Below are 107,318 nucleotides of genomic sequence, written 5' to 3'. Positions count from 1 at the left end.
GACTGACAGCTGAGAGTGCCCAAGCAGTGTTGTGGGTCAGAGAAGACACACTTCACAAGAACCAGTACTTGGAGGTAATTGACAAAGAAATGCAGACATTAGCACCCCATTTCCTTGACCCCTAAGACATTTCCAGGAACTTTCTCAGGTGAGGAGGTGTACTCTTTATCTAGTTAGTTCTACTGCTAGTTCAATCAATTTCTTTTTTGGGGGGGAGGGGTATTTTTCTACCTGGGAGTTTCAGGGAGTCTTTGAGGGTTTTAATCTGCAGCTAACATGCTGACCAAGAGATATTTCAGCTTCTAGGTTTTTCAGTCAACATGCAACACACTGTGTAAGAGTCCCACAAATGAGGATTCCTGTTTTATGGTGTGGAGTTTTAAAAAGCTTCCAGCACATCTCTGAACCACCATTTAGCATGCACAGACCATGTTTCTAGTTATTTAGACTTAAAAAATGGAAAATACAAAACATTCACATTTAAACAGTATACAAATGTTTACAAGACCTTATTAAGAATGCTTGGTGTGCTTTTAGTTTGTATGCCTTCAAGTAATTCATCCATAAACAAATGTACAGAGCACTGGGGTTTAAATTGAATAGAATCTCAGATCTGGCATGTTTCCCTGTGCAACCCCATTAGTGGTATTCAGACCATCTGCCTGTGCACAGGGCTGGGCCCTCGAGTGCCCTTTGCAGAAAACAGGAGAGTGACAGAGTCATGGATAAGAACAGAATGAACATAAAAAAAACACCTGGCATTTATAGACCATCTAATATTTCCAAAGAACTTTCACATATCTTGGCCTCACAGCAACCCTGTGAGATATAGAGGGCAAAGTTTATGATCCCCATGTGGCAGAAAGAAGAAAGAAGTACATGTAGGTTCAGTGACTGGCCAAATGCCATATGATGAGTGAGAAGCAAAATCTGGACTAAAAAGCCAGAATGCTTTCCACCACAGCTCAGCCCTTTAATCGGGAGTGGAGATGTGCATTTGGAATGAGGACAGGAGAAAGCTAGGTAGAGCATCACAGTTTAGGAAGGGCATCCTTTGTCACCAAATCTTTGCTTTCTTTGTTTATTTGAGCTGAAGGGTCTGGGAATTGCTCCTTTAGCTGGCACATGATGAGGAAGGAAGGAGAATTTCAATGTAGGCCCCTTGTAACAGTCAGAGAGAAGTCTCTAGTGGAGTGTTCCTGGGATCTGTCCCAAGTCCTATTGCTATTAAATCACAACTTAGAGGATGGTGCATATAGTTTACTTATCAGATTTGTAGAAAGCCCAAAGCTGGGATAGAAAACTTACGCTGTTTGAGCAAACCATTTTTTTAAAAAATCTTGACAGGTTACAGTGATTGGCTGAAGCTAATACATTTAATAGAATAAAGGTAGCAGCTACACTTGAGAAAATAGGAAATGCACAAATACAGGATGGGAGAGATATGGCTAGACAACAGTTTATGTGGAAAAGGCTTTGGGGATTTAGTGGAATCCACTCAGCTCTGGAACACCCATTCTGGGGCTGAACTGTCTTATCTGATGAGTGGGTAAGTATAAACTCACCTACCCCATTCTAGATAGCCAACCCCTAACAAGAACATCCTTCACATTTTGTCCAGTTGCCCATTGGCCGTTTTTCCATCTTCCCTGCTGCCACCTCCCATTTCCCTTATACCACTCGAACTTTCCACCTCTTGTTTTGGGCACTGTAATCTAATTACTGCTACTATTGCTTCTCTAAAGACATGTCAATCAATTGCCCTATGTATCAGCTCACTATCCCCATGACTGCCCAGACCCCAATTTCCTTCCCTGGCTGTTGTTGAGTCTTTTCAGTTGTATCTGACACTTCATGAACCCATTTGGGTTTTCTTGGCAAAGATACTAGAGTGGATTGTTGTTTCCTCATTTTTACAGATGAGAAAACTGAAGCAAACAGGGTTAAGTGACCTACCCAGGCTGACATAACTAGTAAGTGTCTAAGGCTGGATTTGAACTCAAGTGTTCCTGACTCCAGGCCCAGCATTCTATCCACTGCCTCACCTAGCTGGCTACCCTTTCCCTATATGTGTTGTCTCCTCCTGAGAACTAAAGCTCTTTTAGGGTAGGGACTATCTTGTTTTTGTATTTTGCCATAGAGAGCACCAGGAGCCCAGCATGGCACCACCACCCCTACATGCAGCTAATTCCCTAACTCAACCAACAGCTCACATGAAACTCCTATTGAATTAATCTGGTCAAGCAAAACCAAGGGAATTTTTACACCTGCCTTTAAAAAAATGCATGACTCACTTGGAACAGTTCCTTAGGAAAACACACCTGGAGACCATATATATTACCTAGTGGAGAAAATTTGGCATCCCCTGACCAACAGCTTCTGAATAGGAGTCTGCATTACAAATTTTTTGTTTTTAGTCCAAACTTAGGGTTTTATTGGTGTAGGGGAACTCCTGTTGTGGAAACTTCCTCCACTGAGGCAGATTCACAACTCACCTATAATTTTTAGAGTTAGAGAGTTGCACGGGGCCATGAGAGGTTAAATGACTTGTTCACAGTCACATAGCTAGTATATGTAAGAGGTAGGATTTAAAGCCAGATCTTTTTGACTTCAAGGCCAGAATTCCTATTATGCCATACTGTGGGGCAACTCGGTAGTGAAGTAGATGAAGTGCCAGGCCTGAAGTCAGGAAGACTGATCTTCCTGAGTTCAAATCTGGCCTCAGACACTTACTAGTTATTTAATCCTAGTCAAGTCACTTAACCCTGTTTGCCTCAGTTCCTCATCTGTAAAATGAGCTGGAAAAGGAAATGGTAAATCACTCTAGTCTCTTTGCCAAGAAAACCCCAAATGGGGTCATAAAGAATTGGATGCAACTGAAATGACTGAGTAACAGCAACAATGCCATTCTGCCTCTCATGGAAGATGTAAAATGAGTCAATAAACTTGAAGAGCAAAATATTCCTGCGTATTGGTGTTTGGAGTAGAAATTCCTTCATGTTTATTGCTCCTGGGGTCAAATAGTAGAAGAAAACACAAAAGATTGATGATTCCCAGTCTATTCCCCAAATTGTGAATTCATTTTTCCTTGTAAGAGAAATGGAGATGTCCTCTACATATTTCACCAATTTTGCTATGTCAAGAATAACAGTGGACATGAATCAGGAAGACTTGAGTTCTAATCCTGCCTCAGACATTAGGTGTAACACCCTGGGCAAATCACTTAACCTCTCTTGGACATTCTCCTCATCTATAAAATAGGGATAACAATAGCACCTTGCTCATGAGTTGTTGTGAGGATCGAAAGAAGACGAAATATGTAAAGTACTTTGAAAAGAAAACTATAAAATATTAGCTATTCTAATAATCATTATTGTTATTGTTCAATATCTTTATAAACCCTGTGCCCAAGGAGTTCCACTCCTCCTTCACCAGGAAAGGACAGTGGGACAGAGCCCCCCAGATAAGACATCATTGAAATGAACACTCTTTGGGGCCTCACAGATGAGAACATTCATACTTTATGTTCCAGTGCTCTGTTCTTGTTCATGTGCATTTAAGACAAACTTTCATCAATCCTATGCCCCTGAACCCTAATTTCTTGAACTTCTTCCTCATTTAACTTTGATTACCAATGATATACAAATGGGTTTGCTAGATATGAAAATTATCTGCAATTAAAAAGCTACAAGGATGGGGATACATGGATGGCAGAAAAGTATTGTTCTTTAACAAGAAAAATATATATATAAAGTACTTTCTCAAAACATAAAGTGGTATATAATTTCACTTATTAAACAATAATATAGTTCCCTGCCCCACAGTCCCTCTCCCTATATCTCCTTTCTCCCATCTCCTTACCTTACTCACATTCCTTTCACTCCCTCCCCCTACAAAGCCAGAGAAACAATAAAACCCATTGGCATATATACATGTTGAAGTAACAAGTTAAAAAAAAAATAAACATCAAATTGGTTCTTTTAACTTTTAACTTTCTCCACACTCAAATAAAAGGGAATTGGGAGATCTCAGGCCTAACATTTGTTACCTATCTGGTGAGTGGTTGAAAGAGACAGCAATCTAATTGGACCATAATAGAAGTCCAGTGTATTGGGGAGGCTCTTAAACATCAGGCTAAGGAGATTCTCTTTTATACTAAAGTTGATAAGGACAACTGATGGCCAAGGAGGTTGGGAGTGACATCATCAGACCTACGGAATAAGAAAATTATTGTGGTTACTGAGACTGGAGGCAGGGAATTAAGAGTTAAGAGGTTATTATAATAGTCCAGGTGAAAGGCAATGAAGGCTTGAACTAGGGTGGTAGTAGTATGTGTGGAGAGAAGGAGGCATGAGAAATATTATGAAGGTAGGAGTCAGAGGACTTAACAACAGATTGGCTATGTATAGTTTGGGGGAGGGGGTTGATGGGAGCATCAAAGATCACTCTGAAAGCACGAGCCTGGGCAGCTAGGAGGAGAATGATGCCATCAAATGAAATAGGGAAATTGGGAGGAGGGGCAGGCTCATGTGAGGAAAGGGATGAGTTCAATTTAGGACACACTGACCCTAAAGCATTGGCAGGAAAAAAGGGCAATGTGATATGCTGGAAAGAAGGCTGGATTTAGAATCAAAGAACATAGTTACGAGTCTCTACTCTTTTATTTAATATCTGTGTAACCTTAGACAAGCTCATTAACTTTTTAAAAAATTTAATTTAGTTTTACTTTCAGTTCCAAGTTCTCTCCCTTCATACTCTCCCTCCTCAACCCACTGAGAATGCAAGAAAGATAAAACTCGTTACAAATATGTCTAGACAGTAAAACAAATTTCCGCATTAGCCTTGTTTCCCACGCCTGCTCTCCCTACCCCCTTAAAAAAAGCAAGAAAAAGGAATAGAAGAAAATATACTTCAATCTGTACTCTCATCTTTTGGGAGGTACATAGCATGTTTCACTATGAGTACTTTGGAATCGTAGTTGGTTATTATGTTGATCTTTCAAATTCAAAAATAAGTCTTTCAAAGTTGATTATCTTTGCAATATTGCTGTTACTGTATAAAGTTTCTCCTGGTTCTGCTCACTTCATTTTGCATTAATTCATATAACTCCTCCCAGGTTTTTCTTAAACTGTTCCCTTCATTTCAGAGCTCTATTCACTGCGCCACCTAGCTGCCTCAGAAAACTTTTTTTTTTTGGCGAGGCAATTGAGGATAAGTGACTTGCCCAGGATCACACAGCTAGTAAGTGTCAAGTGTCTCAGGCCAGATTTAAACTCAGGTCCTCTTGGCTCCAAAGCCGGAGTGCTATTCACCACTCCACCTAACTGCCCCCCTTCATTTCCTACAGAACTATTGTATTCTATCATATTTATATACCATAATTTGTTCAGCCATTCCCCAACTGATAAGTATCCCCTTAGTTCCCAGTTCTTTGCCACCACAAAAAATGCTGCTATAAATATTTTTGTACATATGATTCTTTTTATTCTTTCTTTAATGTCTTTGGGGTATAGACCCAGTTAGCAGTATCACTGGGTCATAGAGTGTGTATAGTTTAATAGTTTTGAGAGCATGGTTCCAATTACTTTCCAGAATGGTTGAACTAGATCACAATTCTACCAACAACACATTAACGTACCTGTTTTCACACATCATCTCCAGCAATTTGTCATTTTCCTTTTTTTGTCATTTTAGCCTATCTGATGGGTATGAGGTGATACTTTAGAGTTGCTTTAATTTGCTTCTCTCTAATTACTAGCAATTTAAAACATTTTTCATATGGCTATCAATAGCTTTGATTTCTTCCTCTGAAAATTGACTATTCATTTCCTTTGACCATTTATCAATTGGGAAATAGCTCTTATTTTTATAAATTTGACTCAGTTCCCTACACATTTTAGAAATGAGACCTTTATCAGAGAAACTTGCTATACATTTTTTTCTGTTTCCTGCTTGTTTTCTAATTTTAGTTGCATTGGTTTTATTTGTTCAAAACCTTTTTAATTTTATGTAATAAAAATTAACCATTTTACTTCTTGCAAACCTCTCTGTCTCTTGTTTAGTCATGAGCTTTTCCTCTAGCCATATATGTGACAGATAATTTCTTCTATGCTCTACTGGATTGTTTATATCACCCTTTCTGTCTAAATCATGTACCCATTTTGTGTTTATCTTGGTATAAGGTGTAGAATATTGGTCTATGCCTAGTTTCTTCCAGATTGCTTTCCAGTTTTCCTAACAGTTTTTGTCAATAGCATGTTCCTGCCCCTGAATCTGGAATCTTTGGGTTTATCAAACACTAGGTTGGTGTGCTCATTTGCTTCTGTATTTTGTATGCCTAACCTGTTTCATTGATCAGCCTCTCTATTTCTTGCCCAGTACCTAACTGTTTTGATAATTACAACTTTAGAGTATAGTTGGAGATCTGGTACTCCTAATCTCTCTTCCTTTCCATTTAAAAAAAAATGATTCCCTCAATGGTCTTGTCAATGAACTTTTCTAGGTCTCAGGTGGCTCACCTGTCAAATGAAGGTATTGAACTCAATGACCTCAAAGGTACCTTTCCCTAAATATATGATCCTTTAATCCAGATTGAGAGTGTGGCCATTTGCATTGGGGTTGTAATTGAATTTATGGGAATAGATGAAATTATCAAGGGACACAGTGTCAAAAGGAAGACTTAGTCCAGACCCTTGATGGATACTACCACTTAGCATGTGCAAGGGGATCAAAGGATAAGTAAAGAAGAGCCCCACCTCCCAAAAATTATGAAACAGGGAAGAAGAAAACCAGGAGGCAGCACTGTCATGGATGTCATGAGAGGATTTTGTATTCAGGAAAATGGTGTACTTAACAGTGTCTAATATCACAGAAAGATCAAGAATGCAGAGAAGTGAGAAAAATTCCACATTAAACGTATGAGACAGATGGCAAAACAAATTTTAGACAGTTAAGGCACAGACATTCCTGAGACCAAAATGCTTTAGTCCAGCTGGATGTAAAATCTTGAGCTTTCAAAAATACAAAAAAATGGGAGGACTGATTCACTTTTTGGCTTTCATTAAATAATGACAAATGGTGTGCTGTTCTCCAGGAAAGAATGGATGGAAAAAACAGAAGAATGTAAGGTGATGTGTGAATTGGAGGCTTACAAATTAGGCAGTTTGTTGTAACAGAGTTTTGCACTAAGCCACAAAATGCACTTTTAGAATTAGAGAAAATGATGATCGGCATGTCTAAGTACTCTAAAGGTATCACAAGGTAATTATGCAAATGTTTACTAAGTGAAAGTAGATGGAAGTCCACACAAAAGTACCTGAAAATGGGGCTGGGGAGTGATGTTGGTCACATCTGATAGAAAACACATTTGATTTTATGGCCTATTATTTAAATTTACACCTGAGCATTAAAGAGAGGTAGCTGTGGATAGTAGAATTAGGGATGTGGCCTCAGAACCGAGAAGACCTGGGTTCAAATCCTGCCTCTGATACATACTAGCTGTGTGACCCAGGGTAAGTCCCTTATTTTCTTAGTGCTCTGGGCAACTCTCTTAAGACTGTCAATTGTACAGCAGTTGCCAACCTATATCAATAGAAGGAGTCTCCTCACCTTAGAGTTCCATATACCAAGAAAATCACAGGCCCAGTCTATATCCTTATCTTGGGAACAATAATTAACCTTTGAATCACTAGCCAGGTGGTACAAAGCATCATCAATCTCAGCAAATTACTGGAAAGGCTTGGAACAAGAAGACACATTCTATTCTTTGTAGGTAGTGGTCACACCCTTAGATAATTAAATTTGAGGACGGAAAATTTCATCATACAAAATCTTTCACTGGGACAGAAACATCTAGGGATCCAATCCAGTTACAACTAAATGTATTAAGCGAAAATATGTTCTACATAAAGAAGGAATATATTAATCTGTTTTAATGGTTATCGAATTCTTCACTGCCGAAAGACTCCTCTCCTAATCAAAGCATGGTTTGCTAAGACAGGAGAGGATATGGTAAGAGCTGAACTGTTATTACAGTTAAAAATATCCTTGAACCCCAAGTCCAATTGGCAATTTTAAAGCACTAGAGAAAGGGGCAAGGAAGGGATTTATATAGCGGTTTATATAGCACCCATTCTGTGCCAAACACTGTCCTAAGCACTTTTTAGAGATATTATATCATCTGATCCTCACAAAAATCTGGCAAGTGCTATTATTATCCTCACTCTACAGTTGAGGAAACTAAGGCAAATGGCGTTAAGTGACTTGCCCAGGGTCACACAGCTAGTAAGGCCGAATTTGAACTGAGGTCTTCCTGACTCCAGGTCTGGCGCTCTATCCACTGTGCCACCTAGCTGCCCTAAAATAATAGTTATTCTAAAAGAGCAAAGGTTAGTATAAATAAGGTGATATCATAGGAATCAGAAGAAATTAGAGTTATAAAAATAAGTCTTGGGGCAGCTAGGTGACGCAGTGGATAGAGCACCGGCGCTGAAGTCAGGAGGACCTGAGTTCAAATCCGGCCTCAGACCAAACACTTGACACTTACTAGCTGTGTGACCCTGGGCAAGTCACTTAACCCCAATTGCCCCCAAAAAAAAAATAGGCCTTAAAGATCATCTAATCCGTTAAGGAGGCTGGATAACTTGTCCAAGGATACATAAGTAGTAAAACTAAGGTTCTATGACATCACAGTGATGGTACTTTCCATCGTACCATGCATCTAATCTACTTATTACTTTTAATATCAGAATTTTTTAACCTGTTAAAGGACATCAGGTTCTATGACATCACAGTGATGGTACTTTCCATCGTACCATGCATCTAATCTACTTATTACTTTTAATATCAGAATTTTTTAAAAATAAAAGCAAATTAAGACACTGACTAAATAATCAGAATTATGTAGTTTGACCAGTTAAAATATTCAAATATTTAAGAAAAAAAGACCCAATCATCTCATTTTAGAGATGCAGAAACTGTAGCCCAGAGAAATACAAGACTTACTGAAGGCCATATAGCAAAGTCAGAAGCAAAGCTGGTATTAGGACCCAAGTCTCCTGACTCACAATCCAGTGCTCTTTTCACTACAATACAACTGCCTCTTGTCTGTATAGTAGTTAGAATGGGAGATCTAGGAAGTGCTTTCCACAGTATGTAAGAGATTTCCCTTCTTTGGCATTGGGGTATAAGGGCACAGCTGGGTAGAATAAAGGTGGGCTATATCAGCCCTTCTACCAGACAACAGGAATGGGCTGGTGTCTATTAGATCACAGAGGTCTATACCTGTTGATGAGCAACACATTCTCATATGGTGAGAATAGGTAGTGAAAATAGTATATCTAGAGAGGAGAGAAAATACCTGTCTATCACTGGGGCTATTCTTGGGTATCTATGTTAGTCCAGGCTCAAGGTCCATACTCTGCTTCTGTTATCCAAGTTGGAGGGTAGGGCATGAGGAAGGGTGTTGGACAGGCAGATGGCAACAGCCTGCAAGCCCAGGAATGCAACTGGTTCTACTTTGAGTCAAATTCTTCAAGGCAACTGGCCCGATCTTCATCGACCGAATCAAGGATGCCTTGCCAATCAACTGTGCCAGGAGCTCAGGCAAGGCAAGACCAGAGGTGTTCACGCTTTTCTAAGAAATGATTTGTTGGCTCATTTCCCTCGCTGTCAGAAACTGGATCCACACGCCCACACTTGTTGCCCTTGCCCTGCCTTGCCTTGGCTTCCTGTTACACAGGCCTGTGAATTTTCCTCGCTTACCAGATGTCTTCTGAGCTAGCCATTTTCTCCTCAGTTTCTCTGTTGGAGTAAAGTCAGTAGGCCAAAGCACTAGGAAAAACACTGAATTCGAAGTCTAAGGGAATGAACTCAAATCCTTATTCCTCCACTTTCTACCAGCATGACCTTGAACAGATCAGTTTATTTCTTTATCCTCATTTCTAAAATGAGAGGATTGGAGTTAAGGCTTCTTAACCTTTTTGTGAGTGTGACTCCTTTAACAGTCAAGTGAAGTCTATGGAACCTTTCTCAGAATACTATTTTAAAATGCATAAGATAAAATACATAGGGTTACAAAGCAAACAGGTTCATAGCCCCCAGGTTAAGAACTCTCAGACTGGGTGATCTCTAAGGTCACTTAGAATTCTAAATCCTATGATCCTATCAGGCAGTGATATATTCATAGACACCCCTTAATGGCTAGGCTTGGGTAGATATCCCCGTTACCTCAGTGGGACAGCTCAAGTCTGGCCCTTATTTTGCTTCCAACGAGGTGTTGCTATTAAAATATTTGATAATATAATACCACTTGAGAGTTATTTTTTTATTTCAGTTTTCCACTGTCTTTCCATTTTACATCCTTTCTGCCATTTGGCCCCAGATCCTGGAGATGCTTTAAAAAGCAAATATGAGACCAAATCCTCAAAAATAAACTTATTGGACTAAAAAAAGGGCAAATACAAGACCTTGTATAGTGTAATCATACAGGATGGCCATGGGTTTTGAAACAGTTCGTTAAACTGGCCACAAAAGAACAAAACAATGGGTCTCTGGGGTTACTTTAGTTGGCTTCTGGAAGGATCCCAGAGAATTTAGGCCACTGTAGGGCTGATGGCATGCAGGGTGTTTGTTAGCCAGAGATAAAGCCAGAAGTGGACACATAATCTTGGGTTGCTTAATATGAAAGGCATGTGAAGTTTCTCCTGTTTCCAGGCCTCTGTTCTTGATGCCTCTAACAGAAGCTCAAATATAGAAAAGTCCAGTCTTGTTCAGAGGCAGGTCTGAGAAGAGTTGGACTGAGTGTGGTCGTATGTGTTTGTACGTGGAATAAGTGATGCTCTGCTTAACATTAAACTCTGGCAATGAAATCCAGGGGGAGAACAAACTCTGAAAAGTCAAATGCAGCCCCACCTCAGCTGCTGAAAGGTTCCGAGTTCCCTGACAGAAAGGAAAATGTTGGCTTCCAAGAAGAAGGAGAGACCAACTGACTTCTCTTTAACTAGCTTTGAGGAGGAATCTGTCACACATAAGCACTAAATTGTTCCTTAGGGGCAATATCTGCCAACAAAAAGTAAAACTAGAAGATACAGGGAGAGGGGAAATGTTGGTAACTAAGAATGAGGTGAGGCAGCTAGATGGCACAGTGGATAGAGCACTAGGCTTAGAGTCAGGAAGACCTGAGTTCGAACCTGGCCTCACACACTTACTAGCTGTGTGACCTTGGGCAAGTCACTTAACCCTATTTGCCTCAGTTTTCTCATCTATAAAATGAGCTGGAGAAGGAAATGACAAACCACTCCAGTATCTTTGCCAAGAAAACCCCAAATAGGGTCACAAAGAGTCCAATGAGACTGAACAATGGAAGAGTAAGTTTCACTTTGGTTCACTTCACTTTGGAAGAAATCTGATTTGATGAAGTTAATGGTTTGTGAACCTTCCTCATCAAAGGGAAAGGAGACAAGTTTTGCATCTATTTCTAAACTTAAAAATTTGGTGTGATTTGGGATTATAGACAGTATTGATAAAGTATCTGCCCTGTGGGTGATAACATCCCAATCCTTCTAGAATAAATTACACACTCCTCAGTTTGTCATTTAAAGCCATGGACAATTTGACTCCTATCTACCTTTTCAGCCATACTATTCTCCTTCCTGAATTATGTTTGGGTTTGGGGGGAGGTCTAATTGCTATTTCCTAAGCTCTATCTACCATCTTTGGTTTTTTTTTTTTGTTTGTTTGTTTGTTTGTTTTTGTTTTTTTTGGTGAGGCAATTGAGGTTAAGTGACTTGCCCAGAGTCACACAGCTAGGAAGTATTATCTATCTGAGGCTGGATTTGAACTCAGGTCCTCCTGACTCCAGGGCCAGTGCTCTATCCACTGTGCCACCTAGCAGCCCCACCGTCTTTGTTTATCCCTTTGGCTGTCCCCTATCCCTGGAACGTATGCTCTTTTCATGCCTATTCCTCAGCATCCTTGACTTCCTTTAGCATTCAGTTCACGGACCACTTATTCCAGGAAATCTTCCCTGATTCCTTTCTCAATCTCTACACTGTCTGCCTTCTCAAATTATGTTGTGTAAGGGACATAACTATTGGCATGTAGTCCTAGAATCTTAAGTTGGTGTTTCCCCAGGAACAACCAGTACAGGGATATTTTCAGTTGGCTTCAGTGCCAGCATGACCCAGTTCGGTTGGTCAGAAAGAAAAGAAAGGGATAACTATGTTAGAATTCTAGAGACATGAGGTTGGGAGAGCAAGTATCCAATATATAGGTGACATAGTGGCCAAAGGTCCTGCAGCACCTGAGCTAGGTGGAGAAGCCCTGCAACTGTTTAATGTCAGTAACTGTTCACCTCCCCTTTGCCTGGAGCGGTGAGAAATGGAAATCATCACTGAATTCCCTCTTATTTTGTTGTTTGTTGTTGTTTATTTTTAAATTTCTACCCTTGTAGCTTAGGAAGCTCAAGGAATAGCACAAAGAGGAAGAAATTGGACTTTAACCTTTTATCCCTAAGGGCTGAAAAAGAGAGGTGGTAAGAACTGACTTCCCTATCTCTGTCTGGAGTGTTTATTGCAGGTGTGTTTCCTTTATTTCATAATGCTTGAAGTAAATTATCTTTTTTCTTCACTGCCCAGATGAAGTCTAAGTGAAGTTAGTAAGAGCTGATCTTACAAAAGGGCAAGGCGTTGCCATTGAATGGAGGTGGGGGAAAAAATCCAGGGATACACAGTAACTATGTTACATGGGGCAGCAGGGGGAGTGTTCTTATTATACTTGTACTGTTTTTTTGTGTGTGTGTGCACATGTGAAAGATGGCAATGTTTCCAGTCCAGTGCCCACAACCCATAATCCTGCAGAGCAACCCCTGTGGAGATGTAGCCTGGCAACTGCTCCTGAAGGTAGTGCAGCCATGTCTACTTAAGACCCAGAAAAGTCTCCAAAGTCCTTGGCACTGTCAGAGGACTCAATATCAAAAACAGATATGATTTTATCAGTGGAAATGGCATTAACGAAGAGGTATTAATATCAACTATTTTAAAAAATTATTTATTTTATTCTGAACTTAAGAAATAAGACAAGCATTTCCATAATATAGTAGAATAGAAAAAAAAAGTTGATTGTACGTGAAAATGCAAATCTGGAACGTACAACTTGCTATTCCTTTTAAATATATAATTAAGTTATCATGTAACTTTCTTTTTTTGTTTCCTTCTCCTGTCCCTCTCTCCCCCCAGTCCCAGAGAAGCCTACCATTAGAATTGGACCCTAAGGACCGTGGGATCATTCCATCCTTTTTGTTGCTGAAATCTTTCATGTGTGTCTTCTCTCTTTAGAATGTGAGCTCCTTGGAAGCAGGGGTTGTTTTTTGTTTTTTTCTCTTTGTATCTAGAGCATCCCTATGTACTTTGCACAGAGGAGGTGCTTAATAAATCATTCATTCATTCATGCATTCATTCATTCGTGTTTTATCCTACCCCCAAGGAGAATGTAATTTCCTTGAAAGCAGAGACTATTTAGTTTGTCTTTGTAGTTCTAGTGCCTTGTACATTGATGGTTATTGTTGAATTAAATGAAATGAAATGCCAACTACAACATGTGGACTTTGAGAATCCAGGTGTTTATTAGAATAGAGTAAGTCCATAGGTTGTGATTCTTTGTTACATTAAAGTTATTGATGATTTTAAATAAATTTTAACTTTGGATTTCATTGCCATTCAGAGCCAGGAATGTTGCTTTCTCCATTGTCATAAGAGTTTCTATTTTTCAATTGTCCTATAATCAACAACAACAAAACACCCCTAATTCCAAGGGCTTTGTATTAGTAGTGAATTGTGGGTTAGAGGCTGATGTTAGGTTTCAAGGCAATGATTGAGTATTATATCTATCAAGGGCCCACCGTAGAATAGGGATTAGAAAAAGTGAATTCTGTTCATTTTCACTGCTTGGTATAGGCTGTTAAATTACTTTGACCTTTCTAGAGCTAATGGAGTATCCATAGTTATTTGTTGACTCTCCAAAGAGTAATAATGCATTATCTTTTGTAAATTTGCTTGTGTTTGAGGGAAGAGACTTACCCAGCATAGTTTTCCATATATAGCAATTCCGGGTAAATATCTCAAGGGCTTTTGATAACACTCAGAGCCTTTTAAGAAAGAATTTCCTAGGACACCAGAACCTGATTCTAAGAAGGAGAATGATTTTTAGACTGGGTAAGACAGAGCAAAAATGGCTTATAGAAAAGATATATGGGAAAATACCTGGCTGTCCTCAGTGAGTTCAAGTCACCAAGCTGAGGTAAATTATGGTCTGGTATTAAAACAACTTCCAAATGGAGGTTAGAAGCGTCAATAAGCTCTGAAAAATCCTAGGGAACAAGGGATGAGGAAATATGATCCTGATTTTTGAAAGGGACAGAGAAAAGGGGTTCTTCGAATTGCTGGCCTATGACCTTGAACTTGAGGTCTTGAAAAAATTATAGAAGAAATCATTTGTGAGCCCTTAGAAAGAGGACTGGTAAGGACACTCAGTGCATGCTGGGCCATTGCCAGTCGTCTTGACTTTTGTCTTGCCACTGGACTTCAATAACTCTGGAGGAGAGGTTGAGGCTGAAGACTGATGGTTTTGTATAGCTCTGTCTCACTTAAATCCAATTCACAAGCAAGTCCAAAGACATCACCTGCAGTGTCATTAGTAACCTTGGTCCTCTTATCTATCTGCTCCCTTAAATATTATTAGTCTCTTCTAGGGGATGTAGTTTTCAGATTCAAGCTAAGCTTTTGATCAATGTTTCTTTAATCGTGAATGGAGGACCCAACCTTTCTATCCAAGGTTTGACTCCCTCCCCACCAAATGCCAGTTCTACAATGAACACACACAGCAAAGAAACTTATTTATCCAAGTCAGTAGCAAAACAGAAATCAGAAAAAGTACACATAGGAGAATATATGCCAGATGAAGCAGAGTAAGAGAGCTCTCCTGTTGATAGATTTCCCAAGGGGAAATTCCCCAAAGTGTACAGGGTAGCAACCTGGGGATGGGGACGTGATGGAGACTGCCAGCTCCTCTCATGTCGGTTTCTTCCCAGAGTCATATTCTCCCTTCAGCAACCTGAAGTAGAGTTGGTATCATCCATCTTCTCTCCCTAAGCTAGAAGTCAGAGGAGCCCAAAGCAACTGCAGAGCCCAAAGAGACTCAAAGAAAGTCTAGAGACTGATGAGACCCAAGAGCTTGAAGAAACCAAACCTTTTCTTTTTCTGGTTTTTGCCGACTCTGCCCTATTGCTCATGAAGGCTTAGGGCATTACTCTCCACCAGTGAGGAGAGAGTCCCGTTCCAAGGGGCTTGGGGACTCAGGTTCCATGTTGATAATCAAGAACTTGTGTTAATAATAGAAAAATTCACCTATAATTTGAATTCAAGATTAGCAGGACCAAAATTAGTAATTTTTTAACCCAAGCAACACAAAAAGCACCCTCAAATAAACTTTTTTTAAGGTCAATTCAGTTAGGAGATAAGGAACCTTGGATAACCTATGGATGAAGAGGGTGGGACAACTTGAGGCTGGGGGTGGCAGGAGGGCCTAAAGAGTAGTTTAGTTGGGATTCATGAGCCTTTTGACAGATTCCTATTGTAATTAATTATTCTTGCTAACTAGGTGCTAAACTTAATTGTTTCTACCTGATGAAAGACTTAAAATACTGTGCCCTCTAAATTTTGGCCCCCTGGGATAAAGCCTCAGGTGCCCCTGCCCTAGTTATAACTCTGAACGTTAACATATGCCACAGAGCTAACTTAATATCTAAAATATTTCATTGTCGTTCAACAATTAGAGAGACTGTTTAGAAATTTTATTGAGAACTGAAGAGGAGAAAAAGATTGATAAACAGGAATATACCATACACTGTTAGAAACAAAAGTCTAGACAGCCTCTAGACAGAAGAGCTGCTCTGGCCTTCAGAACTGAATTTTGGGCCAGAAGACAAGAAAGAATCTTTGGTATTTGTAGCTACCTTGGCAAACACAGCCATTCTTTTCATCCTCTCTCATAACAAATCACTGAAACTTCTAGTTCTGGTGTAAAACATTTATTCCATAATAGCCCATGGGTAGATGTCTGGGTAGAACATAAGGAGCTGGCTTCTCCCTATTCCCCTCCAACACAGTGCAGTGAATGAGTGAGTACTCCCAATGTCTGGTACAGCTAATAATGAGGAAAAGCAAAGGACAAAGCCCTTGTGGTATAATGTAGCCTATGACCCAGCATCCTCTCCCTGTTAACTAAATAAAAATTCTGCTTTCTTCACATGTGACTTTTCGTACAAGTAACCTGTCCGGGGTCATAGTATGTCTGCAAAAGCAAACTGTAGGTTCTAACTCAAATTAAGAATAAAGGGGATAGAATCATATAATCATAATACTTAAAACCTTAGAGACCATCTGCTCAAGTGTTTTAAAATGCTGTTGCATGAAATTCTGACTCCGGTGTGATAATAATGTAAACTATGGCCCTGTGGGAAACATCAATCCTAGTGGAATTTTTCCCTTTGGAACATTAAATAATGCTTTGTTTAATGGTAGACCTATGATTTCATTAGATTAGGGGGTACTCAGGAAGGAAACCCCCTTTACCAATGCAGGTTAGCAACTGTTATGCAATTTATAACCTTAAAAATTTGCTTAGGGGCAATAGGAGGTCAGGGCAGCTGGGTGGAACAGTGGATAGAGTACCCACCTTGGAATCAGGAAGATGAATTGAAATCCGGCCTCAGACACTTACCAGCTGTGTGACCCTGGGCAAGTCACTTAACCCTGTTTGCCTCAGTTTCCTCATCTGTAAAATGAGTTGGAGAAGAAAATGGCAAATCACTCCTGTATCTTTGCCAAGAAAACCCCAAAAGGGGTCACAAAGAGACAGACAGGACCAACAAGAACAATGAGAGGTTAAGTGACTTGTTCAAGGTCATGCAGCCTCTACTAGAGGCAGGATTAAATTCAGGTCATCTTAACTTTGAAGCTGGCTCTCTATCTACTTTACCATAATACTTCTCATGGTTTCCAACAACATATTAATAGAAGCTAAAGTGTTCGATGACCAAGTTTCTTTAGCACACATTGATCCGGTACAATCCCTGTATTTTACAGATGAGGAAAGCAAAGCCAGAATAGCGGTTAGCCCTAGGATCCCTCAATAGTCTCATCTGACCTGATCCCTCAACTTTCCATTTAAATTAAGTATCCTGGTGGGAGAACTGGCCCTGAAACTTATCCAGTATCCTGAGATACTGATATATTACCCACCTTGAAAACTGATTCGAATCTTAAAAAATGTATTAGAGGCCAGAGATGCTTGGAAAGGGAATCTTCTTACTCTCTACTAATGTCACTTGACCATAGCAGATAGATAGATCACATACCACCCATCTATAGTCTCTCCTTTCAGAAGGTTAGAAGTGCTGAGATGTTTATTTCCCACAAATTCCCCTGATAAAGGCTATGCTTGGAGAATTTTCTATCCTCTAGTCACCAGATAGGTAGAGTAAAATCTCTACTGCTGGAGAAGAACTTGGGCATCCACATAGCTTGTCTTGGCCACTTGGGAGGTAGAACAAACTTATTATCCTTCTTTTTGTACACAATGCTGGTTTGCTGGGGGAAGAGATAGGGTAAATAAACGTGACCAGTTCCATCCAACCATTTTTCAGTCTTGCATCTGAGTTGATTTGCATGACAACCAGAGGTATTATGGGAATTGAAAAGAATTTCTTCACCTCCCCCCTTTGCACTTTTACTAGGTGGATTCCCTTGGATTTGAAGAGAGCCTGTTTGGGGCCTTAAGGTTATTTGGTTGTTGTTCAGTCCTTTAAGTCCTGTCTGGATTTCGTGATCCCATTTGGGGTTTTCTTGTCAAAGATACTGGAGTGGTTTGCCATTTCCTCCTCTAGCTCATTTTAAAGATAAGGAAATTGAGGCAAACAGGGTCAAGTGACTTGCCCAGGGTCCCGCAGCTAGTGTCTTAGGCCAGATTTGAACTCACAAAGATGAGTCTTCCTGACTCCAGACCTGGTACTCTATCCACTATACCACCCAGCTGCCCTTATGGTTATGATAGGAGTTAAAAGGAATCTTCTTCCAAAATTCAGAAAAGAGTTTGGATTTAAAGAATCTGAGTGGGAGCAGAGGACAAAATGTTCAAAAGACACACTTAAATATTTCTTAAAGTGTCTAACTAACAGGTTAATATGGTTGGCTGGGTTAGACCCCATCACAAAAATTAGAGATAGCCACTGAGGTTAATCTAAAGAACCACCAGATATCTCTCCCTTATGAGGTCATGTTGTAGCTGATGGCCAAACAGAGGAGAGAAAATAGCAGAATCACAGGTAAGATCTCCAGGAGAGAGCAGTAGAATAACCCACCCACTCCAGAATACTGGAGGCTTTGTTGCTTTGGAGGTGTGAATTGACTGGCCACATATGTTCTATGGGCGCATAGGTTCCCAAAGTGGGTGATACCGCGCCAGGGGGTGCTGGAATGACCAAGGAGGGGGGTAGTAGCCTTGGGTGCAATTGGGGGGCATTGAATAAAAATAAAGGGGCAGTGGAAGCATAAAGAAAAAAGAGAAGAAAATTCTGAAAATTCATTTGTGCATGTTTCATCTGTTGTGTAACAGAGTTAAAGTCATAGTTATTATATTATTTTGCAAATAAACACATAAAACGCAAGGTATAATCCATCAGTGGTCAAGTCCACCAACAGGTCTTAACAAGCAAGTGTTGGCAGGCCAGCATGTCTCGCATTGTCAGGAAGTCCAGCATGCATCTGCAGGAATATGTGTGTGTAATGACTTGTTTACAATAAGATACTATACAGTTACATGACAAAATATTGCATCATCAAAATTTCAATGCAGGAAAGAACAAATTTACAATAAATTATTAAATTTAAGATGTGTCATTTTTTAAAAAATATTTTATATTTTTGAAATGACACAAATTTCAAAAAAAACATTAACGGGTTAAAGAAAGTAAATTTCCAGTGAGGCGCTCTCTCCAGTGAGTAATTTTTTTTTAAAGGGGGCAATAGGCCAAATAAGTTTGAGAATCTCTGTTCTATGGTGTTTTAAAAACCTGTGGAAGAATACTTGTGTGTACCCTGCATGCATGAGGGAAATCTTTCTCGTCAGTTATTTTGGTTGCTATGCTATTTGATTAAAAGTCTTTTGTTTTGAATGAACATGTTCTTTGGTTGACCTAGTAAAAAGTGGACATTCATAAGCTATAGTTTCGAGTGAATGCTAACCCACAAAGTGCACCAATCCTGGAATAGTTTTTGGAGGGGTCCACGTGTAGAGGTGACTGTGAGTACTACAGTTTATACATGTGGTAATTGAGAGGTGAAGAGGCTTAAAATGAACATTTCCAGATAGTCATAGTGAGATTTAGGAAGACCTTAGGAATGATTTTTCTTTCCCCAACCCAGCAGGGCACAAAGTCTAATGATGGACAGTGTAATGAGTAGACTTGAAGATATCTAGAATATTCACTTCTACTCACGATCTTGTCTCCCCAGTTACTGTAGCCTCTCCCCATGGCAAGTCACATAGCTGAGAACTAGTGTCCCCCTCCCCTGATCTTATACAGAAGAATTATTTCTCCATACCAAAATCAGCTGTAGTGCAGAAGCTAGAGAGCCCAGCCCAAAAAGTTTTCTGGCATTGGATGTGTGACCTGGACATCCTCCAGATGTATCAGGAAATTATATGAAAAGCTGTTCCTCTGAATGAGCTAGTGGGAGAAAACTCTCATGTAGAACTGTTTGACTGCATAGTGGTCAATGTCCATCACTCCTTGCCCTTTCCACCCATCATGAGTCTGTGTGTACCCTCCTGGGACAAAATTCCAAGCACTGATCTAAAGGAGAGAAATCTCTCTTTGTACTTTTCCGTTCTGCCAGTCTCTGTCTAGAGACAGCTAGGTGGCACAGAAGATACAGAACCCGGTCCAAAGTCAAGAAACTGTTGTTCAGTCGTTTTTAGTCATGCCCAACTCTTTGTGACCCCATTTAGGGTTTTCTTGGCAAAGATACTGGAGTGGTTTGCCATTTCCTTCTCCAGCTCATTTTACAGATGATGAAACTGAGGCAAATAGGTGACTTGCCCAGGTTACAGAGTCTGAGGCAGGATTTGAACTCACGTCTTCCTGACTCTAAGGCCGGAGCTTTATCTACTGTGCCACCTAGCTGCCCAGAGTTAGGAAGATCTAAGTTCAAATCTAACCAGACATTTACAAGCTGTGTGACCCTGAGCAAATACTTTAACATCTGTCTGTGTGCCTCAAATTTCTTAACTCTCTCCTTCTTCTTCCTGGGAAAGTGGAATTCCCTTGTGATCAACCACTTCAAATTGGAGGTTACTGAGCTAATCAAAGTTATTTATTGGGGATTGGTGGCCACTGATGAGAGCTAATTTTTATCTCATCTGGAAGATTTTGCCTAAAATGTGATTTTGTGACTTTCTCCTTGTCAAGTAGTAGAGAGAGCAACTAGAGAAGAAGGAAAAAGTGTCATTACTTTGAATGACTCTGAAAGTAAAAAAGCCACATGATGAAAACCATATCTGAAGATTTATTTGTGGTAAAGCTGTGCTCCATGAATCTAAGAAGTCTAAGAAGGTAACTCGAGTGTGATCATTTGTTGAAATTTAAACAAGATCTTTGGTCTTGGTGAGAAAATCCTCTCTGTCAATGCGTATCGCACTTGCCCTGCAGTTCATAGTCTCAGAGACTTGTGTGGCAGAACCAAAAGGATTAAATGACTGCCCAGGGTCACCCAGCCCACATATGTTAAAAACAGGACTTGAATCCAGGTTTTCTAACTCAAGCTGACTAGCTAACCACTAAGACACTGCAATTAGGGTAGAAATTGCCTGGGGTACTCAATTAGTCAAGAATCCCCAATAACTGTGATCTTGTTGTTCAATCTGGCCACTTCTTCATGACCTCTTTTTGGGGTTTTCTTGGCAAGGATACTGAAGTAGTTTTGCCATTTTCTTCTCCAGCTCATTTTACAAACAAGGAAACTGAGGCAAACAAGGTTAAGTGATTTGTCCAGAGTCACACAGCTAGTAAGTGTCTGAGGCCAGATTTGAACTCAGGAAGATGACTCTTCTTAATTTCAAGTCCAGCACTCTAACCACTGCACCACTTAGCCGTCCCTAACCCCTCCAAATATATGTTGTTGGTTCAGCAGCAAAGATATAACCAGTAGAGTCCACATAGCAATTCTGGAAACCTCCCTAAAATACTGGCCATGCCTTACCTGAGAGTAAGTGACTGTAGCTCCTCACAGGTAGGTGACCATGTTTTTCTGGTTTGCTCCTTGCTGTAGTCAAAAGTTGAAATTATAATGTATTTTATATAACTTAACTTAATATGCTACTCTTATACAAAATATAATGTGTTCTGTCACCAAACCTGGTATGCTGCTCTTCTACACTAAATTATAGTCAACAAGATGACTGTCATAAGCATTCTATTAAACTGCTGAATAAATATTTGTTAGACAGCTTAAGGAATCACACAATCAGGATTGTTTTGATGTAGTAGTTATTAACAAAAAGGTGAAATACATTTGGACTTTTTTCTTAAAGAATTAAGTCTATTCATTGGACTGAAACTTAAATTTGTACCAGATTGGGATCCTGAGAAAGGCTCTTTGGGCACTGGGAATTGATCACTCTGCTCCTGTTGTCTAATCCTTCCATCCTCATAAAATGAATAACGCACCTTTTCAAAGAATCAAAAGCCTATTTTGGATATGATTTGTCAAGCTGCAACAACCAAAACATTTGCCAAGAATGCTCCTCTTCAGTTTGCACACCTCCTGTATGCACACCTTCAGTTTGCACACACATCTTCTTTTCTCTTCTTGGCCCCACATTTTTAAAGGGATGTGTGAACCTAAGAAGCAACGAGGTGTGGGAGATAGAGTTCTGGGGCTTAAAGTCAGGAAGATTTGACTTTCACATCCCTCTTCTGCCACTTTTTATCACTGTGACCTTAACAGTAGTCACTTCAACTTTATGTACCTAAGGCAATTCCTTCTGGTTGATCTACAAAGTCATAGAGTTGCAATCTACCTTGGTGGAAATCTCTCCCACAGCAGAAGTTCCCTACACTGATGAAATAATGTTATTCTCATATACTTGTGGTTAGAAGTTAGCCCTCAGAGTTCACAAGAGAGCTTTTTTTTTTAACATCCATTCGCCGCTAGTTGCTTCTTTACATGGGTGCTACGTTGCCTTAAGGTGATTTCCACTTCTTAAATTCCTACCATGAATTAGGTCATTAGATTTCCCCCTACTAACACATGCACCTTATAAAAATTAGAAGTTTACTTATTTCCCCACAGGCTTGAGCTCTCATTTTATCTTGTCATTGAAACGAAAGAAAAATGAGTTTGGAATGTAAGCTTGTGGTTTTCTTTTTTCCAACGTGAAAAGTTTCTGAGCAGTTACATTCCAGATGAGAAGTAATTAGCCTGACCTGAAGATCTGTCTTTTATTTTTCTTGAGCACTTATTTACATTAGAAGGTATTTGTACAAGGTTATGGTAGCTGTTATGCTACCCTTGGGCATTATGTAATCTGGGTCATTTTTTTTTATCATTATGAAACGATAAAACTCTTCAATCTATAGCTGCTATACTGTGCACTCACTGTAGCAAGGCTCTGGCAGTCACAGGAAATGACAAGATGCCTCTGTGGCAAAGGAATGTCACGCTCAAGGTCAAGGGCAGAGAAAGAGACTACAGTTATGAAGGAGGCTTCTCCTTTGGGTGGTTCACTGCTGAATTCATTCACCCTTCTTTGGTCCAAGCCAGACAGTGGACAGGCCAGTACAAATCCTCCTGCATTTTAGTGTGTAGCAAATCTCAAGTTTTACACCCAGACTGGACTGATATTCTGAGGCCAGAGTTTCTGTTTCTCCATCCAGTGACTGGTCCTGGGGGATGCATAAAATGGTTGTTTACACTCCTTTGCCTGCTGAAAAGAACACTCAAACTGTGCATTGCCTAGACCTCCTGGATTTAGATCAATCTTGTGTTAGGAGAACCTCGGGGGTTGAGGAAAGTGGCAAATTCATAACCACAACCCATAAAAAGTGAAGAGAAGGGGTAGACACAGTAAGATTTGGAAATGGGTTGGCTATGTGGGGTCAGAGAGAATGAAGAGTCCAGGATAATACTGAGGATATAAACCCAGGAGACTAGGAGGGTGGTAGTGCCTTTGACAGAAATAGAAAAGTTTTAAAGAGGCAAATCTTTAGGGGGAAAGCTGAGTTCAGTTCAGGACATGTTGAGTTTAAAATGTCCCCATGATATTCAACTTGAAATGTACAATAGTCAATGGGTGATGCAAGACTGAGATTCCAAAGAGAGACTGGCACTTGATCTGCGAGTTAGCTGCATAGAGATGGTAGTTTAAATCCATAGAAGCAGATAAGGTTACTGAGAGAGCATGTAGGAGGAGAGGAGAGTCTAAGAACCTTGGAGAGGAGAACCTTAAGGAACACCCACAGTTAGAGAGTGTGATATGGATGATGAGCCAGCAAAAGGGACTAGAAGGAGTGGTCAGACAAGTAGAAAGAGGACCGTAAGAGAGCCATGTCATGAAAACCCAAAGAGAAAAGAATATCCAGGAGTGGGTGGTTTCGTTGTTGTTGAATTGTGTCTGAATCTTCATGATCCATTAGGGGTTTTCTTGGCAAAGATACTGGAGTGGCTTGCCATTTCCAGCTCATTTTACAGATGAGGAAACTGAGGCAGAGTTAAGTGACTTGCCCAGGGCCACACAGCTAGTAAGTGTCTGGGGCCAGGTTTGAATTCAGGAAGATGAGTATTCCTGACTTCAGGCTAGGTGCTCTATCTGCTTCACCACCCAGCTGCCACAGAGTGGGTCGAATGAAGCTGGTTGGTCTACTCCAGCAGGATTAAGACTGAGAAAATACCATCTGACTGGACAATTGAGAGACCATTGCCTTGAATATAATGGATATTCAATGAATGCTATTTGACTGGTTGATCAATATATGACTACATCTCAGCTCCTTCCTATCCCCCGCCCCCTACGCCTCTTAGCTGTTCCATTCTCTCAATTCCAGATGGCCAAGCTGACATTTGGATACCAGTCATGTTCTAGCAGGCTACCTTGGCATCAGACAGAAAGCAGGAAAGTGAACCTCAATGACGGATGGGGAAAGATTTTCTCATCTAACATTCCTTCCTTGTGTGGAAAAAAAGTAAAGATTGCCATCTAGATACCTTCATGTTCATGCCTCAATTTGGAATGTCGCATGCAATCGATGTAAATGCGTGCCAGACCTCCCCGAGTAGGCTCTGTGGAAGCAAACTCCCCCAGAAGCAGGAGCAGGAAAAACGGAGGGTGTTGATAAGGCACGAGGGTCAGTTTAACAGTTAATTCGTTCTCCTCTGTCCTAATATACAGGATTGCTAGTAATTTACTAGTTGCCAAAGTTTATACCTAGCTTGATAGCTGTTGAATTAGGAGGTTTAGAACATTTATTTAAAAGAGAAGCCTATAGGGGCAGCTAGGTGGTGCAGTGGATAGAGCGCAGGCCCTGGAGTCAGGAGGACCTGAGTTCAAATCTGACCTCGACACACGATGCTTACTAGCTGTGTGACCTTGGGTAAGTCACTTAACCCTGATTGCCTCATCAAAAAAAAAAAAAGAGAGAGAAATCGAAGCCCCATTCTTGCTCCTTGGGCAATTCAACACCAAACACACAATTATACACCTAGGGAAAGCAGCAAATACATTTTTTGCAATCAGCAAAATGTTCTGCCTCCAGGCTAAAGGCTTCCTTTTATACCATTTTTCTCAGTTAGACTATTCCATCTGCTCATGAGAAAACATATCTAATCCCAAAGTGCATCACTTCCTTCATCTTTGCCAACTCTACCTCCTAGAATGCAAAACTTGTCCTGCGTACTCTTATTTGAGGAGCTCTAATTCAGTGGTGGAAATTCAGTTGGGTAAGGAGGCCTGATCCGCCCGTGTTCCTGGTGCAGAGCCTTCATAGATTTTGTTGTTTGTCGTTGTTTTGTGGCAGAAGACATTCTTATTATCCCTGTAGATAACAGAAACCTTTTGGGAACTGAGTGAGACCATGAGGTATGAGGACCGATGCCGAGGGATGGGGATAGAAACCCATTTCTCCTACTATCGTTCTTCAAACGGTCACTGGACAGACAATATAGGAAGGTTCCCAGCGAGGGGGTGTGCTCCAGAAAAGAAATCTATACATGACACACCTTTAGGTTTTATTTACATCATTAATATTTTCTCTATCACTTTCTTAAGTCTAGAAACAGTCAACAAAACAAGAAATTAAGTCCTGATTTTTAGCATTTGCCCATTTCCAAGGTATAAATGCTAACAGTAAGGCTCTCGGACTTGGCACTTGTAAAGCACCTCTGGTTCCCAACATCTTTCTACATAGGGGTATCTTTACAGTGATCAGTTAGTTCAGCATGGAATAAAACACAGCACCTCCTTCCAACCATCATTCTTGAGTAGTAGGATTTATTTCCTCTAGATAGGCGTATTATATTATAGTATGACTGGAATCTTGGTGGTATAGGGAAGTTCCAGAGTAGGATTTCCATATGCTGTCTACTGCCTAAGAGCTAGTATATCGGCATCTAAAGGAGGTGCTGTGATGACAAGATACAGCCAGGTTCAGAGATGATTGGTCTTCAAGAATGCTCTCTCTGAACTAATTTTTCACTCTAAGGACGTCAGTTCCAGTGGTCACTGAATCCTGGGTGGCAGAGGTTAGACGGTCAACTCTATCTCCCTATTAATATTTTAAGGACAGTTGCTTAGAAAGCCCATGCTGCTGATAGCTTGATTAATGCTATCTAGTGTTTCCAGACAGAAATCAGACACTATAGAAACATACTCCATGTGCTCGCCTCTTTCAATACCATCTTTTTACATCTTCCTGGTCAGCGCTATGGTCTGGAATCCTGGCAAAGCTGAGAGCAATGAGGTGGCAAGGCAGAGTACCAAGCTGTTTGCAGCTGAGCTATGTTCTTCCACCATTATGGGCATGGACTAGGTACCACGTAGTGGGGGATTCATAAAATATACTAACAGCTACTGCAAAGGCTCTTGGCAGATTCATAGAATTTGAGAGTGAGAAGGAACATATGACCTTAAGATAACAGTAGAGGCAGTAACCTAGTCAAATTCTCCCAACATTCAAAAAAATTTAGAATAATGTCTTAAATCAAATTACGTAGGGGCAAAGCCAATCAAAGTTCGGGTTGAGGCCTTTTCTGGCCCAAGACAACTTAGGTGGTCAAAAGGAAAGATCTATGACACCAGGGTTAGGGATAACCCACAGCTCATGCTGTGGCAACACCGGCAGAGGGCCTCAGAGATGGCTGTGATCGCATCAGCAGCAGCTTTAGGAGCTCTCAGCCCAGAAACAGCAAAGGGGTTGGACAAATAGTCAGAGAGATTACAGGGGACCTTGAGCTAACACTGGGTGCAGGACTGGGTGCAATTTGGCAGCTCTATTGCTCATAGTTCTGAGTTGCAGTTCCAGGGTGGAGAGGAGTGCTTGTGGTCAGTCACGAGAAAGCAGAGGCCCTAGTTGCAGTTCCAGGACAGAGAGCAACAGTAGTGCTTATGGCTGCAGAGGACCAGGGGCCTTTCCTGAGTAAAGACCAGAGTGAAGACCAAGACAGCAGTGCATACCACCTTGGAAACACCAAAAACGTGCAGATTCCCAGAACTGGCTGTGAAAACAGCAGCGTGAAAAACCCTGACGCTTGAGATAGTGCCTCCCCATCCTCAGGTGAGCAGAGCCCAACTTCAACATAAAATTCAAAGTCAAGCCTTGAAACTTAAAACACTTTAAAACACAGAATTGGCCAAATGGAAAGAGGTAAAAAAGCTCACTGAAGAAAATAATTACTTAAAAATTAGAGTTGGGCAAGCAGAAGCTAATGACTCAAGATACAATAAAATGAAGTCAAAAGAATGAAAAAATAGAAAAATGTGAAATATCTCATTTTAGAAAAAAAACTGACCTGGAAAATGGATTGAGGAGAGATAATTTAAGAGTTTTTGGACTATGTGAAAGCCATGATTTAAAAAAAAAGATATCATAGCTCAAGAAATTATAAAGGAAATTGCCATAATATGTCAGATCAAGACAGTAAAATAGAAATGGAAAGAATCCACCAATCACTGCTTGAGAGAGATCCTAAAATGAAAATTCCCAGGAATATTAGAGCCAAATTCCAGAGTTCCCAGGTCATGGTGAAAATATTGCAAGCCTCCAGAAAGAAACCATTCAAATACAATGTAGTTACAGGCAGGATCACGCAAGATCTAGCAGTTTTCATGTTAATGGAGTAGTGGGCTTGGAATATGATATTCAGGAAGGCAAAGGAGCTAGGATTACAACTAAGAATAACCTACCCAGCAAAACTGAGTATAATTCTTCAGTGAAAAAAATGGATATTTAATGAAATAGAGGACTTTTAAGCATTCCTGATGAAAAGACCAGAGTCAAACAGAAAATCTGACATTCAGACACAAGACTCAAGAGAAGTATCACAAGGTAAACAAGAAGAGGAACTCATAAGGGACTCAAAAAAGCTAAGTTATTTATATTCCTATATGGAAAGATGATACATGTTACTCCTAAAAACTTTATTATTATTAGGGCAGTTAAAAACAGTCTACACAGATAGAGGACATGGGTGGGGAATGATCTCAAAAAAAAAATGAAGGGGTGAGAAAGAGGGATGTGCCAAGGGGGAAGGGAGAGAAAAAAGGGAAAAAAATTATCTTACATAAAAAAGGCAAGCAAAAAAAAAGCTTCTATAGCAGAGGGGAAATGGCAGCAGGGGTGGTGGTAGCAGGTAATGCTTAAACCTCACTGTCATTGAAATTGGTTCAAAAAGGGAAGAAGATATAAATATAGCTATATAGCTATATGTGTATATGTGTGTATATGAATACACACACAGAGTTGGGTACAGAAATGTATCTTACCCAACAGGGAAGTAGGAGGGGAAGAGGATAAGAGAATCTGGCAGGATGATAAAATGGAGGGCAGATTAAGAAAGGCAGTGGTCACAAGCAAAACAGACTTTTAAGGAGGGACAACTAAAAAGAGAGAGAGGAGGATAAACAGAAGAAAATGAGATAGAGGGAAATACACAGTATTTAACAGTATAACTGTGAAAGTGATCAGGATAAACTCACTCATTAAAATGGAACTAGCGGAATAGATTAGAAACCAGAATCCAAAATATGCTGTTTAGAACAGATAAGCTTGCAACAGAAACACACACACACACACACACACACACACACACACACACAGAGTTAAAATAAGTGACTAAAGCAGATTCTATTATGCTTCAACTGAAGAAAAAAAGGCAGGAGTAGCAATTATCAGACAAAGCAAAAGCAAGAATAGGCCTAATTAAAAGAGATACTCAGGGAAACTACATTTTGCTAAAAGGTACCACAGACTATAAAGTAATATCAAAAAATTTTGCAGCAAGTTTCTCTGATAAAGGCCTCATGTCTCAAATATATAGGTTACTAAGTCAAATTTATAAAAATAAGAGCCATTCCCCAATTAATAAATGGTAAAAAGATATGAATGGCAGTTTTCAGAAGAAGAAATCAAAATATCAAAAGTCATATGAAAAAATCCTCTAAGTCACTACTGATTAAAAAGATGCAAATTAAAACTCTGAGGTACCACACACCTAACAGATTAGCTAACATGACAGAAAAGGAAAATGATGAATGCTGGAGGGGATGTAGAAAAATAGGTATATTAATGTGCTGTTGGTGGAACTGCGGACTGGTTCAACCATTCTGGAGGACTATTTGGAATGCTGTCCAAAGGGCTATAAAACTGTGCATACCCTTTGACCCAGCAATATCACTACTAGGGCCATATCCCAAAAAGATCAAAGAAAAGGAAAAGGATCAGTATGTGTGAAAATACTTATAACAGCTCCTTCTGTGGTGGCAAAGAATTGGAAATTGAAGGGATGCCCATCAATTGAAAATGACTGAACAAGTTGTGGCATATGATTATGATGGAATACTATTGTGCCATAAGAAATGATGAGGAAGATAGTTTCAGAAAAGCCTGAAAAGACCTATATGAACTGATGCAAAGTGACGTGAGCAGAACCCGGAGAGCATTGTACACAGTAACAGCAATATTGTAATGATGATCAACTGTGAAACACTTAGCTACTCTGATCAATACAATAATCCAAGACAATTCCAAAAGGCCCATGATGAAAAATGCTGTCCACCTCCAGAGAGAGAACTGAAGACCTCTGAGTGCAAATTGAAGTATAATTTTTTTCACTTTAATTATTTTTCTTGTGATTTTTTTTGGTGACATGGCTAATATGGAAATATGCTTTGCATGATTTCACATGTATAGATGACATCATATTGCTTGCTTTTTCAATAAAGAGGGAGGGGCTACAGGGAAGGAGAGAATCTAGAGCTCAAAAAAATTTTTTAAAAGAATGTGAAAAAAAAATAATGAACTTTTTTAAAAGAATAAGAAGGGATCTTAAAATCCCCTCATTTTACATGTGAGGAAACTGAGGTCAGAGTAACTTGATAAAAGTCACTTAGTGGCAGAAAATGGCCTAAAACCCAAATGCCTTGATTTCCACTGTAAGCTTCTTCACATTACACTATCATGGTCTCTTTCAAGAAAAGAAGGGATCATATAGTATGCCTCCACCACAGGACCAAATCCAGCTTTTTATTTCAGAGGATTGTCATCTCCATCTTTGAGATCAAATGACCAAAACAATATCATTTTTAACAATGATTTTACTAGTCTAGTAATCAGATTATAACCCAAGAGATGGAAATGAGTTAAACTGGACTCCCCACCCTGAACAAATTTAACATATATTGGCAGATTCATCCCAGGTTGTGTCAAAAACTAACAAAAAGGCCTGATTACATTCTTAACTACTGTCTAAAACACATAGGATCCTAGCCTTTGAAAGTCTGAGTGCAATACTAATTTTCAAGGTGAAAACTAAACCCAGGTAAAAATCTTTCTTCATCCAATTCAAGTGCCAGGAGTTGAGAGAGGAACATCCCCAGCCCTACTATCTTGCTACATAGTCTTTGAACTATTAATAAGGATAGAAGAGGAGGAAGAGGAAGCCTAAGGATCAGAGATCCCTATATCTGATTACTCTGGCATGAGAATGTTACACGTTTTCTCATCTTGGCTCTGTTGTCCATTTCTGAGTGATCTGGTACAAATCCTTCATTTTACAGATAAAGAAGTGAGGCTCAGGAAGGTTGATGCCATAGTATTACAGATCAAGAGTTGGAAGGGACCTCAGAGTCTGAAGTCTATGCTCTTATTTCACACATTAGGAAACTGGGTCCCAAGAAAGGTAAATGACTTGCCTAAGGGCACATAGTCATTAAATACAACAGATGGGATTCAAACCCACGCCCTCCAGGTTCAAGTCTGGTACTCTTTCCATTACTCCACAATACCTCCTACATCCTCTGAAATCCCTCTGTAACCACCTCCTGTTGATCTCAGATATTTGGGCTAGAATTCTATATTAAGATGGATTTTTTGTGAGGCTATGGATAAATGGAATATACCGTTTAGAGCACACCAGATTTTATGAATAGTTGGTTATGCCCTTCATATTCTAGCCTATGATTAAGAAAGTTACTACAGTTCTTTCCTTCAGTATATCCCTGCCTACTTAGATGACATGACTCATATTATAAACCAAAGAAATGTGTATTCCTACAGACAGATAACTTTTCTGAGATTTTATTCTTGGTTTGGAGGGATGAAAAATGGAACCAACATAACTATACAGTTGTATTCAGGACTAGTTTCTTGTTGCAGAAGTTAAGATTTGCAATATTAATTAGGGATAACAAACTTTTACTAATGGCGTATTCTAGGATAGTCATGGCTTAAGGGGGTCTTGTTAGTTTATCATGCACATTGAACATAATTTTTTTCACAATTGCTCTTCCTGATGATTCAAATGCCTGGAATGACAATCAGTTTGGTCAATGTACCAGTGAAAAGTTTGGAAGCCTACAAGGATGAAACCAAGATAAAACTGTTATTCATGCCTGGAGAATGTGCAGCAAATGTAACAGAGTAGGAAGAGTGCTCATTGTGATTCATCCAGGATCAGGTCATTGTGCCATGTCACTAGAGAAGATCCTGCAGGCTCATTATTAATGACGTCCTATAAACCAGACATTCAGGAGAAGTGCAATCCCCAAATTTAATTTGGAAGCATTCATTATTGGGCCCTGACTATGTACAGGAAGTCCAACAAGATGCAGAGTGCATGATTAGCACTAACACACCAAGGACCCAATCTTACAGCCATTAGGAGCAACCTCCTGCCCCTTTGCCACCTTATTGAATAGGAATTGAATCTATAATTAATCACCTTCACAGGAGAACACTGCCAGTGAATCATTTCTCAAGAATGTGTCACATGATTCCATGTTTTAAGCTACAAAATAACCCTTAGAAGGCATATTTTTAAAAATATAATTCTTATTAATATCTTTGCTTTTATATTACTCATACGACCCAATATACTCCCCTCTCCCTTCCAGGGAGCATCCCTTATAATAAAAAAGGGAGGGAGTTCATCAAAATCAACGTATTAAAAAAATCTGACATTATATTTAGTGTTCCACACTCATAGTCTCTCACCTGAACAACAGCAGGGGGAAATATTTTCTTATACATCTTTGGGGGTCAAGCTTGGTCATTATAATTTCATATCATTGCTTTGATTTTTGTTGTTCTTTTTATTTATGCTATTATAGTCATTCTGTAGACTTTTCCAGGTTTTGCTTACTCCACTTTACATCAGTTCATATAAGTCTTCCCATGCTTCTCTGTATTAATCACATTCATTATTTCTTAAGACAAAGTAATATTCCATCACATTCACATACCACAATTTGTTTAGCGAATTGATGGGCATCTACTTTGTTTTCCAGTGCTTAGCACAGTGTCTAGCACATAGTAAGGGCTTAATAATAATATTTACTTATTGATTTTCAATTCTTTGCTATTACAAAAACTAATGCTATAAATATTTTAGTGAATATGGGAAACTTTCACTCTGTCATTGGCCTCCATAGGGTATATAAGTAGCAAGGGAACTTCTGGGACATCTCATGGACATGTTAGTCACTTTTTTTCTCATAATTCCAAAATGCTTTCCAGAATGGTTGGACCAATTCATAGCTCCACAACAGTGTATTAGTGTGTCCATCTCTCTACAATTCCACCGATGTTGACCATTTCCATTTTTTGTCATTTTTTCAATTTTCTGGGTATAAGGTGAAATCTCAGAATTGTTTTCATTTTAATTAGTGACATAGAACATTCTTTTGGAAGGCTGTTAATAATTTGCAATTCTTTTGAGAATTATTCATATCAGGACAGCCAGGTGGCACAGTGGATAGAACACCAGTCCTGGAGTCAGGAGGACCTGAGTTCAAGTGTGACCTCAGACACATAACGTTCACTAGCTTTGTGACTCTGGGCAAGTCACTTAACCCCAGTTGCCTCACATTAGAAAAAAAAAAGATAATTATTCATATCCTTTCCCAAAGTCAACAACTTCACTTCTTATCCTAGTTGTTATCCTAACTCTGTTCTTGCAAAAGCTTTTCAGCTTCATGTCATTGATATCTCCTCTATTGTAGCAATCATCTTGATCCTTTGTTTGGTTAAGAATTCACCCTCTAGCCATAGCTATGAAATTACAGGGGATGATTCTCTTCTAAATTTTTTATGGCATGACTCAGCTCACATGCCCATTTTGAATTTGTGATATATGGTGTTAGATTTAAACCTAATTTCTGCCAGATTGCTTTCCAGTTTTCCCAGAAATTCTTCCAGATTTATTGACTGGTAGGTTGAGTTTGATTACCTCTGATTCTTTTCTAATTTGTTTCACTGAAATATTTTTCTACTTTTTTTGACCAATACTTAATAGTTTTGGTGATTATTGCTTTATAATATGGTTATAGGTCTGGAAGTGCTATTCTCCCCTACATTCTTAGTTTTTTCCCATTGTTTCACATTATATTTTAGATCTTTTTTCCCCTCCAAATTTATTACTATTTTGTCTAGCTCTATAAGTTATTTGACTGTTTGACTATACCAGTTTGGCTGATACAGTACTAAAATCCTTCATTTTTATTGTATTAATATCATTTTTATTAAATTGGCACATTGGCTGATGGCTCAACCGTAACTGCCAAATGCCTGATTATTGTATTGTTCATTATTTCATTCAGAAACATTTTATAATTCTATCTAGACAAATATTGAGTCAGATTTGGTTCTGATTGCCATTTCATACATTTTATAGTTATTTTGAATGGGACTTCCCTTTTCTATTATTCTCTCCCGGATTTTGTAATTGCTTATGAGTCATAAAAATATTGCTTTTATGTGGGTTTATTTTGTAGCCTGATGCCTTACTAAAACTACTGAAAGGAACTCACTTTGCTCCTTTGCTGATTCTCTATGATTTTCTAAGTAAAACTTATGTCCTTAGATAATGGGGAGTTTTTTCTTCTGTGTAGATATATGCTTTTCTTCCTCTTGTCATTGCTATTGTTAGCATTTCTAGAATATCAAATAATAGTAGGACAAACATGAATCCTTGTTTTTTTCCCATAATAATTGGGAAAGATTTTAGAGTTTTCCCACTGCATATAATACTACCTTGGGTTTTAGGTACTTTATATCACATGAAAAATATCTTCATATGTCTATGTTTTGAGGAAGGTTTTATTTTGTTTTGTTTTTATTGAATATTGTACTTTGTCAAAAACTTCTACATTGATTGAAGCATACTTTTTTACTTTATTTTCCTTGCCTTTATTTTTTTTTTGGTCATAAAATGACATAACTAATAAGGAAATGTTTTGCATGATAGCACATGTATAACCTACATCAAATTGCTTGTCTTCTTAATGAGGGAGGAGAGAAGGGAGTGAGAGAATTTGGAACTCAAAATTTTTAAAAAGGATGTTAAAATTTGTTTTTACATGTAATTGGGGGAAAATAAAATATTAATTGGAAAAACTTCTGCATTTATTGATATGATCAGTGGTGGGACCTGAGTTTGAATCCAGACTCAGAAACTTATTAGCCATGTGACTCTGAGCGAGTCATTTAACCTCTGCTTGCCTCAGTTCCTTCATCTGTTAAAAAAAATGAGGATAATAGCACCTCCTTCTTGGGATTGTTGTGAGAATCAAATGAGATAATAGTTGTAAAACACTTAGCACAGTTCCTGGCACACAGTAAATGCTAAATAAATGTTAGCTATTATTATTAGCTATTATTACAAAGTGGAACTTAAGCCACTAATCAAAGATATAAGAGCAAAGAAAGTAATAGGGAAATAAGTATAAAACAAAGGTTCTAATGTGAACCTTTGTGGATATTCAGTCTGACTAGATCATACCTACCTCAGTACAAAGACCGTCCTAGCTGGGCCTTAGACAGCAGATGACTCAGAGTATTTCCCTCAGTGACTGAACTAATAATCTAAGACTACCATGGACCTAGAAGATTCATTCAGTCTTTCATATTTCATACTCCAAACCAATGTATTTCTCCTGTTTCACATGGAGCTATCCATCTTCATGTGGGTAGGATTAAGAGAAAAGTATGAGATAAGTGTGCTTTGTATGGCTGCCAAAAGTGGGGGCCATGATGATATAAAGGCCATGGACCAGAAGGCTACATAAGAGAATATCTGTCAAAGGTGTAGATGCCTCCTCCCTAGTTAGAGACTTTCATCAGAGGCATGGACCATCTTCACCAGAGGACCTGAAGGAGAAGGGATGTGAAGAATGTTAATAACATGGCCAGAATAAGCTACAAAGCTGGAGCATGCCAAGTCACTCCAGCTTAGCTGTATTATTCCACTATGAGCATAATGCACTTTGGTGAATTGAGGAGGAGGAAGATGAATTAGATGAAATAAGGCATCTTCTGTTAATAATAATAGACTGGTCACTATTGGGGAGCCTTGGGACAGATTCAGTTACTTGTGAAGAGCAACTCAGATCCAGGTAAGTCTCCTAGGTTTGAGAAGGGTAAGACTTGTTTTAGACCTCTTGGGGCCATTACTGAAATAGGATTTTCTCTGTCTCTTCCAGTAAACCAGCATTTGGGAATGGTGAGCTGAAAATCCCTGTGCAGGCCCTGTGTTTTGTCCCCATTGGATATGTTGTTGACTGTGGCTACACTTAGCACATTTATGTGAGGACAGGAGAGAGAAGAGGAGTGACAACCTGGTACAGGTGAATGAATGTGCTGTGTTTGAAATTTGAGATAAACTGAGGCACAAAGCTCTGAACAAATTCAATTTATTGATAAAGCACAAATTTATCAATAAATAGATTCTTAGCTTCCCTAGCAAAGCTAAGACCCAGTTATGGGGTTAACAACACTTTTTTGAGTTTTGAGGGAAGCATGGAACAAAGAACCAAGTTGGGTAGGTAAGGAAGACAATGTCATTGATTACAAGGTAGACAGCATCATGATTGATTAAATCGAGGAGAATGGGCTATCACTCATGTGGGGCTAGTAACCATCCCTCTCTGTCATTAAGGAATGCTTGATTGATTTAGGAGGTCCATCTACATATTGCAGACCTTGATAGTGGACCTTAAGATTCTCTTTAATTGTACAAGGATAGGCAAGGACAGACAATATATCTTGTGGAAATATATCAGGTCAGCTCCTAAGCCTTTGCAGATAACAAATGGAAGTCCTGGAATTTCCACAGGAGTTAAAGGAATGGTAGACAATAAGTCTTTTCCCTTTAATTACAGTGACTTATGAACAGGCTCAATTTTAAACTGGCTCAGAAGGAAAAGCTTAACTAAAGGACATAGAAAGGTAACTTAGGTAGAGAAAGAATTGATTACAATATTAAATCAATGTATCATAGGATCAAGTACAAGTTGAATTAATTTGAATTTCTCATGTGATCATAAAGCTTTTCTGGGGTATCCTAGGCTGCATTTATATATGTCAATTGTCTGAGTCTACCCTACTAATTTTATGTATGATTAAGAGTCCCACACATAAAGGCTTCAGTAAAAATTGTGTTACCATAGGGTTCCCTCCTTCCCCAACCTACCATCTGCATCACCTTCTTAACATTTAGTCAACTCCTTACCCTTATTTTCAACAAGATCTTCTTATAAACCTTATATCCACATAACATAAAATTGGTATTCCTTCAACATGAAGAGTCTGGATATAGAATTAAATTACCTTAGATATTGTTTTCCAAGAATTATTCACTACTTTGCTTTTGTCTCTTTTTCAGTTGTGTGGTTCTATCTAAAGTAAAATTTACATGTGCCTTGAAATATTGAAAATGTAAAGCTTACATGTGCAGATGTGCCATTGATGAAATTTTTGGAGTGATCTTGTGAAACTTTCTGATGTTTTCAAGCAGTCCTGTGACACCCATGTTGACCAAGAAACTTATTTTATGTGACACTGAGCATACACAGATAGAAAAAGGTTGGCAAAAATGCAACACTTTGGAGTAACTCATCTCTTATATTATATCCAGAACAAAATGACATTTCAAGTTGTCCATGAGAGCTTGGCCTTTCTTATCAATGCATCATCATCATCATCATCATCATCATCATCATCATCATCATCATCATCATCATCATCATCATCATAATATATACATAAATGTGATATCCAGCTAATTAAAAGTAACTGGTATAGGAAGAAAATTACCTGTTCTAAGGAGGATAGGTAACATATGCATACTATAAGGAGAAATGGACAGAAATGTGGATAAATTGTAGGAGCGCTGACCTTATTAGAAAAGAAAATACATAAAACATACAAGAAAATACAAAAAGAACTTCAGGCTTATCAATAACAATGGCATGTTCTCATTCACTTAAAAGGATGATGATGAGATGTGCCACTACTGCCAATTTCTCGATTTTTAGTGGGAGTAGAGGGGAATGTTGAAGACCAGAAATACACACTCAAAAGTGCTCAGAAGAAACAATGGCTGTTTAATCATTACAGTGATTCTCCCAGAGGCCTCATAGATGTTTTCTGGCAGAAAAGGAGAGTCAGACATCTTCAGAGGATATCAAGACACATAATTGGTGTTGGAAGCATTCTGTTCTGCACAGTCAACGTTTAATAGGCTCTGCCAATTTCACTATTCTCGGTGAACACACTGCTACTTTTGCAGCATCCTTAACTTTAAAGGCATCCAGGTTAATAGCATTCACACTCAATGGAGTTCTGAAACAAAGCAAAGGGAAAAATCAAAATAAGTCTAACATTTTAGAAAAAAAAAAACAGGGGCAGCTTCGTGGTGCAGTGGATAGAGCACCAGCCCTGAAATCAGGAGGACCTGAGTTCAAATTTGGCCTCAAATATTTGACATTAGCTGTGTGACCCTAGGCAAATCACTTATCCCCAATTGCCTCACCAAAAAAAAAAGAAAGAAAACTGGAAATTTCTCAGTGGTATAGCACTTGTTACAAAACAAACTACATGACCTAAAATAGTTAACATTTAGTTCTCTTTTATTATTGAGGAATAACACCAGTGCTCACACTAGATGAGCTCATGAATAAGCAGAGCCCTGCAAAGGTATTATGTACTTAAAAGTAGTTGGCTTATGCCAAGACACTGAGCAAAGAAGCTGTTACAACATCTGTCCTCAGTCCCTGTCCTGCACTACCACCAGCTCCCTTGTGTCTTCCGGAGAAAAAAAAATGACTCGAGTATTTTGAATAATTTTGACCTGTGATTTCATCAAAGGAGGGAGCTCATAGTAAAGAAATTCGTTTGGCCAGTACAATCCGCAGTTTATAGTCCTACACTGTGGCCTGGGGGTACTGAGGATTGAAAAGCCTTGTCCAGAGTCATGAAGCCAGTATGTGTCAGGAGTAGAATTTGAACCTACATCATACTGACTCCAAAGTTGGCCAACTCTTCACTACTAAATAACTATGCATTATGTCACAGGTTTTCACCAAAAAATTGTGATCTACTTCTTCTCAGCACTCTTGAACCACAGTACCCTCCCATACTGTTTTAGACTGACCTCAGAGAAAAGACCATAACTTGGAACCTAATCAGCCCTCCTACTCCGCCAATCCATGGGTCACCTTCCTGACTCAGCCATCAACATGCAGATTGAATCTGAGTCACTAACTCGATTCTTTCCTCCCTACCTCCCCTCTAGAGAAAGTGCCTTTCATTTAATTCACCATTGACCAGGATGAACATTATATAGAAGAGAAACTTACATTTTCCTTTTCCAGAACTCAAATCATCTACTCTATTTTCAGGTATTAATCATATGAGCCCTCTTACTGTTCTTACTAGATGGACAAGGACCTAATGTGGTTGAACTTGTTTTGTAGATAAAAGAAATAAAATCCAAAATGTAATAACTTGCTTAAGAAGTCAGACAGAAAATGAACCCAACAGTCTGAACAAGAACCAAGTTTTTTGACTTCCAGTCAACACTGGGTCCTCTGAACCTTAAACAAAAGCTCAGTGTTTTATTCTGAAAAAGCTAATGATATGCCAAGGTGAATGTAACAAGTAAGATTTCTTTGAAAATGTTTCATCTCTTGAGCTTTTTTCCTTATTTACACCTCCCTTCCCAACTCATTTTTCCTCTTTTTCTCTTGGTACATGCATACCTTAGATTGGGGGTAGATAGTACTTCAATCCTAGGTGATGGGATATATTTTAGGGCGGCACGTGACACTGGCTGCTGAACTGGATGCACCGGGAGATAATCGCTATGCACTGTTTTGGCTTTAGCTAGAAACAGTGTACGAAGACTTGGTTGAGCTGTCATGGCAGCAGTGGATACCTTTGAAGGGAAACAAAAAACAAAAACAAATCCACCAAGCCTGTTGACCTTAATTTTGGAATGTATCTACCATTTTACATTTCTCTATGTTGCTTTTATGATAAACTATCAATATTAAGATGAGAGAAGCCATGGTCTAGGAGGTCACCAGCCGCTTGACTTATTCTCTCTGAGTCTAAGACAGCTCTCTAAGACATTTAGTTCTAGACAGGTTGCAATCTGCCTGTGTGGCAGGAGCTCCTACACTAATAAGTCACTGACATAGCAAGGTTGATATTTTAGTCAATATTACTATATCTTTTGAATTTTTATTATATATATATACATATATACACATATATATGTATGTATCGATATTTCATTGTTACATATTTAACTTGTTTTATGATGATTACATGAAATAATGCTTTTTATCTATACTGTCTTCTATAACTAAAAATTTAAGAATCTAAGGAGATAGAATATACTTAAGAGTTCATTTCATTTGACTCCTTCATTTTACAGATAAAGAGAGAGAAACCCAGTGGTTAATGTGTAGGGCATGGTAAATCTTATTACATTTTACAGATGGGAAGACTGAAGAACCAAGAGATGTGATCTACCCAAGTCAAATTCAAGGCACTCCTCAGGACCCTTTAACGCTGCCCAAAGCATGATCTGCTGGTATTTAGTGAGTACCCAAATGTGCAAACCCCACACCAGACACAACAGCTCTGGATTGTATGCCCAGGTATCCCTTCTCTCCATAGGATACTCTTCTAAGATGCCCTATGGGAAGAGGGCTAGAATTTATAGAATGATAGAGTTACAAGAGTATTCAGAGACCACCCAGTCCAACCTGGAGCCCACAGGTCATAAATCATAAACCTAGAGCTAGAGATAAAAGGGATTTAAGACATGATCTAGTCCAAATCCCTCATTATACACATGAAAAACTTGAGACCTAGAGAGAGATTAAGTGATTTGCCTGAAGTCATATAGACAGGAAGGGGCAGAGCCAGGATTTGAACCCAGATCCTCCCTCACCCAAATCCAGTGCTCTCTTTCTTCTATGGTAGCCCCAACAAGAAGTCACACAACCTCTTCTTGAAAACTTTCAATGGAGGGTTTAGGGGAGGAAGCTCATTCTCTTATTGGAAAGCTCTCAGTGTTACGAAGTCTTCTTTTCTTATATCAAGCCTAAGTCTCTCTCTGTAACTTCCACTCATTGCTCTGAGATCAAGCAGAAAAAAAAAAACAACAACTAAACTTTCTTTCACACATCAGCCCTACAATCATCTGTAGAAAATACCATAGCCCCTCTCAGTCCTCTTCTTCAAGCTAAACATTCCCAGCTCTTTCTGCTGACCTTCCTTGCTATGCTACAGTCTCCAGTCCTTTCATCATCCTACTTACCTTCTAATGGACACATTCCAGCTTAACTAAGTCTTTCCTAAGATATGTGGCCAAACCTGAACACAAATTTCCATATGTGTTCTGACCAGAGCAAAATCTGGCAGAGATAGATCCTTGTTCCGGATACTATGCTTCTCAATGAAGCTTAAGGTTACATTAGCTGTTCTGCTGGCCATATTATACTGTTGATTCATATTGACTTTCTAATTGACTAAAGTCCCTGAATTTTATTTTTCATAAAAACTTCCATCTGTGTCCTCCTCCAACCAATGCTTGCAAAGTTGCTTTCTTTTATTCAAGTGTAGAACTTTTCAGTTAACCTTACTAAATTTCAGCTTTTTTCTATCTGGCCCATTGTTCTAACATTAAGGAACCGACCAAAAGTCAGATCTTTCTCCAGACAACAGGGAAAAAAAGTGGCATCTTACAGGGCGAATTGGCAAGTCGTTTCTTCCTCTTTCAAAATATAATGTTTCTGTTTTGACCTTTGGTTCTGAAAGAGAGATCACTCTTAATGAGGGATGTGCGTGCAAAGCAGCAGGTGTAATCTGTGTTTCAACCTGTACAAGGAAGATAAAACAGTACACATTGACTCCTCACAAAAAACATCAATCAAATCAATATTACATTTTTGGTCTGATCAGTGAACCACATTTGTTAGCAGAGTTAGCAGAAAGGAAAATTGTGTGTACTAAGAGGATAATTGGGTGTGCCAATTTCAACTAGCTTGTTTTTCAGAAACCTCATTGTAAAATCGAAAATCAGAAGGAAAATAGGTAATGATGTGAAATGCTATTTGGACAGCTTTCAAAGAAAAAAAAGATAAAGTCTATTTTGCCTGAACAAAACCAATGTAGCTAGAATAAGATGAAAAATTACAAGTGGAAAATATCTTTACATCAAATGTCTCTGATAATCTAAGTCTGATATCTAAGACATGGTGAGATTGACACAATTTTTTAAGACTAAGAGCCATTCCTCAATGGATAACAAGCCAAAGGATATGAACAAACAATATTTGAAAGAGAAATTAAAAACTATCAGAACCATATAAAAGATTGTTGCAAGTCACTAACTATATGAGAAATACCAATAAAAACAACTCAGAGGTTTCACCTCATATTTTTCTATGTTTCAAAGATGATAAAAGGTGAAAATAGTCAATGTTGGAGGGGTTGTGGGAAGACAGGCAGACACACACACACACACACACAAACAAACTGTTGGAGAAGCTGTAAATTGGTCCAACCATTCTGGAAAATATTGAGAAAAGTCACAAAATTGTTCATACCCTTTGACTCAATGATCCCTATGTCCTCAAGAAGATCAAATATGACCAATCAATCAATGAGCATTTATTAAGCATTTACTATGGGCCAACCACTATGACTCCCTGGGTTTACAAAGATAAAAAAATCAAAGAACACCTTCCCTCAGGGAGCTTACATTCTCTAAGAGGAAGCAACACACACACACACACACACACACACACGCAGATACAAAATATATAAAAGGTAAATATACAATATTTGGGTTGGAGGCACTAATAGCTAAGGGAATCAGGAAAGGCCTTCTGTAGGCAGGAACATTGGTTGAGCTTTGAAGAAACTAGGGATTCTACCTAAAGAGGTTGAATATGAAGAGGGCATGAATTCCAGACAAATGGGGAAAGCCCCTGTTGCCAAGACACAAAGATAGGAGATTGGATGTCATGTGTCAGGAATAGCAAGGAAACTGATGTGGCTGGAATGAATAGCGTGCTAAAGACAGTAATGTGTCTGGCAAGGTAGGCTGGAGTAAGATTATTGGGGGCTTATATGACCAAGGAGTTTGTATTTGATACCAGAAGGAATAGGAAGTTATTGGAGCTTCTTGAGGAAGAAAATAAAATGGTCAGGCCTATGATTTGGGAAGATCACTTTAGCAGCTGTCTGGAATATGGAATGGAAGGAGAACATACATAGGGCAGGACCAATCTGAAGGCTATTGCAATAGATCAGGCAAGAGGCAAGGGGGCCTAAGCCGGGGCAGTGGCTGTGTGAGTAGAGAGAAGGGTATTGATGTGAGAAATATTGTAGCTGTAAAATTGACAAGAATTAGTAAGTGGTTGGATAGATGGGGAAAGGTCTCAAATATTTCAAAATATTCAGAGCAACAATTTTCATAGTAGCCAGAAAATAGAAACAAAATAGTTATCCACTGATTATGGAGAAGCAAAAGAAATTATTTTTATGGAATATACTGTAATGGAATATTAATGAACCACCAAAAATGCTGACTATAATAGGGGTCAATCAGGAGAATGATTACCTAATCAGTTTCATGTGTTCACCAATCAACCTGATGAGATTCCAGGCCACAAAGCACTACACTTAAGTGCTGGGAAAATAAAAAGGGATAGAAAATACAGTTTGTGTTCTCCAGAATTTTGCAATCTAAGGGAGTGATTGATCATTATTTCAATTCAACAATATTTATTGAGCACTTCCTATGTGTAGGGTAATGTGCCAAGTACTAGGAAGCATACTCCAATAGATTTGTGATCTCCTTAATTTGAATGTGCTCTCTATATGTATATCACAACTCATCCATGCCTACTCATCTCGTGCAACTCTTATTGATGTCTTCCCATAAAAAATAGTCTACCCAAAAAAATGATCACCCAACATCTTTGAGTCCTGCCTCTCTTTCTCTTGACATCATGAGGATGCTAGTAGAGTACGAAGGCTGTCCACCTGTCATTCCTCACCTTCACCATCTATCTAACCAACCAACCTATTTTCTTTTCCCATCATGCATTTCCATGATGACCTTTTATCTTTTTGTTCTTCAAAAATTCCCCCGTTGTATTTTTTGTAGCCTGTTTATACCCATCATGAATTTCTCCGTTTACCTATGGGTCGTGTGTGTGTGTGCGTGTGTGTGTGTGTGTGTGTGTATCTTCAGTCCCTCAGAGACTAGTGTATTCTATTTCTTCTAATTATTTAACAATGTTATATTGGTAATAGTATTAAAAAGATGAACCTTTGATTCTGACAGAATCCTGGTGTTATTAAAAGAGCTCTGCAGACTTTTGAAGGCAATCCAGACCATTTTCCTCCCTCCTCCTGTTTAATTCTAGACCCAGAATACTGCACCACCATCTGTCCCAAGAATACGTTCCAATAGCCAAGTTGTATAGGTTGTCCCTACAATTCATGCCAGTCATGGGCATAGGCACGTCATCCACTTGGTCTTTCCTGTGCAGATGGCCAGGCCAAACTCTTCCAGTAAGTTCTGCAATATTTCAGAGCCTGATGCAACCAAAACAATGTCATCCACTAGCAGGAATACGTGGAGTGGCTTCTTTAACTTGAACTCTGTGCTGGATCTCCTCTGTCACAGTGGAGAACACCTTTGATGATCTCCCTGTTTGATGGTTCATCTAATATTTATGATCAAAAGATATTTGAAGAGAGTTATTGCTATCATTATATCTTTCAAAGACTCAAATGGTTTTGATGTGTGAATGGAAAACACCTTGTTGGAAGAAAGCATTTAAGGCAGCATTTCATTCTACTAAATAAAATACTTTTTAATACTCAACAAACAATAGGCACAGTGAGATCTTATCTATACTACATCTTTCAGCTAATTGTGAAAAGGTAAAGGTAGGGTCCATTTTAGAATATGGATTGCAAAAGGCTTGTTATCCACTAATGTCCTCACTTATGATAACTTCAGTGGGTAGATGAATCTTATAAACATTTTATATAGATGGGAAGGTAGGCATATAGGTTGATATTTGTTGATGTTCTATTGCTCACCTTTCTTCAGTATTAATAAGGTCCAATCTTCCCCCTTATGTCTAGTATTTTCTTCTATAAGTCAAAGGCATACATTGAGTATAGATTTGGTGTACTGGTATATCTGATTCATGCATTATGCTACCTGTGCTATAAGTATATTCAGGATGTTGATGTTAAGAATTCAAGGGTGGTAGTTCTATTTTCTTTGATGTTGAAAAGAAATTGTTATAAAAAAATTGCAGATTTTTTCTATTTTTCTTCTGTTCGTTGTCCTCCTTCTATTTTTATCCTTAAATGCTCTTGAGATGACTACTTAGTTGGATCTCTTGCCAAATTTCTTTAAACTGATTTTATTTTCCACTACTTCTCTTTGCTTTAGGAAGCCACATTACTCAAAATTATCCATCATCCTCCTTTGCAAGATTTTATAAACAAGTTTAGATTCAGAACTTGCCTAGGGACACAATATCTCTCTGCTTGGCAAAGTCCTACTCTGATGCCTCCTCAGGGCACAGAGGTGACCTTGGGTCCTCAAACACTATGCCAGTTGAAAGTCAGCCCTGGCAACTTCAACTCTGCTGGAAAGGCTTTGAGTAAGACTCAGGCAACAGACCAAATCTGCTTTCCAAGAACCAGTCTAACTAAATACAGTGAAGTTCATCACCAATAGGCTGGCCACTTGGGGATTAATTCCTTGACCATGGCAACCTGTGAAACAAAGAAAAATATAAAATCTCTCCCAGTCCTATGTGGTTATCTTGTCCTATGTGGTCCCTTTCCATTTCTGAAGTAACTTCAACAAAATGACAGAAAAGGGGGAGAAGGTGCTAGGAATCACACAGCTTTTAGACCATCTATAAATTTTTACTGGCTGTTGATACTCTAAATATGGGAGCCTTATCTAATGCTGCTATAGGAGCAAAATCATATTAATCCTGACATTCTCACTATAAATAACCAGAAGAAAGGCAGGAGTTGCAGCCAAGTGAAAGGATGACTCAAAGGTACAGCTTGGAGGGACAAAGAAAGGAGCTGGCAGAATTGGGTTTATCTTACATTCAAAGGTAACAAGAACCATTCTTTCCTTAGCTATTTGGTCATTTCATGTTGAAATACTCATGATAGATATTTGCAAAAAGATCACTGTGAAAACAATTGCAACATATATATCAACATCAGTTGCAAAGAATCAAGAAGTAGAAAAATTCTATAAAAAATTCTAAGACCCTACAAATTAAATCTATATACACTTTGACACTCAAGTGATTTTAGGAATAGGTGGGAATAGGTGAGAAATAAACCAGAAAGCATGGGTCAGGAAGAAAGGATGAAAGAAATCAAGCAATGCACATAATTACTCTTATCTATCATGATTACTTCCTTTGAGAAAAGAATTGATAGATGCCAGTCATAGGACACACTAAAATAATCTCACAAAAATAAAGTTGGTTATATTTTAAAAGACATTATTGATGTGGGAGTCACCTATAAATCAGTTGTCTTTATATAATCAATTTTATATATAACATATGTTTATATAACATCAACTTGTCAGAGCAAAGATCATAAAATTAGTAATAAGCTAGAAGAAAGAATAGATAAAGTATACAACTGTAACAAGTAAATCTTAAACTGTTTAAACAAGAGTAATTGATAATAAAAATAAGCAACAGGCAATAAAAATGACACTGAAATCAATTACAATAATTTTATAAAGAAGCTTAACCAATGTAAATCAATTGCCATAAGGAGACCAAAAGAATCTTACTCAATAAACACTATGAAACATACAAAGATGAACCCAACATAGTCATTGCCCTCAAGAAGCTTAAACTCTAATAAATAAACTAAAAAATAATTACATTAATAATTACAATACACAGAAGAATTTTCTAAGTGCTATAAGAGAGGTACCAGCAAAATACAACAGAATTTTAGAGATCTCTTCTGACTGAAGGGAAAGGTGAAACAGAGAAGGATTCCTAGAGAAGGTAGCCTTTGAGTTGAGCCTTGAAGAATGGATAGACTGTTAAAAGGCACAGGTGGAGAGAATGAGCAAATGCATAGAGGTGGGAAAAATGTAGCACATATTGGGATAATAACAAAAAGTTCAGTTCCACTTAGATTTTGAATACAACTCACATTTCTACAATGCTTTAAAATTTACAAAGCACTTTCTTCTAAGCAACCCCATAAGATAGAACAAGTATCATTATTCCCATTTTATAGGTGATAAAACAAGATCAGAGAGGCTAAATGACTTTCCCAGAATCACATAGCTAATACCTGTTAAGAGGCAGTATTTGAACCCAAGTCTTCTGATTCCAAATTCCATGTTTTCATACCATGAAAAAGAGGCTGGGACAAGATTCTGAAGAGCCTCAAATGCCAGACTAAAGAGCTCTAGGCTTCATTTGGTACACAATTTAACATTGTTAATGAGTTTTGAGCAGGGGAATGACATAATCAGATGTAGGGTGGATTAAAGGTGGCTGCAAGTGGAGAAAAAGAGACTAGTTAGGAAGATATTAAATTGTCCATGTAAAAGGGGGTGAAAGATTGAATTAAGGCAGTGGATTTGAGAATTTAAAAATGGAGCCTGTTACAAAGGATACTATAAGACTTAAGGACTGAGTGGATTTGGGGGCTGAGAGAGAGAGAGAGAGAGAGGTCAAAAGAGTCCAAGATAACTGAAGTTTGGAGTCTTGATAAGTAAAATAATGACGTCATTAAAAGATGTGAGTGAATTAAACAGGAGGAGCTGAAGGTAAAGTAGTTCATTCTTGGATATGTTGAATTTGAGGTGCCCACAAAACCAATAAAAAATATCTAGTAGGCTGTTTGATGTGTAAATATATAAAATATATAAATATAAAAATATATAATATATAATACAAAATATAAAAATAAATAATAATTTTAATAATAATTTAAGTAATAATAAAAATGTATAAGAGTTCTGGAAAAAGGCTAGGATTGGGAATATATGTGTGGAAATCATCTGTATAGTGGTAATCACCGAAACCACAGCCATCTATACAATCAATGAGAAAAATAGTGTAGGAAGAGAAGAGAACTGAATGAATAAATGAAAAGGCATTTTTAAATGCTTACTAAGTCCAAAGCACTGTGCTAAGTGGTGTGGTTCCAAAGAGAAAAGCAGGACGGTCCCTGCTCTCAAAGGTTCACTTTCAAATAGGCAGACACATCTAAGAGGCATGAGGCATATAGGGAATATATGCATTTAAGCTATAGGAGGGAAAAAAGAAGGAGAGTGTTCCTGAGGCACTTAATAATTGCTTGTTGATCTGAAGTCCTTTGAGCAGTCAGAGAGACTTCAGAAAATCAGGATAAAACAGTATCCAGGAAGCCAAAGAGAAGCATTAGTCAGGAACATCAAATACTGCAAAAAAAAAAAAAATCAAGAAAGATGAGAACTGAAAAAGGACTTCAGATTTCTTGATTTGAAATTCATATTGAGAGCGGCAACATGGTTAGTGAATAAAATCTGGCCTCTGAGTCAGGAAGATCTGAGTTTGAGCCCGGCCTCTAATGCATACTGACTCACACACGGTCACATATTGTGACTCGGCAACTCACTTTTCTTGTCAGTGCCCCAGCTAGCTCTCAAAGACCACAAACTGCAGCAAAGGGGCTTAGCTGCCTTGACAAAGGAAATCCTTCACCAAGAGCTTCCTATATTGAAGAAATCACAGATCTGGTCCTCCCCCCCCCCCCGCGCCCCAATTCATCATTGACCTTTAAGAACATGGTTGTGTAATCAGGGTAGAAACCAGATTGCAAAAGGTCAAGGAGTGAGTGAATGGCAATGAAGTGTCTACACTGACTGCCAATGACTTGTTTTGGAGTTTGGAGATCAAAGGAAGAAAGGGGATGGGACAATAGTAGCTCAATGGAGTGTTGAAGGCAACTTTTTTAGGTTAGGGAAAACCACAAAAGGTTGGTAGTTGGAGAGGAAGAAGCTAGTAGAGAGGAAGAAATCAAAAGCAGACCATTGGTGAAATAAGATGGGAGGGGATTTCATTTAATTCATTTCAACAACCACTTACTAAGTTAGAACTATGTGCCATGCATGGGAGGAAAGATACAAGCTTAGGGGGTTTTCCTTGGAAGGAGACAGGACACTTCTTCCTCTGAGACAGAAAGGAAGGGAGAGAGGACAAGCCAAGCTACTGAAAAAAATGGAGGTAAAGAAGAGAGACATTGAGGGAGATTGTGTCCATGTAATTCTCTAAGAGGAAGGGGGAGGAGAGAGTCTAACTTAACAATGAAGGAAACTATAAAAAAATGGAAAGAAAGGAAAGACTCCACATAGAAAGGCAGGGAAGGGAATAGTGTTGTAAGAGCCAACTACCACCACACTACAAGAGGTCACTTTAAAGGTCAGGTTCCCACAAGGTCAGATACATTTGCTTTGACATAGGCCCTTTTACCTGTTTGGGAGCAACAAAGTCTGGATGTGTAGATTTAGCCACAGAGAGTCGAACTATCCGGACAGAAGCCTCAGGGATGAGTGAAGGATCTTTCACGTGCCATTCAGGGGAGCTATACGGCCTGCAGGCAAACAGAGACTTGAAATGTTACAGTTGATGGGCATGTGAACCATAATTACAATTCAGTTGTACTCATAATCCCTGTCCTAGGAATTCATTTTCAAGTGGGCACTGTTGCCCAGGTTGAATTACCTCTCCAAAACAGTCTAAGGCAATTCCTATGATACCGACCATTGAGTAGCTGGCAGAAATAGAAACTTGTCACATATTAATGACAGAAGGTATAGTAGGCCACTGATGTTCCTTCTTCGCACCTTCCTGTCTCTCATAAACATGACAACAATAATAAACATGAAGAAGGTAGTTTATCTCTCAGGCAAATGACCAAATGCATTGTTGTCATGTATGAATTTCAAATAATTAGCATTTTTATTCAGTAAGAACTGGGTTAAAAGAAATTGTGCCCACCAATTTTTTTTTTTGTTACAAATCTAGTGACTGGAAAGATAGAAAATATAGGGGCATAAGATAGAAGAATCCACAAGTTTCTGTATAAAGTTAAATGAAAATATTGGGGGAAAAGAGTAAGATCAACCTAACTCATTTTTTCCACTTAACAGTATTTTATTTTTTTCCAATTGTATGTGAAGATAGTTTTGAACATTCACTTTTATAAGATTTTGAGTTACAAATTTTTTTCTTCCTCCTTCCCCTCCCCCCTCCTCAATATGGCATACAATCTGATACAGGCCATGCATGTACAATCTGTTAAGACATATTTCCACATTAATCATGTTGTGAAGGAAGAATCAAAACAAAAGGGAAAAACCAGGAGAATCGTTTTTCCCTCTAGTCCATTCCCCCCCAATTTTTTCTATTCTCTCTCTCCTTTCACCCTGTCCTCCCTCAAAAGTGTTTTGCTTCTGACTATCCCCTTCCCCAATATGCCCTCTTTTCTATACCCTCTCCCTTCTCATATCCCATTCCCCTCCTACTTTCCTGTAGGGTAAGACAGATTTCTATATCCAATTGTGTGTATATGTTATTTCCTCTTTGAGCCAATTCTGATGAGAGTAAGGTTCACTTATTCCCCCTTACCTCCCCCTCTTCCACTCCACTATAAGAGCTTTTTCTTGCCTCTTTAATTTACCCCATTCTACCTCTCTCTTTCTCTTTCTCGCAATACATTTCTCTCTTAGCCCTTCATTTTATTTTTTAAATATCATCCCTTTATATTCAACTCACACCTGTCTATATATACTCCTTCTAACTATCCTAATACTCTGGTCTTTTCATCAAGAATGCTTGCAAGTCCTCCATCTCATTGAATATGCATTTTTCCCCCTGAAGGAATATATTCAGTTTTGTTGCGTAGATGATTCTTGGTTGTAATCCTAGCTCCTTTGCCCTCTGGAATATCATATTCCAAGCCCTCCAATTCTTTAATGTAGAAGCTGCTAAATCTTGTGTTATCCTGACTGTGGTTCCACCATAGTTAAATTGTTTCTTTCTGGTAGCTTGCAATATTTTGTCCTTGACCTGGGAATTCTGGAATTTGGCAATAATATTCCTGGCAGTTTTTATTTTGGGATCTCTTTCAGATCATGATCAGTAGATTTCTATTTTACCCTCTGGTTCTAGAATATCAGGGCAGTTTTCCTTGATAATGTCTTGAAAGATGATGTCTAGGCTCTTTTTTTTTTTAAATCATGGCTTTCATGTAGTCCAGTAATTTTTAAATTATCTCTCCTAGATCTGTTTTCCAAGTCAGTTGTTTTTCCAATGAGATAGTTCATACCTTGTCTTCTATTTTTTCATTCTTTTGGTTTTGTTTTATTGTTTATTGATTTCTCATAAAGTCATTAATTTCCATTTGGTCCATTCTAATTTTTAAGGAATTATTTTCTTCAGTGAGTTTTTGGACCTCCTTTTCCATTTAGCCAATTCTTCTATTTAAGGCATTCTTCTCATTGGCTTTTTGGACCTCTTTTGCCATTTGGGTTAGGCTATTTTTTAAGGTGTTATTTTCTTCAGTATTTTTTTGGGTCTCCTTTAGCAAGCTGTTGACTAGTTTTTCATGATTTTCTTGCATCCCTCTCATTTCTCTTCTCAGTTTTTCCTCTATCTCTCTTACTTGATTTTCAAAATCCTTTTTGAGCTCTTCCATGGCCTGAGACCAATTCATATTTTTCTTGGAGGCTTTGGAGGTAGGAGTTTTAACTTTGTTGTCTTCTTCGGAGTGTGTGTTTTGATCTTCCTTGTGACCATAATAACTTTCTATAGTCAGAGGTTTTTTCCATTGTTTGCTCATTTTCCCAGCTTATTACTTGACTTTTAACTGTGTTAAAGTAGAGTTCTGCTTCCAGGATGGAGAGCAGACAACCCCCAGATTTAGGGGTTTTACGCAGTTGTTTTCAGAGATACTTCTAGGGACCTGTAACTTTTCAGTTCTTCCAAGGTAAGATGATCTAAGGAGAGGTGTTTACTACTCTCTTGACCTGTGCTGTAGTCTGTGAGTGACTACAAGCACTCTTTTCCATCCTGGAACTGTGAGGAGGGTCCCCCCTCCACTGTGGCCACAAGCTCTGCTATGCTAGCACTCTTCCTCGTCCTGGCACTGTCACCCAGGACTGTGACCCAGATCCGAGTATGGGCAAAGCAACAGTCCTGCCTCAGTGCTAGCAAAAAGACCCCGGTAATCTCCTTCTGACCAGTTGTTCCACCCCCTTATCAACTGTGGGCTGAGAGCTCCAGAAACAGTTGCTGTTGCTGCCACTGCCTCTGCTGATTCAGTCACTCCCAAGCCCTGCTCCTGGTTTGCTGGGGCTGGGGCTGTGCTGGTGTGGCCTGTGCTAGACTGCACTCCACTCTCACCCAGGCGCAACAGACTTTTCCTGCTGACCTTCTAAGTTGTCTTTGGCCTCCGTGGGCTGAGAGGTCTGGAGACTGCCACTGCTGCCAGTGATTCGGTCACCCTGAGACATGCTCTGAGCTTGCTGGGGCCCCGTCTGCACTAGTACAGCCTGCACTGGAATGAACTCCCCTCTCACCCTGGTGCAACAGACCTTTCCTGTCAACCTCCCAAGTTATCTTGGGCTGGAAATTTGTATCACTCTGTTTTTTTGTGGGTTTTGCTCCAGAATTTGTTTAGAGTAATTTTTTAAAGGTATTTGGAAGGGTTTGGGGGACAGCTCAAGCAAGTCCCTGCCTTTACTCTGCCATCTTGGCTCCACTCCCTCAGCCTAACTCTTATAGGTGAGACTGGAAAATGCATCAGAGTAATCATTAGATGGTAATAAAAGACCTTGTCTACTGTGGTTCAAGTGTGTTGGAATAATCTTTATCTATTAATTTTTATTAATTAATTAATTTATTTTTAGTTTTCAACATTCACTTCCATCAGATTTTGAGTTTTAAATGTTCTCCCCTTCCCTCTCCTCCCCCTTCCCCAAGATGGCATGCAATCTGATATAGGCTTTACTTACCCATTCATATTAAGCATATTTTCACATTACTCATAAAGTAAAGAAGAATTAGAACTAATGGGAGGAACCACAAGAAAGAAGAAACAAAACAAAACAATAAAAGAAAGGGAGAGTATATAGTATGCTTTGATCTGCATTCAGACTCCATAGTTCTTTCTCTGGATATGGGTAGCATTTTCCATCATGAGACTTTTGGTGTTGTCTTAGATCTTTACATTGCTGAAAAGAGCTAAGTCTATCAAAGTCAGTCATTACACAATGTGGCTGTTACTGTGTACAGTGTTCTTCTGGTTCTGCTCATTTCACTCAGCATCAGTTCATATAAGTCTTTCCAGGTTTTTATGAAGTCTACCTTCTCATCATTTCTTATAGCACAATAGTATTCCATTACATTCATATACTACAACTTGTTCAGCCATTCCCCGATTGATGGGCATCTCCTCAATTTCCAATTCTAGGTTACCACAAAAAGAACTGCTATAAATATTTTTGTATATGTGAGTCCTTTTCCCATTTGCATGATCTCTTTGGGATACAGACCTAGAAGTGATATTGCTGGGTCAAAGGGTTATGCACAGTTTTATAGCCCTTTGGGCATAGTTCCAAATTGCTCTCAGAATGGCTGGATCAGTTCACAACTCCACCAACAGTGCATTAGTGTTCCAGTTTTCCCACATCTTCTCCAACATTTATTATTTTCCTGTTTTGTCATGTTAGCCAATCTGATAAGTGTGATGTGGTACACCTCAAGATTGTTTTGTTTTGTGTTTTTCTAATCAATAGTGATTTAGAACACTTTTTCATATGACTATAGACAGCTTTAATTTCTTCATCTGAAAACTGCCTGTTCATATCTTTTGACCATTTATCAATTGGAGAATGACTTGTATTCTTATAAATTCAACTCAGTTCTCTATATATTTTAGAAATGAGGTCTTTATCAGAGACACTGGCTATAAAAATTGTTTCCCAGCTTTCTGCCTCCTTTCTAATCTTGGTTGTATTGGCTTTGTTTGAGTAAAAACTTTTCAATTTAATATAATCAAAATCATCCATTTTGCATTTCATAATGTTCTCTATCTCTTGTTTGGTCAGAAATTCTTCCCTTCTCCATAGATCTGATAGGTAAACTATTCTTTGCTCTCCTAGTTTGCTTATAGTATCAGTCTTTATATCTAAATCATGTACCCATTTTAACTTTATCTTGGTATATGGTATAAGATGTTGGTCTATGCCTTACCATATTTTTTCCAGTTTTCCCAGTAGTTTTCATTAAATAGTGAGCTCTTATCCCAGAAACTAGAGTCTTTGGATTTATCAAATAGCAGATTACAATAGTCACTGACTGTTGTGTCTTGCATACCTAACCTATTCCACTGATCCACCACTCTATTTCTTAGTCAGTACCAAGTAGTTTTGATGACTGCAGCTTTATAATACAATTTAAGATCTGGTACAGTTAGGCTACCTTCCCTTGCATTTCTTTTCATTAATTCCCTTGATATTCTGGACCTTTTGTTCTTCCAGATGAATTTTGCTATTGTTTTTTCTAGCTCTATAAAATAATTTTTGGTAGTTTGATTGATATGGCATTGAATAGGTAAATTAACTTAGGTAGAATTGTCATTTTTATTATATTAGTTCCATCTACCCATGAGCAACTGCTATTTTTCCAATTATTTAGATCAGACTTTATTTGTGTGAAAAGTATTTTGTAATTGTGTTCATATAGTTCCTGAGTTGTTGGGTTTTTTTTTTGGCAGGTATGGAATAATCTTTTCTCTGAATTTAAATGCACCTTTTACATAATTTGATTTATGGTCTTTTTAGAACAGTTGCTCTGGTTCCCCAAACACCCTTTGGATATGACAATACTTCCTTAGTCATAGTTCCTACATTTTAAAATAAATAATCTCCACAGATCAAAAAACTAGCTGGCATAGCTGAAAACATCTGACACATTGTTTCTGAACAAAGCTAGAATGTACATATGTGTGCACAGGTGTGAATGTGCACATGTGTGACAGGTAAGGGGGAAAATAGAAAAATATTCACAGGGCCATAGATTAACTGGCCTGGCACCAGAAGTGGCCATAAAACTCTGAGATCCTTGAAATGCTGCAACCATTCAGTTTCTTGATATGTGTTGAGTTCATTCTCCTAAGAGTAAAATATAAGATTCTTAAGCAATGATCAGGCCTCTGAATGGAAAGATCAACCCAACAACAATAAAAATTATGAAAGTAGTTTGATAAATTTCTACCTATAAATATATACAGTAATATCTCACTTCTCAGACTATCCCTTATCCAGAACCTTCTACTAACTGGAGGATAGCAGACAGCCTAGACATCAACAAGGAAAGGTTTCTAAGCAACAAAAATAGATGTCACGATGTTCCTAAGACACGAATACTTTGCTAGGAAGAGAGAGTCCCTCACCTCAGCTCCTCAATAACAGCCTATTTACTTTGGCCTTAAGACCAATAGGAAGTGCTTAATAAATGTTTATTTACTCACTGACACAATTCTAACAAGTTTCATGATCTGGTTACTCCTTCAATAGCACACAGATAATCAGAAGGGCTGGCTACTCCAAGCAGGCACACTGATAGCAGCAAGTAACAACAGAGGTCAAACATAAAGGGAAGAAGGAGACAGAAAGTAAATAGGACAACTCCAAAGCACAGTAGCCTAGGTTCATTCAGTCCAGGGGAAAATATCCCTATCCACCTCAACAAATCCTCAGGACATCACTACACTATAGCATGGTACATATAATAATTAGAGTTCACAATGATGGCCCTGTGTCTTTACTTTAAAAAAAAAAGTGCAACATATTCAACATCTTTTGTTCAAGAAGACAGAGAAATGTGTAGGGTATACAAAATTATTCTATTTTTAGAATAGGAGCCTAACCTTTAAAGTGATCTCTTGTAGTCTGGTGATAGCTGGATCTTACAACACTATTCCCTTCTCTGCCTTTCTATTTAGATATAAGCAGTAGCTTATATTTTTCTTGACTGTTAAATTAGACTCCTTCTCTCCTCCCCCTTAATCTTATCAGACTCGTCCACCCCTACTTCATAATAGAATTTCATGGACAAAAGCTCCCTCACAATGTCCCTCTTCTTTACCTCCAATTTCTTCTATAGCTTGGCCTGTCCTCCCCACCTTCCTTCCTGTCTCAGAAGAAGAAGTGTCCTATCTCCTTTCCAAGGAAACCCCTTAAGCTTGTATCTTTGCTCCCATGCCCGGCACACAGTTCTCACTTAATAAGTGCTTGTTGAAGTGAATTAAATGAAATCCTCTCCCATCTTGTTCCACCAGTGGTTTACTTTCAATTTCTTCCTCTCCACTAGCTTCTTTCTCTCCAATTACCCAGCCTCTTCTGGTTTTTCCTACCCTAAAATTTGAACAAGATCAGATCTAAAAATAGAATAAGATTAAAATGTTAAAGCAAGATTTGACAGTTTACAGGGATAAGCCTGAATTGTCTAGAAAATTCAGTTATCTTAGATTCCTTCTCCAGTGATGCTGGATAAATATAGTGTTATTTTATCTATAAACATAAACATTTAGCAAACCAATATATAAATATATAATTATCAGATCCATATGTAAATATTTGCCAAAAGAAAAATCACAGAATTTCACACATGGAAAGGACTTTGGAGATCATCTAGTCCAATTTCCCTCCAAATAAAGAAATCTCTTTCACAATATTCCTGACAAGAATAGCTGACTTAAATATCCAGTGTTCTAGAAAGTATTCAATGTTGCAAAACAGTACATTCAAATGTTGGACAACTATTTTTAGGAAGAAAGGAAAGAAGGAAGGAAGTGAAAGGGAAAGAAAGAGGGAAAGGAAAAGGAAGCAAGGGAAAGAAGGAGGGGAAGGAAGGAAGCAAGGAAGAAAAGGAAGGGAAGAGATTGGAGGGAAGGGAAGAAAAGAAGGAAGAGAAGGAAAAAGGAAGAAAATTAACTTTTCTTTCTTTTATGGGGCCAAAATCTGCTTCCGTGAAATTTCCATCCATTTTTCTTCATTCTTCCCTTTAGGATACCTAAATGAAATCTAATCCCTCTTCCATATGACAATGTTTACTTTAAATATTTGCTCACAAAGATCATGTCTTCTTCCCTCTCAAGCCTTCTCTCCTCCACGCCAACCTTCCCTAGTTTCCTCAGTCAATCTTTCTATAATCGAGTTTTTAGACCTCTCACTCTGGTCACCCTCTTCTAGATATTCTCTTATTTATTACTAGCCCTGCCAAGGGTCACTCCCAGGACTGTTTACAACACTTGAGCAATTGTCTGAGCAGTGCAGTGATGACCTCTCCCCTTGGTCTGTATGCAATAATGCTAAGTACTACTCCAGCCTGTGACTACTCTAGTTTTCTGAGCAGCTGTGCCATACTGTTGAGTTTATATTAAGCTTGGGGCCATGACTAATTGAATATCTTTTTTACCCAAATTGCTGTTAAATCGGGTTTTAGAACCAAAGAATTATAAAACAAAACAAAACAAAACAAAACTGTAGCTGTTTATTTAATCTCATTGATTTTAGCTCATAGTTACAACTTACTTGAGACCTTTCTGAATCTTGATTCTGTCATCCCCCATATAGCTCTATATATCCTCCCAGCTCCATATCATCTGAAATTCTGATAATCCAACCTTCCTTCTATTTATCCATTGAAGTTGTTGGGTCAAGTACAGACTCCTGTAGCATGACAATTGAGACCTCCCTTCAGGATGGCATTGACTGGGTATGGTTGTTCAACCATCCTTGAATTTACCTAATTGTACATTGACCCCGGTTACATTTCTTCTACTATGGTTTTTTTTCATTGATCTTTCTACTATGAGGAGTGGCCAGATTCATTTCACAAGACTGTTTTGTAGAAATAAAATTAATAAGGAGAACTATTTACATGATGATCAAAATAATGTAAAGGAAAACGCCAATGGAAGGACTTGAAAAATCCATCTATGTGGGGACCTAAGGTGACTTCATAGGACTGAAAGCGAAGTATTCCTCTACCTTTTGGCAGACAGGTATGGAATAAGGGGTATATTTTTAGACATGGCCATCATGTTGATTTGATTTACCTGATATTCTTATTTGTTAAGGGGGAGGGTTCTATAGGAGGGAGGTTGAGCATAATTAGGAAGTGACAGTGATGTTTTAAAAAGAGTTCAATAACATAAGAATACACAGAATAAACCCACTTAAGTGAAAAAAGAAAAACAACCACAAAAAAAAGCTACTTTGAGGACAGAAAATTGCCAATGTGGGAGTCTTATTTCAGAGAATTTACATCTCTGTTCACTGGCCCTGATCAAATGAAATACTATATGTAGAGCAATGTGTAGATCTTAAAACACTACATAAATGTCCATTTTTGTTGCTGTTATTACATAGCTATTTAGGCTAGGGGACCTAGACATTAGACTGAATCGGGCTTAGAAACAGGAACAAGTTTAGATTCAAAAATAGAATCACAGTGATGCTTCTATTTTTCTCTGTCTCAGCAACAACAACAAAAAAAAGTTGTTGATTCATTTGCATTTTTCCATGGGGGTGGTGATAAATGTCTCAGTCTAGAAAAGTCCTTCCCAGGTTCTAAGGAATTTCGGCTTCACCACAGTTCTAAAGCATAGAACGCAGCAACATAAAGTGTTGGAGTGGATGGATTTGTAACGACTGTGGTAATGCTTTTATTTCCTTTTGTAACCCCTTAAAGATAATGAAAATGGCTCCTGCGTGCATGCACGTGCACACACACACACACACACACACACACAAACTAACATAAAGATATTTAGGCATTTAACAAAATTAGGTTATGGCATTGGGATATTCCCATAGGCTCTCTACCTTTTTTGTAGATATTCTTCCTGTAACTGCTTTGGTTCTGCAAGACTTTCAATCCGGGGAGATGGATAACTAAAAAATGACTTTGTAGGAAGCTTCCAGATTATAGATCCTTGACCCCAACTATTATGGTATTCAGGCCTGCAGGTTTTAGGAGAGCACAAAAGATGAGAAATAAAGTAAGCATTTGATTTTCATTAACGCAAAAATTCAAATTCATGGTCTTTACACTAACTTAGGCTGTTATACTTAGGCATGTGGAACCAGGAGAATGGTTTACCCATCTTTTTTTTTTTTTAATTGTTTTCATTTTGGTAAAGATCTGTGATTTCATGAGGGTAAGGAAGTCTAGCTATGGAGACTCCTCCCACTGATTTATATTGACAATTCTGTAAATAGCTTGTCTTATGGAGTTGCCTTGGGGCACTGAGAGTATGATAGATGTGCCCAGGGTCATAGAGCCAGTGTGTGTCAGAGGTTGGACTTTAACCCAGGTCTTCCTGACTCCAAGCCCACCGTCTATGTGATACAGCATATTGCCTCTTTATCGATCAGTAAGTCCTAACAATTTATTTTTTATGTTGCTATTCCTACACAAGCAGGAATTGTTACAAGAGATTATTATTATTATTATTATTATTATTATTGTAAGAGATTATTACACTTTCATCATCAAACTGTATGCCTTGGCAGTTTCTGTTATAAGATAAAGGGACATCAATCCCTGAATCTCTGCAGCTTCAGTATCCCATCTCAAATCAGCTTCATATAAATAGATTGGAGAGAAATGCTTCATGAAAGCAGCATGTGCGTTGAACTCAAAAGAGTCAAGAGGGGGGTGAAGTTACCTGTGAAACAGGTAAATTAAAACCTCAAACCTCCACACTTACATCTCCATTTTGAATATTCTAAACCATGAAACAGGAAATGCTTCAAATGGGGAAATTTATGTAAAATTATAAGAGCTTTGAAAAAAAAACCTGAAGACTTCAGACCCAAATGGCTTCCTGAACAGGAGGGCAAACCAAACTCGCTCCCACAAACCTACAGTAGCAAATACCTTAAGTTTGTACCAGATGGAATAATGATCAAGGAACCAAATTAGTAACTAAGTGACTTCTTTTACAGACAGAAGCCCCAGGGCAACAGTAAAGGGGCACCAGCAAAGCCATTCCCAGTACAGGATAACCTCTCAGCATAAGCAAAGACAGGCCATGGACAATGTGTCCAGGGTCAACAAGAGCTGAGGCTTTGCCACCCCAGCTAAGAAAGCCCTATGGTGAGCATAATGACACAGAGCTCCCACATCAAAGAACAATCCTGCAAGCATCTGGAAAGAAACAGTCAGGGGCAGCTAGGTGGTGCAGTGGATAGGGCACCAGCCTTGAAGTCAGGAGGACCTGAGTTCAAATGCGGCCTCAGATCAAACACTTGACACTTACTAGCTGTGAGACCCTGGGCAAACCACTTAACTCTAATTGCCTAAAAATAAAAAAAAATTAAAAAAAAGAAAGAAACAGTCAAGTACCAAGGAACTATAACCAGGAACACATAAGACCTGTAGTTTCAACTCTAAATGAGAAGTGATCGTGTAATATAGTATTCCAAAGGCAATAGATATAGTCTTACAACCAAGAATAACTTAGCCTGCAAAGCTGAATATAATAGTTTACATTTTTATAGTACTATGCAATTAGAATTAAACAGGAAAAAAGCATTGAATGAAGAGGGGAAAATGGACAAGATTGCCTTTGGGGAATTATAAAGTCCTTTTAATGACCCCTAGGCCCTTTGTCAGTCTTCAAACAATTCCTTCTGGTGGATAAAACCCTATTCTTAAACCCACTAAGACGTGATGTCGGGGCAGCTAGGTGGCGCAGTGGATAGAGCACCAGCCCTGAAGTCAGGAGAACCTGAGTTCAAATCCAGCCTCAGATCAAACACTTGACACTTACTAGCTGTGTGACCCTGGGCAAATCACTTAACCCCAATTGCCTTAAAAAAAAAAAAAAGGAAGATGTGATGTCACTTTCAAGAGAGGATTATGCATCTCTAAGCTGTATGCATAGACTGCTTAGAAGGGGGGGGTCACAAATAATCTGCATGAAGTGTAAGTCTGTTGGGCACTATATATATATATCCGACATTTTGGCAGCCTCTTCATGTTATCAGGCCCAACTAAACTATAAGCACTATGGAAAGCCAGTCATATATATATGGGTTGGAATGCAGTATTTCTCAGAATAAAGCAAAGTCTAGCACTACTCACATTTGAGGGAATTTAGACTACCACTTTGTGAAACCATTTTTTTTCCATTTAAAGTTCTACAGGCTTACAGATGAAACTTATAAATGACAAATTATGTAAAAGATCTTATCAAGTAAATGCATAATTAAAAAGAAGATGATAATCTGGACATCTATGAAAAGCAAGGAAAAACCAATGGAGAGCTCACATGCTCCATTATAATCCTGGCATTGTCAGAACTTGAGAAAAGCCTCCAACCTAGAATTCAAGGAAAGCTGCCTGTGATTAACTTATGTGAGGCCATGGATGAGCTTTGAAAAGGCTGGGCAGGAATGGCTGAATTGCAATCTGCTTACCTGTATCAATAGGATTGGAGATACACTAGAGTACTGGGTTATAGAAGTACAATTTACAAAGCACAATCCTCATAATTTCACTGTAAGGTAGGTAAGCATGGATTATTATCCCGATTTCATAGATGAGGAAATTAAGATACAGAGAATTTAACTAAATTGCCTACAGTCAAACGGCTAGTGAATAGCAAAAACCTCAAAGCCCTTATTTAGCCTCAAGCCTAACTCTCTCTACTCCAAGGCATCGTCTCTCATGCCAAGCATTGTACTAGACACCACAGAGAATACAAAGAAAGCATAAAATACAATCTCCTTCCTTAAGGAGGATGAAATCTCATTAGGAAAACATGGCACATGTATGGCAAGCTAAATAACATCCCAAAATGGTACATCACCTCAGTGGTTTTCAAACTTTATATAGAAATACGCCTTCTTTTAAAAAAAACAAACTCATACTTTTCTTTTTCTGGTTTTCAGACTATTGTTTTCTTTCCTTTTAATTAATTTTAATATCTTATTTAAATATCACCTATAGCCATTGTGCATATTATTTTCCTGATCCTGTTGACTTCACTCCGCATTAGTTCAGACGTCTTCCCAGGCATCCCTGAATTCTTCCTATTCATTGCTTCTTATGGCACAGTAATATTCCATTGCATTCACAGAATCAGAATCATAGGATTTTGGAGTTGGAAAGGACCTCAATAGCACCTAATCCAACCCATCCATAAAACCATAACTGTGAAAGGTACCTGATCTGTCATCTTCTATTTTTTTGTGATACAACCTTTAAAATTATTTATCCCTTTTGAACTTATTGTGGCACAAAATGTTGATCTACACCTAATTTCTTCCAAATTGTTTTCCAGTTTAACCAGTAGTTCTTTTTAAATATGGAGCTCTTCCCCAAGTAATTTTTATTTTTAGGTTTACCAGATACTAACCCTCCCCTCTGCACTTTTCAAAAAAAAAAGTTCATACAAATACTTTTTTTAAGCTCATTGTTTATTCAATTTAAATTAAGTATTTATTTAAAATTTTGTAACAAATATTAAACATGGAATAAAATAATGTAAAATACAGATACTTATTTTTGTAATTTTATATTTAAAAAATTAAAATAATAACCATATATTATTCATCATTCATGGGCGTCTTTAACATAAAGTGTGTCAAAATGTAGTTTCACTGAAGATACTACTCCTCCTAATTCCATTTCAACCACTAATTTGTTGATATTTTATAACAGCTATTGTGGAAAACCCACTTTCACACATGTAAGATATTACAAATAACAGTAAAATTTGTATTTGATGGGAGTTGGGGGTAAGCCAAAGAATTCTTTATTTACCCATAGCTGAAACATATTCAGGTTTAAAGGCTTGTTTCTATGTACCTTCACAAAACAAATCTATTAATTATTCTAATTTCTGATAGAGTAAGAACAAATGTATCATATATGGCAACAGAAAATGGGTTTATTACCCATTCACATTTAGAAATATTTAGGCTTAAAAATAAAATGAAATTGCTTCTGTAAACTGGTCAAGTAGTTAATAAATAGGCATTTTCTGTATCATGTGTTGGAAGATATATTTAAAATTAGAAAATAGCAATGATATTACTTAGAAAACTTATCCCTAGTTCTAAATTTTTCATCTAACTAGATACTGTATTTCTGGATTAGAGTAAAAAAAAATTAAGGACCTGCATTGATTTTTATTGAGTACTCAATTTTTTTTTCAAAACTATCCAACAAATACATAAATATCAACAGTAAATTTTTGTTATAATAAAGATTTGCTTATCTCCATTACTATCATTAATGAAAATGACAATTTCTTCTTTTAGCTCCCCTGGTCTTTACTGTTTGATCTGTGGCTCTTTGGCAAGAGAAAATCAGCATGTTTCAGAGTAATATATCTGTGCTCTCTGCTCTGACCCCACATAACAGAAAGAGAGAATGCTTGAGTATAGTTTAAATCACTAAAGATATGTGCATTTGCCAATATAACACACGGCCCCTCTCCATAACTATTCAGTTTACAGAAGCTGCCATATTATATTCACTTCTAATTCCATGTCTGTTGTCTTTTGTCTCTCCCACTAAAAATCGTATGATAGAGACTATTCAGTCAATAGTAAAATTTTCAGGGTGAGCATGTACACCTTGGAAATTGGCAAATGCTGCAAATCAGGACTTTGATTTACTGTTTTGTTGATTTCTAAGGCTTAAGAAAACGATGGAGAAAATGATCATAATGTAGATTAAATTTAAAAGTGTGCTCTCCAGAATATATATATATGTATGTACATATACATAGCAAGTTCTTAAACACTTATCAGCACACTTTTGCATCTCCAAAAGCATTTCTCCAAAAGTATATATTTTTCCCTTCAGACCTATGCTCCTGCTATCCCCCCCAAAGGCCTTACTTCTTCCTCCCACACCAGACCAGCTGTCTTTCCTGCCTCCATGCCCCCAGTTCCTTTCTGTCCAGGGTGCCTGGAATTGTTTTCCACTTTACTGACCCTCCCTTTGGGTGCCTTCACGTCCTTGCTTCCCTGCCCCTTTGGCTGTCCCTCTTCTACGACCTCCATTAGGCATCCTGCCGTTGGTTTCTCTGAGTGTGGCCCCTTTTCTTCAAGGCTCCCCGGGGTTCCCCGTACCAGTCCCGTAGAACTTCCGGCCCTTTGTCACCTTGCCGTGGATGGCTATAAGGACGCAGGTTTCGTGGATCAAGAAGACTCAAGGACCAGACAGACGCAGTGCCAAGATCATCTGCAAGAGCCCTCCGATGCTGCTGATGCTTCCTTCGCCGGGCGCTGAAGTTACTCCCACCTCCGCAGCCACGATTGTGCTGTCGAAAATATCCAATAATTTTGGCCGTTGCTTTAAAATCCCACTCGCCAAGGGTCTTATTACCCCCAATGTGGAGGGGATGCACCCCGTAATGTGGAAAACTGCATTACTTGCTGGCAACTTTTTAAGACCGGGAAAGCAAAGACTATGATTCCTATTCTTTTGAGGGTAAAGGTGGCAGTGATAAAAAAGAAGCAGGTCATGGTCTCAGGAACCACAAAGATCCCTCTGCTCAGGAAGAAATTCTCCCAACCTGTTTATTAGATATTTCTTTGGGTTAACAAGTTCTTCTCATAAAAATCACAAGATTAAGTAGAAACTTTGCGTTGGGGGAAGGGATGAAGACAGAGAAATGCACCCAATTGCCAAGACCTTAAGCAGGACTTTAGGTCAAATAGATGGCTTTGCTGCCCTGCAAACTTCAGAAAACAAATTAGATCCAGATAAGAGATGTGAAATAGCTGGATCTTTCATGCTCTAGGCAAGCTCACTTTGCAGGTGATGGGCACTAGACACTAAAGAGAGAGCCCTTCCAGGGACACTGATCAGGAACTGAATGTTTGGAATAACTCCTGGATATGCCTCTTCCTCTTCCAAGTTGGTATGAGCAGAATTGGCACCAAGTGGGAGTTCAGCCCCAGATCTCCAAGTATTTACTGATTGTCTCAGGTACTTAGCCAGAATTCCCTGGCACCTAGACCCAGCTCCTTCCTTACACTGCCACACCCTGCTCCCCTTCTCCTGGTTATTCAAAGATCTCTGCAGAGGTGAAAAGCACATCTCCCTACAAACACTCCCAGCATTATATGCTTAGCCATCTCAACCCTACCCTTTTATAGTCCATCTTCTCTTTTGTCTTCCTAGATCACTGTAGACTCAAGAACCCAATCTCTATTATTAAGCTCCCTTTCATTCTAGAACATTTTGTGTCATATCCTTTCCATCTTCTGGTGCTCACAGAAACCTAACTCTCTCCAGAAGCTATGGAATTCCTGGCCATCCTCTTCAGTTCAGTCTCCTCTTATACCCCTGAGACAGTAGCCAGAGGGAGGGAGTCAACCTGCTCCTTATTCCTTCCTATCATTTCCAGACCAATGATGATGATACTAATAATAATAATAATAATAATAATAATAATAACTGACATTTATATAGTACTTACTATGTGCCAGGCACTGTGCTAGTGCTTTACTTTTATTATCTCAATTGATACTCACAACAACCCTGAGAAGTAGATATTATTATTCCCATTTTACAGATGAGGAAACTGAGGCAAACAAAAATTAAGTAACTTGCCCAGGGTCACACATGGAAATGTTTATGGGAAATAATGGAACAATACAGCTGAACAGAACACAAATGGTGGCCTGCACATATTACGATTACGTAAAAATGTATAAATGAGCATTAGCAAGAAGAGCAATAAAGATTTGAAGTAACAGAGTTGAATGTTCATTAAGTACTTTGATAAGTTGTTTAAGTTCCTAATTTTTGAAAAGACACACAAAATGTTTGGGAGAGCTAACAACCATAGTGTGCAATACTTTAATGAGATAATCAGACTGTTTAACTCCTAAGCCTCAGAGGACAGAGGGCAAGGAATGAAAAATGTATAAGTGAACATGCGATGATAATACCTTCGACTGTGCAGACCTACAACCAACTGGGCAGAACAGACACATGTGCTGAGGCAGTCTGGAGGACTGCTCCGTCTAGACTGGGCTGGGCTGGTGAGAGGAGGTTACACAGAGAAAAGAACATAGGAAAATAGACCTCACCACTAGTCTCCACCACAAATCCTCTACCTGGGCCATGCTGGTCTTTTTGCCTCTGAAAATGCCTTCCTCAGTTCACCTCCGTAGCCTTCTCCTACCTGGAACACCCTTCTCTCTGACTTTCCAAATACTTCAAGGACCAGGCCAAATTCTTCCTTCACAGAATCAAAGAATCTCAGAATCGAAGAGAGCTCAGCCTCCGTGCAATCCAGTCTGTACCTTACTGAGAATCCTTCTATTAACTCGCCATCCCAGAGGAAGGAGGAACTCTTCTTCCTCTTAAATCCTTTAGCACTATCTCTGTTACTCATTTTGGCACTTAACCGTGTACTGCCTTATATTTCTGTTTAACTTGTCCTATGTGCATGAATCTCTCTGAAGAGACTGTTTCTTTAAAGGGAAGCGTTATGTCACAAATCTTGTTGCTTCCTTATAGTGTCTCATACAAGGCTGGCCACATACTCAATAATTAATACCTCTTGAATGAAGAAATAATTTTTTTAAAATGTTGGGGTCGCTATCCTACATCTGGTACAATGGAAAAGTCAGAACCAGAGGATGAACAGATAATCTTTTACTAAAATCATAGTCCAATGTCTTCAGGTAAAAGCAATTCTGAAGATGGTTAAAAAAAAGTCCAAAAGATAAAAGCAAATAAAAGATGGTGGTGAGAGGGTCCTAAAAACTACACTCCTCTTGCCCAAACGGCCTCTAGCTGGGTCCCAAATCAATCAATCAGTGGGGTGGGGGAGAGGACGAGTTTTTTGTAAAAGTCCTAGGCTGGTATGGTAGGAGTGTGTGTGTGTTGGGGGAGGGGAGGGTGGGGTAGAGGGGTAGGGATTGATTTTTACACCTCCCCAATTTCCATCAAAATTCTGACCCATAACAAATGGGAAAGAAAAATTTTTGGCATCCAAAGTAGGTCAATAAAAGATATTATTCTCTCTCTTAAATAGTTCACATTTACATAGCACTTTGAAATTTACAAAGCACTTTACAATTGCCTTGGGAACTGAGGGAAAAAAATTAAGAATAGCCCCAGAACTATAAAAATTTGCAACCTTCACTTGTTTTTCTAAAGTGGAGAAAGCTAATGTGGTCACTGAAAATGATCAACGTGTATTTTAAAATCAATTACCTTAAAGAGAAACAGTCCTCTTTCCACAAGTATACATTGAGATTGTCTCAAAAGAAAAATAAAGCAGATGTTATGGCTTCAATTTCATTCTTTCTCAGAATAGAAGAATTTTCAGAATACAGCTGACCCAAAAACCAGGCAGTCACTTAAGAAGTAAAAAGTATGAGCAGAAACAGAAATCTATTTCAAAAGAAGGCCCTATACAAAGAACATATGTTAAAATAATTACAAAAAACATTCAAAATGAGCTTCTCTCTCTCTCTCTCTCTCTCTCTCTCTCTCTCTCTCTCTCTCTCTCTCTGTGACACACACTCACACACACACACACAAATCTTGCATGGCCCATTCTAAACCTTTCATCAGCACATAATAGCCAGAAAGTTGTTGTGTTCTAATCTCAGTCTCTGGAGTTCAGTATTAAATCATCATCCAACTATAACTTTTGTTGCTGTTCAGTCGTTTCTTAGTCATGTCTGATTCTTTGTGACCCCATGTGGGGTTTTCTTGGCAAAGATACTGACTGGAGTGGTTTGCCATTTCCTTCTCCAGTTCATTTGACAGATGAGGAAACTGAAGCAAACAGGGTCAAGTGACTTGCCCAGGGTCACACAGCTAGTAAGTGTCTGAGGCTAGATTTGAACTCAGAAGATGAGTTTTCTGACTCCAAGCCCAGCATTCTATCCACTATGCTACTCAGCTACCCTTTAATTATAGAGGGATCCCTTTATAACAATTGTTATAGATATCTGTATATAGGTTTAGTACCATACAAACCAAACTACTAAAAGGGTATTTTATAGATCTAGACGAAACAAGAACAAAATTTATCTGGAATAATAAAAGAGCAAGAATGTCAAGGGCTATAATGAAAACAAGTGGGTATGACAAGAATCTAGCACAATCAGATCTCAAGCTATACTATAAAGCCAAAAAAATACTGATTTTGATACTAGTTAAAAAGGAGAAAAGTTGCTCAGTATAGCAGGGCAGTTAAGACCCAAAAGCAATCAAACATAACATTACACTGGTCAATTAACTCAAGAACAATTCTTACTTACAACATCACTAATGTGAAAATATGCTTAATATGAATGTAAATGTATAGCCTATATCAGATTGTGTGCTGTCTTGGGGAGGGTGGTGCGGAGGAAGGGGGAGAAAAATTTTAAACTCAAAAGCATATGAAAGTGCTTGTTGATAAATCAAAATAAATTAATTAAAAAAATAAAATTAACTCAAGAACACCAACTTATGGGGTAATAACTCCCTGACAAAAATACCAGAAATATTAGAAAGAAGTCTGTAGAAATTGACTTTAGACTAACACTTTATGTCATATACCAAAATAAACTCCAAATGGATACATGATCTAGATATAAAGGGTTGTATAATAAAAAAAAAGTTAGAGGCCAAAGAAAAGATACCGTTCACAATTATAGATAGAAGAATTCTTATTTATATAAAAGAGAAAGATGATCATGGAAGCTAAAATGGATAATTTCATTTATATAAAATTGAAGCAGCAAGGCACCCTGAGGGAGACACAGGAAGCAGAATGTGCCAGGCAAGTCAAACCATTACCCACCACCACTAGGACTGCTGTCTCCTCTCAGCCCACAATGGACGTAGCTCAGTACCATAAACCCCAAAGCCTTAGAAATAGCAATGTTTCAGGGCAGCTAAGTGGTGCAGTGGATAGAACTCTGGCCTAGGAGTCAGGAGGTCCTGAGTTTAAATCCAGCCTCAGACACTTAACACTTGCTAGCTGTGTGACCCTGGGCAAGTCACTTAATCCCAATTGCCTCCCCCAAAAATCGTGGGGAAAAAAAGGAATAGAGAAGTTTCCATCCCAGTGTTCACAGAGAGCATCCTGGGAAGCAATGCCTATGAAGATACAACCTGGTATTATAGTCACATTTACTGAAGACCCAGAAAATGAAGTTCTGGTAACCAAAGTTTTGTCTAAGTTTTGCCTTGTCAAATTGTTCAACATCAGAAACTGTTGTGATTTTATCAGTGGAAGTGATGTCTAAAGAAGAGGCATTTTACCATCCGCTTCGCAACAACACCCTAAGGACCACAGGCTTTCCTCTCTGATTTGTGGCTGAAACCTTCCCTGTGTGCTGTCTCTCTCATTAGAATGTGAGCTCCTTGAGGATGGGGACTACCTGACTTTTCTATTTATATTCCCATCTATTTTCTATTTATATTCCCATTTGTGTCCCCCACTTAGCACAATGCTTTGGTCATAGTAAATGTGTAATAAACGTATTTTTTTTATTCCATAAATTGGAAGAAGGGGAGTTGGACGAATGGGCATGATAGAAATCTTAAAAGCATTAATAAAACATTTCAAATACACAGAAAAGAAGTACAGAAGAGGACACAAATAGAACAATTTTCTTACTACCTTCTTAAACTTAATAGATATATTTTTTATAAAAAAAATCCTTGTACATATGAGAATTTTGCAGTTTTATAATACAATCACTTCCTTGTTCTTTGTTATCTCAGGATGTACTTGTTGATAAGTGTTAAATATACACAAAAAAGAGATTTGTACATGTTCCATACCTAGCTATGTCCCCCAAAACATAACAATTGCCCAAGTAAAAACTGAAATAACTAATAGTATGTCCTAGTCCCTTTTTTATTTACTCAGCAAATATTTACAAGCATTGCCTGTTCTATGCAGAAGGCAATGTATCATGCCTGGTTGTAAAGAGGTTGGATTGCAGCTAAACACTGGAGACAAGGCACGCCCTCCTCCTTATGCCATTAAGACTAGTCACACTGTCTGCAGGTGAGTTTTAGAGAACGAGTGCTCCATTCATGCATCCTGTGGTGTTGCAATGAAACAAACAAATAGGCCATAAGCCAAACCTGTTGGGTACGTGTAGTTTGGAGATCTTCTTGGGTTCTGCGAGTCGTTCAACTCTTTTAGTCAGCTTCGCATTCAAAGCATTAAAAGATAAAGGTCTGATAGTATCTTGATTCCCCCAAACCAATTTTCTGTTAAAAAGAGAAAGAAAAAAGGATACATTACCCACTGTGAAGTAAATGCTCTTGCCTTAGGAGTTATACCTGAACATCTCCACGTATACTGATTTTTCTCTTTCTTCAAAAAGTCTACATATAAACATTTTACAAGTACAGTTGTTAAGAAAGATAACATTTACAAAGATAAATTATGTATTTAATCCACATTCTTAAAATAGGATATGCCAAAAAATAGTTACTTAGAATAACTATGTTTTCATCATCATATACATTATATACATTTTAAAAAAGATAATTTTCAACTCAGGCTCAAGCCAAGAATAGAGGCAGAATATTTATGTCAACAACAATTACTGGGTTTTAATAAATATGAAGAACCCTGAACCAGATGCTGAACATGGTTGGATTAGATGATCTTCAAGGTCACTTACAACTCAAGGTAAGAGTTGCATCATACAATGTAACAATGATTGAAACTAGAGGTGACCAGAGAGAGAACAAATGAACTCTGAATGCAAATTGAAGTATAATTTTCTCACTTTATTTTCTTGGTTTATTTTCAAATATGGCTAATAAGGAAATATGTTCTGCATGATTTCACATGTGTAATCAATATATTGCTTACCTTCTCGGTTGGTGGGAGGGAGACAGAGAATTTGCAACTCAAAATTTAAAAAAGACAAGGATAATAAAAATAAATGATCATTTTTAAAATTAAAATTAAGGGGCAGTTAGGTGGCGCAGTGGATAGAGCTCTGGCCTTGGAGTCAGGAAGACCTGAGTTCAAATCTGGCCTCAGACATTTAACACTTACTAGCTGTGTGACCTTGGGCAAATCACTTAACCCTGATTGCCTCGCCCCCCCAAAAAAATTAAATTAAAAAAAAAGAAACTAGAGGTGAATATGAAATGGTTAAAAATACAGTCTCTGCCTTTAAAAGGTATATAATCTAACTCAGATTGTACAAGATACACTCATGAAGAAAACACAAAAAGCAACAGTTAAATGATTGCAAATGAGTAATGAAGGAAGTACTAAATTGATGAAGAGTAAAGGAACTGGTTTGGGCTTAATCAAGGAAAACTTCCTGGGACAGGTAAATTTCAAGCCAGGTTTGAAAGGAATGAGGAGCTGACAAGAAAGAGGGAAGAAGGCATTCAATTATTAGACAAAGGCAGGAGGGCAGCCTTTAATTTGTTTCATTGGGTTAGAAAGCCATATAGGAATGCAACTAAATGTCATATGGGATCATATGATCCTAGATTTAGAGCTAGAAGGGGCCTCTGAGACCATCTAAATGAGGAAACATAAGTCCAGACAGAGATTAACTAACTTGCCTAAAATCGTACAGGTAGTAACAGGCAGAACATGAACCTGGGTCCTCTGATCTGAAGCCTGTGTTCTTTCCACTGTACCATCTTGCCTCTGGGTGTGGTAAGCTGGGAAGATCTTGACGGACCTGTCACAAGTGCATGAATTTGGTAATATAGCAATGTTTCATTTATGTGGCGTTATCAAGAGTAGGGAGTGACTTGATGAAAAAAAAAAGATGGTTAAAGAGTAATAAAACTGTATACCCTTTGACCCAGCAATACCACTTCTAGGTCTGTTTCCCAAGGTGATCTGGAAAAAAGAAGAAGAACCTATATGTTCTAAAATATTTACAGCAGCTTTCTTTGTGGGAGCAAAGAACTTGACATTGAGGGGATGCCCATCAATCAGAGAATGACTGAACAAGCTGTGGTATATGAATGTAATGGAATACTACCGTTCCATAAGAAATGATGAGCAGGCGGATTTAAAAAAAACCTGGAAAGACTTATATGGACTAATGCTTCATGAAGTGAGCAGAACCAGGAGAAGACTGTCCACAGTAACAGCAACATTGTGTGATGATTAAGTTTGATAGACTTAGCTCTTCTCGGCAATGCAAAGACCTAAGACATCTCCAAAAGTCTCGTGATGGAAAATGTTATCCACATCCAGAGAAAGAACTATAGAGTCTGAATGTAGATCGAAGCATACCATTTGCTTTCTTTTTTTTTTTTGTTTCTTCTTTCTTGTGGTTCCTCCTATTGGTTCTAATTCTTCTTTACAACATGCCTAATGTGAAAATACGTTTAATATGAATGTACATGTAGAGTCTATATGAGATTGCATGCTGTCTTGGGGAGAGGGGAGGGAAGGGAGGGGGAGAAAATTTAGAACTCAAAATCTTATGGAAGTGAATGCTGAAAACTAAAAATTAATTAAGTAATTAATTTTAAAAAAAGAAATGATAAGCACGTTGGTTTTAGAAAACCATGAAAAAACTTGCATGAAATAATGAAGAGTGAAATGAGTAGAATCAAGAGAATATTGTACAGAGGAATAGTAATACTGTTTGAAGAACTGTGAATGACTAAGCTATTCTGTTATGAATATTCACATCAACTACAAAAGACCCATGAAGAAAGATGCTATCTACCGCCAGAGAAAAAATTGATAAATAGAAGTATCCATAGTATGTTTTTACATATATATGTATATGCATATACATGCAAGTAATATGTGTGTATTTGTGTCAAATGGTATCTTTCTATAGTGCAGGGTGGGGAGAGGAGACAGTTTGAAACTTAAAATGTAACAAAAAATAAATTAAATTTTCAGAAGATAGTTGGTGAAGATAATAATGCCAATTAGTAACAAGGTAGATTGGGGAAGTGAGAAGGCAGGGAGGCCAATTATGGGGTTACTATGGTAGTTCTAATATAAGGTGAAAGTGCCTGGATGGTGATGGTTACTAAAATAGGAGGGAAAGACCAAAGCTAAGAGATACTGATAAGGGGTTTACAGGACTTGGTAATAGATTGAATCTGAGGAGGCAAAAGTAATGATCCAGAATTTACAAGCTAAGAGATCTGAGAATAAGATAATACCAGTAGTATCACAAAATATCATCTTCAGAGAGCCAAATGAAACTTTAGAAATCAGGGGCAGCTAGGTGGCACAGTGGATAGAGCACCAGCCCTGGAGTCAGGAGGACCTGAGTTCAAATTCGGCCTCAGACACTTGACACTATCTGTGTGATTCTGGGCAAGTCCCTTAACCTCATTGCCTAGCTAAAATAAATAAATATGGTGGTTGAGAGGCAAATATTTTTTTTAAAAAAATGGGGCAGCGAGGTGGCAAAATGGATAGAGCACTGGATCTGTTGTCAGGAGGACCTACGTTCAAATCCAGCCTCAGACACATGATACTTACTAGCTGTGTGACCCTAGGCAAGTCATTTAACCCTGATTACCTCACCAAAAAAAAAAGCCTTTAGAGATCAATCAATAGTTAGCTAGTTAAGTAGCTAAAGGCTACAATTTTATGTATTTTTCAGGAATTATTGACACATTTAAATGGAAATATCTTATAAGCAAGTGGAGATATTTGACCTAGAGATAAAGTATAAGAAATCAGGCACTGAGAATGTACATTTGGAAGTCAAATGAATACAAGGTGAAATAATCAGTCTTTATTTATTAAATACCCACTAAGAGCAAAGCATTTTCCTAGGTGATATAAGAGATACAAAGATCAAATGAGGTCACATATTTAAAGCATTTTGTATCTATAAAAGCACTATATAAATGTTAGCTGTGATGATGATGATACAAGAAAGTTACATAACCTAGTCCTTATACTGAAGTTGTTTAGAATCAAATTATAAGATGTGTCTATTTATCTATATAAGATAAGAATGTATAAATGAAAATATAATAGAGAATGTTTTGTTTGATGTTTAAGCATGTTGACAGGAGTTCAGGGGAAAGAGAAATCTCTTTTATTTCAGTAAAGAAGTCTTTAAAAAGGTGCTAGGATTTGAGTTGGGTATTGAAGGATGGGGTAAGATTTAGATAAGCTGCTGGGCGCAGGGGTAGTGTATGTGGATGGACAGTCTAGGTAAGTCACGTCTTCCCGATCTTCCAGGGCACAAAATTTTCATTCCTTTTCTTCTCCCACCATTCCTTCTCTATCCTCTTAGATGGCTACCCATTCTATTCCCAGCCCTTAAACTTTGGTATCTAGCAAGGTTCTGTCCTTCAATGATTCCCCTTCTTTCTTTAGACTCTCCCACTTGATGTCATTGACTATCAAGGCTTCAATTATCAACCTGACATGGATGTCTCCCAAATCTATATCTCTATCCCAACTTCTCCTCAGGCTTCCAATTCCATATTTCCAGTTGCCTGCTGGATATCTACAATTAAGTGTTTCACCAGCCCCTCAAATTCCACAATCAGATTCATCTTTTCCTCTCAAACACACCCCTTCTACCTACCTTTACTATTTCCACTGATGATACCAATCACATGAGTTAATAACCTCAGAGTTACCTTTGACTCTTCCCTCTCTCTCTTGCCACATAATCTCAAACAAGTCCTATCATATCTATCAATGCATATCTCTTCTATCCATCCTCATCTTCCTCTCCTCCTTTCCACTGAACCTCCCTTGGTTTTTTCACCTAGACTATCATATTAGTCTACTACTATCTATCTTTCTGCCTCTCTCCCATCAATCCTCCACACTACTACTCAAATAAGTTTCCTAATGTACCACTCTGTGATATCACATTCACTCCTTCTTCTCCAAAACCTTCAGTGGCTCCATATCACTTACCTAACAAACATAAATTCCTGATGTTAACTATCAAGTCCCTGTATAATCTGGCTTCAACCAATGTTTCCAGCCTCATTTCAAACTACTCCCTATCATATACTCTATGTTCCTATCAAACTGGATATCAAACTCCATCCCCTGTTCTTCTCTTGACTTCTTTTGCAATGCTTATGCTTACACCATTCCCTGTGCCTGGTATGCACCCTCTCCATTTCCATATGTTGACATCTTTCCTCTCCTTCCTTCAAGGCCAACTCTGGTGCCATCTGTTCTAATTAGTTTTCTCTGACTCTCTTTCCAAACTCCCCAGCTGAAAGTGTCTTCTCCCTCATATTTCTCAAAACATTTTTTCTGAACCTCTTCTCTGAATTCTTCTCACTCCCCACCCTTTTATCACAATTATTTGTGTGTACATCTTCCCCTCTTCCCAATCCCCTTTAAATTGTAACCTCCTTGAGAATAGGCTCTGTGGCATATATATGACTGTATCCCAAGCACCTAACATAGTGCCATGCATCTAGTAGGCATGTAACAAACATTTTAACTGAATTAAATGGAATAGAATAAGCAAAGGCATGAATCCAGACAAGTACTAATGTGTTTAAGAAATAGTAAAAAGATCAGTTTGAACAAAGCTAAGGATTTATGTGAGGAAGTAATGGGAGATAAAGCTGAAAAGGTTAAGTTAAGTCAGATTATGGAAGCCATGAATGCCAGGCAAGAGTTAGAATCTTGGGGCAGCTAAGTGACGCAGTGGATAGAGCACTAGCCCTGAAGTCAGGAGGACCTGAGTTCAAATCTGACCTCAGACCAAACACTTGACACTTACTAGCTGTGTGACCCTGGGCAAGTCACTTAACCCCAATTCCCCTCCCCCCAAAAAAGAGTTAGAATCTTGTCCTATAGGCAGGAGGGAGCCACCAAAAAAATTTTAGAAGAGTGGCATGGTGAAAATAATCTGATGGTAATGTATAAGAGGAATGAGAGAAAGACAAACAGATAGCAACAGAGACACAGAGACAGACATATAGACAGAGAGACCAATAAGAAAGAGTGCTAAGGGCTAAGTTTTAAGTGAAAAGAGTCTGAAATAGGGTGGTGGGAGTCAGTGTGGAGAACTACAAAATACCTGGACTGATCTTTTGGAAATACCTATGGTTCACAGGCTGAGTTAAGATTAGAGACAACAAAGCAGAGATAGAAAGACAGAGAAAGGAAGAAGATAAAAGAGCATAATTTAATGGAAGTCAAGGACAAAAGAGTTTCAGATATTGTCAAAAATAACTGAGAAATACAAGAAGATGAGAAATGAATACATACAACTGTATTTAGACATGGCAAATGATATTGGTCAAGTGGTAACAATAATAGTAAAATGGTACAAATGACCTATTCCTTTTTTTTGTACCAGCTATTTAAAAAATAAAAGTAAAAGTCACTACATAGGTAGCCTTTAAATTGGTATCATAATGAGATTATCTGAAAATCCTTTCTATTGAAAAAAACAAACCAAACCCTGAGCTGACTGACTACCTGTTTGAGAAATGTAGCCATAAAGCTTAGACATAAGACATGGGATGGCAATTATATAGAAGTGGGGTTATGTGAAAGGTTTTTTTTCCCCAAGACAGAGGAGATCTGGCAACATTCCAAGATATCTGGGACAGAGCCAACATGGAAAGAGAAGTTAATGATATCAGAAAAGAGAAAAACAAGTGTAGAATAAGTGTAGGAGCAAAATCTTCATGGAATATGAATGATAAGCAAACTCCCAGTAGTATAATGCTTAGCTAATTACCTCATTTTCCATTTCTCTTTCCCAGTCTAGAAACTGCCCACGTTTAACAGTTAGCAATGTTAAAAAAATGAAAATTAACCTGATGCTCTATTTCATTAGGACTTGGTTCTTGTAGAGGAAGATTCTTCTGTGTAGTTTCCTACAGAGAATGTTGAGAGAATGTAATAAAATACACTCTAAATTATCCACAAAATTATAGGTTAATGGAGCTGGAAAAAATTTTGAGATATTATGTGACTAGCCTCCTTTGACAGCTGAATATTCTCTAAACCATCCTAACCAGAAAGTTTTCTAGTCTTTTCTTTCTTAAAAGATCTTCAAGGACACTTTACAACCTATTTCATTAACTTACCTCCAATTTTTTTTTATTACTGTGTTGGTCAAGGTCTCCTTATTTATACCCCAAATCACTTACAATTTCATTGAATCTTCTCTCTTGTTTATTGAATACTCCATAGAAATGGAAAACGACCGACCAACACTTTTCTTATAAAAAGTTTTCACATACTTGAAGACAAAAAGGAAATCACTCCTTTGCTTCTCTCCTCCACTGGAGCCAATTCCCATCCCTTTAACCTTTTCTCTTTTCCCTCTTTGTAAAATGTGTTGCTCTTCTCTGGACCCTTTTTATTACCTCCACATCGTCCTTCAACTTTGCGCTAGCTTCCTTTTGGCACCAAGCATACTTCTAGACTGCCACCCACTAGTCAGTTAAAGTATGATCAGGGATTGTAAATTAACTTTAATCATCCTAGGCAGATCATAATTAGGAAGGCAAAATTTCTATGAGAAGGAATAACAATTAATTTCAAAACCAAATGCCAATAAGTTTTGATAAATTTTAATTTTAGAATACCCATTTGTTACCCTTGTCTTTCACAAAGACTTCAGGCTGTAGCTAGTTCCCCCAGGTTCCTGGATCTGTTAGGCATTAAAAAGGTCAGGACTGGGATGGACTTTGGATGTGCAACATAAAGAGAGGTTGATCTTCTTCCTTTTGTGAGTGGGACACTTAAAAATGGGATGACCACGCTTTATACAAGAGACATCAAAGAGATCCAAGGAAAGATTGCATAGAGCAGCGGATGCCCCTTGGCATTCACTTTTACTGACTGGGATTCCTGGAAATGGCTGTGACACCCTAGGGAGATACGTGGAGAAGAACATTACCTGCTCAAGTGATCCCATGCCATTCCATCTCCTCTACTGCCCCCTCTCATCCTTACTCTGTCACTTATTTTCAGACTTTCCCTTTTTACTGGATCCTGTCCTACTGTCTACAAACACTCACATCTCCCCCTTCCTGAAAAACTCTCACTTGATCTTTCCATCGTTGGCAACTATCACCCTGTAACTTCAGCTTTAGATATAGCCAAACCCTCAAAAAGGCCTTCAACGATAGATGCCTCCACTTTCTCTTTCCTCACTCTGTTCTTAACCCCTTACAATCTGGCTTCTGGTCTTATCATTTCACTGATACTGTTCTTTCCAAAGTTACCAATGAACTCTTAGTTGCTAAATCCACTAGCCTTTTCTCAATCCTCATCCTTCTCAACCTCTCTGAAGCCTTTGACACTGTTGGCCACTCTCTCCTCCTTGATACTCTCTACTCTTTAGGTTTTCGGGACACTACTCTCTCCTGGTTTTCCTCGTACCGATCTTCTCCTTCTTAGTCTCTCTTGCTGGCTTCTCATACGGATCACACTATCTAACCATGGGTGTCCCTCAGGATTCTAACTTGGGTCCTCTTCTCTTCTCCCTCTATACTACTTCACTTGGTGATCTCATCAGATCCCATGGATTTGATTATCATCTTTACACTGATTTTTCTCAGATGTACCTATGCTGCCCTAACCTCTCTGCTGATCTCCAATCTCACATCTCCAACTGCCTTTCAACAATCACAAACTGGATGTCCAATAGACATCTTAAATTAAACATGTCCAAAACAGAACTCACTGTTGCTCCCTCTAAGCCTTCCCCTCCACCACCACCCTCCTATCATCCCTATTACCATAGAGGACAACAGTATCCTTCCCAGTATCTCAGGCTTACAACCTAGAAGTCCTCAACTCCTCCCTATCTCTCACCTCCCACATCCAAGCTGTTGCCAAGGCCTGGCAATTTCACTTCTGCAACATTTCTCCTATATGCCCCCTTCTCTCCTCCGGCATTGCCACCACTCTATTACACACCCTCATCACCTCACACCTGAATGATTACAATAGCCCACTGGTGGGTTGGCTGGCCTCGAGTCCCTCCCCACTCTAATCCATCCTCCATTCAGCCGCCACAGTGATTTTCCTAAAATGAAGGTCCGTCCATGAAGTCCTCTACTCAATAAACTCCACTGGCTTCTTATCACCTCCAGGATAAAATGCTAAATGCTCTGTTTGCCATTCAAAGGCATTCCTAGCCCAGTTCCTTCCTTCTTTTCTAGTCTTCTTAAACCTTACTCCCCTCTATATACTCTTCAATTCAGTGACCCTGGCCTATACTGGCTTTCATGAACAAGACACCCCATCCCTCAGCTCTGGGCATTTTCTCTGGTTGTTTCTTATGCCTGGAACACTCTCTCTCCTCTGCAGAACCTACTGACTTCCCTGGCTTCCTTAAGTTTCTACTAAAATCCCTTCTTTTACTGTAAGCCTTCCTAGCCTTCCTCATCCTCTCTTAATCCTAGTGCCTTTCCTCTGTTAATTATTTCCTATTTATCCTGTATATAGCTTGCTTTGTATATATTTGTTTGCATGTTGTCTCTCCAATCAGATTGTAAGCTCCATAAGAGTAAGGACCAGTTTGTTGTTTTTTGTTTTTGGCCTCTTTTGGTATCATTAGCACTTAGCACAGTGCCTGGCATGTTGTTGGCTCTTAATAAATGTTTATTGGTTGATTGACACTAGTCATGTCTCCCCAGGGCAGCAGACTGAGTTTTTGATGTCAAAATCACCTAGCTGGCCAGGAGTCGAAAGCAGTTACTATGGAAGCCAGAAGTAGGGCACTTTCACTAGTCTACTGGTCAGAAATTAGAGCTACGTATGGTGGGATGACTTCTGTTGAGATTTTGATAGGAGGGGTGGGGAGGAACTTGAAGCAGTTCCTTTAAAAGGTCTTTGGGTGCACCTATTGCAGGTTCAGAAAATTGGGGACGAAGGGAAGATTGAGAATTCAGATCTTATCAGGAACATAGGTAAACATATTGGAGTTTTAAAGTTTGACCTTTGTTTACCTTCATTTTCACAGTAGTAAAGATTCCATTTAATCTATATGAGTAATTCTTTAGTTCATGTTGAGAAAGGGAAAAGAGATTAAGATTTTGTGGGAATGGGGGATAGAACAATTCAATAAGTTATGAATAATTGATATGAACTAATCACACCTTTAAACTAGATCAAGCCCCAGAGTAGCACTGAAAAGGGAAAAGCTGAGGAGATATAGAAACAAAAAGATAGGTAGGTCATGTCCAACTATGTACAATTATACAAGCTGGTAGCTCAGGGCTTGGTATGCTATCTAGTACTTGCCCAGAAATAGTCAGAGCACTAGGTCGTGTTGGCACATGAGGTGGGCTGAAGCAACTTGAACACCCCAACTTGTTGCTTTTCCAGATGTCACACTCTGAGGAGTTACTTGACCATACCTCCTCATAGTGCCAATGCAAAGAGATTGACCCTGTACATGGGCACACGCCCTTCACAGGTACTACTTTGGCTCATCCTCATGCTTGCTCTTCTTTGTTGGTAAGCTTCATATGGCGTGATACATTGGAACAATTTAGTTGCAACAAATGCCTGGGCCAAGGCTAAAAAAAATTGTAGATGTGAGTTTGCTATATTATTCATTTAATGTAGATCATGGAATGTCAGGGCGGGAAGGTGCCTTAAGGTGCCTTAGAGATCATCCGGGATGACTCCCGTTTTGTAGATAATGAAATTGAGGCTGGAGAGTTGGAGTGATTTGTTCAAGTTCACATAACTAATAATAATCATCTCACATTTGTGCAACATTTTAAAGTTTACCAAATGCTTACTTCACAACAATCCTGTGAGGTAAATAGCCCAAATATAATTATACTTTTTTCCAGCAAGTGGTAGAAGTGAGACTCAAACACCCAGATCTCATTCCAAGTCCAGCAGTCTTTTCACTATACCAAAATGGCCTCAAAACCTTTGTCCCTTGATGTATAACAATAGAAATTAGAAAATCATTAAAGATAATATAGTACCAACAAACCCAGCACAAAAGATAGACAAAGAAATTCCATTTAAAATAACTACAGACAATATAAAATACTTGAGAGTCTACCTGCCAAGACAAACCTAGGAATTACATGAACAGAATTACAAAAACACTTTCACACAAATAAAGACAGATCTAAACAAATGGAGAAATATTAATTGCTCATGGATAGGCCAAAACAATATAATAAAAATGACAATCCTACCTAAGTTAATTTTACTGTTCAGTGCCATACCAGTCAAGCCATCAAAGAATTATTTTATAGAGCTAAAAAATAGTAAAACACAATTCATCTGGAAGAACAAAAGGTCAAGAATATCAAGGGAATCAATGAAGAAAATGTGAAGGAAGATGGACTAGTAGTATCAGATCTCAAATTGCATTACAAAGTGATAATCATAAAAACAACCTGATACTGGCTAAGAAACAGAATGGTGGATGAGTGGAATAAATTAGATATACAATACACAGTAGTTAATGACCATAGTAATCTGGAGTTTGATAAATCTAAAGATCTAAGCTTTCATTATTTGACAAAATTGCTGGTAAACTGGAAAGCAGTTTGGCAGAAACTAGGTATAGACCACCTCTCACACTGTATGCCAAGGTAAAGTCAAAATGGGCACATGATTGTTGTAATAAAGGTTGATATCATAAGCAAATTAGAGGAGCATGGAAAAATGTACCTGTCAGGTCTATGGATAAGGGAAGAGTTTATGACCAAGCAAGAGGTAGAAAGGATTATGGGAAGTCAAATAGATAATTTTGATTATATGAAATTTAAAAGCTTTTGCACAAACAAAACTAATGCAGCCAAAATTAGAAGGAAAACAGGACACTAGGAAAAAATTTTACAAGTTTCTCTGACAAAGGTCGAAGTTCTCAAATATATAGGAACTAAGCCAAATTTTGAAAAAAATAAGAGCCATTCCCTAGTTGATAAATGGTTAAAGGATATGAACAGGCAGTTTTCAGAAGAAGAAATCAAAACCATCAATAGTCATGTAAAAAAATGGTCTAAATCACTACTGATTAGAGAGATGAAAATTAAAACAACTGAGAATATTACCTCTCACACCTATCAGATTGGCTAACATGACAAAAAAAGAAAAATGACAAATGTTGGAGGGGATGTGGAAAAATTGAGACACCAATGCACTTCTGGTGGAGTTGTGAACTGATCCAACCATTCTGGAGAACAATTTGGAACTATGCCCAAAGGGCTATAAAACTGTGCATACTCTTTGATCTACAATGCCACTACTAAGTCTGAATCTCAAAGAGATCTAAGAAAAGAGAAAGGACCTATGTGTACAAAAATATTTATTGCAGCTCTTTTAGTGGTAGCAAAGAATTGGAAGTTGAGGGGATGCCCATCAGCTGGGGAATGGCTGAACAAGTTGTGGTATGTGACTATGGTGGAATGCTATTGTGCTATAGAAATGACAAGCAAGATAGTTTCAGAAAAACCTGGGAAGATTTATATGAACTCCTAAAAAATGACATGAGCAAAATGAGGAGAACATTGTACATAGTAACAGCTATGTTCTTAAGATAATCAACTGTGAAAGACTTGGTTATTCTAATCAAGACAATGATCCTAAACAATTCCAAAAGACCCATGATAAAAAATGCTATGCACCTCCAGAGAGAGAAGTGATGAACTCTAAATGCAGATTGAAGCATATTTTTTAACTTTCTTTATTTTTATTGTTTTATTTTGTGTTTTCTTTTGTAACAGGGCTAATATGGAAATATATTTTGCATGACTTCACATGTATAACTGATGTCAAATTGCTTGCCTTTTCAAGGAAAGAGGAGGAATGGGAGAAAGGAAGAGAATTTGGAACTCAAATTTTTTTAAATGATTGTTAAATTTTTTAACATGTAATTGGAAAGTATTTAATGAAATAAATAAAAATAATTTTTTGAAAAGTAAAGTTGGACTCTGAGAAACTGAGAAACCAGTGAAGATACTGGAGAATAGAGAATGCAACATACCCTTACACACACACACACACACACACACACATACACACACACTCATAGCAGAGAGCCAGGGGTCTTATAGGACAGAATATTTAATGTATTATCAGATCTGATTATTGTTTCATATGTTACTGCTTTTACATTTTTTCTTCATCAGCCTGGATGGGTGAAGAATTGAAATGATATAAAGGTAGAAGCCATCAATAAACTATATTTTTAAAACCCTCTGTTCCTTCCTCTCCAGATCCTCAGAGTCCATACTTTGCCTGATTCAAGTGGGCCCTTCCTAGAAAACCAGCTTGCACCTCCATGTACCAGCCTCAGTGGGCATGTTGTAAAAGAGAGGCCAAATACTTTTTCCCTAAAGAGAAAGTACAAACCTGTAAGTCACCCACTCTCTTTTACTGTTGAGTACATTCAGGCAATTATATGAAGGGGTTGAAGTCAACCCTAAGATACTGTCAACAATGAAACCCTTCTTTCGCTGCCAGATTTCCTAGTCAAATTTACAACAGATAATAAAGTTCCCATGTGATGTGTCCTAATCACAACATTTCTTGACTTTCTAGTACTGGCAAAGCCATGGCCATGGGTGGAGGCAGGCAGTGTAGGTGTGAGACCTATGGTGGGGTAATTCCACATAGGTTAGCATCACCGGAGCGCTAGCCAAATGTACATCTCATCAAAAGAAGAAGACTGTCCTAGTTAGTGTCTTAGTCTTAGGAAAAAATAATAAAATATGGAAATTTCCACAAATATAAAAAATTAACATAATTTTTCCTCCTTGTATACTACATATATCATATGAGCCTGTCACTCACTTGCTATGTCAACATGATTACATTTTTTCCCTTCACCATGACTTGGTTTTCTTTGTTTGTTAGGTAGAAATGATACTACCTACCAACTTCAAAAAATTATGATAAGAATTAATGAGCTCTCTCTGGATATAGCATGTACTACATGTACATACATTTATGTAGTGAGTAGGCTCTGGGTTCACTATCCTAGAGGTGAGTATATAATGTTTCTGCACATTTCCTCACATATTTAGTTACTTTCTCAATAACCTCTCTCCCATATATGTCAAAAGGAAAAACATTTTAAATGTGAGAATAAAAGTAATATTTTACCTTCTCTACAAAGAGAGTTACCGAGAGAGTAGGCAACTCATCTTCAAATGTGCAATTATAAAATCCAGGCTCCTTTTTGTAGTAGCAAAAAATTGGAAACAAAGTAGGTGCCCATCAATTGGGAAATAGCTAAACAAGCTGTGGTACGCAAATTTAAATTAATATTACTGTGCTGCAAGAAACTGTGAATATGATAAATGCAGAGAAGAATGGGAAGACATATAAACTGAGGCAAAGTGAAGTAAGTAGGAGAATATACACAATGATTACAACAATGTATATGTAACGTACAACAACAAAACAAACCAACCTAAGCGTTATGAAATGTGAATGACTGAACTTGGCTTCAATTATGAGACATGAGAATGTATCTCCCTCCCTTCTTTGCAAAAGTGGAAGATAATGGGTGTGAAATACCAACATATAATGTTGGACTTCATTGAGGTATACGCTACTTTTGCTAAATTTTTTTTCTCTTTTTTTATTCTTTATTATAAAGAATGGCTCTCTGGAAGCAGAAGGAAAAAGGAATATATTGGAAAATGTATATTATACAAAGATAAAAGATATCGTCGAAAAAATCCAAGGTCTACTAATGACTTACAAAGGGAAAAGGGCACATCTACTGAGTTAAGATGCGGGTGCTTAGTAGGGACAGAAGTGTGGTCATGTCGAAGAAGTACATTCTTCTGACAACACAGAGCCAAGAAGCATAGGCAGAGACCAAAATCCAATGTACAAAATCCAATAGAGGAGTCTGGTGAAAGTCCCAGAGGATGAACATATGGGTTGAATATGGGTGAGTTTCATAGACTGAAGATACCAATTTAAGTTCAGAAAAGGCAGATAAGCAAAGAGGTGGATGGATAGCGCATTGGTGATGCAGAGATTAAAGTGCCAGTGAGATAGGATTTGTCTTTTATAAGCAGTAGAAACAAAGGTCATCACAAGACTATATAGTCTTACCTATCTGGTGCCCTCCATACTTTTTTAGGTCTAGAAAGATCTCTTAGTGGGTTCCTGGAAAATTAAAAGAAAAAAAACTGATAAGTGTGCATATAGATAAATGCATATATACATATATAAATTAATTCTAGTTTTTTCAATCCACAAAAATCTGTTTTTTTCTCCCTCCCAATTCCCTCCTCCAAATAAAAAAAGAAAAACAAAACTTTTGTAACAAATATACATAGGAAAACAAAACTAATTCTCACATTGTCCATGTATAAAAATATATATCTCATTCTGCACTCTGAGTCCTCTCTTGTCAGGAGATGGGTAGCAGTTTTATCTTTGGCCCTCTGGAATCATATTTGGGCATTATACTGAACAAAGTTTTTAAGTCCTTAAGTTCTTCTTAAGGTTGTGTGTCTTTACAATGTTATTGTTATTATATAAATGGTTGTCCTTAAAGTATCAGAATATTTTTTTAATTTGAAGTAAAAAAAGGTATCATTTAAAAATATATGACATAAAATATTGTAGTTTTACACAGTCTCCTAATTTATCACAAAAAGATGCTTAAGCTAAGTTATTTTCATTTGAAGTCATCTCATGAATGTCTGTTTAGCTTTTTTGTAGAGGCTTAATTGATGTCTTTCCTCTCCTCACTCACTGATCATGTATTATGTCAGCCCAGCTACATCTTCAGGCGGGGTATAATAAAGATCATCGTCTGGAACATTTGTTTGCTTGCTTTCCCCTAGTAATTGCATTACCTCACCAGGCTTTTTTTTTTTAACTTTTAATTTTTTTTTTTCCAAATTTATCTATCATCCCTTAGGGGGGAAAACAGCCTACTGAAAGGTTTTTCTTCTTGTGCACAGATTATGAAATTACAAATACATGACCCTGATCTTTTAAAGAAGCTTAGCCTTTTATTCTTTATCTAAGCTGGGAGAATATCTGAAATCCTTAGCCTTGCTACAGACCAATGATTGCATGCTATATAGCAGCAGCACTTGGGGCTATTTCCAGGTTCAAAGGGGTGGGGCAATCTAAGGAATTCTCTCATTCAGTCAGAATGTTCTTCCTCACTTACCAGCCCCTCAGTACTCACATTTTTTTTTCACAACATTTTTGGTACACTGAACATGTATAGGCCAAAACAAGGCTCTTGGGAGGTAGAAAATGGAAAGAGTGAGTTGTTTCTTACAAAATCAGATCTAGACGGAATCACAGCATCTCCAAGTTGGAAAGGACTTTATAAGTCATCTCATCCAACCAATAACTGAACAGAAATCCCATCTACAAAATCCTTACAACAAATAGTCATCCATCTTCCACTTGAAAACCTTCAATGATGTGGCCTATTCCATTTTAAGACAGTTCTAATTATTAAGAAACAATCAGTTTAGAAGATCATAAAGTAGAGGAAAATATCTGAGTTTGGAAAATAAAAGTGTAGAAAGGCTAGCAGCAATGATACAGTAGCATGAAACTTCAGCTTTGGCAGATGTAGACTCCCTCATCTCCTTATAGAAATGAGCAGGATGTAGTCTTAGAGTACCCACCATGTCTGAGAGGCCAAAGAGTCCATATAAATGAGACTTGCTATGCCCTTAGGTGACCAGAAAGCTGCATCAAGGGACAAAGGGGTCAGTCAGGTCTCAGAGACAGCTTTGTTACCCTTTAGAGAAAAGTGATCCCTGTAACAGTAGAAGGGGGCAGGTATGGGGAAACCCGCATAGATACCAGACAAGAGCTGCTCACTAAGTAGCTCATTCAGCTCTAATTGTTAGCAATTCTTCCCTTATATTGGACCAAAATCTATTCATCTTGTAATTCCTAGCCAATTGTTCCCAGCTCTACCCTCTGCAGTCACAAAGACAAGGTCTAATTTCTCTTCCATGCCACATCCCCTCAAATATTTAAAGATAGCTATGATGGAATTTCTAATTCTTCTCTTTAGGCTAAACAACCGTAGTTCCTTCAGCCATGGAATTTAAAAATGACTTCTATGGTTCCTTCCAGTTTTGGGACTCTATGTATCAATGAGTTTCAAACATAAAATAGTTTTGAGTCTCTAACCATCTCAGACACTTCACTCTGGACATCTTCTGGCTGGTCGATGTCCCTTTTATCATTTAGTACTAAAAACTGAACATAACATTCCTGAAGTTGTTTGATTGCTATATAGTACAGTGAAGTTATCATGTTCTTGTCTAGAACATACTTCTATTAATACAACTTACTATTGCATCTCTTAAAAACTCTGTTTTATTAAAAACAATATTAAACTCAATGCAAACAAGTAAACTTAGTAACTATTTAGAAAGTAGTGAACTTTTGGCAGCCACATGACAAAGCTGATACATATTATACTTGAAGTCATTCAGATGGCACAGTGGATAGGGCACCAGGCCTCGTGTCAGGAAGAGCTGAGTTCAAATCTGGCCTCAGACATTTACTAGCTGGGTGACTCTGGGAAAGTCACTCAACTTCTATCTGCCTTAGTTTTCTCAACTGTAAAATGAGGATAATAATAGCATCTACCTCACAGGGTTGTTGTGAGAATCAAACAAGACAATATTTGTAAACTATTTAGCACTGTACCTGGCACATAGTAGGTATTAATGAATCTTTGTTTCCTTCCTTCCCTTTCAACCAAATCAGCCCTAGAATGTAGACCTGGGAGAGACCTTAGAAATCAACAAGTCCAGCCCCTTCCTCTTATAGATGATGAAACTGAGGCCTAGAGAAATTAAATTAATTACCCATAATTACACATAGAAAGATAGACTTTTTTAAAATATGCACTATTGTCTAACCATACTTCTCCCATACTGTGCTATTTTCTGTAGTGTCCAACTCTTTGCAACTCCATTTGCGTTTTTCTTGACAAAAATACTGGAGTGGTTTGCCATTTCCTTCCCCAGCTCATTTTACAGATGAGTAAACTGAGGCAGAGTTAAGTGACTTGTCCAGGGTCACACAGCTGATAAGTGTCTGAGACCAGATTTTAACTTCAGACTCCAGACTAGGTGCTCTATCTACTGCACCACTTATCTGTCTCCAATGATGTACAACTGACTTTTTAAATGTATGTGCAGGAATTTACAATTCTATCTATTAACTTCCATCCTGGTAGATTCAGTCCACTGTTCTAGTCTGTTACACTTTGGGTTTTGGGTTATTGTGGGGTTTTTTTTATACTTTCGACAAAATAATTAACTATACCTTTGAGTTTTACATCAACCAAAAATTGGATAAGCATGCCATATATGTCCTTCTCCATATCACTGATACAAACACTGGGCAGAACAGAATTTGAACAGAGTCCTGTGATATGTCACTAAAGACCACTCTTTGAGTTTTGACATCAATTCATTAATCAGTATTCTCTGGATTTATCTGTTCTACCAGCTAGGAAATCAACTAATCTTGCTGTCATTCTACATGTGTCCCTCTCGCCCACAAAAATATCAAGGGGACTTTTTTTTTTTAAGGCAATCGGGGTTAAGTGACTTGCCCAGGGTCACACAGCTAGTAAGTGTCAAGTGTTTGGTCTGAGGCAGGATTTGAACTCAGGTCCCCCTGACTTCAGGGCCGGTGCTCTATCCACTGTGCCACCTAGCTGCTCCTCAAGGGGACTTTTGTCAAATGCCTTACTGAATCAAGTCAAGCATTTGTCAGATGCTTTGCCTTAAAGCAAAACTTCTTGCAGACATCTGGGTAGTTAGTCTCCCCTCACTACCATCTGGCGCCTTCTTACTTCTACAGCCTTCTTGTACTTTGTTTCCCTCCACACGTTCTCTGATCCAGCTACTTAGCGTTCCTTGCACAAGCCGCTCTATCTCTTAACTCAGTGCCTTTCTTCAGGCTGCCCTCACTGCCTGGAATGCTTCCCCTTCTTTCTCACATGTGCCTTTCAGTCTGCCTGGCTACCTTCAGTACTCAACTCCAACACCACCTCCTGCGGGAGGCTGTTCCCGGTACCTTCCTCCCAGAGATGATAATGTCCCATCTACTCTGCACGTAAGTTATTTACCAGGTGTCTCCCTCATTAAAATGTGAGCTCTTTGGGGGCAGGGGCTGTCTTTTCCTTTCTTTGTATCCCTACACACACAGTACAGTGCCTGGCACAGAGGAAGTACTTAATTCATAAATGTTTACTGACTGATGATCTCTGAACCAGTTTGTGATCTGTCTCAGAAACTCATCGGTCATTCCTTTCATCTTTCTGACGGTTTCTAAGATAAAACTCCCAGTGTCCACTAACTCAACTGCTCCAAATGCCCTGGCTTGAACTAAGTTCTCCTCTTCCCTGCTTCATCCCGGCAAGCATCAGTAAGAGCAGTTGGTACACCTGTGGCCTTACCTTGTCTCTGTTTTTGCAGGAGAATAAAAGACTGCAAAAGAAAAGGGGAAAGGAAAACTTTAGTTTAAAAATCATGGTAACATTGGTGCTCTATGCATTATGCTTTTTAAAAAAATTTTATTTTACTTCTAATTTACAGAATAAAACAAGCATTTCTATGACATAGTACAATAAAAAAGATGATTGCATATGAAACAATAAATCTACTACATACAACCTGTTATTCCTTTCACACAAAATTATCATGTAAATTTCTTTTTTTTTCTTCCTCCTCTCCCCGCCCTAGAGATAGCTACCATTAGACACAAATAGGTACATATATATATATATATACATATACATATATATAGAGAGAGATAGATGTAAAATCATTCTATACACATCTATTTATCAGTTCTTTCTTTGGATGCAGCGGCTTGTTTTTTTTTTGTTTTTTTGCAATTGGGGTTAAGTGACTCGCCCAAAGTCACACAGCTATTAAGTGTCAAGTGTCTGAGGCTAGATGTGAACTTCTCCAAGTCCTTCTGACTCCAAGGCCCGTGCTCTATCTACTGCGCCACCTACCTGCCCTAGATGGTATCTTTCTTCATATGTCCTTTATAATTAATTTGGGTATTTATAATAGTCAAAATAACTTACTCACTTAAAGTTGTTCTTAACACAACATTGCTGTTACTGTATACAATGTTCTCTTGGCTCTGCTCATTTTGCTCTTCATTATTTTGTGCAAGTCTTTCCATGTTTTTCTAGGATCATTGAGCTCATCATTTCTTATAGCACAGCAAAATTTCATCACAATCACAACCACAACTTGTTCAACCATTCCCCAATTGTTGGGAATCCCTACAATTTCCAGTTTTTTGCCACCATGTAGGTTCTTTTTCATTTTCCCTAATTATCTTTGGAAATAGATGAAGTAGTATTGCTGGGTATAAGTAGTTTAATAACTCTTTTGGCATAATTCCATATTGCTTTCCAAAATAGTTAGATTAGTTCACAATTCCACCAACAATGAATTATACTTTATAATAATTATGCAACCTTTATAAAATAACTGGCAGATAAAATAATAAGTCACTCATCTAGGTAATATTATATAAAAATAACCATCACATTTTCCTTGTAGCAAGTCACTCACAAATTGAAGCCAATTGATTTTGTTGTTAAGATAACATTGATTTTTTTTCCTCACTCATTTGTTACAATTTGAGGATTGTGATTTAAAATTTGGATGGTAGCTTTGAATAATGTTTTTATTGCACTGTACATGAGTATAGTAACAGGAATAATAGTCATCTACCTTAAACAATATTCTATAAATAAATGGGCCCAATTTTACAAAGGAAGTAGGAAAAATAAAATTCTAATTCAACCACTTAAGTTCCATTCTTATGATTTGAACATGTCTTCAATAGTTATCAAAGAAAATTGTAGTACAATTTGTACATTGCCCAACATTTCTCCTAATAGTCCCATGGTGTTTTTTCTCCTTGTCGTATCTACCTGAAACCAAGAGTACTCAGAACAATGCTCGTAGCTCATAGTTAATATAATCATTTTAAGTAACAAAAAAGGTGGAAAGTTTTTCTTTGAACCATAGTAATCAAAAGCTGAAGTGAGCAGATGTAAACAAGTAGATTCCAGTCTTGGGTGTTTCTTCTCTTTCATTATCAGCTTTTACTACTACATACAAGAATTCCTATGCAGTTTCTATTTTTAAAAAATGCATAGAATAAATAAGAATCTAGTCCAAAAGTGAGGATTAGAAGACCAGACAAATGCTGAAAAACAGACAGTGGTATTTTCTGGGTAAAGGTTAGGTCATGCCTGTCTCTTCAGTTATTAAGAAGAAAGACACAAGTCTGACATCATTTAATGTCTATAAATAGATTGTGGTTTTACTTCTAAAGCTCTAGTAAGAATTAACAGAACTCCTTCTGTCTCCAATTGCAATCCCTTTGTAATGTGGCAGCTTTGAGGTATCTGGGTGGCACAGTGAATAAAGTGCTGAGCTTAGAGTCAGGAAGACCTTAGTTCAAATCTGACCTCAGACACTTACTGTATGACAATGGGCAAGACACTTGCCCTCAGTTTCCTCAACTGTGTGAAATGGTAATAAGAACTGTAACTATCACAGGTTTGTCAGTGTAATCAAATGATTATTTGCAAAGTACCTGGCACATAGTAGGCACTGTAAAAATGATTATTCTCTCCCTTTTCCTCCCCTCTCCCTTTAAGACTGAAATCCTTAAATTCCATCAGATAAATGTTATATGCATCTGGAATATTTCAAAAACCTAATTTAAACCCTATATATTCAGATCTTTGCCATGACAAGCTTTTGCTAGTTCTGCCACATTATTATTTGTGGAGACAGATTCTCTAAGACATTATTTTCTTTGGGAGATCCCAAGCAACTCTGAAAGTTTCGTAATGACTTTTACTTCCTTAGGGTGTATTGTTCCTTCTTCGGGATGATTACTTTAATTGATGTCAATAGATTCCATGCTTCAGGTAGAGGTTGAAGACCAATATCACCATCAATATTAAGAAGTGATATCTCTAAAGAAACCTAGAATGCTACAAAACACAGAAGGAAAATCTGTCAGATAGGCTACTAATCAAGCCAAGGAAAAGGTAGATGAATCTTACAGGTAAAAGGTAATTTTCTTAATTTTCCTGTTTCTTTTTTAAGGTAACTACATTTCTGGTTAGACATACTCAAATTCCATAACTGTGGGAAAGTTGAAAATAACAGGTTGAGAAGACCTTATTTCTGTCAGTTTTTAGTCACCTAGTGAGTTGTGAAAGTTAGAGCATCTTTTCTCTGTGTTGTGTTAATATAGTTACAAAGCCTATTTTCCATCTTTAAACGCAGAATTCTCATAGGTCAGAAAATAGCCAGTGAAAGTAGAAAAAAAGTGAATATGACTAAAATTTTCACCCATTGCATTTTTATATGATAATTTTCTTGGCTATATACTTTTTCCTCTTTGTTTTAGAGAACAAGCCTTTTAGATGCTGTGCAAAGACATCTATTGTCAACTATCTGTGTCCAAAGCTGAAAAAAAAATCACTATAATTCACGAACTAGGATTCTGATTATACTTCTGTTCTGAAGGATAATCAATGATTTTAAATGAGACCATGTTTGTTGACTGAAGGTTTCAAGCAATAGAAAGTCTTTGCTAGCCTATGGTGCTACTAAGGAAAATAAAAATCTTTAAAAATAAAGCATACTTGTTGAAATTCATATGTACTTTTATTTTTTTAAACACTGATGGCATTAATCAAGATAGAATATAAATTATAAAGGTTGACAGCAGATAGGTGAACAGAATTGTGAATTCCCAAATTTATTTATTGATCTTGTCTTTGATAATATCTTTCTGACAGCTTATAGTTCATATTAACATATATATTTCATGAGACAAATTTGTTTACAAAATAAAGAAAGTTTCAAAAATAATCATTCATTTACTTCAATGGAAAAAATATTTTTAAAGGACTTCTATATGCAATCCTCTGTGCTATCCTCTAGGAATACAAAGATAAATATGAAATAGTCTGCTCTCAAGAAGCTTGAAATTTAAAGGAGGGAAATGATGGTCAAAGGATATAAAAAGGCAATCTTCAAAGGAAGAAATCCAGACTATCAATAGCCATATGAAAAAATGCTCCAAATGACTAGAGAAATGGGGGGATAAAAGGCACATCTATATACTATTGGTGGAGTTTAGAATTGATATAGCTATTCTAGAAAGCAATGTGAAATTAGGCTCCCTAAATCACCAAACTTTATGTGCTCTTTAACGCAAGTGATACTTCTACTAGGCCTATATCCCAAAGAGATCAAAAAAAAGAGGAAAAGGCACAACTGTTACCCCTGTGAGGTATAGAGCCATCCGAGCTCCCCACCCTCCATATTTGCAGTGCTCCAACTTAACTACAAGGCAGGCAACAAGGCACAAAAATATTTATAGCAGCTATTTTTATGAGACAAAACTGGAAGCTAAGGGACTGTCCTTCAATCACAGACTAGCTGATCAAATCATGTTATATAAATGTAACAGAATACTATTGTGCTGTAAGAAACAATGAAAGGATGCTTTCCAAGAAATCTGGGAAGATTTTTATGAACCTAATACAAAGTGAAATGAACAGAACCAGGATGACAATTTTTACAATAGCAACACTGTAAAAACCACTTTGAAATATTTTAAGAACTCTCATCAATACAATGACCAAGTAAAATTCCAGAGAGGTGGATGGAAAGAGAGGTAATGAACTCAAAATGTAAAATAAGACAAACAATTTGGACATGAACAAAGAAATTTGTGTTAGATGACTGTGCATATTTCTCACAACATTTTTTTTAATCAAAGGGAGAGAGTAGGAGAAGCAGGAGGAAGAAAAAATAAATGTTTGTTCATTGAAAATCAAATTTAAAAAAAAAAGAAACCTAATAGGAGAGATGGAAGATCAAGTATACAAAAAAGTCTAATTTAAAGGAAAGTAAGATAAAGGCAAAGGAAAGATCCAGGCAAAATGTTATGGGAAATTTGAGGAGAAAGATCACTTTCAAATGAAAGGTTTGGTCAGAGAAGACTTGGTGGAAGAGAAGAAACCTGTGGTGGGCCTTGAAGGAAGGAAGAAACTTCATTAGATGAAGAGGGAGTGGTGGAATCCCTTCCAGTCACGGAGGAAGACATGAGCAATAGCATAGAAACTAGAGAGGTAAGGATAAGACTGGGAAAACAGAGGGCAGTCCAGTTTGACTAGACTGTAGGGTATATGAAAGGGATTCATTTAAGATAAGCTTGTACAGGTAGGTTGGAGCCAGATTGTGGAGGACCTTAAATGCCAGGATAAGGAGTTTATATTTTATTAAATAATGAAGAGGGGAGAGGATTCTGGGAAGATGGCGGCGGAGTAGGTGAGAAAACTTTCGGCTCTCCAAATTTCCTCCACAGAAAAGACAGAACATTGCCTGGGAGGAAATGTAGAGCAGCAGAAATAAACAAAAGGCAAGGTAAAGCAGTTGTTCTCCTAAGACAAGCTAAGAAGATCCCAGGAAAGACCCGACCTTCAGAACCTTCAAATGTTCTGCCTGAGTGAAGCTCAAACACCCCCGGGCCAACTCTGTGGAATCAACAAACAACAAGACCTGGGAGCAGCCAGGTTGAGAGGCAGCCTTAGCCTTAGAAACGTCATCTCACTGACAGTGTGGGGGTCTCACCACTAAGTAGAGGACTGAAGAATCTTCCAAGCTTAAGGGAAGTCAAGTCCTGCTGTGCTGACCAGACGCGTCCCAAGCTAGGCTGCTGCGCCAGGGGAGAAGGAGCTAGCACACACTTGGTGAGTGCAGTAGTACAGGGGCAGGGACCCTGCTGGTTGTGGTCACTTGTAGGAGAGCAGAGTCCCTGGTTCCAGTTCGAAGGCAGAGACAGCTTAGTTTGCAGCCACCCGAAGAACCCCAGAGAGCAAGATCATTTGCCCGACAGCGTGACTAGAGGCTCTAGCCATGGCTTAGGAATGGAGAGGAGAGCCCAAGGTTAGGCCTCATGACAGACCTCAGAAAATAACAATAAGAAGGACCTGAGACTTGGGGCATTATTCCCCATATCTCAGGGCTAGAACTTGATCACACTAATAGCTGCTAAAAACTAACAAACACACAAACAAAAATAAATAAATACATAAAGATGAACAAGCAAAGGAGAAAGAACCCAAACATAATAACTACTATGGGGATAGAGAAGATCTGGGTTCATATTCAGAGGAAGATAATGGAGCTTTAAAAAAAAGCTTTTTCAATGAGAAACATCAAGCACAAAAAGATTTCTTAGAAGACCTTAAAAAGGACAGTAAAAATCAAATAAGAGAGATCAAGGAAAAATTAGAAGAAAAAAAGAGTTATCCAAGAAAATCAAGAAGATTGTGAAAAGAAAGTCAATCAACTTGAAATAGAGAATCAAAAACTCAAGGAAGAAGATAATTCCTTGAAAACTAGAATTAGGCAAAGGGAAGCTAATGACATCCTAAAACACAAAGAAATAATAAAACAAAATGAAAAGGATGAAAAATAGAAGATAATGTGACACATCTCATCATAAAAACAACTGATCTGGAGATCAAGGAGAAATAATATAAGAATAATCAGACTGCCTGAAAATTATGATAAAAAAATCTTGATACAATATTATAAGAAATTATTAAGGAAATTGCCCAGAAGTTCTAGAACAAGAAGGCAAAGCAGATATAGAAAAAAATCTACCAATCACCACCTGAAAGAGATCCCAGAAGAAAAATGTACAGGAATATTATAGCCAAGTTTCAAAGTTCCCTGGTTAAGGAGAGAATATTGGAAGCCACAAGAAAAAATTTAAATATCATAGAGCTACAATAAGGATTACATAAGACCTAGAAGCTACTATAGGAAGGACCTTAAATCTTGGAATACTATAGTTCGTAGAGCAAAAGAGCTGAGGTTATGACCAAAGATAACTTACCCAGCAAAGTTAAATGTAATCCTGAATGAAAAAAAAAAAGGATATTTAATGAACTGAAAGACTTTCAGGTATTTGTGACAAAAACAGCAGAACTAAAGGGAAAATTCAACATGTAACATCCAGGAGAAATATAAAATAAACATTAAAGACCAATTATAAGGGATTCAATAAGGTCAAATTGTATACATCTTATACATGAAAACATCAGTTCTTTTATGACTGTCACTTTTATTTGGGTAATTTGAAAGAAAGACTTGGGCTGAGCATTTAGCTCATACAAATGAGGCAAAAAGGAAAAATTGATACAGAAGACCCTAGTGGCGGGGGAGGTGGATAGTACTGAAACCTTACTCTCATCAGGAATAGGTTAAAGAGGGAGATAGATATATTTCTCTAAATTTAGAAAGAAATAAGAAAGCAATGGGATAGGGTGGGGGGAGAGGACAAGGGAGAGACTCTTAGAGGGGTGAGTAGGTTAAAGATTAGGAGGCCAAGGTGGCAGGTAGAAGTAAAACAGAGGGGTAAGGAAGGATAGGGTAAATAGGGTGAGAAGGATAGTGAGGAAAAATATGAAAGAGGAAAATACACAAGTAATGGTAGCTTAGAATGTGAATGGGATGAATTTACCCAGAAAACAGAAATGGATAGCAGATTAAAAATTTGAATTCAAAAAGATGTTGCTTTCAAGAAACATTATAAAAATGAGAGATACACCAAAGATAAAATAAAGGGCAGGAGTAGAATGTAGTATGTAAAAAAAGCATGGATAGTAATCATGATGTCAGACAAATAATTAAAATAGATCTAATCAAAAGTGAAAAATAGAGAAACTACACTATATTATTCAATATTGTTTTAGACCATTTAAAATACCTAGACAGTATAAAATACCTGAACACCTACCTGTCAGAACAGACATAGGAACTATATGAACATAAACATAAAACACTTTCTATACAAATAAACTTAGATCTAAATAATTGAAGTAACATTTATTTTTTGTGGGTAGGTAAAGCCAACATATTTTTAAAAATTACAATTTTATCTAACTAATCTGTTCAATGTCATCTCAATTAAATTACTAAAAAATTATTTTACTGACTTAGAAAAAAATAATAACAAAGTTCAATTGGAAGAACAAAAGGTCAGTAACTTCAAAGAAACCAGGGGAAAAGATGTAAAAGAAGTAGATTCAGCAGTATCAGACCTTAAACTACATTATAAGGTGAGAGCATTGTTTAAGTGTAAAAAGGATAACTTCAATTATTTTAAATTAAAATTTCATGTATAAATAAAACATGTAGCCAAGAATAGAAGGAATGCAGAAAATTGGGGGAAAAACTCTCATAGATAATCTCTTAGATAGGATAGAATGGGGTTGGAATATTGCTGTGGTATAGGAAATGATAAGTTGGTTGATTTAAAAAAAAAGCATGGAAAGATTTGGACTTATGAAGGAAGAGGTTATTCACCTTCATGACGGTAGGAGGAAATAAACATATTATGGTCTTACATATATGTGTATGAGCATATATGTGTATATTTATAGATATATCTATGTATATATATGTTTGTATGTAAGTATAAATATATACATGTGTGTGTATGTATATATATATCCATATATATATATATATATATCCATGCTTAATTGCAGCCTTCTTTAGGGTGGTGGGGGGAATGAGGGGGAAAAATAAAGTAAAAAGTGCACAGCAGAAAACAAAAGAAAACCAACAAGGAAGCAAAGAAAAGCTGGGCAGCTTTGAAAACAATGTGTAGTATTTATTATATAGGTTTTCTTGAAATGGAAATTTATTGTTTTATAGTGAATCCTCTCTTACGGTCTGCAGTGTACATGGCAATGTTTCTTTGTTCTTCTCTTATTTTGTATTTAAGTTTAAAATAAACAATTACCAAAAAAAAAATAATGAGGAGACACCAAAGGGTTTTGAGAAATGTGGCATAATCTTAGCAGTGTGTTAGGAAGACTACTTGGGCAGGAGGGTGAAAGATTTGGAAAGAGGACAGACTAGAAAAAGGAATACCAGAGAGGATATTGTTTGCAATAGGCTAGGTAAGAAGGATTTTGGATAATTGAGGTCATGGGAGAAGAAAAGTTTACCAACGTAGAGAATACAGAGAGAAGATGACAGTAGCAGTACAGAAAGAGTTAGATACTGCAAGATCTGGCAACTGCTGAAGAAAAGGGAAGGGTCAAAGATTTACTGGAAATTCCAGTCTATGTGACTAGGAAAATGGCAGTACCACTAGCAGAAACAGAGAAATCATAGGAAGGATAACATTTAGGATAGAACCCCATCTATAAAATTAGGTTATACTAGATGATTTCTGAAGTCCTTTCTAACTCTCGGTCTATGCTAATAGAATCAAAGAAATTATACCTTGGATGGTATAGAAATCATCCAGACTAATCTCATCATTTTATAGATATGGAAATTGAGACCTAGAGGACTTAAGTGATTTACCTAAGGTCATACAGGTAGTGAGCAGCAAAGCCAAGATTAAGTCCTCTAACTACAGATACATTGTTCTAGGATAAATTCATTTTTAAACATGTAGGGTTTGAGGTGCTTTTAGGATATATATCCATCAGACATTTAGAAAGAATGAACTAGAGGTCTGGAAGAGAGGTTGAAATATAGATTAGTGATTCTTTTACACAGAAGTGAGAAGAGGTGATCATTGAAGTCATTGGTAGTGGATAAGGTCACCAGAGAAAAGAGTTTAAAGGAGATAAAAGGGCCTAGTATTGAACCTTGAGTGATACTGACATTTAATAATTTGGAAGAGAAGCAGCCAGTAAAAGAAAGAGGGGCATCCAGAGAGATAGAGAACTACAGCACAAAAGTACTGATGGGGTGCTTATGCCTAGTCCCCAGTCCTAGGACTGTATGTCTCCCCAGCCCAAAGACCATATCTCTGGCATGGGCCCCAGTGAGGCTAACTATCTCTCCCTGTTACAAGAACAAGTTGACCTCTGTGGGATTTCCCTCGTATCAACAGGACTATCATGTACCAGCAGAACTATCATGTACTGATTGCCAAAGTTATTGTATGCAATCCAGACATCAAGCCACAGACGTCAACTCTCAAAGTTATCTTGTTACAGACAGATGTAGAGATGTACAGACCCATTAGAAGCCCCTCCCCACCCCTGACCACGCTAGGAGTGAATGACACCTGTGCCCAAGGTATAGAAACTGTATGTTCACCACTCAATTAGCACACTTGCTACGCAATTCATTGTACCTTTTCTATATAAGCTTTAGCATCACTCCTGTTAAGTTTTGAGTTCCCTAAAGGAACTCTGCCTGCCTTTATTAGTGTTACAATAAACTTTTTGCCACCTGCCTAGAAAACTGCTTGAGTCCATGAATTCTTTCCAGACAACTTAGCCCTGTACCTCAGTATTTTGGGATCCCTACATCCCTAAATTGCATCAATACCATGTTATGGCAGCCAAGGAAAGTAAAGATATCACAAAGAAAGGGGTGTTTCACAGAGCTAAACACCACAGAGAGGTTCAAGGATGATGGGGAAACAACTAGATTTAGGGATATGGTGGTAATTAATGACCTTGGAGAGAGCTCTTCAGTACAGTAGTGGGGATAGAAGCAAAATTGCATAAGATTGAGGAGTGAGTAGTTGACAAGAAAGTAGAAGAGGCAAGTGCAGACTATTCTTTCTAAGCATTCAACAGTGAAGCTGAGGAGAGAAATAGAATGATCATTTAATGGGATGGCAGAGCCAACACTAGAGTTTGTTTTTAATATGATTTTTGTTTGCCTTTTTGTTTTCTTCTTAGTATCTTTCTAGTCTGAGGGGAAGGATCCAGCAGGAAGAGAAAAACTGAGAGAAGTGATGAAATTATGGAACAAGGCTACAGAGGAGATTGAGAGAACAGGTTGGCTTCATTGAGAAGGACCACCTCTTCCTCTGAGACTGGAAGGAAGAAAAGAGGATTAGAGAAGTGAAATTAAGAGAGTTCATCGCCAATGACCTCAGTCTTTTTGGTCAAATAGGAGACAAGGTAATTTGTCGAGAGGTATATGAATGTGAAGTTGTAGGTTAGGAGGAGAATGTTTTAAACAGTGCTGGGAGAGGATGAAAAAGAGTGCATAAGAGATTAGTCAAAAAGATTTCCATGTTTCAGATAGGGCCCAGAAATTAGAAAGCAGACATTGGCAGCTGACAGTGAGCAGTAAGCACAATTTTGTGGTTTCCTCCAGGAATCAGCAGAAGTCATGGAGGAAAGTAGAAGTTAGCCAGGACTGAGGGTTAACAGGGTTGAAAAGGTGGAAGGTCAAGGTAAAAAGGGACTGAAGGGTGAAGAAGGCAAGGGAACTCTATTGATTTAGCTGACCATGGGGTAAAGACTGGGCAGAGAGGAAAGTGAAACCAGAACAGGATTGACAGATTTGGACAAAGGGGAAAAATCAAGAACCTTCCTATGCCAAAATCAGTAGCCATTATGTAAAATATTTTTCAAACTGAAATCCCAATAAAGTGACCCTTGGCTGCCAAGAATTCCAGTAAAAAAAAAAATTTTTTAAATTTCCAGTCAACTAAGCAACTAGAAAATTTTAAATATACACTAAACTATTTTATATTGGATATTTAATAACACATATTTCTATTAAGACTGGCTATCTTAGCCATAAAACACTAAAATAATTTCTTGAAAACTTGTGTATGTGAAATGCCAATCAAGCTTGATTACTATATTACAAATAGGCTGTTATGTGGGAGCCCATTCTGCCATTTGGTTGAGAAGATTGCCATCTACTGGAATAACAGACACTGAACACTCACCCCCACTATTTAAGACTTTATATTACATGAATCGTACTAATAATAATAGTAATACTACTTACGTCATAGCATAATTTCTTCTTTTAAAAAGTAGCTCAAAAGAAACATGAAATCAGCAAATTTAGAGAATCCACCCCCACCCCAAATGTTCACATGGACTATTTGTGCCCAACCTATAGTAGAACATTCAGAGTTTGTATGGGTCTGATCAGCCACAGTTGGACACGCTGTAACTTGACTCTAACATAGTGATGTCATTTTGGTCTTCTTAGAGAACAAAGGACAACAACCACTAATAGAACCACCGAAGGGAAACTGTGATAGCAACTAGGCACTATAGAGTCCCATAACTACTTGGTCACAGATCAAGTTACTCTAAACTTTAAAGTCTAAAGATACAGCTGTGTTATAAATTAGTCCTGTCCCATTATTCAAGGAACTATGACAAGAACTACCTAATTGATCCTTATTTTTTCATCACTTACCTTTTTTTAAAGAAAAAATATTTTAAATAAAGAAAAATGTTTACCCTTACCCTACTAATCTCCAACTGTTATTTCTTAACCCCCGTTTTCATTTTGCCACATTAAAATAATAATAATAATTTCTATAGGTAATATACCTGACATAAGAATTATCCTTAAGGAAAGGTATGATAAATTTTGTCTTGCACTGCTCTTGTCCACTGGTACCTTCATTCCCCCCTTTCCCCAATGCATATATATATAATATGCATTATACACAATGTGTGTGTATATGTATATGTATGTGTATATATATATATACACATACCCTCATATATATACATATACACAGACACACACGCACACTCTTTCAGAAGGTCCATAGCACACTAGACAGTTGTTGGAAAAGTATGAAATTAAGGAGAAGGTAGCTCCATTAAATGGTGTTTAAAATGCCTGTAGGGGTCATATACATATATATACATACATGTATATATATATATATATACTGTTATTAAAACTAAAAGATTGAACTGTCCCTTCCACACCCTTCCCTGGTCCAATTTAATTTATTCAATAAAAACACTTATCAAATGCCTACCATGTGCCAAGTTGCACTAAAGAGGTTGCCCTTAGGTATTTTCACCTTCAAGAATGTCCCAATGTTCATTATAATCTGATTTCACATGTATAACAACCAAAAATCATGGTTAAAGTATTATGCTAGCTGTCAGTGTAGGAGATATTACAAAAATTAAATAAAGCACTATACTTGTTCTTAAGGAACTCCAGTTAGATACTTTAACCAATTTCACAGTATGCTCTGTTTTAGTTCTTTATAATATCTTCCACAAATCTTTCCTAAAAGAGTGGTGATAGGGAAATACACTTCTTGAATGTTTAAAGATCTGTCACATCATGGGTGTGGAGACTCCCTCCAGATGTAGATTACAACCCTTTTGTAATTTAATGGTCTTCTAGGGTTCTTGGGGCTGAAAAATTCATTGTCCTGCAGCCAAACTAGAGATGAGTCTCTCTGAATTTAGCTGGGCTAGTCCTCAGACAACTGACAAGTATGTTGACCCATATTTGAGGCCTTTCCAAGTTGTTGTGCTTGCCTTCCACTTAGCATAACCTCAAGAATCCAGAATCATCTCCATATCATGATTGCCAAGGAAGGCTTTAGTATGGTACAAAATAAAGACACAAAGCACTTGAATGACATCAAATTCCACTTGCCTCATTCTCTTGCTCCTAATAACTCCTATACTAATTGTCCAAACTACTCACTTAAGCATGTGTTTTATATGCATATTATATATTCATTTTATATTAATATGTAGTTTTATATGTATATGTTTTTTTTCTCTCCCACTAGATTGTAAGATTCTGAAAGGGAGAAATCTGATCTCAAATAGAGCACGGTACAATGGAAATAGGTCTGCAACTTACTACCTGTCTGACCCTGGGCAAGTAATTTAATCCCTGCACTTGAGTTTCCTCCCCTATTAAATGAGAAAATTGAACTAGATGAGGTCCTTTCCTGGTTTAAATCTCTGATCCTATTTCTTTATATCACAGCACCCAAGAATAGTGGGTGAGAGAATAGCTCTATAGAGAATAGCTCAATACATTTGTCAACTGATCTCTCACCCTAGTCCATACTTTTGTAAATGGGGTTGATAGTATTCACACAGTCAGTAGAACATCCACTATATATATTTTAATAGTAATAGCAAAATCCAGGATTTGTACTGTCCAGATAACATTCTCTTAATTGAATGTCCTTCACCTTTAGCACTCCCTCCTCTCCGTCCCCTCACTTAAATTTAAGCTGCATTACTCCTTTCATTGCAGAGGTGAGAGGCTATGAGTGTGAAAGATTGCATGTACTGTTGCTATGCGGGTTGGTTTTAATGTTCTTTTTTTCTTTTTTAATTTTATAAGAGGAGAAAGATACAAATGTGACAAATATAAAAGGCATAAGTTAAAAATTACAATTAAGAAGTTCAAAGTGCAAACAGAGCAAGCTAACTAGTTGGACTATTTGGGGATTGAAGTCACAACCTCTAGCAACTACTCCAAACAAGTTTTCAGTACAGCCGTTTTTTCAGTCCTGTCTGACACTTTGTGACCCCATTTGAGTTTTTTCTTTGTTTTTGGGCAAAAATACTGGAGTGGGTTTAGCCAGCCATAAAACTGGATCTGGGTACGGAAATGGATTGGAAATAACCCCTTAACAAATAAAAGGTGAAATTGCAGAAATCTTGTAACATAATCTCCAGAAAGACTGTTAACACAGGAGAAACAAGGTTGGAGGAAATGAGTAAAAGACTGAAATGTATCTGTCCTAACAACAGGTTAGCTTTTTAATTAACAATAAGTCAGTTCTCAGGGCTGCTCCGTGGATAGAGCACCGGCCCTGGAGTCAGGAGGACCTGCGTTCAAATCCAGCCTCAGACAGATAACACTCACTAGCTCTGGGCAAGTCACTTAACCCCAATTGCCTCACCAAAAAGAAAGGGGAAAGCTATTTGAAAAAGCCATTGACCAATAAGTCAGTTCGCAAGGGGGGGAAGGGGGGAAATCAGCTTCCACACCAGTGTGTCAATTTTCCAGCGCGATTAATTGGAGTTCCCGAAGCACTCTACCAGACTTTAAGACCTGTAAGGCCAGTTAGTCCAGCTTTGTCATTTTACAGAGGAGAAAACGGATCCTCCGAAGGGTGAAGTAGCAGGGCTAGATCGGAATTCCAGTCCTCCCTACATCCTGCGCTTTTCCCACGCCCCCACGCCATGCCTGGTAGCAAGCATTCTGTTTGCTCAATACCTCTAAAGGCCGCCGTGGGGTCGCAGGGAAGTTTTGGATGGGGGACGGCCCCACTCCACCCCCCCCCCCCCCCCCCCCCCCCCCCCCCCCCCCCCCCCCCCCCCCCCCCCCCCCCCCCCCCCCCCCCAGCCTGGGTCCGGAGCCACGTACCACTGCCCGCAGGTCTCGCTTTACAAGACGTCCAGAAGTGCTCTGTCTGACAACCGTATTCCATGCATGCCCAGAGGCTCCAGCCGTCCCGAGGCGCTCTCCTTCGCCGCGTACAGCGGCAGCCGCTCCTCCTTCCCGGGCCGCCGCAGCCGTGGGTGCGTGCCGATGATGTGGCTGGCGCTGCTACCCAAGCCCCGGCTCGCGCTCTCCTTGGTGCTGCTGTTGTCAGGTTGCCAAGGGGACCCTCGCGTGTGCGCGTGCGCTCAGGCCTCTACCCCTCCCCCACCACCCCACGCTAGGCTCGCTCCGCCCCCGGGACTTCTTTTCACTCTGGACTTCGTTCCGCCGATGCAGTCTGAGTTGCCGGCGCAAGGGGAGAGCAATAGAGACGGGGCACGTGGGCACACGGGCGTAACGTCTTGCAAGGCACTCCCTGGCTTCTCCGAAAGGCCGGCAACCTTTTCTGATGCTGATGGTTGCAAACTATGAGGCCCGGGGCCAGGTACTGGGCATCATCTAGGGAGACTTCAGTAGTAACAGGGTGGCGGTTTCGCTGTTGGCTAGTCTTAGAAATACCTTTACTACCACCTCCACAATCATAGGCTAATGGCGAACGTTTATACAGCACTTAAAGGTTTGCCAAGCGCTTTACGTATGTTATCTCTATCTGTAAGGTAGGTGCTGTTATTATCCCCATTTTACAGATGAGGACACTGAGGCTAATGGAGGTCAAGTGATTTGCCCAGGGTTAGTCATTACTAACTACCACTAAGTGGCTGAGGAAGAATTTGAATTCAGGTCTCCTGACTCCGAGTTCAGTATTCCATTAACGACTACACCACGTAGCTTCCAGGATCTGGTGTATTTACATTAGCTTAGAGCTGCAAGGGACCTCGGAAGTTAGCTAAATTCATTTCCTTTCATTTTACAGCTAAGGAAAATGAATGGTTTGCCTAAGGTCATGTAAGTAATATGCATCAGAGGTAGGCTTTGCACCCAGGTTCAGTGATTACAGAGCTCTTTCTAGGCTACTGTATTATTGTGGTTGGCATATATCATAGGATTTACAGCTGCTAAGGGTCTTGGTACTCAACTAGGGGAAAGTGTGATATATCAACCAATCAACAAACAGTAATTGACTTCTGGCAAGGCGCTAAGCCCTGGGGACAATACAAAGATAAAAATATGCCACAATCACTGTTCTCATGGAGCTTATTGGGGGGGGGGTTTCTCTGGGGGGGGGGGGGAACGACATCATATGCATATATAAGTATTGCGATAGGGACCTGTGATTTCATTGGTTTAGGAAACTCCCAAGCTAGGAAACCTCCTTTGCCAGTGTGGTTAGTACCTCCTCTGTAACTTCAAGTCTTAGACTGTTGCCTAGAGTAAGAAGTTAAGTGACTTGCCCAGGGTCACCCTGAAGTGAGGTTTTCCTAGTTTCAAAGCATGTTTTCTATCCACCACACCATTCTGCCTCATATCCATATATCTATATATACACAGGATAAATAAGGAGGGCAGTGTGCTAAAAAGGGCATTGGTGTTGGAGGATATTTGAGTTCGAATCCTTTCTCTGACACTTACCCTGTGACATCAGATCATAGGACTTAGAACTGCAAGGAACCTTAGAAGTCCAAACTCCTTTGTCTTACAAATCAAGGTACCTGAATCCCAGATAGTTTAAGTGATTTGCCCAAGATCACATAGGTAATAAGTATCAGATCCAGGATTCAAACGCAGGTCTTCTGATTCCAAATCCAGGGCTCTTTCCATAGTAGAAGGCTCCCTTTATCTAATTAAAGAAATATAAGAGAGAATTACCTCTGTGCCATCTAATAAATGTAGCCAGTCTGATTGAAGTGGAACTCACTTCTATCAGAAATTATGAACCTCAAGGTACTAATGTACAAAAGGCCTGTGGAAAGCAAGATACTTGTTCCACAAGTTCAAGGGTCTTCTGGATTTGCCTAATTTTCAGCCATCTTAAGGCACTGAATATAACTCCAGACCAGTCCCTGTAACCTCAGTAGTCATCATCTGCCGAGGTCTCTCATATGAGATCCCAAGCCTCAGGGATCCAGAAGCCCTGTAAAGACTGCACCAAGTAGAACCTGTTTGCGTAGAATCATAAGGTCATAGATTTAGAGGTAGAAGAGACCTTAGAGAGCAATGAATCCAGCCTTCTTATTTTACAGATAAGAAAACAGAGGCCCAGAAAGGCTGTGACTTTCCCAAGGTCACCCATAGTTAAGTAGCAGAATTGGAATTTGAACCCAGGTCCTCTAACTCCAAATTCAGTGTAATTTCCACTTTGCTCAGGGCAACATAAGAGATCTCTGCTTTGGGGGACTAAGATTGGGAGCCAGGAGCCAAGTGACTTGATCTATATTCAGGATTCATTTTTTGAGTGCATCACTAGACAGTTGTCTAGTGCAGAATGTGAGCTCTATATTGCCCCATTTTCCTAACACCAATCATGCCTTGCCAAATCCCAACCCTATATTACTCCTACCATTCACTTCCTATTCACATGTTGCTAGAACAGAGCTAGAAAAAATCAAGAAACCAAGCTAACTGGGTCCACAACAAAGTTATGTTGCACAATTTCAGCTGGGTCCTCACTGCAGCAAGGCAGTCCTTTTGCATCTCTCCAATCACTTCCTTATCTTAACCACCGTGGTTATTCCAAACCTTTTCACTGTCTTCATGCCTCTCACCTTACGCCTTCCCCTCACCCCCTCAGATGAGAACCTCTTACCTCATGCTTTAATGAAATAATTGAGTCTACTAACCGATTCCTCCTTTCTCTTACTGCTCCTCAGCTGTCACTCAGGCATCTTCCCCTACCATATTCTCTTTCCACCTTTCCTATAACTGTCAAGGGTACCATTATCCTTCCAAGCCCTCTGGATGGCAACCTCAGTGTCATCCTTGACTCCTTTGCATTTATCCCCCATATCCAGTCTCTGTTGCTGAGTTCTATCAATACTACTCAAAATATCTCATCTATACTCTCCTTCTATCAACTCAGGTGGCTACCACCCTAGTACAGGTCCTCATCCACTTCTCAAGTGGACTACTGCAATAGCCTTCCAGTTGGTCCCCCTCCTTCAAGTCTCTCCCTAACCCAGTCTATCCTCCACTCAGCTGCCAAAGGGATTTTTCTAAAGGGCACTTCTCTCCCCTTCCCACTTAACTCAGTAAACTCCAGTGGCTCCTGGTTATCTCCAGGATCAGATATAATGTCTTTTAATGTATTTTGTTTGGCATTCAAAGCCCTTCACAATTTGGCCCCTTCCTACTTTTCCAACCTTCCCCTCCAGAAATTCTGCAATACAGGTACATTAACCTCCTTGCTGTTCTTTGAACATGACCTTACCTTTCCCAACTCCACACCTTTGTACTGGCTATCTCCCATATCTGGAATGCTGACCTTCACCTCTTAGCTTCTCTCAATTCTCAGCTCAAATCCCACCTTCTGCAGGCATTTCCTGGTTTCCCAGTCCCTCCCACCCTACCCTCAGCCCCCACATTCCCTCAGAAATGGCTTATCTACTCTGTATATATCTTGTATATGTCTGGTTATTACATGATGGCTTCCCTTTTAGAATGTGAGCTTCTTGAGGGAAGGACAGTATTTTTACTTTTCATTGTAGACCCAGCCCTTAGCCTAGTGCTTGATACATAGTAGGTTATTTATAAATACTTGTTGACTATGACCCCAAGCACGTTATATAAGTCCTCTAAGCATCCATTTTTTTCATCGGTAAAATAGGTATAATACCAGTAGTATCAACCCCCAAAGGTTATTGTGAGGAGCAAATGTGAGTTTTGCAAACCTTAAAGGCATTACATAAATACTGGCTATTAGAATCTAGTCAAACCCTCTTTATTCAACAGATGAAGAAACTGAAAATCAGCAAATT

General features: G+C 38.3%; 1 protein-coding gene across 1 annotated transcript; it reads right to left on the bottom strand.

Moving 5' to 3' along the window:
• Positions 1 to 35,495: 35,495 nt before the first annotated feature.
• Positions 35,496 to 103,519, bottom strand: THEGL (theg spermatid protein like). Its single transcript, XM_027836446.1, has 9 exons — positions 103,390 to 103,519; positions 88,602 to 88,632; positions 84,248 to 84,301; positions 69,355 to 69,483; positions 58,098 to 58,235; positions 48,673 to 48,793; positions 40,859 to 40,990; positions 38,860 to 39,035; positions 35,496 to 37,441 (listed from the first exon to the last, which is right to left on the bottom strand). Exons 1-9 carry the CDS (start codon positions 103,451 to 103,453, stop codon positions 37,327 to 37,329), a joined length of 960 nt encoding a protein of 319 aa, XP_027692247.1. The 5' UTR covers positions 103,454 to 103,519; the 3' UTR covers positions 35,496 to 37,326.
• Positions 103,520 to 107,318: the final 3,799 nt, after the last annotated feature.

The sequence above is a fragment of the Vombatus ursinus genome, unplaced genomic scaffold (genome assembly GCF_900497805.2).
Source record: "Vombatus ursinus unplaced genomic scaffold, bare-nosed wombat genome assembly UNPS02014818.1, whole genome shotgun sequence".
In the NCBI taxonomy this organism is placed as follows: domain Eukaryota; kingdom Metazoa; phylum Chordata; class Mammalia; order Diprotodontia; family Vombatidae; genus Vombatus; species Vombatus ursinus.
This window is presented reverse-complemented; position numbering and strand designations above follow the sequence as displayed.

What these genes read in the sequence shown, in the direction of transcription:
- THEGL (XM_027836446.1), bottom strand. Translation starts at nt 103,453, where the DNA reads ATGGAATACGGTTGTCAGACAGAGCACTTCTGGACGTCTTGTAAAGCG. An exon ending in AGCGAGACCTGCGGGCAGTG is followed by an intron (nt 88,633 to 103,389) that starts GTACGTGGCTCC and finishes TTTCTTTTGCAG; the next exon opens with TCTTTTATTCTCCTGCAAAA. An exon ending in AAACTACACGTACCCAACAG is followed by an intron (nt 58,236 to 69,354) that starts GTTTGGCTTATG and finishes TAAAACCTGCAG; the next exon opens with GCCTGAATACCATAATAGTT.